At 48.2% G+C, this 122,014-nt stretch overlaps 3 protein-coding genes across 5 annotated transcripts; 1 reads left to right on the top strand and 2 right to left on the bottom strand.

Moving 5' to 3' along the window:
* Positions 1-21,486: 21,486 nt before the first annotated feature.
* Positions 21,487-40,829, bottom strand: SLX4 (SLX4 structure-specific endonuclease subunit). The gene is made up of 15 exons (XM_082858274.1): positions 40,724-40,829; positions 40,110-40,506; positions 38,233-38,454; positions 36,206-36,395; positions 34,539-34,751; positions 32,272-32,480; positions 31,842-32,164; positions 31,081-31,321; positions 30,587-30,675; positions 29,545-29,691; positions 28,686-28,855; positions 25,464-27,733; positions 23,352-23,454; positions 22,381-22,797; positions 21,487-22,092 (listed from the first exon to the last, which is right to left on the bottom strand). The coding sequence occupies exons 2-15, from the start codon at positions 40,453-40,455 to the stop codon at positions 21,696-21,698; spliced, it is 5,337 nt and encodes a 1,778-aa protein (XP_082714400.1). The 5' UTR covers positions 40,456-40,506; positions 40,724-40,829; the 3' UTR covers positions 21,487-21,695.
* Positions 40,830-42,996: 2,167 nt separating this feature from the next.
* Positions 42,997-70,709, top strand: DNASE1 (deoxyribonuclease 1). 2 transcript variants are annotated; one of them, XM_082857917.1, is made up of 12 exons: positions 42,997-43,051; positions 57,867-58,308; positions 60,520-60,672; positions 67,441-67,527; positions 67,980-68,127; positions 68,505-68,593; positions 68,766-68,849; positions 69,148-69,263; positions 69,465-69,577; positions 69,658-69,812; positions 70,253-70,349; positions 70,570-70,709. In XM_082857917.1, the coding sequence occupies exons 5-12, from the start codon at positions 67,981-67,983 to the stop codon at positions 70,621-70,623; spliced, it is 855 nt and encodes a 284-aa protein (XP_082714043.1). In that variant the 5' UTR covers positions 42,997-43,051; positions 57,867-58,308; positions 60,520-60,672; positions 67,441-67,527; position 67,980; the 3' UTR covers positions 70,624-70,709. The 2 variants fall into 2 exon arrangements, with proteins under 2 accessions (XP_082714043.1, XP_082714042.1); XM_082857916.1 differs by lacking the exons at positions 42,997-43,051; positions 57,867-58,308; positions 60,520-60,672; positions 67,441-67,527; positions 68,505-68,593 and having other exon boundaries at positions 68,067-68,127.
* A 179-nt stretch (positions 70,710-70,888) lies between these two features.
* Positions 70,889-116,198, bottom strand: TRAP1 (TNF receptor associated protein 1). Of its 2 annotated transcripts, none has more exons than XM_082857906.1 (18): positions 116,074-116,198; positions 94,350-94,514; positions 93,383-93,465; positions 92,063-92,203; positions 87,327-87,398; positions 86,923-87,083; positions 86,003-86,112; positions 85,369-85,442; positions 84,412-84,567; positions 83,138-83,258; positions 82,621-82,690; positions 79,218-79,365; positions 76,862-77,047; positions 76,259-76,397; positions 75,769-75,854; positions 74,311-74,456; positions 71,267-71,339; positions 70,889-71,108 (listed from the first exon to the last, which is right to left on the bottom strand). In XM_082857906.1, the coding sequence occupies exons 1-18, from the start codon at positions 116,147-116,149 to the stop codon at positions 71,007-71,009; spliced, it is 2,109 nt and encodes a 702-aa protein (XP_082714032.1). In that variant the 5' UTR covers positions 116,150-116,198; the 3' UTR covers positions 70,889-71,006. The 2 variants fall into 2 exon arrangements, with proteins under 2 accessions (XP_082714032.1, XP_082714031.1); XM_082857905.1 differs by having other exon boundaries at positions 76,259-76,376; positions 116,074-116,192.
* Between the last annotated feature and the right edge of the window lie 5,816 nt (positions 116,199-122,014).

Raw genomic sequence — 122,014 nt, 5'->3', positions numbered from 1 at the left:
AATGGGGATGAGATTGTGAACAGTTCCACTCATGAGAGGGGAAGGATGAAAGAGACCAATCTGGAAAAGCTGCGTGTGGTATGATTCCAATCCTATGGCCTCCTGGAAAAGGCAAAGCTATGGAGACAGTAAAAGGATCAGTGTTCGTCTGGGGTTTGGGGCGAGGAGGGAGGATGAACTGGCAGAGCACAGAGGATTTTTAGGGCACTGAAACTACTCTGTATGATACTGCAGTGGTAGATTCATGTCATTGTACATTTGTCCAAACCCATAGAATGTATGGCACCACGAGTGACACTAATGTCAGCTCTGGACTCTGGGTGATAGTGACGTGTCAGTGTAAGTCAACCGATTGTAACCAATGTGCCCCTCTGGTTGGGGAAGGGTGCGTGTAGGTGTGCTGGGGGTAGAGGGAAATCTCTATATTTCCCACTTGATTTTTCTGTGAACCTAAAACTGCTCTAAAAACTAACGTCTATTAACTTAAGAAGAAAAAAAAGAAAGAAAGGAGGAGCCAAAAGGGAAGAGAGAGCTGGTTCAGCTACTCAGCTACTTTTCTTTTGTGTTCCTGGGGCCTCTGGGAAGCGCAGAGGCTCCTGACCCTCAGGCAGCACTGTTTTCTGCTGGGAACAGTGATGCTGAGGCGCTGAGAGGCAGAGCCCCACCTGCTCACGTTCCTTTCCCTCCCTGGGGACTGGAGTGGATCCTGTTGCCAAGGCTGGCCGCCCCCATGTGTCCCTCCGTCAGCTAAGGTGGACACTTGAGGACCCTGAGCCCGCCCCCAGCCGCTCCTCACCTGCAGCAGGCAGGATGTCCAGCCCTAGGCAGCCCCTCCAGCAGGGCCCCAGGAACTCAGGGGGCGGGGGTCAGCCAATCTTTGTCCACGGGTCTAGGAGAAAACAGGACGTGGGGCTGGGCAGAGGTCATGCCTGCTGCTTCAGATGGCAGCAGCTCATTGAAACAGATCGACCCGCACCCTCCAGCCCTAAAGCTCTCTGGGTCCCAATGTGATTCATTTACGAGGGGGCCACTGAATACAGCCCCCAGGATCCAACACACTCGCTGACCTTGGATTTGAATTGGGCTTCCCAGGCATTTTAACTTGAGATGAACCTTTCTACGTGGAAAATGCTAAAAGAAGCTTGGCAACAAGTAAAATAGCATTTTCTAACCATTCAGTTCACGGTGATATTGAAGAGTTAGTGCAATGAATTTGAGGTAGGTGGTGCCCAACCGAGCTGACTAAACTATTCTGGGAACTTCAGAAATAGGCCAGGGTGAGGCCATGCTCCTTACACTTTTTCAGGACCCTTCTGGCTGTTTTATTTTATTTTTCTGAATGTCAAAACCAAGGGGGAAAAAACTGGATGGGGTGTTGGTTTAAGTCATATTAATGTGCACAGATTAATGGAGGCATTATTGAGGTTTTTCTTTAGATCCTTTGCTAAAACTATATTTTTCCTTATCTAGATCTTGCCAATTTCTTCTTTGTGTCTAAGTATTTTTAAATAGTTCTTGTTGTTATTATGAATTTTGTTGGTGTCAAAGAAGGCAATTTTTGTGTATTTTATCTTGTATCCCACCAACATGTTAAGTAGTCACAGTAGTTCTCATTTTTCAGTTAACTCTCTTCAGGCTTTTGAATTACTGCAATGCAAATAATTTCATCTCTTATTTTGAACAATTTCTCTGCATGGTCCAGCCCCACCGCTGCCCCCAGCAATGTTGAAGGACAGTGGTTGTAACAGGCATCGTTTTCTTACTCCTGACTCTCCCAGGAGTGGTTCTAGCCCAAACCATTAGACCTGATGTTTGTGACCGGTATATAATTAGTTCTCTTCTCCTCTTGGAAAAGATTCCTTCAATTCCTCCTTTCTTATTGCCATTCAAGTAACATTATATAATCCTTGTTGAAGGCTTACTGTGTTTCAGACATTCTGTTAAGCACTGTACTTACATCATTTCATTTACGCCTTGTAACAACTCTCATTACCATTCCTTCTCGCATTTTATAGATGAGGACACTGAGGCTCAGCGAGTTTAAATGACTTTCTCAAGGATACGCGAGTGGGAAGCAGTTGTGTTGGAATAGAAACCAAGGCTTCACTGACAGCAGTACTTGTGCTGTATAATCTACCTGCCTCTTAAGGTATGTTGACACATTTTATAAAAGTTTTAGGCATGTCTGTTAAATGAGCAAATAACTTTTTAGCAATATTGATATAATCGCATGATTTACTTCCAATCATTCATCCAGCTAGCAGATATTTATAGGGGGCTGCTGTGTGTTCCAGGCACTGGTGATGTAAAGGTGAACAATTAGACAAAGTCCTTACCTTGTGAGTGTGGTGGGGGTGGAGGATAATGATAGTAAAGAAGAAAACAAGTGAATAAGTAAGGCAGTTCTGATGGTGATTAGTGCCTGAATAAAATAAACCGTGTGAGTGATGGAGAGGGTCAGGGTCCGGGGGAGGGGGTCCTTTAGTCTCAGTGTCCAGGGAAGGACTCTGTGAGAAAGCTACATATGAGCAGAGATCTGAAAGGTGAGAAGGAGAGAGTCATGCAGAGAGCCAGGGGAACAGCAAGTGTAAATACCCTGCGTGTTAGAGAAGGAGGAAAAGGCCAGAGTTGCTGGAATGCAGTGAATGAGCACGTGGGCTCACAAAGGGGGTTGGGAGGCCACCTCAGAGGGGCTTGAGACCTGGTCACTCCCCTAAGGAGTTTGGATGCGTTTGAGTGTGGTGCGAAGCCACTGGAGGGAGCAACGGGACTGATGTATATCAAATCTTTATTTTATTTTATTCTGTTTTTATTAATTAATTTATTTTGGCTGCGCCGGGTCTTAGTTGCGGCATGTGGGCTTCTTAGTTGAGGCATGCATGCAGGATCTAGTTCCCTAGCCAGAGATCGAACCCAGGCCCCGTGCATTGGGAGCGTGGAGTCCTACCCACTGGACCACCAGGGCAGTCCCTCAGATCTCTCCTTTAAACTGTGAACTACACTGGCACTTCCCTGGCAGTCCAGTGGTTAAGACTCTGTGCTTCCACTGCAAGGAGCACGGGCCTAATCCCTGGTCAGGGAATTTTATGCTGTGTGGCACAGCCAAAAACAAAAAAACAAAACAAAACAAAAACTGTGAGCTATGCTAATAGATTTTCTAACATCAAACCAAACTTGCATTCTTGAATATAATCTTCCATTAGTATTAAGCTATGTATAACAGGGTGGGATAGCACAAAAATAGAAACATAAGTCAATAGAACATAATAAAGGGTCCAGGAACAAATATATATTTATATTATTTACATATGAAGGAATTTGGTAATATGACAAAAATAACATTTCAAGTCAGTGGTATTGGCCAGCCTATGAAAAAATATTTTTTTGAACTTTACTTCACATTAAGTGCAAAATTTAACTTCAGTTCGGATTAAATACAAAACCATAAAAGCACAATAAGAAAATACGAGAGAATATTTTAAAATATTCTTTCGGTAAGGGAGGCTTTTTTTTAAGCAAGACATAAAATCCAGGAGTCATAAAGGGGAAGACTAACAGATTTGCCTTAATTGAATATTTCTCAATAATAATAGGTGCCACAAATAAAATTGGAGGAAAACCTCAAGCCAAGAGTCAACATTTGCAAATATATGAAAGAGCATTAATATCTTTAATGTATAAGGAACTCTTAAAATCAATAAGAAAGAAATAGAAATGAATAGAAATAGAAATGAATAGAAATAGAATGATGGACACAGACAGGTAATTGTGGACCCAGACAGAAATAGAAAAAAGGACATAGATAATTCATAGAAGTATAAGTGACCATGATGTTGAAAAGATGCTCAATCCTACTAATGATCAAGAAAAAACAAAACAAGGAGCTATCATAATGACATAACAGGCTGCATTGGTGAGAACGTGGGATTAATAGGAGTCTTAGTGCATAGCTGGTGGGAGGGTAAATTAGTATGATTCTGGATCATAATGTATCATTATCTATTGTCATTAAATATCTTTGATCCAGAAGTTCCACTTCTGGGAATTTATGCTAAAGAAATAATTGGGTAAGTGCACAGAGATGTGACTATAAAGATGATCCTGAAACATTGTTTACAACAACAAGAAATTGAAGGGGAAAAAAACTAAATTTCTATCCAGAGAGAATTGGTAAAATTATTTTGGTGCAGTTAAACAGTGGAAACCTACGTGGCCATAAAAAATAATAAGGTCAAACTGGAAATGTCCACAGTGTATTTTTTTTGTCTCTTAATGTTATAAAGGTTTTTTTTAAAAATTCATTTATTTATTATTTATTTATTTTTGGCTGCGTTGGGTCTTTGTTGCTGCGCATGGGCTTTCTCTAGTTGTGGCGAGCAAGGGCTACTCTTCATTGCGGTGCATGGGCTTCTCTTGTTGTGGAGCACAGGCTCTAGGCGCGCGGGCTTCAGTAGTTGTGGCGCACAGGCTCAGTAGTTGTGGCGCATGGGCTTAGTTACTCCGCAGCATGTGGGATCTTCCTGGACCAGGGCTCGAACCCATGTCTCCTGCATTGGCAGACGGATTCTTAAGCACTGCGCCACCAGGGAAGCCCTGGTATAAAGGTTTTAATCACTTTTCTGAGGTATAATTTTTTTTAAAATGAGAATCCTATATATATATATATTTAAATTATTTATTTATTTTATCATTTATTTGGTTGCACCAGGTCTTAGTTGCGGCCGGCAGGTTCCTTAGTTGTGGCATGCAAACTTTTAGTTGAGGCATGCATGTGAGATCTAGTTCCCTGACCAGGGATCGAACCCGGGCTCCCTGCATTGGGAGCATGGAGTCTTAACCACTGTGCCACCGGGGAAGTCCTGAATTATAATTTATATAAAATAAAATGCACGCATTTCAAATAGAGTTATATGAGTTCTGACAAATGTATACACCTCTGTAACATCTACCACAATCAAGTCACTGAACATTTCTTTCTCCCAAAAAGTGATCCCTCATGCCCCTTTGCTGTCTACCCCAACCACACTCCTCTGGCCCTGAGCCATCCATCTGCTTTTTTCACTATAGTTTTACCTTTTCTAGAATTTCAATGTTTTTTTTTCCACTTTTTAAAAATTGTGGTAAAATTCATATAACATAATTACTATCTTAACCATTTTTAAGTGTACAGGTCAGTGGTATTAAATGTATTCACACTGTTGTGCAACCATCACCACGATCATCCCCTTAACTCTCTTTATCTTGTAAAACTGAAACTCTATACCCATTAAACAACAACTCCCTATGCTCCCCTCCTCCCTAGCCCCGGGCAACCACCCCTGTACTTTCTGTCTTTATGATTTTGATGACTCTAAGTACCTCATATAAGTAGAATCATACAATATTGGTCTTTTTGCATCTGGCCTCTTTCACTGAGCATAATGTTTTCCATGTTCATCCATATTGCAACATGTATCAGAATTTTGTTCCCTTTTATGATTGAATAATATTCCATTGTATGTAGGTACCGTATTTTTCTTATCCATTCACCTGTCAGTGAGTACTTGGGCTGCTTTTATGTTTTAACTTCGGTAAATAATGCTGCTACAAACATGGATGTACAAAGGTGAACCCTTTAGGACCGCGCTTGCAATTCTTTAGGGTTTATACCCAGAAGTGGAATTGCTGGATCATATGGTAACTCTATTTTTAATTTTTTGAGGAGCTGCCACACTGTTTTCCAAAGCAGCTTTAACATCTTACTTTCCCACCAACAGTGAGTGCACAGGGTTCCAATTTCTCCACATTCTCACCAGTACTTGTTGTTTTCTGGTTTTTTGATAGCAGCCATCCTAATGGGTGTGAGGTGGTATTTCATTGTAGTCTTGATTTGTGCTTCCCCAGTGATTAGTAATGTTGAGCATCTTTTCGTGTACTTATCGGCCATTTATATGTCTTCTTTGGAGAAATATCTATTCAAATCCTTTGCCCATTTTTTAATCAGGTTGTTTGGGTTTTTTGTTGTTGTTGAGTTTTAGGAGTTCTCTATATATTCTGGATATTAAATCCTTATCAGATACATGATTTGCAAATATTTTCTTCCATCCTGTTTTTTGTACTCTGGATAGTGTCTTTTGATGTACAAAATTGTTTAATTTTCATGAAGTCCAATTTGTCTAATTTTTCTTTTGTTACCTGTGCTTTTGGTGTCATATCCAAGAAATAATTGACAAATCCAATGTTGTGAAGCTTTGTCCTCTGTTTTCTTCTAAGAGTTTTATTGGTTTAGGTATTACATTTATCCATTGTGAGTTAATTTTTGTGTATGGTATTAGGTAAGGATCCAACTCTATTCTTTTGTATGTGGATATCCAGTTTTCGTAGCACCATTTGTTGAAAAGACTGTCCTTTTCTCATTGAATGGTCATGGCACCCTTATCAAAAATCATTTTACCACATACATGAGGGTTTATTTCTGGGCTCTCTATTCTATTCCATTGGTTTACATGTCTGTCTTTATGCTAATACCATACTCTCTTGATTACTGCCACTTTGTGGTAAATTTTGAAATTAAGAAGTGTGGGTCCTTGGGGCTTCCCTGGTGGTGCAGTGGTTGAGAATCCGCCTGCCGATGCAGGGGACACGGGTTCGTGCCCCGGTCCAGGAAGATCCCACATGCCGCGGAGCAGCTAGTCCCATGAGCCATGGCCACTGAGCCTGCGTGTCCGGAGCCTGTGCTCCACAACGGGAGAGGCCACAACAGTGAGAGGCCTGCGTACCGCAAAAAAAAAAAAAAAGGAGTGTGGGTCCTCTAGTTTTGTTCTTTTTTTTTTTTTTTTTTTAATATGGCAGGTTCTTATTTAGTTTTGTTCTTTTTCAAGATTGTTTTGGCTATTTGAGGTGCCTTGAAATTCCATGTGAATTTTAAGTTGGGTTTTTATATTTCTGCAAAAAAAAATGTTATTGAGATTTTGATAGGGATTGCACTGAGTCTGTAGCTAGCTTTCAGTAGTATTGACATTTTAACAATATTAAGTCTTCAAGTTCATGAACATGGGATGTGTTTCCATTAATTTATGTCTTCTTTAATTCAGCAGTGTTTTGTAGCTTTCATTGTACAGGTCTTTTACCTCCTTGGTTAAGTTAATTCCTAAGCATTTTATTCTTTTTGATGTTATTGTGAATGGAATCGTTTTTGTGATGTCCTTTTCAGGTTGTTCATTGTTCATGTATAGAAATGAAGGTGAATTTTGTGTGTTGACTTTGTATCCTGCTACTTTGATGAATTCACTTATTAGTTCTAACAATTGTTTTGTGGAACCTTTAGGATTTTCTGCATAAAAAATCATATCTGCAAACAGATGATTTTACTTCTTCCTTTCCAATTTGGATGACTTTTCTGTGTGGCCTTTTTTTTTTTTTTTAAATTATTTATTTATTTATGCTGTGTTGGGTCTTCTTTTATGAGTGTGGGCTTTCTCTAATTGCGGCAAGTGGGGCCACTCCTCATCGCGGTGCGCGGGCCTCTCACTATCACGGCCTCTCTTGTTGCGGAGCACAGGCTCCAGACGCGCAGGCTCAGTAATTGTGGCTCACGGGGCTAGTTGCTCCGCAGCATGTGGGATCTTCCCAGACCAGGGCTCGAACCCGTGTCCCCTGCATTGGCAGGCAGATTCTCAACCACTGCGCCACCAGGGAAGCCCTTTCTGTGTGGCCTTTTATGGCCACATAATTTTCCACTGTATAACTTGGCCATAATAATTTTACCAGTCTTCTTTGGATAGAAATTTCATTTTTTCCCCTTCAGTTTCTTTTTCTTACCTAATTGCTCTGGCTAGAACTTCCAGTACTATATTGAATAGAAGTGGTGAAAGCAGGCATCCTTACCTTGTTCCCAATGTTAGAGGAATCACTATCAGTCTTTCATCATTGAGTATGATGTTTGCTGCAGGTTTTTATTATGTGGAGATAGATTCCTTCTATTCCTAGCTTACTGTTTTTTTGTTTGTTTGTTTGTTTTGTGGTACGCGGGCCTCTCACTGTTGTGGCCCCTCCCGTTGTGGAGCACAGGCCCCGGATGCGCAGGCTCAGCAGCCATGGCTCACGGGCCCAGCCGCTCCACGGCATGTGGGATCTTCCCGGACCAGGGCATGAACCCATGTCCCCTGCATCGGCAGGCGGACTCTCAACCACTGCGCCACCAGAGAAGCCCACTGAGTGTTTTTATAATGAAGGGATGTTCAATTTTGTCAAATGCTTTTTCTGTGTCAGTTGAGATGTTCATGTGGGTTTTTTCCTTCCTTTTGTTTATGTGGCATATTACATTGGTTGATTTTCCTATGTCGAACCATCCTTGTATTCTGTGAATAAATTCCATTTGGTTTTTTTTGAAGATTTTTGCATCAGTGCTCATAAGGGATATCTATATTTTTCTTTTCTTATAGTGTCTTTGTTTGGCTCTGGTATCAGGGTAATGCTGGCCTCATAGAATGGGTTGGGAAATTTTCTCTCCTTTTCAACTTTCCAGAAAATTTTGAGAAGGATTGGTATTACTTCTTTAAATGTTTGGTAGAATTCACTAGTGAATATATATATATATATATTTTTGGCTGCACCACATGACATGTGGAATCTTAGGTCCTTGACCAGGGGTCAAACCCACGCTCCCTGCATTGGAAGCACAGAGTCTTAATCACTGGACTGCCAGAGAAGTCCCTCTTTTCTAGTTTTAGTAATTTAAGTCGTCTCTCTTTTTGCTTAGTCCATCTAGCAAAAGATTTGTCAATTTTATTAATCTTTTTGAAGAACCAGCTTTTGGTGTCATTGATTTTTCTCTATCATTTTTCTATTTTCTGTTTTATTTTTATTATTTCCTTCCTTATGCTAGTTTTGGGTTTAGTTCTTTTTTTTCTAGTTTTCTTAAGTTGTAAAGTTAGGTTGTTGATTTGAGATCTTTTCCATTTTTTAATATAAATACTTATAGCTATCAGTTTCCTCCCTTAGCACCACTTTCACTGTGTCCCATAAGTTTGGCATGTTGTGTTTTCATTTTTATTCATCTCTGAGTATTTTTAAATTTTCCTTGTGAATTCTTCCTTAATACATTAGTGATTTAAAAGTGTGTTGTTTGGGCTTCCCTGGTGGCACAGTGGTTGGGAGTCCGCCTGCCAATGCGGGGGACCTGGGTTTGGGCCCTGGTCTGGGAGGCTCCCACGTGCCACGGAGTGACTGGACCTGTGTGCCACAGCTGCTAAGCCTATGCTCTGGGGCCTGTGAACCATGGCTGCTGAGCCCACGCGCTGCAATTATTGAAGCCCGAGGGCCTGGAGCCTGTGTTCTGTGACAGGAGAGGCCACTGTGGTGAGAGGCCCGTGCACTTCAGCGAAGAGTGGCCCCTGCTTGCCGGAACTGGAGGGAGCCTGCGCTCTGCAGCAAGGACCCAACGCAGCCAAAAATAAATAAAAATAAAATAAATTTAAAAAAAATAGTGTGTTGTTTAATTTCTGCAATTTCATGCATTTTCCAGGTTTTCTTCTGTTATTTATTTCTAACTTCATCCCACTGTGGTTAGAGAAGATACTTTGTATAATATCTATATTTTAAAATCTCTAAAGACTTAACTTGTAGCCTAACATATGGTCAGCTCTGTTAAAATCCCATGTGCATTTGAAAAGAATATTCTCTTGTTGGGTAGTGTATTCTGTATGTGTCTGTTAGATCTAATTGTGTTAAGACTTCTATTTCATTATTTTTCTTCTGTCTGGTTGTTCTATGCATTATTGTGAGTGGGTTATTAAAGTATCCAACTATTATTGTGGAACTATTTCTCCCTTCAGTCCTGTCAGTTTTTGCTTCATATGTTTTAATGGTCTTTCATTAGGTATATAATGTTTATAATTGTTATATCTTCTTGCTGTTTCAAATCTTTTATTAATATAAAATGTCCTTCTTTGTCTCTTGTAACCTTTTTTGATTTAAAGCCTTTTTTGTCTGATATCAGTATAGCTTCCCCTGCTCTCTTTTGGTTACTATTGTCATGGAATGTAGTTTTTAGGTTTTTTGGGTGGGGCCATGCTGCACGGCTTGTGGGATCTCAGTTCCCTAACTAGGGATTGAACCCGAGCCACAGCAGTGAAAGCCCGGAATCCTAACCACTAGGCAACCAGGGAACTCCCCATGGAATATCTTTTTTTGTCCTTTCATTTTCAACCTATTTGTGTCTTTGGATCTAAAGTTAGTCTCTCATAGACATCCTGTAGTTGGATCACGCGGTTTTCTCCATTCTGCCAATCTCTGTCTTTTGATTAGAGAGTTTAACCCATTTACGTTTAAAGTAATTGCTGATAAGAAGGGCCTTACTTCTGTCATTGTGCTATTTGTTTTTATTCTGCCTTATTACTTTCCCCCCTCATTTCTTGCATTACCGTCTTCTTTTGTATTTAGTTGATTTTTTGTACTGAAATGTTAAAATTCCTTTTTCATTTCCTTTTGTGTATATATTTTAGTTATTTTCTTTGTGGTTACCATGGGTTACATTTAATATCCTAAAGTTATAATACTCTAATTTAAATTTATACCAGCTTAACTTCAATAACAAACAAAAACTTTGCTCCTTTACAGCTCTGTCCCCACCCCTTTTGGTTGTTGATGTCACAGTATTACACCTTTATACATTGTGTGCCCCCCAAACATAAACTAATAATTAAAAAAATTCTTTAGTCTCTTATATTATGTAGAAAACAAAATTTGAAGTTACAAACCAAAGATATAGTAATATTAGCTTGTACACTAATAATTGGTTTTTTTCTTTAAATATAATAGTATCTTAAATCATGTAGAAAACAAAAAGTGCAGTTATAAACCATTGTTACTAGCGTTTATAATTGCCCATGTGTTGACTTTTGTTGAGATCTTTATTTCTCCATATGACTTTGAGTTACTACTGTCTAGTGCTCAGGACTCCCCTGAGCATTCTTGCAGGGAAGGTCATGGTCATGAACTCCCTCAGCTTTTGTTTATCTGGGAATGTCTTAATTTCTCCCTTAATTTTTTAAAAATAAATTTATTAATTTTATTATTTTATTTTATTTATTGTTTCTGACTGCATTGGGTCTTCGTTGCTATGTGTGGGCTTTTCTCTTGTTGTGGCGAGTGGGGGCTACTCTTCTTTGCGGTTTGCAGGCTTCTCATTGTGGTGGCTTCTCTTGTTGAGGAGCATGAGCTCTAGGTGCACGGGCTTCAGTAGTTGTGGCATGTGGGCTCAGTAGTTGTGGCTTGTGGGCTCTAGAGCGCAGGCTCAGTAGTTGTGGCTCACGGGCCTAGCTGCTCCGTGGCATGTGGGATCTTCCTGGACCAGGGATCAAACCCGTGTCCCCTGCACTGGCAGGCGGATTCTCAACCACTGTGCTACCAGGGAAGCCCCTCCCTTAATTTTGAAGGGCAGTTTTGCTGGATATAAGACTCCTGGTTGATAGGTTTTTTTCTTTGAGCAATTTGAATATGTCAGCCTACTCTTTTCTGGCCTCCAAAGTTTCTGATGAGAAGTCTGTTGATAATCTTATTGAGGATCCCTTGTGTGTGATGATTTTCTTCCTCTCTTGCTGATTTCAAGATTGTTTTTTGAAGGTTTGATTATAATGTGTGTCTTAGTTGCTCTGCAGCATGTGGGATCTTCCCAGACCAGGGCTCGAACCCGTGTCCCCTGCATTGGCAGGCAGATTCTTAACCACTATGCCACCAGGGAAGCCCTACAATGTATTTTTGTGTGGGGAAAAAACTCAATGTGCAGAGGAGAATTATGATGGGATACCTTTATGTTTTAAAAAGAAAATAGGATACTGTTTTTGTCTGGCTAGAGATTAGCTGGAAATATTTGACAGTGGGATTAAGGAATTATTTCTTATTTTGTGAATTTTGATTGCTTAGATTTTGGTAACTAATGTGTATTGCTTCCCCTCATTTAAATAGATTGCTTATAGAATTATAAAAGTAAAACATTAAAATCATTTAAATAATACAAAAGTAAGTAAAGTATATACTTCATTTCCACTCCCCAGGGGTGACCTCTTCTAGTTGATGGTTTTGTTTTTTTTTTAAGTAGGTGCTAGTGCAATAGGGCAAATAAAAGAAATAAAAGACATCAAGATTGGAAAAGGAAAGAATAAAACTGTCACTATTCACAGTTGACATGACTGTATACTTTGAAAATCCAAAAGAATCTACAATAGAACTATTAGAACTAATACATGAACTTAACAAGGTTTCTGGACACAAGATCAACACACAAAAAGATCAGTTATATTTCTACGTACTAGCAACACTCAAGTCAAAAGTAAAAATTTTAAATACCATTTAAAAAATCAAATATATAAGAATAAATCTAGGGACTTCCCTGGTGGTCCAGTGGCTAAGACTCCACGCTCCCAATGCAGGGGGACTGGGTTTGATCCCTGGTCAGGGAACTAGATCCCACGTGCTGCAACTAAGAGTTCACATGCCGCAAATAAAGATCCCACGTGCTGCAACAAAGATCCTGCGTGCTGCACCTACGACCCAGCATAGCCAAATAAATAAATAAATATTAAGAAAAGAATAAATCTAGCAAAAAAATTTGCATGACCTCCACATTGAAAACTATGAAACAATACTAAGAGAAATTAAAGAAGACCTAAAGTAGGGATTTGCCATATTCGTGGATTGAAAGACTCAGTATTATTAAGATGATCTATAGATTGACATAACAATCAAAATCCCAGCAGGCTTTTTGGAGGGCAGTGGGGAGGGTGGAAATTGGTAAGCTGATTCTAAAACATAAACAAAAGACCCTGAAATAGACAAAATAATCTTGAAGAAGAAGAACAAAGCCTGAGGACTTACACTACACAATATCAAGACTTAGTATAGAGCTATAGGTATTGGTACAAGGGCAGACAAATAGACCAGTGCACTAGAATAGACGGTCCAGAAACAGACCCACACATATATGGGCACCTGATTTATAACAAGGCCTCCAATGCAATTCAGTGGGCATTAAATTGTGCTGGCTAATGGGATATTCATATGGGAAAAGTGAACCCTGACCTCCACTTCACACCGTACACAAAACATTAATTCAAGCTGGATCATAGATCTATCTAAATGTGAATGCTAACACAGTCAAGCCTTAGAAAAAATACAGGATAAAATATCTTTTTAGGGCTTCCCTGGTGGCGCAGTGATTGAGAGTCCGCCTGCTGATGCAGGGGACACGGGTTCGTGCCCCGGTCCGGGAAGATCCCACATGCCGCAGAGTGGCTGGGCCCATGAGCCATGGCCGCTGGGCCTGCACGTCCAGAGCCTGTGCTCCGCAACAGGAGAGGCCACAACAGTGAGAGGCCCACATACCGCAAAAAAATATATATATATATATCTTTTTGAACTTGGTCTACGTAAAGATTAAACAGAACACAAAAAGCACTAACCATGAAAGAAAAGAACAATATATTGAGATTCATTAAAATTAGGAATATCTGTTCATTAGAAGACAGCATTAAAAGGTGAAAAAGCAAACCATTGACTAGGAGACAACATCCCCAACACCTTAATCAATCAGTAAGAAACAGACATCTGATGATAAACTGAGCCAAAACTTGAAAGAATGTCACTGCAGAGAATATCATTAGTAATCAGAAAATGAAAATTAAGATCACTCTGGAAAAATGTTTGGTAATGATAAGACTAAATATGCATATTTCTGTGACCCAGTAATTTCCCTCCTGGGTATATACCCAACAGAAACGAGTGTTTATGTCCACCAAAACCCAGATCAGAATATTTATAGCAGCTTTATTCATAAACTCCAGAAGAGTGGAAACAACCAATGTCCATCAACAAAAGATTGAGATTTTTTTTGGAATGTTCATACAATCAAATCCTACATTATAAAGAAACAGAATAAGTTACTGATATCCTCAACACTATGGCTGAGTCTCGCAGACATTGTGAGTGAAAGAAGTCTGATGCAAAAGAGACACACTCTTGTGATTCCATTTGTAGGAAGTTTAAAGTCAGGCCAAACCAATCTGAAAAGATAGAAGTCAAAGTAGTAGTTACACTTGGAGGCGGTTCTGACTGGACGGGGCATGAGGGAGCCTTCTAGGGTGCTGTAAACTTCTATCTAATTTAATCTGGATGGTGTACACACAGGCGTACACATATATAAAAATCCATTGAGCTCACTTTACTGTCTAAGTTATACCTCAATTTAGAGAACGTTATGCTAGCAGCTATCTAAAAGTTCAAATGTATGTAAACCAAAATGAAGCACTGTTACTGCAGCCTCTTAGTGCATGAGCTGGGACACTCAGGCCTCTGTCCTGCTCTCAGGGCAATGTCGGGGTGTGGCCCAGGGCTGGACACAGCCTCCTGCATTGGATGTCCAGGTACACCCACCAAGTAACAGACTATGCTTTGGTGGGGGTGGGGTGGTGGCCAGGAGTATGCAGGACCATGTTGAAGAAGGACCAGGCTCAGTGCCTCTCAGCTCTGGCAGGACATTGTCTGGAGCACTAAATATTTTTTTAATTTAAAATTTTTATTGTGGTAAAGTATACCTAACAAAATTTACTATTTTAACTATTTTTTAAGCATTCAATTCAGTGACATTAAGTACATTTATAATGTTGTGCAACCATCACCACCATCCACCTCTAGAACTTTTTCATCCTCCCAAATGGAAACTCTGTACTCATTAAGCACTGACTCCCCAGCCCCTGGTAACCACTTTCTGTTTATATGAATCTGACAACTCTAGGTACCTCATGTAAGTGGGATCACACAGTATTTGTCCCTTTGCATCTGGCCTCTTTGAGCATAATGTTTTCCAGGCTCATCCAAGTTGTAACAGGTACTAGAATTTCATTCCTTTTTAAGGCTAAATCATATTCCAGTTTATGGATGGACCACATTTTGTTTATTCATCCATTCGTCAATAGATATTGTACTTAGGTTGTTTCCACCTTTTGGCTCTTGTGAATAATGCTGCTGTGAACGTGGGAGTACAAATAGCAGTTCAAGGTCCTGCTTTCAACTCTTTTGGGTGTATACCCAGAAGTGGAATTGCTGGATTTTATGGTCATTCTATGGAGCGCTATTTTAAAAAAGCCACTGCTTAGCCCAACTGCGCAGAGATTTCACTGGTCTGGGGTAGAGCCCCTACATGGATGCATTTTAAAGCTACCCAGGTGATTCTAATGAGCAGCCAGAGTTGAGAACCACTGGGCCAGAGAGAGGCTAGGAAAGTGACAAAGAAGCGACTGCAGAAGGCGAGAGTGAGCAGGAGGAAGAGGCCGGCCTGAGTGTGCCTGGGAAGGTGGGAGGGCGAGCTCCTTGCCTCTGGGTCCCAGCAGCCACTCAGCAGTGGGGCCAACATTCCCTCCTGATCAGACACCCATCTTTCTTGCCCCACTGACCTCGCCTAGGGTTGCCAGATTTAGCAAATTAAGATACAGGACAGCCAGTGAAATTTGAATTTCAGACAAACAACAAATAATTCTTCTAGTATATCTTATGTACTACTTGGGACATACTTATACTTAAAAAAAACAAAACTCATTCTTTATCTGAGATTAAATATTAACAGGGTGTTCTGTTATCTGGCACCCCTACTCAGGCCCCACTCAGATAAGAGCCCCCCCAGCCTGGCCTTCACCTTTGGACACCTTGTCCCAACAAGAACAGAAGAGGAGACCCCAGCAGTTGGCCCAGGAGCCACACCATTCCCATGACCTCCCAGGGCCAGCAGTGGCTGAGGGTGGCTACCTGGCCACCTGTGTGGACAGCCCTGCTTACAGCCCCAGATGCCACCCTCACAGGGTGGAACCTACCACAGACTTCTGAGCAGGATGACATCCGGTGGCCACACATGCCACCAGGGACAGCCAGGTAGACCCTGCCCAGTGTAGACAGTCTCCGGTGAGCAGCAGGAAGCCTGAGGGCCCAGCTTAAAGGGAAGAAGACTGAGGGCGGGTGGGCCTTGGATCGCCTTGGGGGCTTTTAGGGCCAGAGGGCGGTCAGTCTGCAGAGGGTCTGTGCTGTAGCGGGCAGGGCAAGGCCAGACACAGGACCGGGGTTCCACGGCCACCTCCCTGGAGTAGGGCTTCCCCGCTCCCATGCATCCTCCAGTGCTTCATCCATGGGGCAGGACACAGCTAAGGGCCTGCGTGCCCTTGTGCTGGAATCACTCAGACCCTGTCCCTCAGGCTCCACAGCTGGGCTTCTGTCTCATCCCTGAGGCCCAGGCCCCGATTTCCTCATTGTCTCTGCCAACAAGGTCCAGCTTGTCCTGTGCTATCCTTCCAGGGGCCCCAGTCCCGTCTGCCAGGCCTGTGTGAGAGCAACCGGCCTCTGCTCTGCCCACCTGCACTTGGTGACTGTGGGGCCTGCAGTGCTGCCCTCCCTCCTGGGCTGCCCGTGTCCCAGGCCACAGCTTCTCGGATGTTCCTGTCTCCTGACTCCCACCCCTGCCCCCCAGGGCCCGAGACTTCAGTTCTCAGCCCTTTTAGGTGGCCCCCCCAACCATGACCGCTGACCACCTGAGACCAAACAGCCTTTCCCAGAGGGAGGAAGCAGTGCCTTCACCGTGAGACACAGCTCTCCTAACTTCACTGCCCTGGAACCCTCTTGGGGACCGGGACAGGCTCAACCCTGGGGATCCTGGCACCCCTGGGACAGAGGAGGAGGTGCCCAGCCTGCACCCCCACCTGGGAGCCAGCTGCAGGTTTCCCTGTAATGGCCAAGGGTGAGCCCTAGGGCTCAGGGAAAGCATGTGCGTCCTTTGAGGGGACAGGGAAAAACCCTGGGACCCAGGAGCCTGGCCACAGGGGAGGGCCCTATGACCAATAGCCACCCTGAACCAGCTCTATGGTGCCTCTTCTGAGAAAGCCTCTGTGATTACCGTCCCTCTCAGAATGATGAACCTCACCTCCATCCGAGGGTGCAGCTGGGAGAGGACCCTGGGGACTGCTCACCCAACATGAGGGTGACATTTATGGAGCAGGCACTGGGTGATAGACCCAACCCCACCTGCACCACCTCCCTTGGTCCTCAGGACCCTGGGCAGGTCTGGTATTGTCCCCTCCATCTTAAGGGAGGAAAGGGGATGCTAGGATAGTGCCCAGGTCTGCTGATTCCAAGTTTAACCACTGGGCTGCACTGCTCAACCTCACCTCTGCCTGCCTGCAGCACTTTCCAGCTACTTCCTGCTCCTTCTGTCCCATCATTGGTACCTGGGGTGCTGGGCTTTGTCGCCTTGGCCCATTGTGGGCTGTCCTTAGGCACCTGTTTGCTTATTTCACACCGTTATCTAGTCCTTCCCAGCAGCTCCTGGCACCCATGGGGACACCTTCCTGGAGTTGCCCCAGCCACCACTCCACAGAGTGGCTCAGGCCTTCAGAGTCATGGTCCTTTCTGCCAGCTGTCTCCTCTTTCTCCCCCATCCTGTACTGAGACAGTCTGGACTCAACTTACCTCCCGGGCCTCATTGCTCCAGGGATGCCAATGCTGGGGGGCCGAGGGCGTCCATCCCAGCGCTCCTGGGCTCAGCCCTGCTGCAGTGGACAGAGGCAGCTGGGTGGGTGTGAGGATGTCCTGGGAATCGCTGTGGCTGGTCAGCTGGTCCCCGAGCCGTCAGGATCTGTCCAGGGCAGGAGTGAAGCCCTGTCTGGAGGGATCAGGAGGTGATTACCGTGCAGGGCAGCAGGGCCGCGGCCTGCCAGCTCCCGCACTCCCCCGAGCCCACCGGCTGTCACGGCAGCCGGGGCTCCTCACCTCTTCCTGTGCCGGGCTCCACCTCAACCCTCCTTCCTGTCTGATTTCAAAAGCCAACAGCCTTACAGACAAATCAGTGAGCTGTAGCTGCCTCGGGCCAGCTCTCTGGCTTTGTCACCACCCTGTAAGTCAGAGGCAAGGGTGATGCCAGGGTCTTGTTTCAAGGACTGAGTGCTCCTGCAGACCTGATGCTCAGGGGAAAGTGGTCCAACCGAGGCCACAAAGGAAAACAGACTCACCATCAGCAGACCTTTGCTTTTTGGGGGGTGGTAGGGAAACCAGGCAAGCGTGGGGGCATTCAGTGACTTCCTTAAGGCCACACAGCAGGCAGCTGACCTCGCTGGGGCTGGAACTGCATCCTGCCACTCTAGGCTGGCATGCTCTGATACGGTGTGTGGCCCTCCTCACCCCTTCTTCTAACCGCCCTTGCTTTCCTTCTCTCTAGCACCCAACAGGCACCTTTGCCCCAGCTGTACTCCACAGTGTCTTCCCAACTCAAGGGCCCCCAAGGCAGGTCAGCTGCACCTGAAACAGCAGAATGTGGCAGTTCACTCAGGCCCCTGGAGGTGGACCTCAGCACGTGCGCTGCATTGATGGGGAAGGACACAGCCCAGAGTGAACAACATGAGAAAAGTTACAATAGAGGAAAAATACAGGACAGACTCTGGTGACAGGGAGCAAACCACCTCATGTGAAGCCACTGAGAGAAGCAGATGACGAGGTGGGAGCAAAGTGATGGGGCCTCAGATTTTCTCAGCGAGCAGGTGGGAGCCAGCAATGGTTGTAGAGCAGGAGAGTAGTAGGTTCAAGTGCATGTAGCAGCTTGTGTGTGAGGGGAGTTGGGAGGGGGCGGGGCATGTGCTTGTATTAGCCTGTCCTCAAGAGCCGCATGGGTGATGGAGGGGAGGGTACCAAGGCGGCAGATCAGAAGTGCTTCATAGAATGCCATGCTCCCATTCCCCCCTCACTCCCTCTGTCCCTTCCATCAGTGCTCGCCAGGTGCTGGGGGGACACACAGTGGCTACCCTGGAGAAGCCTGCTGAGGCTTCAGGCAGGCAGAGTGCAGACTGGCGGCTGCAGCCCTGGCCAGAGGTGCAGCGAAGGCATTTGAGAGCAGGCCGCCCACAGGATGTTGGAAACCACAGGGGCCAGGTGGGTATCTGTCACATGACAGAGGCCAGGAGGCCCCTCTGCTCCTCCCTCCACGGCTCAGGGTCGATGGATCCTGAGCACAAAAGGAAACAGCATCCTCTGTGGGGAATCTCAGGGCACCCCTGAGTCAGCACTGCCCCCCACCTTTCCTCCCCACCTAGAAGGGATGTCCCATGGCTGGGTAGGGCTGGGCCCCAGGCTCCCTCTGCTGGCTCCTCTAAGAAGTTCGGGGCCTTCTCCTGACTCTCCCGGGGGTTTTCATACGTTTGGGGTGAGGTCTCCCATGCTCGTTCTCACTCTGGGGCTTTCTATCCACCCAGAGTTGTGGTCAGCTGGGCAGGCCCTTCCCAGCTCAGCGAAAACCTGAGGCTTCCTGCCTGCATAGGCCTCTCTGGGGTTGTGCAGACTGCAAGGCCCCCTTGCTGGGGCCCTGCTCAAGCTGGGCTGTGGCTGTCCTTTGATTGCCTTGAGTGACCATGTCCAGGCCGAGGCCAAGCCACAGGAAGCGGGACCGGCCCAGGAGGTCACATCACAGTGAAGCGTGGGTGTCTCTTCGTTTTCGCTGATGGGTGAATGTTTCGCTGCCCTGGAGCTCAGCACATGTTCTTCCTATGCTGAGTCCCTGTGGCGACTGTCAGAGCTTCTGCACAGGAACGCCTGTGCCTGCTGCCCACCACGAGGCCATGGCCGCTGGCTCCTCCAGGCTCCCTGTGGGTGCTGGGAGAGGGCAGCTCATCATCAGCTCCTTTTCAACCAGTTAGCTGGACCTAATTCTCTAGTTCCTGAGTCAGGTTTAAACCCTCTGTAAAGGTCATGCTTTCCCGGGTGCCGCCTTCTCTGGCTGTGGTGGTTTCTTTTCTTAGTGGCTGGTTTAACCCTCTTTCCTTGCTTTTGCACTGGCCGAGCCATGGCCAGGCCAACTGCTGACCCCTGCTGGCCTCCGGGGACACGCTGCACAGACCCGACGGGCCAAGGTCTTCAGTGCCCAGGCCCACCTTCCCTCCCTTTACCTGCTGGTGGCTTTTTATCAACTTTAACCCCTCCCCCAAAACCTCCTTTTCCACCTGGAGTTGGTAGCGTTCTCCGAGTCAGGACACTGTCCGAGGAGTGAAGCTCCCAGGCCTCCCCCGAGGGAGTGCACCCGAAGCTGCATGGTCTCCCCTGCGAGCCAGTGAGCAGGGTAAGGACCCTGGGTCGGCTCCCTCCTTCCTAACTCCACTTCATTTCCCTGACACAGCCCATACTCGGGAGGGGGCATCAAGCCCTTCATACAAGAAATGCATGGTAGCTTCTAGAACAGGCCAGGCTCCATCTTCAGTCTGATCAAAGTGGTGTGATCTGAGCCGAGCTTCCCTCTAGCCGTCTGCCCTTGGGCAGCAGACACGGGGAAGGCTGGGTCCCCTCCGCCTGGTCACAAATCAGGAAACACAGTATGTGTTCAAGAAGCCCCATTTCGCCTCCCTGAATGCTGCACGCCGCTGAGGCCCAGTTCACAAACCCCCTCTTCCAGGAAGCTGTCCCTTTGGGCCATCTGAGCACTGACCCTCGCAGCTGGCACAGAGGAGAGGCCAGTCTGTCTTCTCCACTAGATGACCGGAAGTGCTGGCCTGTTTCCTTTTCTTCACAGGGCCCAGCACACAGGCCAGAGCAGGCTTCATAAACTCATCCTGTTAAAATGCAGATTCTGACTCAGTGGGTATGGGCGGCCCAAGCCTGCATGTAACAAACCCCGGGCAATGCTGCTGGGCCTCGGCCTCTCCTGGATCATCGAGGGTGGGAGCTCAGCGCCTGCTGAGGGCTCTTAACTGTAGGCGTGTGGGGTTTGGGGTGGGGGCGCAAATGTGTAGATGAATGAGTACCTAAGAACCAGAGGAATGAGCAGCAGCAGGCCTGGGCTCCGCCTTGAGATGGAGAACAGGCACAGCCCTTCGGCAGACACGGGTGTGGGGGCAGCAGGGGCACTGTGGGTCCCCTCCCCACGGCCCGTTTCCCTTGTTATTTTCTAGAGTACAGTATCCAGAAGGTTTCTATAAAGGCTTTTTGTTTTTATTGCACGATATAAAACGAACTGCACTGTATTTAAAACAGACAAGACGTTCACAAGGACATAGAGACCCAAACTTTTCTTCTTTTCCAGCCCTCACCTGCACTCCACAGGCGGCTACAACACATACTGGTGGAACCAGTTAACAAAGAACATGCTTATTTGGGGGGCTTCAGAGCTGTACTGGGCCTTCTGTACTGTCCAATTCAAAGACTGCTGGTGACAATGACAGGTGTCTGGGCAGGACAGCTGGGCCAGCAGAGCACCTGGGGCCTGGCAGTTCAGGGCCTGTGGACAGCTGGTCTGCTGGTGGAGGCTGGGATTACAGCCCAAGTGCTGAGAAGGAAGACATGGGCAGGGGCAGCCTGGACCCAGACATCCACCTCAGGACGCGGACACCTGTGACTGGTGGGCAAAGAGAGTGGAAAACGCAGCTGAATCAGGCCTTGCCCTGGCCAGCTGGCAGTGGCCCACCCCCTTCTGAAACACATGGGGCCCAAGGGGGTTAAAGGGAGACAAACTGTGGGCACCAATGGAGGGAGGGGCCAGGGCCCCTAAATCCAGCAGATGACACACTCCAAAGGCCACTCTAGGATATGAGGTCAAGAGGAAGCCGATCTGGGTTGGTGCTGCCATTATTCACAGGGGAAGCGGTGTGGTCAGAAAGCTCAGAAACACTGTGGGGGCCTGGCTGGCTGACGGGGGCTGCAGACCCTCACAGGCTGCTGATGGCCTGGGGTTGGGGGCGGGGGACAGGCCCGCGGGTTCTGACCCCCGTCTTCTTGCTCATGGGCTGCCGTCTCTTCCTCACAGGCTTCGCCTTGCGGGCGGCAGCTGTGGTGAAGGTGATGCACTGGGTGTCCAGGAAGTCCAGCAGCTTCCCCGTGGCCACATGGATGCCTTGATGCTTCAGCTCGGCCTGTAGCTCTGCCAGCTCCAAGGGCTGGTACAGCAGGACCTTGCGGTAGAGGGCTGGCTTGGAGCAGATATAATGCCTCACGGCCTCCTCTGTGGCCGCTACCTGGATGGCCGCCTGTGAAGCACTGACACCCTCCTCGTCCTCCTCATCTTCTTCTGCAGACTCCAAGGCTGCTCCAAAGTCACAGGAAGAACTGAAAAGAACCAGACAATAACACCTAGCAACACCCCTTCTTTCCGGCCTCCACCCCGAGACCAGGAGCCTCTTTGAGGGAAGGAGTGTGTTTCTTTGTCCCCTGCGGAGCCCGGCACATGGACGACCCCCAGGGCAGTAGGAAGCCCCAGGCTGCTGTGTCCCTGGCACTCTAGCTGCAGGCCTGAGCGGGATCGCACCCTCAGCCAGAATCTAATGCCGAGGGCAGCTGTGCTAGGCTGGCCCTGCTTGTGAGAGAGGATGTGGCCCTGTCCTTCCATCTGGTTACCTTTGTGAGCTGCAGGAGCTGTCACTGCTGTCTACAGAGGTGGCCATGGATTCCTGAGAGGCTGGTAGCTGGGTGTCACCATCAGGGCCTGGAGGGCCCTCCTTGGCTGGTGACGTGCTCAGGGCAGGGACCCTTCCACCAGGCTGTGTCTTTTGATGTTGGGGGCCCTTGGTCTTAGCAGGTCCCTTGGACCTTTGGGGAACGGAGCCAGAAGTGGCCTCCAGCTGGGTGCGGCCAGCTGCCCTTGAAGCCTTAGAGGTCTTGGTGGTGTAAGTCTGGCTGCAAGGAGCCTCCAAGGGCACCTGTGAGGACTGGCTCTCTTCCTCAGAGTCTGACTCCAGTATCTGGTGAGTGTACTGGAATATCTCCTTCAGTTTCAGGACCATTTGGCGTTTGGGCAGAGGGCGGACCCCAAACCTGAATGGGAAAACAGATGAACGTCAGCAAAGAGCAAACAGGTATTAACTAATTAAACTAGTGGCTTTATGTAACTGAATCTTAAATGCCTGACTTAAGAGCATTCAGAGGTCGGTATCTATCCTGCATACCCACTGAGCTGACTCAGGAATATTCCAGAAAGGCCATTCCCCCTGAGTTCTGAGTGGTGGTGGTAGCAGTGACCTCCCCAGTGTCCAAGGCAAACAGCAGAATTCATTGGAATGTGAGTTTTGATGTTCTTTTAAAAAATCAGCTCTCCCTCCTCAAACTGTTAAGGTAAGGGTACCATTCCCATCCACATGGCACATGGAGACCTGCCACCTGATGGGTGACCTGGAGGAGTGTCATTTCTTGGCCCTAAGTCACCTGGGGAACAGTATGTGGAGAGCTGGGAGTCACGCACGCCCCCCCACCAGCCAGAGGCTCCTGCCACCAGAGCCCAGGGTGCCGTTCTGCTCCCCACTTCACTAAGCCTGGACATAGGTGCAGGAGGGAGGGTCTGCTCAGAGCAAGCTTTCCAGAACAACACCAACCTGTCCAGTTCTTTCTTCAGCACCGGGGTCTCCATGATGGAATACCTTGGCATTGGGGTTATGGGCACTTCGGGGGGCAAGTTCTTCTTCCGGTTAGCACCTTCTGGGTAGAACAAAAGAAACATACGTTTCAGCACGAGGGCCCTGGATTTGCCTCTTCTGACCCTGATAGTGTCACTTAGAGAAGTGCTGCCCTCGCTCCAGGACAGCAGGGATGTCCACCCTTCACTGTTTGACTCTGGAGTCACATCTTCCCATTGGAAAGCATCACACAGCACGCGGTGAGGGCCACGGGCTTATGTGGTGCTGATGCTGTGAAGAGCTCGAAAGCAGGTAGGCAGTTGCCAGGGGCTGGGGTGAAGGGGCAGTGGGGCGACTGCTAATGGGATGGGATTTATTTTGAGGTGATGAAAACATCCTGGAATTAGACAGTTGTAGAATACTGTACTAAAAAGCCATTGAATAGTACATTTGAAAGGGTGAATTTTATGATATGTGAATAACATCTCAATAATGCTGTTATTAAAAAAAATCAGTATTTTAAAGACAACTTAGGGACAACTTAAGTACACCTGGACTTTGGTTCTTATCCTGTTTATGAGCATGGAGTCCTTTGAGATGCCAATGAAAACAACAGGATCTGTCTTGTGAAAAATGCACAAGATTCTTTATATCATTTCAGAGAGTTTGTGACCCTCATGAATCTCCCCTCAGATTCTGACTAAGGTCCCCTGGTCTCAGGTCTCCTGCAGCGGTTCTCACACACCACCTCGGAACCTGTTAGAAATGCAAAATCTTGGTTACACAGCAGACCTCCTGAAGCAGCAGCTCTGGGGTAGAGACCGGCCACGTGTGTTTTAAGAAGCTCTGCAGGCAATTCTGACGCCCACTCAAGGCTGAAAGCACTGGTTAGTGATGCCCAGCTGGTCTAAGATTTTAGGGGGACATGAAATGGCAGGACACAGGCAGATGCTCTGCCCATAGGCTCTGCTTCCCTGTCACCAGTCACGGCTCAGTGTCGCCTGGTCCCTTCCCAGACTCTCCCTGGATCAGTCCAGCTGGAGGGGATAGCGGTGGGGCAGCAGCACCTCAAGGGGCCGACACCAACACCGGGGGCCTTGATTTTCCCCTGTGACTGAAATGAGCTGGGAAGTGGGGTCCCTCCACCAGTGGGGCCGATAAGGCTCACAGCAGACCTCCCACACTCACCCCATCTGGTCTTTTAATTGAGATGAAATTCACATAACAAAATTTTAAAGTGAACAGTAGCACTTAGCACGTTCAGTGTTGTGCAACCACCACATCTTTCTAGTTCTAAAATATTTCATCCCCCAAAGAAAGTTCTATGCTCGTCACTCCCTGTTCTCCTCCCCCCAAGCCCCTGGTGATCACTCATCTACTTTCTGTCTCTGTGGCTTTGTCCATCTGAATGTTTCATATAAAAGGAATCATATAATACGTGGTGGCCTTTTGTGTCTGGCTTCTTTCACTGAGCAGCATGTTTTCAAGGTTCATTCTGCTGTATCTGTGTCAGTGCTTTATTCCTTCATATGGCTGAATAATATTCCACTGTATGTATGTATGGACCACATTTCTTTATCCACTTATCAGCTGATGGACATTTGGGTTGTTTCCACCTTTTGGCTGTTGTGAATATTGCTGCTGTGAACATTTGTGTACAGGAGTCCTGACCTCAGATCCTTTGAATGTATACGTAGGAGTGGAATTGCCTGGTGGTAATGGCAATTCTGTGTTTGACTACTTGAGGAACCACACGTTTGCTCTTAAGGTGCACCTGAGGTGCCTATCACAGCCTCTCGGGAGGTGCTGGTCCACTATTCTGGAGCGGAGCCACAGACAGGGATCTTGAACAAGTACCCAGGCGAGCCACAGGATCCAGGCAGGTTTAGGAAGCCCTGACTTACTGGCTAAGGAGTATATGTTTGACAGCAGGCCGATCCTCCCCAACCGTGGAGTGGGGTCAGGCAGGCAAGGGGAGGGCTGGCCACGGGTCAGCAGGCCCTTTAGCATCACTGCCCCGCGCTGTCGTTGCGACCCTCCACGCCCTTTAGTGTAAAACAGTGTAAAAGACAACACCCTCCCATTACTCACTTGGCGTCTGTAACTCTTGCAGTTTCTGGGCTCCATCCGCGCTCGGTGTCTGGGGCAGAGGAGGAGCCTCTGGGGGCTTCTGTTCTTCTCCATCCCAATCCTCCCACAGAGCTGAGTTCAGAAAGCTCAGCCTGCTGCTCCCGGGGGAGCCGGCCCCAGGGGATTTCTCTTGAGGCTTCCTCTGGCCAGTGCAGCTTCCTCGGATGGGGGTGGTGCCCAGCAGTGCTGGGGAGTGGCAGTCACCGCTGTCCGGGGCTCCCTCCACCCTACTGCCAGGGCTACTGGTGCTCAGGGGGCCGGTCCACTCGAGGTTCAGGTGGTCGATCGGAATTGGTGAGAGGGGCTCCACGTGCCAACACCAATTGTCGGCTGGAATCGGGGGGTCACTATCCGGCAGGGGGATGTTGCTCGCCTTCCGGGAGGCCACCTCCTGCTCCTCCTCACTGTCCTCAACCTCCACCACTTCACTCACAGTGGCCTGAACCCCTGGGCTCGGCGCAGGCGGCGGGTGCCTCTGGAACTGCCCAGTGAGGTCAGCGAGGCCTCCTGAGCCGGGACGGGGAGCCAGAGGAGAAAAGTACTGGTGGCATCTGGGGTGGGGACTGGACGGGCTTCTGCAGACCTGCCTTCTGCTGTCAGGGCTTCCGGGAGCGACGGGGCCCAGGAGTGAGGATGATGTCTGAGGCACGATGACCGAAAACTTACTCATGGCTTCCGGTTCACCCCTGTTCTCTAACAGAGCCCTAGGCTTGGGCTGAGCCAGTGGGTCTGCTGAAGGCCTGGACCTGAGGCCTGTGATTTGGGTCTGCGATGAACAGTCGCGGCTTCTGCTAGCCAGTGGGGTGGCAGGCACCAGCCACGAGGTATCTGTCGTGCTGTCCTCGTCGCCACTGATCTTGGGGTCGCAGAACAGTTGGGGGGTCCCTCTGCCCCCGACAGAGCCCCGGTTCCCCAGCGGTCCCTCCACCTCCTGCTGTAGCGTGGGCTCTCTTCCTGGTGGGCTTTGGGAAGGTTCCTGCTCTGCATCGAGGTCGATGATGGAAAACAGCTCAGAGGACTTGGTGCTAACTTCAAGAACTTTCCTTTCTTCCGAGGGACCATTCAAACCTGACTTTATTTTGATTTGTTCCAGCTCCAGCTCTTCATCTGAATCCAATAAAAGGATAACCTCATCTTCTCTGTTCACGCTGGATGGAGAGTTCTGAGACCTGGCACTCAAGCAGCCAGGTTCTGACTGGGTTAGATCCATGGGTGGTGACTTTTCTGGGGAGATCAGGACCCCTTTACCTCTGTGTTCCAACACGGAACTACACTCCTTGTCTTTCTGGCCTGGATCCTTATGTGACATGGGAAGGCTTCTGGCCCTCTTTGGCTTCAGTGATGAGTTCTGGGAGGCCACCCTGGAAGCTGTGCCCTGCAACTGGGGTGTTGGCAGGGACAGGTCACTGGTGTGACGAGAACGCAGATGTGGCCCGCAGGGACTCCTGCCTTGATGGGGCTGTGATGGGAAGAAGGGTGAGTGTGAGGGAGGTGCCTGCTGGCGAGCAGGGGGATGGGAACTCTCTATCTCCCTTTCCCATACGGTGCAGTTTCCTTCCTTGCGATCTCTTGTCATCTGGGAGGGTTCAGGGTATCCGGCTTGAGGCGATGAAAAGGACTGTTCATCATCATCAACATCAACTGAGCATAAAAAGGTGCTTTCCTGCTTCTCTGCCTGACCCCGGGCAGGGCTGGAAGAGTAGGGAAGAGCCAGTGCTTCCTCTGGGGACTCTGCGTTCTCCTCCCTGTCCAAACCCCGGTCCCCGGGGGACAGGAGCGTGGACTGTCTCATGTTTTTCCATTTGTCTGGGGCCTCATCTCTTCCTTGCCCAGATGATTCCATCTGCTCTGCATTTTCTGACTGTTCTTTATTGTGAACGCTTGTGAGGATTCCCCCAGAAACTGGACCGTCCTCCCTGAGCTGGTCAGCTTCTTCCTCCATCGCTGGAGCTTTCTCCCACTGGAGCAGCTTTCGCTGAGTAGCTGCAAATTCATAAATTTCTTCCATCTCTGCCTCATTCACCTTTTCTCTGTCTTCTTCTCGGCCCTCGGATTTCAGCAGAGCCTCTGCTTCCTCCTCCTCACCCCGCCACACCGACCGCAGGAGTTCTTGGAAAGTCTCCACTCTGCTTTCACAATCCTCGTCTTCCTGCTCCTTCTGCTGTCCACCCTCTGCATCCATCAGGACGGGCACCTGTTCGCACAGGTGAACAAGCTCAGTCACGCCAAACCTGCAATGGGAAAGCCATGCGTCACCCCACCCTGCGCAGAGGCGGCAGCTGGGTGTCCAGGTGCGGGAGGCTTGGGGCAGGAGCCCTCACGGGGAGGACGGCCATGACTCACCCTGGCCTTTCCCCTGCTCCCCTACGGAGACGGTTCCCGTGCTCATGCCCAGCTATGCCCCAGGCTGCTCAGTTCTAGAAACAGAGCCTTCAAGGAGGGCCACTAACCCTGCTGTGCAGGCCCAAGTGCAGGCTGAGGGGAGATGGCAGGGATGGGTGGTGCTGTGACCGGGAGAGCACCCAAAGTGCTGTGACTGATGCAAACCGGGACACCCAAACCTGTCACGGGTCAGCCAGGCCTAGGGCCACACCAGCCTACCACCTGCTTGACGGCTCTGTGGTCTAATTGGTACCTTTGAAACTCCAGAGGCTGAGCCCATCCTTCCCAATAATGCACCTGAGAAATGAACAAGGTTTCATCCCAGAGGCCCTCGAGGCTTATCAGGAAGTAAAACACCTATTTTTGCTGAGCTACCTGCCACCTCTCCTGAGATACTGGTGTGGACAAACCAGGTAGGTGCAAATTCATGGGAGTTAGATCAAGCATCCTACTCACTTCCATTTTCTGGGACTTGGGAAAGGACAGCTGTTGTTCAGCTTTGGTGGCAGAACCACCAAGGAGTGGCAGTGTTTGGGGGCTGAGGTTGGGACCACCCTCTCATCACGCCCAGGGATCGAAAGCCACGGGGCCCTCCTCAGACGGCACTTGGCTCTCCTGCAAGTGTTCATTCTGGCCAGACTTCCAGTCAATACACCCTGTTCAAGGTCACCACCGGGTATAAACGGGGGATTAAAAGGTACAGGAAGGACTCAGCCCTGACCTTCCCACGGGCCACCAACCAGATAATCCTTGTCAGTTAATGTCAAAAGCTGTGAAGTAAATGGGAATAACAATCCGGACCTGTGGGCCAGAGAGCTCAGGTCAGGGGCCAGGTGGGGAGTAAGGGCAGTGTCCGCAGCATAGAGGTAACGCAGGAACACCCGGGCGGCCTCAGCGCTGACGTCACTCAGCAGAACACGCTGGGTCCTCATGTCACCATCTTCTATTGCAAAGAAGCCTTCACTGTTTACCTGAGGGAGAAACGCATGCAGAAGAGTTACTGATCGGACAGTCGTGACTTGGAGCGAAACAGACCTCAGGGAGGTTCTGGGAGCCTCTGAGCTTGTCCCAGGACAGGTATTAGCCAGTGTCGCTCCATTTAGTTGGCCAGGAATTCTGCAGGTTAGGCCACAAAACTTGTCTGTTTCCAAAATCAAGTCAGTGATAGATGCTCAAGAACCCAGTCAGTCCCCTCTTGACAGGCATATCCAAGGCACTAGAACTTTCTGACGAGACCGACAGCAGTTTCTGGGATTCCTGCAATGCGATGTTCAAGTCAAATGCACAATGGCACAGAAATGCCACAGTAGCTCGAGCTTAACAAGGTTGATTATAACACTTTACAATTATGCAAATAGAGGAAAAGGAAACAATTCTGGGGAGAAAAGGATTTTTATTCAACAGAACAAGAAATCTGATATTTACCAAAGCTCATCTCCTCATAGAGCTTCCTGACCTCAAACCTGTCTTCTCCATGGAAGCATAACCTTGATGGCAACAGAGGAAGAACATTCCAGGGCAGTGGGAGGAGAGCCGGGGTTGGGGGAGGAAAGGGGGCAGGAAGACAGAGGGAGAGGCAGGGCACAGAGGGAAGAAGAGGGGAGGAGGGAGAGGAGGGGGGAGGGAAGGAGGTGGGGAGGCAGCTTGACCACACACTTACGTGCTGCATGAGAAGTGGGCATCGGGCATAGAGCACAAACTTGTGGGCATAAAGCACCTCCCCACCGTCCATCTGAAACTGGACGTCGCTGAGGTGTGGGTTGTTGACCATGGCACTGAAGTCGGCCACCAGCAAACCGAGGGCGAGCTGAAATGAGAGGGGGAGAGCGGCCACTGCTGCCTGTCACCCACCTAACTGTGCAGGCCCAACTGACGGGGTGCAGGTGGCCAGTCAGGGCCTCGTGCTGCTCCCCACAAGGTCCAATGTTGGGCTCCACCTTTAAGTTACCTTTAGGCCCTCAGGGACACAGAAGAGCAAAACCCAGTCCTTTCTAAAAATCTCCATCACACCCAATTCCCTGGCCTAAATGGGAGCCCCAGCCCACGGAGATGTGTGCTTGACGGCAGCATCAGCACCTGCTGAGGGCTCCATGGGCCAGGCGGTGTGCGGCTCCACAGGAAGCTACCAGCCTAGCCTGCCGTGACAGATGGGACCTGAGCCCAAGCAGTTACGGGGCAGGCCGAGGAGCTCCGTGTCCCTCTCTGACACGTGCCACGTCTCTAGGGAGACCTTGGTGAGAAGTGCTTGGCTGATACCAATGCACTCACGGGATGACACCCACCCTAAGGAAAACCCAGCTTCTAACCCAATTCGTCACCAACACAGAACACAAACTATTAGCTGGAGGCCTCCAGGACTCACACATGAGGGCACAGCAAGTCCTGAACGAGTGAATGGAACTTTGAGAGATGGATGCACAGAGCCGTCGGCTGAAGTGAGGCACCCTCACCGAGCAGGGGTGCTCCCCAGGCCCCAGGACAGAGCAGGCTCCCAGGGCCAGGCTACTGAGGTGCCCCAGGGTTCAGCAACAAAAGGGACAACTGCCTCATGGCAAAGACCCGCTCAGTTCAAAGCCCGTCAAGGGGATCAGTGGACTCGAGCAGGGGCCTGGAGGCTGGCAGTGAGCTGGCAGCACTGAACACACAACAAGCCCTTCGGCCAAGACCATGGATGGACCCGGGACAGGGCCAGACATTCTTACCGAAGCCTGGCTGCTCCTCTCCAGGCACTTCTCCTTGTCTGGCAGGACAAACCCAGTCAGTGGAAGGCTGCTGGGCGACAAGTCCATTCCTGAGAGGAGGATTCGCAGGTTAAAAGAACAGCACCTCCTGGCAACATCAACCACCAGGGAAAGAGCATCACCTGGGCTGACCCGAGGACGTCTTCATGGAAAATGAACTGCCCACAGACCACCTGCACCACCACCCCCTCCCAACAGAGAGGGACTCGGGAGAGAAAGAGCTGAAATCAGCCCTCATGACCACTCGTTCTGGCAAAAGGCTCTGTCCTTGGTCAAAGTTGAAGGAAGACTGTGACAAACTCACCTAAATCACATTTACCTTTGAGGAAAACTGAAAGCACCTAGTGAGACTACATTCTCCCTGTCACATGGGGATAAGCCTGGCAACATCGGATCTGAGCAGCTCTCACTGCCCTGGTCCCAGGGAGAACAGGCCCCAGTGGCCAGTGTCTCACCTGTGGCCCCTCCTGAGCCGGCCGGGCCCCCACTGCAGGGCCACGGGCTGGCGCTCAGCCCCTCTCCTGCCAAGTCCAGGAGGTCCTGCAGGGCCTGATGCTCCCTCTGGCTGGCGGAGGGCGCTGGGCTCAGGGGGCTATGGCCCACAGGGCGGGTGCCATGGACGGCAAGGGGTGTTTGCACGCCAGGCTCTGGCTTCTCAGGCAGCTCCAGTGGCAGCGTGGGTTCCTGTGTGAGGCCCTGAAAGAAGTGGGAGAGCCAGAGTGAGCATGCGGCCACCACAGCAGGCTCCCCAAGGGTGTGAGCCCCAGCCCAGAGCGACCCTGGGAAGCTTGTCACCATTGCTACCTGTCAGCAGGCTCATCTGTCACGGCAGAGGCCATGCCTGTGGCCTCCACATCTGCAGAAGGGTTCCCAGGGCCCCCGCCCTCCTAGTATCGTCTGAATTGCTTCAAGCGGGTGAGTACCAATTCCAGACACCTGCATAGGCCAGTCTGGTTCCTGACCCCCATCACAAGCAGGTCATACGCGGTCCGGGAGAAGGCCCTGGGACTCTGCATTTTAAACTCTCCAGGAACATAACACACTTGGGAGCCAGTGGTCTCCCTGTTCCTACCAGGGGAACCATCTGGTTGCTGCAAGAAAACACGCTAGACCACACACGATGCTCCTTGGCTTCCCCCGCCTCCCATCTTCCTCCAACTTTCTGCCGCCACCCTCTCTCCTGAGCCCACCCGTGCCAGCTTGGAAGGGAGCACACCTCGGCGGGCCACTGGGGCACCAGGGGAGGGACCAGGCTGGCCGTGTAGAAGGATTCCAGAGCCCAGGCCCCGGTCAGGGCGCTGCCCTCCCACAGAAAGTTCTGCTTTCCTCCAGGTGGTCGAAGACCCCGCCTGCTCTTTTCCAGCTCTTCCTTAAAAATTCTGCTCGCAGGAAGCGGTGGCGTGCCAGACAGCTCCAGCTCCTCTGCCAAGAGCTGGGCCACGCGATCCTCCATCTGTCTCCCTGTGGTCTCCACGTCCTGGACTAACAACTGCGGGGGCGTAACGGGGGCTTTCTTCTTGCGACTTTTCTTCTCTAGAGCTAAACAGAAGCAACACGGAGTCATCCTCCCCCCGAGGCCTCCAGCTGCTCCTTTAGCGACTGCCGTGCGGCGAGGCTCCCCCGGCACCACCCTTGACCACACATACCTGCTCCCGGTCTCGTCCTCTCAGAAAAAGCGTTTCCCAGCCTGAGTGCCGCCGGCACAGCCTTCTGCTCCATCTCGGACCGGGACAGAGCCATGGCCACCAGCAGGTCCTCGGACGGCGCCTCGGGCTTGGCGACCTTCTGCCTCTTCTGCGGCTCCTTCTTGGCAGTGGCTCCCTTCCGCTTCAGACCTCCAGCGTGATCCCTGAGGCTTAAAAGGCAGCCACACTGAAAGGTTAGTGAGGCTAGAGATGCGAGCACTTCCTGTTCTGATGTGGTCCCCACTGGACCCGAGAAGGCTCACCCTTTCTCCTTGTTAGGGGGCGCAAGAGAAAAGGGATAAATGTGCAGACAGAAGCATCAACGGCTTCTGTACTCAGTCACTGCGCTCACTCTGTGCCTCACGTGAGCTCGCCTGATCCTGGGCCATGAGTTCAGCACAGTCCAGACACGGGAGGGTCTGGGTCCTTCCAGGTGATGCTGCCCAGCAGGGTTCTTGGCAGACACACAAAGCCGACAGCAGCACCCGCATACCCCAGCCATAGCCAAACCCTTCTGGTGGAGTCAGCTCCCCGGATTCCACCCACTTCTGCCCATCCATACCTCAGATGCCCTGAGGCGGACCCGGCCACATTGGCCGTGAAAAGATTCCTTCCCTCCTGCAGGGGCCCTAGGGTGGCACCTCTGCCCAAGGCCTGAAAGGCCTCCCAGGTTAGGCCACCAATGTGGTCAGCTGACTCAGAGGTCAACGTGCAACACGTCATTTGGGTTGGAGGATATTTATTTAAAGGACTTTCTGGCTGGAGAGAACCTACACTGCCTGGTGAATTCCAACAGTCTGGGCGAGAGGTGGGAGGTAAAGGTGAGACAGATGGAGATTGCAGACCCAGGACCACCTTCCCTGCACCTCAGGGCAGTGTGCGGGAAGCACCTCTGGTTTGGGTAAAAGCTCGTGCTCTCCACCGGGCCAGGGATGGCTCCGGAATCGCAGGTATCACCTCAGAGATCTCAGCGAGCCCTAATTCAGTTCCAAACTCCTGGGAACCCTGCACGATAACCACAGCCTCCAAGAGGGGAAGAAGCCACCCTAACCTCCAGGCCCTGCTGGCAGCTGCTGCAGACTGTACCTCGGCCCAGCGGGCAGGGCCTGGGCTGAGGTGAAAGCACGCGAGGGGTGCAGGAGCAAGTGGGGTGCTCTCACCAGCATGTGTGCCCTGACTGGGGAGCTCTGACTACCCCAGAGTCAAAACGTTCTGGGCTTGGCCGTATGGCAGGCAAGGCTCTTCGTTTGCTGTGGTTTTCTACTCTAACAACCTTCCAGAAGGACCCACACACATCTTGTCTCACTTCTTGGAGGTATTTAAAAAGCAGATATATTTTATCTGAGTAGGTAGCTTCAGTCTAGTCCTGCCAAAAGGCAAGCAATAGCTTAGATGACATCTATTCTAAGGACTTAAGGCTTCTGAATCTGTGATGCTAGTGCTGATGTGCTAAAATATGGACAGGCTTGCAGCTAAGAATCGACCACCCAGTCTCAGCACTGGCCCCTTCAGAGGCCCATCACCTGCGTGCAAGGCAATGGCTGGAACAAACAGAGCCACTGCCCTCAGCCTTCCCTTTGCCCTCAAGAGCTGCCGAGAGAAAGAAGTCCCGAACCTGTAGAAGTCCAGGGCCCATGCTACTCTGTTCCCTGTAACACTGGGACCTACCCAGGCATCCACAGCGGCAGAGGCGATGTGGAGGGAAGCAACCCTCTGCCACTTGTTTGCCTGTGGTTTGCATGCCAAGCACTTGTTTCTGGGTATCAGCAAGGCCTCCTATTCAAACACTTAAGCATTTAATTCATGCAAAAAAATAGGCCTATGGTTCTGTCTCATCAACTTGTTGAGCTATGCTGAGTAATCTTACATTAATAGTATGAAAATCGGACTACACTGAGCTGGAAGCCATGCTGTACCCCACACGAAATGGATGAGGTGAAGAGAATTATCGAATTCTTAGCTGCTCAGGATGGTGGGGATGGGAAAATCTCAGGAAGGCCCTCGTGGAAACCAGTCCAATCCAACTGGTCCATTTCAAAGCCTCCGACGATAGAGATCTGTCCCCTCCTCAGTCCCTGTGGAGACTATGCCCAATTTCCTCCCAAAATATTTAATCTCCAGAATCAGAGAGGGCTCTGTTGTCCTCCAACACTACAAAAGGCCTTTTCTCTTTTTTTTTTTAAACAAATCAGAGTACTTTGATTTTTCTTCCTTTTCATCTGACTCACCTTGATGCCAGTGTGCCAGAGGCCCCCTCGGGCTGAGCTGTCTGCAGCCGCACGGCCTGGAGCAGGAGCTGCGGGCCAACCTCCATCTTCACTGCACACTGTTTCAAGTGACTGATTCTGCTCTTTGGGGTGAGAAATGGCTTGCCGCAAATTGGGCATTCAGGGATCTGAGGCACAGAAGGTCTCAGTGCCTTTTCAGCCTCGTCCAAGCACCTGGAGGAAGACAGCAAAGGTAGAAGAACCACCCTCCCTGGTAATATGATCGTAGATAGGGATTCATGTCAGCGTGGACGTGCTGTGGGACAAAGCCTGTTCCCCCTGAGCTGATCCCTCCACACAGCCTACAGTCAGCCTCCAGACATTGAATTCAGGTTTCTGTTAGCAAAGGTGTCTGAAGAAAGCAAGGATACACTAAACATAGAGTCATGGGAGTAACCATATGGCACAGTGATTCTACTCCTAAGTATATGCCCCAAAGAGCTGAAAGCAGATACTCAAGGGACTTCCCTGGTGGTCCCAATGCAGGGGGCCTGGGTTCCATCCCTGGCTGGGGAACTAAGATCCCACATGCCGCAACTAGGCCCGCGTGCTGCAACTAGAGAAGCCCAAGTGCCACAACGAAGAGCCCACACAGCCAAAATAAATAAATACATTAAAAAAAAACAAAAAAACAACAGATACTTAAGCAAATACATGGAAAGCATGTTCACAGCAGCTCTATTCATAAAACCCAAAAGGTGAAGACAAATGTCCACCAATGGATGAATGAATAAACGAGATGTGGTCCATCCATACAGTGGAATATTATCTAACCTTAAAAAGGAGAAAAGCACTGACACAGCTACAACATGGATGACCCTTGCCAACACTCTGCTGAGTGAAGGAAGCCAGACACAAAAGGCCATATATTGTGTGAGTCCACTAATGTCCTGAACGGGCAAATCCACAGAGACATAAGGCAGATCAGTGGTTGCCAGGGGCTGAAGAAAAGAGGGAAATGGGGGTGCCTGCTTAATGGGTCTGGGGTTTCTTTTGGGGGTGACAAGATATTATAAAATTGACTGTGGGGACTTCCCTGGTGGCACAGTGGTTAAGAATCCACCTGCCAATGCAGGGGACACGGGTTCGAGCCCTGGTCTGGGAAGATCCCACATGCCGCGGAGCAACTAAGCCCGTGTGCCGCAACTACTGAGTCTGCGCTCTAGAGCCCGCGAGCCACAACTACTGAGCCCATGTGCCACAACCACTGAAGCCCGCATGTCCAGAGTTCATGCTCTGCAACAAGAGAAGCCACCGCAATGAGAAGCCCGTGCACCACAACGAAGAGTAGCCCCTGCTCACTGCAACTGGAGAAAGCCCGTGCACAGCAACAATGACCCAACGCAGCCAAAAATAAATAAATATAGAGGAAAAAAAATTGTAGTGATGGCTGCACAACTCTGTCAATATATTAAGTAAATACGATTTTATTGTTCACTTTAAATGGGTGAATTGTATGGTATACGAATTATATCTCAATAAAGCTGTTTAAAAAGAAAAGCAAGGACAGATTGACACTGATACTGAGGTACTATCTCAAGATTCCCACCATGGCCACAGGAGCCCCGGAGCTGGTCACACCCATGGGAGAGGTGACCGCAGACAGGTGACGGCGGAGCTGCTCCTACCGGTTCACGTGCTGCTCCCTCCGTGTCACAGTCATAGCCGAGAGGTTCTTTTGACAGATCTGGCAAAAGAACAACCCCTTCTCCTCCAGGCTGTCGTCGTGTGCGGATGCCCGTTCTAGCCCAAACTCATGCTGGAGGGCCAAGGCCACTGCAGCGTCGCTTTCTGTGGCAGGGAGCCTGGGCCCAGACCCTGTGGAGGCACAAGGACCCATGAGGACCAGCTTATCCTCAGATGTCGAGGAGCACGGACACTGGGCGTATCGTGAGGAATCCAGACCTGGCACCACTTGGCTCATGCATGGCCCCATCCAGGGAGACTGGACACCTAGTGGGTCCCTGAGAAGGGTACTCCTTAAACTTTAACAGGTACAGGGACCCCCAGAAAGCTGGTTAAAATGCAGGTCCGGAGGCTGGCACTCTGGGGGCCCAGGTGGAGCCTGAGATTCTGCATTTCTGACAACTCCAAGGCGAGGCTGATGCTGCTGGTCCAGGACCATTCTCTGAGCATCAAGGTACTAAAGAACTTGCCTTTCTTTTCCCATCTCTGCTAAAGTCAGCAACCCTGGGCATTCCAGGTTTATAAGGCTTCTATTCCAAAAAATCTAAGTTTTCTCTTCAAAGCTCAACCTTTCCTACTACTCTGACTTTTTCTTGCCCATCCCAGAAGAACCAGGTCAGAGTGAAATGCCATTCTCGGTTTTTGTCTGCATCAGACCAGAGGATGGACTGACTCTAATCTTGAGATGGCTCTCAAGGTGGTCATGCCCACTGCTGTGGCCCTCTGTCACATCTGACGTTGCTGGAGCAGACCCTCGGCACTCATGAGGGATATGCCCTGAGAACAAAGCCAGAAAAGCATCATACTTCATTTTGGTCCTATGTTTTTTTTAAACAAAGAAATGGTTTATCTCCCTGAGTATTCCTGGGTATGATGTGATGATTTATGGAAACAACTGAGTCGCATGTACGGCAGGTGCTGGGCTTATGCACTGGCTGAGTGACTCCTCTGCACCCCTTGGTGCCACGTGGACCAAGGACCAACGCCACAGCAGATGTCACATCGCTATGTCACCTGCATGGACCTTTGGGGTAGTCTGAGAATCCTCAGTAATCCTGAGGTGAAATCTGCAGGTACAGTACCAGGAGACTATGTATTCACTAGCTGTAAGTCTGTCAATTCAGTTTCTTTCTATTTCTTTTCCTTTTGTATATTTTCACGAGGGATGAAAATTCCTATTGTTTAGGGGATAAAATGTAGTACCACCTGACATTACAAGCCTCAAGAGGTGGTGTAACATTTAGTGCATGGCACTTCCCTGCAGGAAAAGGTTAAATGACAGCAGGAGGAAACAAGCAAATCCAGAAAGGGGGGAATTTTCAAAGACAATTGTCCTGGACTTTTCAAGAAGTTAGTATTGTGAAAAAACAAGGACAAGACAAGGGGACTGGTCTACAGTCTAGACCAGAGAGACTACTGAGCCACAGCCACATGTGTGTGACAAATCCTCATTCAGAAAGAGAAGGAGTCCAGCTACAGAAGCTATCCTTGGGACAACCAGGGAAATCTGAATGTGAACTGATACCAGGCAGTGTTATGGAATCACTTGTGTTTATGGTATTGTGATTATATAGGAGAATCTAGGAGTGAAGCGTCATGATGTCTATAACTTGCTTTCATATGGTACAGAAGAAACGTATATTTATAGAGACATAAAAAAATGTATGGCAAAATGTTGACAATTGTTAAATATAGGTTGAGGGCATAGGGACTTCATTGTAATATATTTTTCTGACTTTTATGAATGGGAAAATTTTGTAATAAAAAGTCAAAATAAAAAAAAGAGGAAGTGGTACCTTGTCAAAGAAGCTAAGTGAGAAATGACCCAAGGGACCCTCTGTTCTCTGGCGAGACAGAGTGGCAAAGGTAGAGCGCCACCCCCAGCAGAGACGCAATGAACACGGGCTCCTTCCTGACTCCCTTCCCCGAAAGTCAACACTGTTGGGAAGACAGAGGACTCCCATCATACCGTTCCCTGCCATCATCTCTTGAGGGCCCTTTGGGACGTTTTCTTCAAGTGCAGCCTCTAGGGAGCACCCTTCTGAACCATGTTTCAAACGCTCAGGGTCTGCTCTCTTGAACTGCTGCATTCGCTGTAGCACCAGCTCTGCCGCCCGGGGTTTGGAGGGACTGGGCACCATCGCAGTCAGACAGGAAGGAGGGGGCTGGGAGCGGCTGTCAGGAGCGGCCTCTGGCAAGGAGGAAAACATTCATATGCATCAGTTCTAGCCGGAGGAACCAAAGACTCTTCCAAAGTTTCAAACACCTCAAGTTTCAAAGGGGTGCTTTACTGACTAGTTTAGGTTTAAGTCTTTTTTTTTTTTCCCCCGGTATGCGGGCCTCTCACTGTTGTGGCCTCTCCCGTTGCAGAGCACAGGCTCCGGACACGCAGGCTCAGTGGCCATGGCTCACAGGCCCAGCCGCTAGACCGAGGCACGAACCCGTGTCCCCTGCATTGGCAGGCGGACTCTCAACCACTGCGCCACCAGGGAAGCCCTAGGTTTAACTCTTAAGTGTGAATAGTACTGATTGTTTTTTGGTAACCTCACTGTTTGTAGTAATATAAATACCCCTGTCATAAATATCTATGACAGGAGGGGGCATGGGGAGTGACTGCTGTTGAACATGGGGTTTATTTCTGAGGTGGTGAACATGTTCTAAAATTAAGTAGGGGGGATGGTTGCACAACTCTGTGAATATACTAAAATCACTGAGCCATACACTTTAAAAGGGTAAATTTTATAGAATGTGAATTGTATCCCTATAAAGCTGTTATTAAAGAAATATTAATGACAAACACTTATATCTTTCTAGGTCAGAAGTTTTCCTTTAACTTGGTGTCTGTAGATGACCTCCGGGGGGGATCCACGAAGCCCCTGAAGTTATATGTCAATTTTGCAGGTGTGTTCGGGGGTGCAGTGTTCTGGGGGAAAGCATAGCTTTCACTAGACTCTCAAAGGGAGCATGAAGGACCAGTAATGTTTCAGCAACATTAACGAAGCCTTACAACAGTTTCTTTACCACCACTGCACTGGGAGGTCATGCTGACCACATATTATTTAAGATCAGGAAGTGAAGGTGAGAAAAATTTAGAAACACAGCTCAGGAGCCCAAAGATCTTGTGCTGTATTATATATGCAAGGCTGGTTTTCAGTTCTGCATGAAGAATGTATGCTAAGCATATGGTTTAGTACACCAAGGGCAGCAAGATAAGACAGCTGCTTTAAACCAACAAACCAAAAAAAAAAAGAAGAAGAAAAAGCAAAGAATAAAAGGTGCTTGGAGGAGAAAGGAAGGACGAGAATATTCTCCTGGGACTCAAACCCACACGGCACCCTTGTTCTACCTTTCAGCAGCCTAACCAAACTGGCTGGCCCACTGCAACTTAACCACTTTGGAATGAACTCAAGAAAGTGAGAGAAAAAAAAAAAAAAAAGGAAGTGAGAGAAGCAGCATTATTTTCATGTTCATGTAACTCATGTCAACTGCATGATATAAACATTAATAGGAAACTGAAAGAGAAGAGGGTCCCAAATATATCATGTAGAAAATTCACACGGGTTATATTTTTTATGACTATTGTTTAAAACAGGAGTTGGCAAACTACAGTCCTCGGGCTGGCTGCCTGTTTTTGTTAAGTGAAGTTTTGCTGGAACACAGCCCATTCTATTACATACTGTCATAGGGAGTTGAGTAGTTTGCGACAGAGACTGTACAGCCTGCAAAGCCAAAAAAATTTACTAGCTGGCCCTTTTCAGAAAGTTTTCCGACCCCTGGTTTAAAATAGTACAAATCACCTCTGGTTTCCTCTCTGGAAAAGTTTTGGCAGCTGTTTCAGCTGGTTACCTGTCTGGGTGCTCCATGCACTGTCCTGGAGCACAGCAGAAGCATGCACGCCTCCCTCCCCATTTTCAGGGGGAGCCGGTTCACTCTCTGGCCACTTGGGTGCCCCTTGCTTTTGAGTCCGCAGGACCTGGCTGCCAGAGCGAGTTTTTCTCTCAGCGGGGCCTTGAAGGGTTTTGCTCTTGGAAGCAGGTGGTTTGGCCCTTTTCAGTTTGCTTCTTATCTGGATGCTGTCTGAGGCCTTTTGTGTCTTCCTTTCCCCCGACACTTCCTTGGGGCCATTCTTTTTCACCCTTTGGAAAAAGCTGGCACAGAGTTCCTTGAAGTCATCGTCTGACTCATCCATCATCTGACGGGTTTGAAGGCTTTCAGGCTGGTCTTCGGAGGAGTGAGGGTCAATCTGGGGGCATGTGGACAGATGAGAAAGTGAACCCAAGTGTGAGCCTAGCCAGGCCTCGTTCGTACTCGCAGCTTCATTATGGCTCCTCTCTACTTCTCACTGAGGTACCTGGAGAGTCTGCACAATTGAGCAGGAAGTACTGCTCCCCACTGCCATAATGATTTAAAATGTCTTTCTTCAAATTGAACCTATGTTAAACAGCACGTTTAAAGCTTACCTTTATTAAAGTTCACAGCTGAGAGCTTCTGTTGTCCAGTAGATGCCTCTGAGAGAGAGTACATGTGACCTTGGTGCTCAGGTGATTCTCCAAGATCTCCATGGTGATAAAGCACATTTGATTCATTTAATTTTTCACTCGTGGAAAACCAAAAGCATCTAAGTGTAACTAGACAGATATTGTCATTTTATGCCATTTCTTCCAGGACGGTACAAGAGCATGTGGGGTATGAGAAAAGTCTCCAGAGGAACAATACCCCTGTCAAATAATCAGCTATAGCCTGGTTAGCACAAACTAACTGTCCTACAGGCTACCACAACACAACAGGGGAGAGGGATCTAAAAACCTGTCAAAGCATGTTCTTCCACAGGCAGAAAAATGTGTGCATCTTGGAAGAGTATAGTTTTATTGAAGCCTAGGGAATAAATCCCATGAAGAGCAGTCACCACAGAAACAAGATGGCCCCGGAATCCAGAAAAACTATCTCTTAGGCCTGTGCTGGTCCAAGGCCTCCAGCTCTCAGAGGCTCTATCAGCAAGCAATGTAATGAGAGAGAAAAAGAGAGAATACGCACTTGAACGCTCACGAAGAAACAAAAGATAGGAACATAGCAGGCTCTCTTTCACTGATACAACCAATTTTTCTAAATCAGAAATAGGTCACTTTTCATCCATTCTCGCACCCCAGCAACTCTTCTAACCCAGGTGACTAGAATGCTCCTCATATGCAAAGGTTGGGCTTTATGGGCATGATTATTTATATTGGTGCAGTTTAGTGGAGTTCAGAAATCAAAACTGAATAACCCAGTGGTAGAAAGTTCATTTCAAATACCATAATGAAATCTCCACTGTCCAAGTAATCACCTAGTTTTCCAAAGCTGGGCAGACACACATACCTAAAATCTACTTTCATGGCTGGCTCATTCTCATCTTACATCTCCTTAGAGAAGCTTGCTCTCTGTCTTTATCTAAGCGAACCCTCTCCACTCCCATTATTTTCTGTCATTACACACTGTTTTCACAATGGTACTTATCACAAGTTATAGTCACATGTAATAGATTTATTGAATGCTTACTGTATGCAGGCAGTGGTCCCAAGTGCTTTACAAGTCTAACTCGTTTAATACTTACAACTTTACTGGGTACAATCTATTGATGCCCTTTCTTTACAGCAAGGAACCAGGCACAAGAATGAGGAACTGACTCAAGTTGACACAGCTTTTCAAGTGGCTGGGCTGGGATCAAATCCAGGCAGTGTGGTTCCAGGGCATCAGCTCTTATATTTTTATTCATTTACTTGTTATCTGTTCCCTACTAAGCTCAAAACTTCAGGAGGGCACACACTCATCTCTATTTTGTATTCTCTTTGGCTGACAAGGTGCATGACTTGTAATAAGTGCTCGATAGTTATCTGTTGAATTAATTAACTGCAAATAGTTTGGTACAATAGGGAGCGAAGAGGAAAGTGGTGAGAGAGAAGACTGCAGGGAGAATCCGTGTCCGAGCGCCTGGGACGTTAGGCCAAGCAAACTGTTGGATGTCGGAGCTAGAACAAACTCCACTCTCCACACTGCCCTGAGTCGCCACATCTCTGCCGATACTACTTTAAAACGGTGCATCTCCTATAGGTGCTCAATCAGTATCTGCTGAAGGAAGTAATGGATCCTACGAGACGGCAAGTTTCCAGAGGGCTGGGGACTGTGTACCTACCGCGGCCGGGCTCACCGCAGACGCTGAAAAAAAGAATGGGCAGGTGCGGGGCTGACCCCCCGCCTCGCCCAACACACGGGTTGTCACCTGGGGAAGGGCTGCCAAGGACTCTGGCAGCTATAAAGACAGACGGCGAATTCCGATCGCTAGTCAGACCCCCGGGCTATGCCCCGTAGGTATCCGGACCCCCCCAAACCCCTCTTCCGTTCAGACAGCCCTGGGCTCCTCCACCCAAGCCCGGGTCCTGCCTCTAACCGCGGCTGGCGGCGGGCGAGAAAGCCTCTTCGCCCTCAGAAGGGCGAGAAAGGCCCGAGGTGGCTGTACCGCCTCTCCCGGGTGCAGACTCCCGGCCCCAAAGCCCGGCTCCTCCTACCTCCGGCACCGCCGCAGCACCTTCTCAACGGAGACCAATGCGCCTGCGCATGCGCCGCTTGGCGCCCCGGCGGCGAATTGCGTCTGCGCAGGCGCAGAGCGATCTACAAGGCTCGTTTCCCATACTCCTCCGGGGCCGGGGCGAGCGGCAGGGCGGAACTAGGCGGAGCGCGGCGCCCGTGGGCAATGTGGCTGCGTTTCTAGGCGGCGCCCGGCAAAGTCTACTAAGTGTTGAGGAAGAGTTGGGGTGAGTTTAGGGCTCCGCCGCAGTTTTAAGTTGAAATTTGGGTGCACCACGGTTCACACAGGAAATGTATGCGGATTCATTGGCGGCCCCTCAGAGCGTACCTGTCTGAGGAGCCGACGGGTAAACGGAGGCGTCAGAGCTGGGGGCGGGGGGTGGCGGGTGAGGGAAAATCTTCCTTACCGAGACGCTTGCGAGCAGGTTGAGGCCTGGAGGGAGGGTCGCCCAATGCGGGCCGGGGCCTAGGCGATACCCACCCTCTCCAGGCTGCCAGGTGCAGGCTGTCCGGGCGTGAGGGGAACGTGAAGCCGGAGAGGTTCGCCGCGGGCTGAAGTCTGAGAGACTTTATAAATCTACTGAAGGTTCTAACTTCAACCTGGGGTCATTGGGAGCCGGTAAAGATTTTGTTTGTAAAGGAGGTTCTAGTTGCAATGTAAAAATTGATCTGGAGAGGCAAGCCCGGAGGCCGGGAGGCCCATTAGGAAGCTGCTGTAATGAAGGCGAGAAATGAGCGCGGCCTGAATTAGGAGTTGGAGTGGGGGAAGGGAGAGATATTAAGACGTTTGAATTGCCGTGACCTAATTAGTTGTTAATATTTGTAGGTTTTTGGGAAAAAAAAGTTATAGGTTTCTGGCCCGAGCATCTGAGTAGAACGTGGTCCTAGTTACTGAAATAATGAACATAGGAGAGAGAGTAGATTTGGAAGGGAGCTAATACATTTAGCTTTTTTTCCTTAAGATAAAATTTACATATTTTAAAATTCACTCTCTTAAAGTGGTGGTTATTAGTATATTCACAAGGTTTTGCAACCATCATCACAATCTAATTCCAGAACATTTTATAACCCCAAATAGAAATCTCTGTACCCCTGAGCAGTTACTCCTCATTCCCCCTTACTCCCTCTGGCAACCACCAATCTACTTTCTGTTTCTATGGATTTGCCTATTCTGTATATTTTATATAAATGGTATCGTGTAAGGTCGGATCTTAACAAACAGCACCGCGAAACAGAGGAAAGCTTCAAGGGAGCTTTATTAGGGAGCGCTCTGGGGCGAGGTTCACTGGTCCGAGAGAAAGGGGCCAGAGAAGTCGCGCCCAGTCCTGGGCGTGGGAGATTTTTATTGGGGTGTAAGGGAAGGGTGGTTTGCGGGTGGGGGGGGTTGCTATACAGGGTAATTCCTTATTTGGTGAGAATACAGCAGGGCCAGGTGTTGGTTGGTCTGTTGTGGGGCGTAAGCCCATTTTCCCTTCCCGTCAGCCCCATTGTTTTCTGGGCAGAAAGTTAGAGAGTCTCTCGTTGATTCCCAGAACAGGTGAGGTCGTTATGTCCCAATGCCTCTCCTTCCTCATACTGGTCGATGTTTTCTCTTACCCCCCGGGCCTCCTTTCACCCGGGCCAACGGACCTTACAGTATCGTACAATATATGTCGCCTTCTGTCTGGCTTTTACTTAATGTAATGTTTTTATGTAATGTAATGTTTTTAAATGTCATCCATGTAGCATGAATCAATTCTTCAGTTCTATTAATGATAGGATAATACTCCCCTTTATGGATATACAACATTTTATTTATCCATTTATCAGTTGATGGACATTTGGACTGTTTCCGCGTTTTGACTATCACAGCTAATGGTCATGTGAACATTCGTGTATGAGTGTTTGTGTTTTTGTTCTCTGGGGTATATACCTAAGACTGATTGCTGGGTCATACAGCATTTAGTTCTGAGTGTTGAGTTTCAAATGCTAATAGGACTTCGAAGAACTTTCTGTGTATGAAGGTGCTAGGAGGTGTTACTTGCTCTCTGGTTTTGGAAACCTAAGTTAGTTTGTAATATGGTTTCCAACTGGATTAGCTAAGTAGACAGCACAAGAGTGGTAGCGGTGGAGTGTCTCATCTGTACCAGTGGGATATTAATTTATAAGAAGTGACTGGGTGAGAACACGGAGAAGCCAGTGCCATTGAAAGAAAAATGTATTACATTTCCAGAGAGAAGAGGGCATGCCATGCCACACAGGGAAGGTTTTGGTCAGGAGGCAGAAGCAGGAATGAGGGGAAAGCCTAGGTTGGAGTCTTATTCACTGAAAAAGGCAAGGCAGGGCAAGGTAAACAGTTTAGGACTAGCTAGTTTGAGTAATTAGGGTGGGCTTTGGGCTACAGGGATGGTCCCTAGATGCCTGGTACCTGGCCTGGGATGATTCAGGGCAGGGGCAATATTGACTTCATCTGTGGGAGATAAAGGAATTGATGAGTGTGCATGTGAGAGGCTGCTCACAAGTAAATTGATTACTATCTTTGGGAATTAGTTAGTCCTGGGAAGGTTAGTCTCTCCCCACCAGCGAGATTTTTAAGATGTCAAAACATCATACAGTACAGTACAAAAAATTGATTAATGCATGGGGACATGGCTGGGATGATGTGAAGGACAGTTGTGAAGGTGATGCATATTTTTCTCTAATTTAGGATTTAAATCTCTTAGAAGCCTGGGGAAGAAAACTGCTCCCTTTCTCCCCTCTGTCACCTGCTCAATCTGGCCATTTTAAGCAAAATGAGTTATTGAAGTGTAGTTTAGAGAGGGGAGTGTTCCTTAAACCTTAGCTTCTCAACTGATTTACCTGTGCAATATTTTAAACTGGAATACTTGGACACCACCCTTAGACCTGCTAAATAAATCTTGGGTAGGGTTCCCAGCCTGTGTCTTTTGAAAGTTTCACAGATGATTCTGATGGTCTCTAAGTTAGAGACTGATGGTCACTACATTTAGCCAATACCTACTGAGCAAATCCTATAGGCTAAATATAAAAGAGATGCCAAAAGCTGAGTGAGGGCTGATTGGAATTTAGAGTTAGACATGATTTCTCCCTTCAAGGAACAAAGTTCTGGGGCAGCTTTCTCTTTGACCCAAGGTGAACCATGGGAGCCCCCTTGACCTGGACCCAATTGTGACTTAGCTCCAGCAGAAGCTCTGAGGTTCACACTCTTCCACTGGAATTACAGGAGTCACCGAGTGTGACTAAGCTGAGGGACAATATCCAAAAACAATGTTATCGAGTCCATGTTATTTCAGTGGGAATACTGCATGTTTGCTCCCCGCCGGCATTTGTGGCAGAACTTCCCTGCCAAAACACTAAAGCCAGGGACATGAAGGAACATTTAATATATTAAAAGGTCAGAATTGTCCTTATGTTTGATAAACTTTACATAGTTTTTCAGAAAGAGAATAGATGCAGAAGTGTGTGGAAAAATTTAGACACAATGTAAAGAGTGTTATTCCAAGTGGAGGCTCTGATTTTCAAGCCCATAGAAGCCCATAGGAGTAGATTTGGGGTCCAGGGGAAACAGGCAAAGGTTGAATATGCTATGATTATCACTTCATTACCCTCCTGGAATATTTCCTTTTTGGAAACTTCTGGCATCTTCCACAGAGTTAATGTTTTAAACAGTTCTGTGGAAGAAGTGAAAGGCCCTTTTCCCAGGTCTGTGGTTTGGTTATAAATTACAAAACCAAAACCTGCCCAGCTGCCTCTCATTTATCTTGGCAGGGGCTAGGGAGAGGGCAGATTGAACAAGGGAAGAGTTGTCTATAGTCTCAGTTCTTTGGTCGTATAAGCTTTTATTTACTGTTGTATAATCCTGTTTCCTACACTGCCAAAATTGTTGAAATCCAGAGGGGAAATGACTGTTTCACATGTCAAAGTGTACAAAAGTCATTCTAGGTTATGCTGCATTTCTGTCTACCACTGCTGCCATTGTGGGATATATACTTCTGTTTATTTTGCTAGGTGAGTTTGAGGGGAGGTTGCATGCAGACGTACTGACCTCAACTGCAGAACAGCATTCTCCTTAATAAAGTCGATAATGCCACTCATAATTTTGATGTTAAAATTAAGTCCTCTTCCACTTAATATTGTTAAGAAAGCAATACTCCCCCCAAGCAATCTACAGATCAGTGTAATACCTGCCAAAATCCCAATAGACTTTTTTGCAGAAATGGAAAAACTTGAAGTTCATATGAAATTGCAGGGGGTCCTAAATAGCCAGTCTTGAAAAAGAACAAAGTTGGAGGATGCACACTTCTGATTTCAAAACTTACTTACAGAGCTACAGTAATCTAGACTGTGCTACTGGCATAAGAATAGACATTCAAATCAGTGGAATAGAATTAAGTGCCCAGAAATAAACCCATACATTCATGGGCAATTGATTTTTCACAAGAATGCCAAGACCATTCCATGGGGAAACAGTAATTTCTTGAACGAATGATGCTGGGACAACAGAATATACACATGCAAAAGAATGAAGTTGGATTCTTACCTCATACCATACATATAGAAAAATTAACTCAAAATGGATCAAAGACCTAAATGTAAGAGTAAAACCATAAAACTCATAGAAGAAAACAGGTAAATCTTCATGACCTTGGATTTGACAATGGTTTCTAGATAGAGCACCAGAAGCACAAGCAAGCAACAAAAGAATTCAGTAGATAAACTGGACTTCATCAAAATTTAAAGCTTTGGTGCATCAAAGAGGACTATCAAGAGAGGGGAAAGAAAACCCACAGAATGGGAGGAAACATTTTAAAATCATATATCTTATAAGGGTCTGTTATCCACAGTATACAAAGAGCTCTTACCACTTAACGACAGAAAGGAAAAACCCAATTAGAAAATGGGCAAAGGGACTTCCCTGGTGGTGCAGTGGTTAAGAATCTGCCTACCGATGCAGGGGACACCGGTTCGATCCCTGGCCCAGGAAGATCCCACATGCCGTGGAGCAACTAAGCCCATGTACCACAACTACTGAGCCTGTGCTCTAGAGCCCGTGAGCCCTAGAGCCTGTGCGCCACAACTGCCGAAGCCCGCACGCCTAGAGCCTGTGCTCTGCAACAAGAGAAGCCACCTCAATGAGAAGCCCACCCACCACAACAAAGAGTAGCCCCCGCTCGCAGCAACTAGAGAAAGCCCGTGTGCAGCAGTGAAGACCCAACATAGCCAAAAAATAAAATTTTTAAAAATGATAATCTTAAAAAAGAAAATGGGCAAAGTACTTGAATAGACATTTCTCCAAAGAAGATATATAAATGGCTAACAAGCACATAAAAAGATGCTTAACATCATTAGTCATTAGAGAAATACAAATCCAAACCACCATGAGATACCATCTCTCACCCATTAGGACAGCCATTAAAAAAGAAGCCAAAACCCCCAAAACAGCAAATAAGTGTTGGTGAGGATGTGGAGAAATTGGAACCCTCATACATTCCTAGAGGTGCAAAATGGTGCAGCTGTTGTGGAAACCAGTTTGGTGGTTCCTTAACAGGATAAACATAGAATTACCATATGACCCAGTAATTCTCTTCCTAGGTATTTGCTCAGAAGAGTTGAAAAAAAGGTGTTCAGGACAGAGTGGTGACTTCCAGCCTCCTCACATGTGGAACTAGAAACCAGAAGTCCTGTTGCTGGTAGATAAGAAAGCAACTGACCCTTGTATATTAATCTTTTTTAAAATAAATTTATTTATTTATTTATTTTTGGCTGCGTTGGGTCTTCGTTGCTGCGTGCGGGCTTTCTCTAGTTGTGGCAAGTGGGAGCTACTCTGTTGCGGTGCACGGGCATCTCATTGCAGTGGCTTCTCTTGTTGCGGAGCACAGGCTCTAGGCGCGCAGGCTTCAGTAGTTGTGGCTTGTGAGCTCTAGAGTGCAGGCTCAGTAGTTGTGGCGCATGGGTTCCAGAGTGCAGGCTCAGTAGTTACTCCGCGGCATGTGGGATCTTCCCGGATCAGGGCTTGAACCTGTGTCCCCTGCATTGGCAGGTGGATTCTTAACCACTGTGCCACCAGGGAAGCCCCTTGTGTATAAATCTTGTATTGTCCAACTTTGACATAGTCATTTATTAGTCCTAGGAGGGTTTTTTTTAATTGATTTGTTGGGATTTTCTACATAGAGAATCATGTCATCTATGTACAAAGACTATTTTATTTCTTCCCTCTCAGTCTGTATAACTGTTATCTCCTTTTCTTGTCGTATTACCTAGGACTTCCAGTAATGGGAGTGATAAAAATAAGGCATTCTTAGTAAGAAAGCATTCTGATCTTAGTAAGAAAGCATCTAATTTCTCAGTGTTAAGTATGCTGTTAGCTGAATGGTGTTTCATCGTGATAAAATCAATGTAACATAAAATTTACAATTTTAACTATTTTTAAGTATACAACTCAGTAGCATTAAATGCTTTCACACTGTTGTACAACCATCACCACTATCCACACACTATCCATCTCCAGAACTTTTTCATCATTCCATTCTTTTGGATACCTAGAAGTGAAGTTGCTAGATCATGGTAATTCTATGTTTAATTTTTTGAGGAATCTCATACTGTTTTCCGCTGTGGCTGCACCATTTTGCATCCCTATCAGCAGTGCACAAGGATTCCAATTTCTCCATATACTCATAAAAACTTGTAATTTTTTTTTAATGATAGCCATTCTAATGGGTGGATAGTGATAGTTCATCACGGTTTTGATTTGCATTTCCCTGCTAATTAATGATAATGAGCATTTTTCATGTGCTTATTGGCCATTTGCATATCTTCTTTGGAGAAATGTCTATTCAAGTCCTTTATCCATTTTTTTTTCTTTGCCCATTTTTAAATTTAGTTGTTTGTTTTTTGTTGTTTAGTTGTTGGAGTTCTCTATATATTCTCAATACGAGACTGTAATAAGATAAATGATTTATAGATATTTTCTCCCACTTCATGGTTGTCTTTTCACTTTCCTGATAGTGTCCTTTGATGCACAAAAGTTTTTAATTTTAACGAAGTCCAGTTTACCTATATTTTCTTTTGTTGGTGATTTTGGTGTAATATCCCAGAAATCACTGCCAAATCCAATGTTGTGCAGTTTCTAAGAGTTTTATAGTTTTAGCTCTTACATTTAGGCCTTTGTCCATTTTGAGTTATTTTTTGTTATAAAATGAGGCACGGGGCTAAGTTCGTTCTTTTGTATGTGGACATCCAGTTTTCCCAGTACCATTTGTTGAAAAGACTGTTCTTTCCCTGTTGAATAGTCTTGGCACTGTTGTTGAAAATCACTTGACCTTATGCAAGTGTTTATTTTGGGGCTCTTTATTATATTGGTTTATATGTCATTACGCTAGTATCACACTGTTTTGATTACTGTAGCTTTGTACTAAGTTTTGAAATCAGGAAGTTAGACACACCTCCAACTTTGTCCTACTTTTTCAAGGTAGTTTTGGACATTTGGGGGTCCCTTGAGATTCCATATGAATTTTAAGACAGGTTTTTCTATTTCTGTGAAAAAAAAAAGTCATTGAGGTTTTGATAGGGATTGCTTAAATAGGTAGATAATTTCAGGTAGTACTAACATCTTACTAACAATATTAAGGACTTCCCTGGTGGTGCAGTGGTTAAGAATCTGCCTGCCAATGCAGGGGACACAGGTTCGAGCCCTGGTCCGGGAAGATCCCACATGCCACGGAGCAACTAATCCCGTGCGCCACAACTACTGAGCCTGTGCTCTAGAGCCCACAAACCACAACTACTGAGCCCATGCACCTACAGCCTGTGCTCCACAAGAGAAGCCACCACAATGAGAAGCCCGCGCACTACAACAAAGGGTAGCCCCTGCTTGCCGCAACTAGAGAAAGCCTGTGCACAGCAATGAAGACCCAATGCAGCCAAAATAAATAAATTTATTTTTTTTTAAAAATTAAGTCTTCCAATCTGTGAATATGAGATGTCTTTCCATGTATTTATATCTTTTTAAAATTCCTTTCAGCAATGATTTGTATTTTTCAGTTTATAAGTCTTTTACCTCCTTGATTAAGTTTATTCCCAAGTATTTTTTAAAATTTATTTATTTTATTTACTTGTTTTTGGCTGCGTTGGGTCTTCGTTGCTGTGTGTGGGCTTTCTCTAGTTGTGGCGAGTGGGGGCTACTCTTCGTTGTGGTGCATGGGCTTCTCATTGTGGTGGCTTCTCTTGTTGCGGAACACAGGCTCTAGGTGCGTGGGCTTCAGTAGTTGTGGCATGTGCGCTCAGTAGTTGTGGCTTGTGGGCTCTAGAGCACGGGCTCAGTAGTTGTGGCGCAGGGGCTCAGTTGCTCCGCGGCATGTGGAATCTTCCTGGACCAGGGACCGAACCCATATCTCCTGCATCAGCAGGCAGATTCTTAACCACTGTGCCATCAGGGAAGTCCCCATATTCCCAAGTATTTTAAATCTTTTTGATGCTATTGTAAATGGGATTGTTTTCTTAATTTCATTTTAGGATTGTTCATTGTTAGTGTATAGAAGTGCAACTGGTCTCTGTTGTTTTGTTTTTCTCTATTACCACTGTATTCTTTATTTCCTTCCTCCAGCTAGCTTTGGGTTTAGTTTGCTTTTCTCATTTCCTTAAGGTGTAAAGTTAGTCTATTGCTTTGATATCTTTCTTTTTTTTTTAATGAACTTATTTATTTTTGGCTGTGTTGGGTTTTCATTGCTGCGCACGGGCTTTCTCTAGTTGTGGCGAGCAAGGGACACTCTGTTGCAGTGCACGGGATTCTCATTGCAGTGGCTTCTCTTGTTGCAGAGCACGGGCTCTAGGCGCATGGGCTTCAGTAGTTGCAAGCATGGGCTCAGCAGTTGCAGTGCGCAGTCTCTAGCGTGCTCGGGCTTCAATAGTTGTGGTTCACAGGCTGTAGAGCGCAGGCTCAGTAGTTGTGGTGCACGGGCTTAGTTGCTCCGTGGCATGTGGGATCTTCCCAGACTAGGGATCGAACCCATGTCCCCTTCATTGGCAGGCGGATTCTTAACCACTGCACCACTAGGGAAGTCCATCTGTTCACTTTCCTTCATTCTTTTTTCTTTCTGATCCTCAGACTCAATAATTTCATGTGTCTTCAAGTTCTCTGATTCTTTCGTCAGCCTGCTCAAATCTGCTGTTGAACCTCTCTATGAATTTTCTCATTCATTTATTATATTTTTCAGCTCCAGAATTTTGTTTGATTCTTCCTTATAATTTCTCTCTTTGTAGATATTCTCATTTTGTTCATAATATCATTTTCCAGATTTGCTTTCCCTCTTTGTGTTTTCCTTTAGCTCTTTGAGCATATTTAAGACAGCTGTTAGAAAGTCTTTATCTGGTAAATCTGATGTTTGTGCTTCCTCAGGGATAGTTTTTGCCAGTTTATATTGTTCTTTGGATGAACCATGTTATCCTATTTCTTTGTTTGCCTTTTATTGTTTTTATTGAAAATTAGGTATTTGAAAAAAAACAACCACCTTTCCCTGTCCTTGCAGACTGGCTCTGTTGTGCCTGGGCACTCCTTCACTGATTGACTGGACTTGCTTTGAGCGTAGGGATCAGCCCAGTGAAAGCTTAAGGTCATCTCTGAGGATTTGTTTTGCCTGGGTCTGTGTGTGGCTTTTTTCATTTCCTCTTTATACACAGCTGTTTTTGAATGTCTTATCTTCCCAAGAGTCTCATCTCCAGCTTCTGTTTGTGGCCTTAGGTTATCTATTATATGTCTTCACTCATAAGCTCTTGCTCAAGGCATCTCAGAGTCTGAAATCCTTGTAGCCTTCATGATTAGTGCCTGTTGATTTTCTCTGCCTGAGATTCAAGTTAGGTGGACAGAGATCAGTCCTTCAATAGTCCCAAGACTGGTTAGATCATTGCAAATAAGGTCAGCTCTGCTCCCTCTGATTTGAGGGAGGGAACTGGGAACTGGTCTGCTGCCTCCTCTAGACCAAGACACTGCCATGCCAAGGCGGGTAGGCATTGATTGCACATTCATTTGGCTGATATAGACGTTTGACTGTTCTCCAGATCTCCTGTAAAGTTAGTTCAGCCAATTTTGGATTGTTTTTTGTTGTCTCTGTGGGAACAAGGGCTTAGAGCTTCCTAGTCCTCCATTTTGCTGATGTCACTCCTTACCTGTACGTTTTTTGTTTTTGTTTGTTTTTGCAGTGCGCAGGCCGTTCACCATTGTGGCCTCTCCCGCTGCAGAGCACAGGCTCCGGACGCGCAGGCTCAGCAGCCATGGCTCACGGGCCCAGCCGCTCTGCGGGATGTGGGATCTTCCCAGACCGGGCCACGATCCCATGTCCTCTGCATTGGCAGGCGGACTCTCATCCACTGAGCCACCAGGGAAGCCCCTGTTTTTGTTTTTTTTAATATTTATTTATTTATTTGGCTGCTCTGGGTCTTCGTTGTGGCATGCAGGATCTTTAGTTGCGGCATGCAAACTCTTAGTTGTGGCATGTGGGATCTAGTTCCCTGACCAGGGATCGAACCCGGGCCCCCTGCATTGGGAGCACGGAGTATTAGCCCCTGGACCACCAGGGAAGTCCCAACCTGTAGGTTTTTTTGTGCATAATCTTTATCATATTAAGGAAGTTCCTCTCTATACTTAGTTTGCTGAGTTTTCATGGTTTTTTAAAAAGTATAGAATTTTGTGAAATGCTTTTTTTTAATGTGTGTTGTTATGATCATGTGATTTTTCTTCTTTGGCCTGTCAGTGTGAGAATTTATCTTACTTGATTATTGAATGTTGAGCGAGCCTTTCATACCTGGAGTAAATTCCACTTGGTCATGATATGTAATTCTTTTTATACAGTGTTTGGATTTTATTTTATTTTACTTTTTAAAATTTATTTTTGGCTGCATTGGGTCTTTGTTGCTGCGCGTGGTCTTCTCTCTAGTTGTGGCGAGCGGGGGCTATTCTTCGTTGCGATGTGCAGGCTTCTCATTGAGGTGGCTTCTCTTGTTGCGGAGCACAGGCTCTAGGTGCACGGGCTTCGGTAGTTGTGGCACGCAGGCTCTAGAGCGAAAGCTCAGTAGTTGTGGTGCACGGGCTTAGTTGATCCGCGGCATGTGGGATCTTCCCTGACCAGGGATTGAACACGTGTCCCCTGCATTGGCAGGTGGATTTTTAACCACTGCGCCACCAGGAAAGTCCCTGGATTTTAATTGTTTATATTTTGTTGAACATTTTTGTATCTATGTTCATGAGAGAGATTAATTTGTACTTTCTTTTCTTGTAATGTATTTTGGTATTAGAGTGATGCTGATGTCACAGAATAAGTTAGCAAGTATTCCCTCTGCTTCTGCCTTCTGAAAGAGACGAAAATTGGTGTAATTTCTTGTTAAATATTTGGTAGAATTTACCAGTGAACGCATCTGGGACTGATGCTTTCTGTTTTGGAAGGTTATTTGTTCATTTCTTCGGTAGATCTAGGCCTACTCAGATTGTCTCTTTCTGTTTGTGTGAGTTTTGGCAGATTGTGCTTTCAAGGATTGGTTCATTTCCTGTTAAGTCAGCAGTCCCCAACCTTTTTGGCACCAGGGACCAGTTTCGTGGAAGACAGTTTTTCCACGGATGGGGTGGGGAGGGGAGGGTTGGTTCAGGTGGTAATGCAAGCGATGGGGAGCGATGCAGAGCGGCAGATGAAGCTTCGCTTGCTCGCTAGCCCACCCGCCTGCCTGCCCGCCTGCCTGCCCGCCGCTCACCTCCTACTGTGCAGCCCGGTTCCTAACAGGCTGCAGACTGGTACCGGTCCGTGGCCTGGGGGTTGGGGACCCCTGCTCTAAGTTATTACATTTGTGGGCATAGAGTTGTTCATAGTATTCCTTTATTATCTTTTTAATGCCCATGGGATCCGCAGTCATGTCCCCTTTTCATTTTGGATATTAGTAATAATGTGTCCTCTCTCTTTTTTTTCTTAGCTCAGCTAGTGGTTTACTGATGATCTTTTCAAAGAACTATCTTTTGGTTTCTTGATTTTCTCTATTTCTTGTTTTCAACTTCATTGATTTCTTCTCTAATTTTCATTATTTCTTTTCTTCTGCTTACTTTGGAACTAATATGCTCTTCTTTTTTTAGTTTCCTGAAGTGGATGCTTAGATTATTGAGTTCAGATATTTTTTCTTTTCTAATACATGCATTCAATGCCATTAATTTCCTTCTAAGCACTGTTTTCGCTGCATCTCACAAATTTTGATGTTGTATTTTCATTTTCATTTAGTTCAAAACATTTCTTAATTTCTCCTTTGATCTATGTGTTATTTGGGAATGTGTTATGTAATCTCCAGGTGTTTGGGGATTTTCCAGCTCCTTTTCTGTTACTGATTTCTTATTTAATTCTGTTGTGGACTGAGAGCATACATTGTATGATGCCTGTTCTTTTAAATATGTTAACGTATGTTTTATCGCCCAGAATGTTGTCTATCTTGGTGAATGTTCCATGTGAACTTGAGAAGAATGAATATTCTTCTGCATGAAGTAGTCTATAGATGTCTATTATATCCGGTTGATTGATGGTTTTGTTGAGTTCAGCTATGTCCTTTTCTGCCTTTTGGATGTGTCCATTTCTGTCATAGGGGTGTTGAAGTCTGCAGCTATAATAGTGGATTCATCTGTCTCTTTTTGCAGTTCTATCAGTTTTTCCTTCGTGTATTTTGAAGCTCTGTTATTAGGTACATACACATTAAGGATTATTATGTCTTCTTGAAGAGTTGGCCCATTTATTATTATGTAATGCCCCTCTTTTTTAAAAAATAAATTTATTTATTTATTTTTGGTTGTGTTAGGTCTTCTTCGTTGCTGTGTGCAGGCTTTCTCTAGTTGCGGCAAGCGGGGGCTACTCTTCGTTGCGGTGCACAGGCTTCGCACTGCAGTGGCTTCTCTTGTTGCAGAGCACGGGCTCTAGGCACGTGGGCTTCAGTAGTTGTGGCACATGGGCTTAGTTGCTCCACGGCATGTGGCATCTTCCCAGACCCGGGCTTGAACCTGTATTCCCTCCATTGGTAGGCGGATTCTTAACCACTGCACCACCATGGAAGTCCTGAGTTGTGTGATCTTTTTCAGTGTTGATCTGATGTTCATCCCATACTGTGTGTTTTTGCATTTCAGATATTTATACCATCTCTAGAAGTTCCATTTAGGTCTTTTTATAGCTTCCATTTCTCATTATGCTCATGTTTCCCTCTACTTTCCTGAATTTATGAAGCATGTTTATAATATCTGTTTTATTGTCCTTGTCCGATAATTCCTTTATATCTGTCACTTCTAGGTCAGTTGCTATTGATTGCTTTTTCTTATGGTCATAAGTCATATTTTCTTCTGTTTTCACATGCCTGGTATAGCAGTTGTCAATCCACCCTTCATCGCCGGCTTGTGATGCTGGAACATTCCTCCCTTGCCAGCTAGCCTGATACTAACCTTTGTCAGTGGAGGGCGCTGGAGGAGAAAGGGCCTGTCATTCTGGTTCTTTGTGCTTTGCTCATTCCTGTTTTGTGACATCAGCTCACCCCCGGTGAATTTCTGTGGCACCTTCTCAGGCAGCTTCCTAGCTGCAAATTCAGCAGCACTGGCCTGGGTGCTAGCGATGAGGCTCTTTATATATTTAGAAGGGGGTAGGCACTTGCATGGAACCCAGGCAAGTTCCATGGGTACTCCAGCTGGCCTCCTGGCAGCTCTCTAGTGAGTTCATCAGCACCTCCACCCTGGTGACTTCCTAGCACTCTCTGCAGACAGCTTCCCAGCTAATTCTGTTGGCACCCTCTCAGGTGGCTTTCAGTTCCCAGCCTTGGCCTGGGACAGCCCAGTAAACTTCACCATCCAGTGAGCTGTGATCTCGCAGCTCTGAGTCGTTCTCTTGTATACTTCCCTTCACCCTAGGGTATTCTGTAGGGTTCTCTTTTGGTTCCTTTTAGTTAATTCCCTATAAATAGTTAATTCTTTATAATAAACTTCCCTTGTTTAAAATACCATGTGGTATCTGTCCCCTGGCTGTACCCTGATCGATAGACCTGGCAATTTCCTTATTGGCTACTAGACATTGTAAATTTATGTTGTTGGTTGCTGGGTTTTGTTGTATTCCTTCAAATAGTATTAATCTTGGTATGGCACCCAGTTAAGTTCCTTGGCATCAGTTGATCCTTTAGAGGATTGCTCCCGAGCTGAGTTAGGGTAGTCCAGAGCTGCCTTTGGTCTACAGCTAATTTAGCCTCATTACTAGGGGTGATGCCCTTCTGAGGATTCTACCCAATACCCTGTGAATGAGGAAGTCTTTCCATGGTGGCTTGTGGGAACACAGTTTATTCCCTTCCTGTGTGAGCTCTGGGGATTGTTCTGTCTGCTCCTTTCCAGGGGTTCTTGCCCCAGCCTCCTCACATAGTTTTTCTTACACAGGTACAGACTTGTCCTTAGCTGAAGACATGAGGGAATCCTCTTTGGATCCTGGAGCTTTGCTTTCTGTACAGCTCCCTGCTCCCCAACATTTTACTGTACACATTCTAGCCACCTGGGCCTCCCTGACCTCCTCAGTGTCTCGTGCACTCAGGAGACAGCCAGGTCTGAGTTTCCCTTCCCTGCACTGTAGCCTAGAAACTGCCTCAGCTATGGCTGGTCAGTCATAGGGCCCAGAGTTCCCTGGCAGTCCAGTGGTTAGGACTTGGCGCTGTCATTGCTGTGGGCCCAGGTTCAGTCCTGGTCGGGGAACTAAGATCCCACAAGCTGCACGGTGCAACACCGCCCCCCTCCCCCCTGCCACAAACACACAAAAATCATAGGGCCTAGTGTGTTGGTGTCCCTTCTCCCTGGGATCACTGTCCTGTACTTATCCAGTGACTGAAAACCATCACATCATCTCTTGTCCAGCTTTCTTGTTGTTTAGGGCCCCTGTTACTCCATCTTGAATGAGTGAATAAACACACAAACAAATGAAACAGCCTGATGAAATTTCAGGACAAGTTGGTACCCTGTAGCTAAGTTGACTGACATTATTAACGCTCCCTTTTTTCTTCTTTTTAAACCAGTCACGTGTGAATGGGAGCAGCAAGATGGCACAGGCTGTGAGGGAGTGACATGGTGGCAGTCTGGAGTTGGCTCCCCAGCAAATTTGCATTTTACCAGCTTTCCGCACTGTGTCATTTGTGGGCTGAGGCACCTGCGAAGATCACTGCCTCCTCACAGGAGCCCAAGTGAGGAAACAGCCAATCACCAATGCATTTGTGTAGGCCTCCTCTATGGCCTGCTACAACTTCAGCAGTCTTTGGACGATGGGGAGCCAGACCGACAAGGCACCTGCCTCAGGCCACTCTGGCCTTGGCCAGAGGACCAGGTGGGAGGGCGCTGGAGTGGGCTCATTCCTGGTATCCTGAGGTCATCGCTGCTCCTGCCTGAGGCCCTGTCCCTTGACTGGTGGCTGTGCTTTTATGCAGGCCCTGGGGAAGAGAATCTGGAAAGCCAGCCTCACAGGTAAGTGGACATGTTTTCTAAGGTGGTATAGAAGTGGGGTGAGATCCAGTGCCATTCCCCAGAGCCCAACGATTCCTGAGGAGGCAGAGGTCTCTGCGGCTGCCTTTCCTGTTCTCCTGGGGGCACATTCTCTTCTAGTAGCTGGGAATCTACATGCCTCAGGCCCCCTCACTGGGGCAGTGTCTGGACCTTTGGGTAGAGAAGTGGGAGCAGGGCCCTATGTCTGCCCACATTTGGCAGGCCCTTTGGGGAGCCCTCACTCGGGGGGGGGGGGGGCCTGGGCAGGACAAGCACAGCACCCTTCCCTCACAGCAGGCCCGATGAGGTGACTGCCCTGGAGGCTGGGTAGGGGGAAGCTGAGGTGCGGGGGAAGAATGGTTCAGTGGGAGCCTTTCTCCTCACATGACTGAGCCCCCCCACAGGCTCTCACTGCACGTGTCCCCACCCCCAAGAGAAACTGAGTTATAGGAACATTACAGCTCACAGCTTCCCATGGTAGTGGGGGGCAGGGAGAAGTACCCAGGGGAGCTCAGGGACTGTGGTCTTCTCCTCACTGGTGGGGCCACATTGCTCAATGTCCTATACTCTGAGGTCCAGAGATGCTTAGATAATGGAGGGTGAGCAGAGGCTGATGACTAGTAGGCATGGTGACCAGGGGAGGTGGTGAAGACATGGTACCAGCCTTCCCTAGCTACTCATCCAGGAAGGAGTAGGCAGAGTTGGAAAGACACACTGCACTTGGGACTCAGGTCTGAGGGTCTGTGGTGAGAGCTGTGGTGGCTACTGTATCATGGGGCTGTACCATACACGGGCATCGGCCCCTGGGGCCATAAATCCTTGTGAGAGTCCTGCTGGGCTCCGGCTCAGGCATGGGCAGCCCCCTCCTCTCCATGGAGATGGGCCCGTACCACCTCCTCTCTAGAGTCAATCCTCAGCCTTTGCCTGGGACTTCCATGACAGGGCAGAGTTGTTCTGAGCTCTCTGCTATCTGGCTGCGCTTTACCTGAGTATCGTTCTGACGGCCACTTACCCCACGGGAAGCCTCCTTCCCCTCTGCTCCCCTCCTGCTAGGAGCTGTAACTTTGGTGCTCCCTTATCACTCTTGGTTACGTGTCTCCATCCCACCAGGATTTGGGATGTGGAGGCTGAGGAGCCTGGGCCAGTGGCAGAAGCCTGTTCCTTTACTTAGTCATCAGGGAGGACCAAGTTGGGCTCCTCTTGTGTGAGATGCTCACACTTAAATGGGCACAACCAGAGCAGCTGAAGAGGTTGGAGCATCTAAAGACATTGTTCTGCCAAGAAAGTCCCTGCCTGACATTCATCTTGTCATTCAGCAAGTAGTTGGTGAGCACCTGCTATGGGTCAGGCCTTGTTTAGGTGCTGCTACATAAGCCCCAGCTCTTGTGGGACTTACGTCCAGTGGGATGAGACTGACCATACATTGTATGTTAGATGTGATTGTTGGGCAAGAAAAAATAAGCAGGGTAAAGGAGATAGAACAGTGGGACAAAACCTGCTACTAAGTAGGATGCTATGGTAGGGTGACATCTGGGCAGAGGCTCAAGTCAAGGGAGGGACAAACCATGTAGCCATCTGGAGGCAGAGTGCTCAGGTAGAACAGTGCAAAGGCCCTGAGGCAGGATCCCCTTTGGGAAACATTGTTGAAACTGTCAATGTGAAATAAACTATAGTGTCTATAGATAAGCCACGCCTCGGGTCCTGGGCAGGAAGCACAGCAGGTACTTACAGTTCTCAGAAACCAGCATTGCCCATCTGGCTAAGGGTGCAGAGTCCCCAGAAAGGAAACAGGCCTGGAGCTGGCAGTCTGCAGGCCCCAAGGCTTCTTCTCTAGGATTGAGGTAGTAAACCTGAGCTGAGGACAGATGCTCCATTCTCTGAGGAGCTGTAGAACAATTTATGGAATATAGAATTGCTATGTCCTGGCACTACGCCATCTTCACTTTTAGGAGTGGGCTGATGAGAACAAATGCTGTGGGTTTCAGACAGGATATGGAGCTCTTCAGTCCCAGAGACTCTTGGTCGGGCAGGAAGGGATTGTCTGTCTCCCTTCTGGCCGCCTCTTATTGGGTGGAATACCTCTGCACAGGACATTTATAGCTCAGAGATGTCCACACGGCCTGCTAGTTGGACCAGCTTGCCTAGTTATCAGCCATATCCTCTCCAGCGCTCTGCTTCAGTGACTCATTCCAGGTAATGAAAACAGACTGCTTCTGGCAATGGAGTAGCTTACGGCAGACCAGTGCCTGATGAGGACTCAAGGAACTGACCATAATTCAGAAAGCATCTGCTTGTATGACTGGAGCACTACCCCAGCACCTGTAACTCAGAGGGGAGCTTGAAGAGGTGAGTCCTATTTCCTCCACTGGCTTCTCCCTTTGGGGCTGGGCAGGAGCAGCTGCTCAGAGGCAGAGAAGCCAGAGGAGCTCCGCGTAACCTTGCGGGACTGGGGAGACTGAGCTGGGGGTTTGGGCCTGCTGAGGCAGTGGAACCTGAGGGCCAAGATCCCTGAGAGGAAGGAGGCCAGAGAAGCAGAAAGTGGCTAAAAAAGCACAGCTGGCTTTTTGGCAGTTTCATGATGCTAGGGAAGAGTTCAGAGCCTGCCAAGGAGGAATGGCCCTAAGAAATACCAGGCTCTCAGCTTGGACCTTTGGGGACCACAGGTAGATTGGACTTTACAAGGACTGTGGAATGAGTTTAGCGTTAGCTGAGCCCTGGAGTGGCTTGAGGTGGCCTTCCCCTCTGCTGCCCACCCTGGAGGGAGACACCATCCTGATCCTCAACCATCTGTCACACACAGTGCCTGACACTCTGTCAAGTTACTAGGTATACTGAGAAACAGGATGAGGGGAGTGGGGGGGAAGAGTGACACACCCACAGGAGATAAGATATTGGAGTTAGCAGACATGGACTTTAAAATAACTGACTAACATATTGAAATAGGTGAGGTGGAGAGTTTCACAGAGAATTAGAATTCATAAAAGATTAAATGAAAATTCAAAGTGCAATAACTGAAATTTAAAATTCAGTAGGTGGATTTAAAAGTAGATGAGAGACAGCTGAAGAAAGGACTAGTGAACTGGAAGATAGATCAATAGAAAATATCTCTGCAAACCCCACCATGACCAGCTCGCACTATCCTGTGAGCTTCCTTGTCCTGGGCCCTCTGAGCCCTTCTGTAAACCCGTTGGGCAGTGGCAGGGGGGCCTGCTGAGGAGGCTCTTTGTACTTGGGAGAGACTGAGGGGGCTTGGGAATTTGGGGATCACTCTCCATTGCAGCCTTGTTGGAAACATTACCAGCACATTGGCAGTCTAGTCATTGAGCTCCATGACTCTAGTGAAATCTTCAGGGGTCTCAGGCAACAGGAACTTTGTGCTCATGGGCTCAGGCTAAAGGTATGCTAATCTCTCCAACATAAACCTTAGAAAATGCCTTTGGTGGTACGGGGAACCAAGGGAGGCTTGTCTGTGATTTGCAAGGGGCGTGCACATTGCTGCTCAGGCTCGTGGACCATGGAACCCGAGTGCTGCCTGTTCCACTGACATGATGGGCACTGGCATAACTGGGGGTGAGGGAGCAGGGTCGGGGCTGTGCTGAGCTTGACCTTGAAACTGTTGTGGATTGTAGCAGTTCACAGGCATGTTCTGAGAAATTTTCCATCCTGGGTTAATGAGTTCCTTATAATGAACAGAAATAAATTCAAGAGGGATGGTGAGCTAAGGTGGGGTCATGGGCCAAGGCCAGTGGCTGTGCTGAGAGATGACTGCTGACCTGCACAGGCTGTCTAACATGGATTAAAGCAATGTCACAGCAAAGACATTGGCCTTTTATCTCAAGTAAAAGATGGAAGCCCCTTTGTCCTCTAAAATGCTCTGTCTTGGGGCCAGCAAAAACCGCTTTTGAGGGGAGAGGAGGAATCCAGGTCAAATCTGGGTGAGGGAGGACACAACAGCCACTGGCTCCTGGGAGCTTCTGGTCAGCTCAGGCCAAGTGTCCAGAAGCAACTTGGACACCCTGCAGTGTCTCCTGTGCTTCAGGAGAGGAAACCATGCTGGGTTCTCTCTGGAGGGTCCATGAGGAAGGGACGTTCTCTCACATGGGAGGTTGCAGGACAGGAGGTGAGGAACAGGTGAGCACAGAGCCTTCTACCTTCCAGGAATTGTTTTAGGCCTGGTCAGTTTCATGGACGAGATAGACAAGGTCCCTGCTCCTGTGCAGATTGTGTTCTAGTCCAGAGGCCGCCTTCAACCGGTGTAAGCAAGTAAGAGCAAACACTAAAACAAGGAAAACAAGTGATAAAGGTCATGGAAAAGATGACATTGGGACCACGCTGGTGGGAGGGTTGGGTTGGGGAGAGGGCAGCCTCCCTGAAGAGGTGATGGTGAGCTGAACTGGAATGACAGGATGGGTAGCTCTGCGTGCAGAGCAGCGCCCTTAGCTGGCATTGCACAAGCCCTGGTAGGCCCTGGCTTTCCTCATAAGGACAATGAGAAACCGATGATAGATTTTTTAAAAAAATTATTTGTTTGTTTGGCTGCATTGGGTCTTAGCTGCGGCACACAGGAACTTAATTGCGGCATGTGGGATCTAGCTCCCTGACCAGGGATCGAACCCAGGCCCCTTGCATTGAGAGCATGGAGTCTTAGCCACTGGACCACCAGGGAAGTCCCCCGATGACAGATTTTAAGCAGGAGAAAAAGGTGATCTGATTGCACATTTACAAGATGTGCTGCATGCTGTGTGGATACTGGGATTGTGGGGAGAGTTTCTGGGAGCAGGGAGACCAATGGGCAGATTTGCTTGTGTTCAGCAAAGGACAGGTGTCGCAGCTGCAAAACCAGAGGGGACTGTAGACTCAGGATGCATTTGGGGTGGGGCTGAGAGAAAACAGGGACCCAAATGAGCCTCAGGTATCTGAGCATCTGGGTGGAGGCAGGGCCATAGTGGGAGGGGGGCATACCCACTGTGTATGTCAGATCTAGAGGTTCCCAAACTCGCAGTTCAGAGCACTTCTAGTTAAGGTTCAGTAATTATTTTAAGGGACTTATAGGCCAAAAGAAGTACCTAACAGTTCCATTTTTAAATACATAAGTCCAAACAAGTTAAGTATTGACATCCTAGCAACTTACAGTAGATATTTGGAAAATAATGTAAACTTAAATTTTTTTTCATTTCATTTTTAAGTAACTGTAATTATTTATGGGTGGAACGTGTGCCTATCGGCTCTTCTTGAATCTTGGAATCAGATTGGACACTGCCACCCTTGTTGCTTTTTTCACATTGATTCTTACACAGTAATTGCTTTTTCAATAACTGCCAGAAACCTAGCTTTGCAGACATGAAATAGTGGAAAGGAGTGTAGCAAGATATGATGTTGAAACCATGAAGTGTTCAGAGATGTTTAGTATCACCATTTTCCTCAAAAGTAAAAGGCATCCTGCTGTGCCTGCAAGTTCACTGTGGGCTGGGGGTTATTCAGTGCATTGTTTAGAAACTGCAGCTCTGTGCCCTTTTCCCTCTGGGTCTGTGGACGTCCTCTGTCCTGGGCCACATGTTGGTGTGCAAGTCCCCCCCCCCCCCCAGCAATTCTTTGGGATGGCTCACTGGGTCTTGTGGCACTCACTGTTGCCCTCACAGCCCAACAGCCTGCACATGGCAAATGTCCCTTTGAAGCTATCGTGTTCCCAGCTTCAGCGCTTAGAGGATTTTCTCTTTATCCTTTGATTTTATTTATTTTTTATAAATTTATTTATTTATTTATTTATTTATGGCTGAGTTGGGTCTTTGTTGCTGTACGCAGGCTTTCTCTAGTTGCAGCTAATGGGGGATACTCTTTGTTGTGGTGTGCGGACTTCTCATTGTGGTGGCTTCTCTTGTTGCGGAGCATGGGCTCTAGGCGTGTGAGCTTCAGTAGTTGTGGCTCGCGGGCCCTAGAGCACAGGCTCAGTAGTTGTGGCGCACGGGCTTAGGTGCTCCGTGGCATGTGGAATCTTCCTGAACCAGGGCTCAAACTCGTGTCGCCTGCATTGGCAGGCGGATTCTTAACCACTACGCCATCAGGGAAGCCCTATTCTTTGATTTAAAATGCCTCAGAACTCAAGACCTGACCCCGACTTAATTACTTCGGTGTGATGCATCATTTCCCCTTCCTGTATCTGAACAGGTTTAGTTTAACTAAAGAGTGTGGCAGACTTTCGGGGTTGATGTAAAAATAGCTCACCCTGATCAGAGAAAGCGGTCTGCCGTCTGCACCCATTTCCCTGCTAATGTGATATTGAAAAATGCCAGCAACACTGGGCTTCCTCCCTTCCCTGGCACCCATTCTGTCTCCACTGTGGAGCCTGGCGCGGGAGGAGTGTACCCCTGACTCTGCCATTGGTGTTGGGTTTGGCCCTGTCACTTGCTAAGACCAAAAGAATATGGGCAGAAGTGGCATCATGCAGATTTTGAGCCTAGGCTTCTGGAGGCATCATGTATTTCTGTTCACCTCTCTGGAAGTTTCCACCTGCCACCATGTTAGAAGAGCATATATGCTAGCTGCAGCCCCTTCAGCCCAGTGCCTGCCCCCCCACCCAGAGGGAGGCCCAGGGAGCAGAGCCCTCCCAGCTAACCTACAGACCTGTGAGCATGAGAAAAAAAATGCATACTGCCATACATATTGAATCCTGGGGGTTGCTTGTTACACAGCAACAGCTGACTGATACAAATGGAAAAGAGGTCCATGAGGGAAAGTTAAAAGGGTGATGGAAATATAACAGCTGAGAAGGTTACTAGTCTTAGGGATAAGATGAATTTTTAAGATGTGAAATGATTCTTCTGCAGAATAATGTTATGTCTGTTGATCCTTAAGACAAACCTAAGAGGAAAGCAGTGACAGTTTTATCCAGTTTTATCCCCATTTTATAGATGAAGATATTGAGGTTCAAAGTGGTTGAAGGTGCAGTGGGTGAGCCTGGTCTGGGCCCCAAATCCCTGACTCCTGGGCCAGGGTCTTCCCGGCTGTGCTGCCTGCCTCTCTTGTGGGCCCGACTTAGAGCAGCCAATATGGCAGTAGAGCTTGGCACTTTGTGCAAATGAGGCCACCGTTGGGACCTTTCTTCTGACAGGTTGGGGAGGGAGGGCACCTCCCAGAGAAGGGGCAGCATTTGGTTGGGAGGGGGACAGGGGTGCCAACAAACAGGTGCCTGTGTCCCACATGCTGAAAACTGGGGGGTCTGGGTGTATTCTGTGTGAGCCATGGCTCTGCTGCCTACTGGTTTGCTCTCATGCTCCCCTCAAAAGGTCTGGCAACTGTGTGTCCAGGAAAGATACCTATGGAAGAAAAGTGTCAAGGCACCTACACTGAATACATTGATGGTCTTGCCTGGTGGTTGGGGTCTGGATTTTGACACACTTGAAGCCTCGGGGATTTTAAACAGGAGAGTCAGCAATCAAACCTTTGCAAAAGGCTGCAGTGGGGCTTCTGGCAGCTTGAGGGCCAGGCCACATGACCCCATGTTGTAGATGCCATATCAGGGTACACACGAGCTGACTGGCATTCCTACTGACTGCTGGAGCTGTCCGTCAGCATGTTCTCATTACTTCAGGGGGTTCTGGTCTTGTTGAAGTTGGTTTACTTTCTGAGTTGTTTTTAATCCCTCTGTGTCCTCCTACTTCATGATCAGCTGACCACATCCATGGCACTTTGATTTTGACCTTGGCTCCTGCTGACTTTTCCCCTAAGGCCCCTCCTGCTCCCTGACCCCCAGGCCCCCGTAGCCCTACACTCCCCTTTATACTTCAAGACCCTTCCTTTCCAGGAAGGGACCCAGCCTTCCCAGTTGCAGGGCTGTCCTTGGAGACCACAACCTCCAACCCCGAAATGGGGCAGAGCCCCCATGGATAGGGTGATGGGCTGAATAATACCCCCCAAAATATCTCCATGTCTTAATCCCTGCAAACTATTAACTTCACACGGCAAAAAAGGATCTCAAGATGGGGAGACAGGCCTGGATTATCCGGGAGGACCCTAAACTCAATAACCTATATCTTTGAGGGGGGAGAACCGACACAGAAGAGAAGGCAATATAATGATGGAGGCAGAGACTGAAGTGATGCAGCCATAAGCGAAGGAACACCCGGAGCCTCCAGAAGCTGAAGAGGCAGGAAGGGTCTCCCCCAGCACCTCCAGAGCGTGTGCAGCCCTGCCACACCTTGTTTCAGCTCAGTGAAATGGATTTTGGACTCTGGACTCTAAGATTATTAGATAATAAATTTCTGTAGTTTCAAGCCACCAAGTTTGTGCTGACTTGTTACAGCAGCCACAGGTAATGAACACAAATGGGAAAGCCAAGGATTCCAAATGAAATGACTGGACCCATGGCCTGGCATGGACCCTCAGCTGCTGCCTGACAGTGTCCTTATGACCCAGCCACTCCTGTCACCTGTGCGTGAAATGCACAGGCTCTCCACAAGAAGGTTTCCTGCTGCCTTGCTGGCAAGTGAGGTGGACTCTGCAGCCCCTGCCCCTCCCTGGTGCCCGCAGCCCTGCAGCCCCCAATGCTGCATCTCATGTGCGCCCTGTTGAGAACCCCAACTCCTGGCCAGGGTGCTTGCAGCCGTCACAACTGAAGGATTAGGAAGCAGGGGTTGGAGTTGGTGAGAGATGGGGTCCTGGGAGAGCAGCCACCATGGGCTCCATTTGCAACATGGAATGTCTGGCTTTGGCTGCTAGCTCCAAGGTCACCTCAAGTCCTGCAGCCAGGAGTAGCCAGGACCCTGCCCTCCAGTGCATCTGCTCCCCACCCCTGGGAGAGCAACTTGTGCAAAGGACACAGAGCCTTTGGCTGTTCTTTTGTTTTTACTTTTTAAAACCAAGGGCAAACATCAGGTGCTCTTTACAGCAGGAAGGACCTGTACCTTTTGAAATAAACACATGCCAGCTACCCACCTGCTAGGAAAGCCCCACAGGCAGCACTATTGTTCTGTGTCCTCCAGGTGATGCCCTGGGAAAGGTCACAGCTGCCTAAACCTTTAAAACCCCAGGTGGGACGAACATTCCCTGTGTGAAGATTTGGAGCTGCAGCAGCTCACAGTTGTGTTTCTTAACACTCTGTGAATTTTTTTCTTAAAGCAGTGAAAGGAGAAAATTGGTACCGAAGAGTATCAATTCTTGATTCTTGGCAGAATTCCTGTTGTCTTTGTGCAAGTCAAGTTTCAGGTGAGTGTGCCTGGTGCCCCAAGGGCTGTGTGACCCGTGGCCTGTGGAAGGTGGGTACCAGGCCCATAAGCCCCGTGGAGTCCGTCTTGGTGACCGTGGCCACCCTGGGAAGAGCCCTGGCCAATCCCAGAGGGGAGGGCGGCTGGAGCGGGGAGGGCGGTGAGCTGGTGCCCCACCCACAGTGTCAGGGGCTTCCTAGGCTGGCGACCCTCACAGGGGCTCATCTGCTGGCAGGTGAGGAGTGAGAAGATCCAGCGCCTGTTACTTGGCGCTTGGTGTCTGGCTCTCTGCATGCTGGTGAGAGGGCTCAGAGGCTCACCCTGGCCTGCTCGGCATAGCCCACAAAGACAGGGTTTATTCAGCCTTGGGCTCTACCAGTTCTGCGCAGCTGGACTCAGGGAGGCCAGAGTGCTGAGTCTGCCAACCTCAGGCCCACATGTCTCCTCATCCAGAATGAGGGGTGCCAGGCTGATGGGGGTGCTGCTCACCCTGGCTGGCCTGCTGCAGCAGACCCTGTCCCTGAGAATAGCAGCCTTCAACATCCAGACTTTCGGGGAGACCAAGATGTCCAATGCTACCCTCTCCAACTACATTGTACAGGTAAATCCAGGCTGGCCTGTCCTCAGGGGACTCAGGGTGGGGGAAGCGGAGGGCCCTCTAACAGGCCCTGGGAACCCTGGGCCAGTGGTCAGTCCTGAGGGTGATCGGCAGTGGTGGTGATCGGGGGAGGGGATTGAAAGCCTCTGGTCTCAGCCCACCTGTCTGTCAAGGGGACAGGTCCTTGTCACTGCTGTGCCGTCCACCACGGCTGGAGGTGGTGGGATGTCTGGCACGTCCCAGGCAAGTCCCAGGCCAAGCTGTGACAGGAAGGTGTCTGGGAGGAGCAGGTCGGCCCTGTGATTCACAGCAGGCAGGCTCGGATGCCTCAGTCTCCACCCAGCCTGCCCCGCTTAGCAGTACTGTGGCCTTGTCCCCAGATCCTGAGTCGCTATGATATTGCCCTCGTCCAGGAGGTCAGAGACAACCACCTGACGGCCGTAGGGAGGCTGCTGGACAAACTCAACCAGTGGGTGACAGTGCGGTCCCGGGAGGCGTGGATGGGAGAGGGTATGCCACTTCAGCCAGGCCCGAGAGATAGGGATGTGGGCAGGAACCCTGCTATAGATGTATATAGGTGGCAGGAGGGTCCCCACGGACTGCCCCCCACCCTGACCGCGACATTTGTTTCCTCAATCCAGGGATGACCCAAACACCTATCACTTCGTGGTCAGTGAGCCGCTGGGACGCAACAGCTATAAGGAGCGCTACCTCTTCCTGTTCAGGTAGATTGGGTCACCTCCTCAGAGGGTGCCGACAGGAGGCTGGGGTGTGGTCTAGAGAGCCTGTGAGCCCCTCCCCTCCGGGTGTGGGGGCGAGAACTGGGGCCACAGAGCAGGGCTCTGAGCTGGCCTCACAGCCTGTGCAGAGGCAGGGGGACATGGCAGGAGCTCCAGGCCAGTGGGTCTATGCGGTGCTAAGGCCGGGCCCCCTGCCCACCTGGAGGTGGCAGAAAGTGACTTTACCAAGACAAGCTGGCACCCTGGCCCAAGGCTAACTGCCCTCTGGCCCGGCCTTCTGCAGACCCGACCAGGTTTCCGTGCTGGACAGCTACCAGTACGATGATGGCTGTGAGCCCTGTGGGAATGACAGCTTCAGCCGAGAGCCAGCTGTGGTCAAGTTCTCCTCCCCCTTCACACGTGAGTGCCCCGCCCAGCCCTTCCCAAGACACCTGGAAAGCTGTCTCGTGCTGCAGCCCACACCGTTTGTGCTTTGGTCTTACATTGGAGTTACTTAGGAAAACGTCCACCCTCGAAGACTGGCTCATGTGTCCTCCACCACAGCCCAACTCCTGGCTGAGCCCAGCCCACACCGGCTCAGTATGACTCCTGTTTCCACAGAGATCAAGGAGTTTGCCATTGTTCCCCTGCATGCGGCCCCATCGGATGCGGTGGCTGAGATCGACTCTCTCTATGATGTCTACCTGGATGTCTGGCAGAAGTGGGACTTGGAGGTGAGGCAACCCCCACCCCCAGCCTTGGGCTCTGGGGCCCCCCTTCTGCCCCAGGCCAACCAGTGTGTGTCTCCTGGTAGGACATCATGTTGATGGGTGATTTCAATGCTGGCTGCAGCTACGTGACCCCCTCGCAGTGGTCATCCATCCGCCTGCGCAGGAGCCCCCCCTTCCAGTGGCTGATTCCTGACACTGCCGACACCACCGTTAAATCCACGCACTGTGCCTACGACAGGTGAGCGGGGCCTGGGCCCACACTGAGCCCCCAGGCAGGGATGAGGGAGCCTCCATGACCAGCTTCAGAAATGGTTCCCAAGCCCTGTGACATGCACCCTCCTGAGCTTCACTCAGTCCACTTAGGAAATGGAATGAAAGGAGCAGCATTTCTTAGTTTGGGGGTGAAGCACATTTAGGGATAACACTCACTGGGGGGTATGTAGGTTGGTCAGTGGTGTGCAGTTTGGGGCCCAGGTTGCTCAGCTCAGTGTTGGGGTGACAGTGAGCCAGGACCCGACTGGCCCCATGGGAACATTTGAGAGCAGTTGGGGAACAGTGGAACTGTGTGACATTTACCATACCAAGAGGAGCTGGGGGGACATGCTGGGATCTGAGGTGTAAGTGCACAGAGCTAGACAGTGGGCTGAAGGGGACCTTCTCTTGTGTCTGATGCTGCAGGATCGTGGTTGCAGGACCTCTGCTCCAAGATGCTGTGGTTCCCAACTCAGCTGCTCCCTTTGACTTCCAAGCTGCATACGGATTGAGTGACCAGATGGTAAGTGTCCTGGTCACGTAGCTCTAATAGGGGCCTGGGACACAGGAACATAGGCCTGGACCCACTGCTTTTTTCATTGACTTGAAAGAGCCACTTGTCTGTGGCCCTGGGTGCCTCTTGGTCTCCTTTTCCCAGGCCCAAATCCCGACTGGCCTCAGGAGCATGAGTGCAGAGTACTAGATGTCTGGGTGTCCCTGTGCTCATGGCTGTCTCCCCACAGGCCCTAGCCATCAGCGACCATTACCCGGTGGAGGTGATGCTGAAGAGAGCCTGACGTGAGTGGGGCCTGGCCAGCGACCTCCGCTCTGCAGCCTGTCGCCAAGAACTGAGACGACACAGCCAAAGGCTAGGGACAGAGTTTAGGAAACCAGTGCCTGGTCCTGAGTGCTCCTGCCCCTCCCCACCACCGTGGCAGCTGGAATTAGAGGAAGGTAGGCTTTTCCTCACTGTACCCGCTTCCATTGTAAGCTTGGAGGTTGTGTCACCAGAGCACCCCAGTCTGGACAAAAACTCTAAGAATACATTTTAAGTGAATAAAGCTCAAAAGTAGGTGTTCTCATTGGCAGCATCCAGTCCTAGTCCTTTGTCATCGTCCCCATCCACCCCCCCCCACCCCACCCCACCCCTGGGCAGGAGGACCTGGGGCTTTCACAGCTGTCAGTGTCGGTCCAGGGCCTTGATGAGCAGGTGGTTCAGGCGGCTGACCATGGGTCGGGGGTCGTCGACCAGCCCCGCTGTGATCATGGCATTCTCGTAGATCTGAAAGGCAAGGCAGCACCTCGTTGTTAGCGGGAGGGTGAGCGAGGCCTGATCCCAACCCAGGGACCTCAAAGAGAGAGAAGAAAGGGAGAGAGAGCCTCCTGAAGCTGACAGCCCCATGCCTCAGTTTACTGTTCGCATTCCTCCAGCAGACTCACCTGATCCACCAGCAGCTGGGCCAGGTCAGGCTCGCTATCTCTCAGCTGACTGAGCTTCTTGATGAGTGTGTGCCTGAACACAGAAACCACCAGAAGTTATTAGCTCAGGGCTGGGGATGCACACACAGCCTCGAACTTTGTGCTCCAGTGACTTTTCTGAAATGTTGGGGTTATCAGGACATGCAAAAAAGGGTAATAGGCCCAGTATAAAAAATAAAGCCCATAATGATCAATTACAGATTATATACCCAGAAAACCCAGCAAAAATTTTGATACTAAAATTGATATAAAGGAAACACTACTAAGGTAAAGAAAGATGAGTTTAATATATGAAAAGACATATGTTATAGTTCTTGGATAAGTGGACCATAAATAGAAGTGAAACTTTCCTTATTTAGTAGGATTCCTTTAATCTAAAAAATCTAGTATGAAATTTATAAAGTAAACATGGAAGAGCAGTTAGAGGAGGAAGTCCCAGTTAAAACATAAAGCTCCAGTAATTAAACAGTTCTGGAAAATGAAAAGGTAACAGCTCAGTGCAACAAAGTGGACAATGTATAAATGGCCCAATTCATATAGGAATTTCGTTAGTACCTCATAAAGACAGGATAACTGGGCCGCACCCAGGAAACAAGTTGGATTCCGATGTGATTAATTTCCAGAGGGATCAAAGATTAAATGTAAAAGTTAAAAGCAAAGAAGTATAATACTCGAAGAAAACAGGGAAGAAGTATTTTATAATCTCGGAAGGGGAAAGCCTTTTTAAACAAAATACAAACCCAGAAGTCAGAAGAAAAGAATAACTGACTACAAAAAAACATTTTCTGCACAGGAAAAAATACAGTGGGAAACATACATCAACATTATAAGGTATAATTTTAAGAGAACGGCAAAAATTGATGTTGGATAAAACTGAAGGCACTGGGGAAAGGTTAGAGGACAGCAGGAGTGTCTTTGGTCCCTGTCTGAGACGACATGATTCCCTCCCCTCACAGGGCTGTTCAGAGTAGCAAACACTTTACAAAGCAAGGTGAGCACACTGCACAGCAAGTGTACCAGAGGAGGCCCCACACAGTGTCTCCGAAGATACGTGAGGAAACTGGGGATGGGGGTGGCGGGGAGTTCACCGTGAACTCCCTTAGTTCTTTAGAATTCTCAACCGAAAGAATATATTAACAAATTTTAAAGCAAATCTGTAAAATAAGAGTCTTTTGGCAACAGAAACGAGCACTCTGCACAGCTATCTTACAAAACTGCTTCTGTGTCAGAACTAGTTAAGGCAACGGGGTGTCCAGTCAGCATCCATCTCTATTGGGGACTCACAGCTGGGAACTGTGCACCCATTACACAGGCCTGCACCCATTATGCCAACCTGCCAACCAGGACAGCTCCTGCCAACCAGGACAGCTCCTTTGAGAGGCGTCCAACGCTCTTTGTGGCCAGCCATGAGCCAATTCAGATCTTTTCACCCAGTAATTGTGTTACTAGTAATTTGGCTCAGAAACTGGAAAAGGCACTTCCCCCTACTCCCCAGTAGTTTTAAGTAAATTAATGGTTCTAAAGCAACATGGAAAAATATTTATAGGTGATGAATAAAAAAATTAGGCATGTACTACATAAAAAAACCAAAACCCACAATAAGACGAAAGTCCAAAAGAAAATATACCAAATAGGGTACAGTGACTGTGGTGGGGGTGAGACTATGGATTTTCTAGCGTTTTTGGTAACTTGTTCATGTAACTTCATGTAAAAAACTACTGCTGTATACAGTCAATTTCCAAAAAAGAAACTGTCTCCATATACAACAGTTAGAAAATGAAATTTCAAAATATCCAATAAAGACACATCAAATAACTATAAAAAATGTACAAGAACTCTAAAGAAAACATAAGTTTCCAAGAGATACTCATCTGAGAAGGCAGCACAGTTAACGTTGTGGGCAACAGGGTGTTCACATGGAATAAGATGAAACTAGAACCCCCCTTAGCCCCCAATCCCAGACAGGCCAGTTAGAGATGGGCTCAACCAACATGAAAGGGCAGAACTATACAGCTTTTAGAAGGACATGCAGGAGAAGAAACTCATGTCTGGAATAGATGCTTTTTGGGGTCTTAAGAAATCTCTAACAAATGTATATACATTTGATTACATTAAAATTAAGAAATTCTCTTTAAAAGACAGGTGAAAAGACAGAAAAGATATTTGCAACTGTTAAAGTATATATAAAGAACTACCAATCAATTTTTTTTTTTAAAGCCCAACAGAAAAAAGAACAGTAGCCTTCTAACTTGCAGGGACCTGGGTTCCCATGCTCTGCCCTCTGGAAGCAGTGGGCCTTACTCAGCCCAGCTGAGGATAAGGTGCTTTCACGCCTGGGCACCCATCCCGGAGAAACACATGTGCAGCACCAGACGGGGGACAAGAATGTTCAGAGCAATGTGTTCCCAACAGCCTCCAAATGGAAACTACCCAAATGTCTATCAAAATAGAATAAATAATTGTGCTGAGTAGATTCAGATTCAGCTGTGAACAAGAACAAACTATAGTCACCCCCACAGATGAATACATCTGATCACACGCCAAGAGAAGAAAGGAAGGCTTCAAAGGGAACCTGTGCACAGGGGTCCATTCACGTGAAGTTCAGAAACAGGCAGAACTGAGCTTGTGTGTAATGACGCACAAGTAGCTGAAAAACCATAAAGCACAGTGAGGAAGTGACTGACACAGAAATCAGGACTGTGGTTCTCCCTGGAGAGCGGGACAGAATTCAAGTAGGAGGAAAATAGGAGTGTCTGGGTGTCGGCAAGGTTCAGTTTTTTTAAATGTCACATAGGTATAGTTTAATACAGTTCAATTACACGAGTGTTTATGTAAACATTTATCAAACTGTCCAAAAGTTTTATGCACTTTCTATGTGTTATAAATAAAAGAACACACACTCACATACAATTTTAAAAGATTACCTGGCAGGTCAGAAATGAGCATGCCCATTCCCTGGGCATCAAGGGCCCTGGGCCCAAGAGGCCTGGAGCCGGCAGCCTTACCTGGGGTTGATCTCCAGCGTGGGCTGCAACAGCTGAGCACGCTCCTCCTGGGTCTTGGCCAGCTGCTGCATGCGCAGGAAGTGCCGGGCGGCCCCCATCTCCAGCACCGTGATCATAGCAGGGTGGGTGTCCAGCCGAGGAGTCACCTGCAAGCAAGGCCGGGGGTGACATGGGCCCTGGCAGGGTCTTGACCAGGTATAAAGCTTCCCCAAATGACAAGACAGGAGAACGCAGGTCTCCAGGGACATACCCTCAACCAGCAGTGCTCCTCCCTCCCTCTCTCCCTCCCAATCACCTGCTAACGAATCGTACCCTGCTTGGGAACTCCCTCCTCTTCTACACTCCAAAGCTACCAATTTCTAACCTATCAGTTACCATCCAAGGTCCATCTTGCCTGGTGTTATCTGCACTTCTCTGCTTCACAGGGTCCACTTCCAGGTCCTACAGCAACTGTCTGAAGACCCGCCAGGACTGGCCACCCCATTTCCCCTGGCCCAGCCTCTTCCTCAATCTTGTGTCCGTCTTTACTGCAGACGGTGCTCTCACCCACCGCTCCCTGTGGCTCCCTCTGGCCTTTACTTCATCAAATACACCTTTTCTCACCGAGCCCCACAGGCTTCAGGCCTCCTGACTTACGCCAGAGACTCTCCTGGGCCTGCTGGGCCCATGGCTGCCCCCTTCCCGGCAGCACAGTAAGGATCCAGCTCCATGACTTCCTGACCTGCGGAAGCACTCTGCCTGTTTCCTTCATGGGATACGGACGAGAATTCTACCTACCTCCTAGGCCACCTTAAATGAGTCACTGCTGTAAAGCATGGACACGATATGTGTGTTACATAGAGAAACCCCAGCCACACGCCTTGCTCCCTGCCAGGAAGCCCTCGCCTCCCTCAGAGACCCACTGCTACCTCCCATGGAGCCCCCAGGTCTGCCCTCCTCTGCTCTCAGCCTTCCTTACCCTGCACACCTGCCTGTCCCTTTGGGGCCACTCCTGAACATGTCCCTCAGCCAGTGACACCTGTTCCCTGGTGACTGTCTTTTCTCTTGCAGCTCAGAGCTGGATCAGTGGGTTCCTAGCTCATTAAAGCCTACCCAGAACCCCCACTGAGAACCCAAGCTGGACCGTACGCCCTTGTGTCCTCAGCCACTGCAGCTCCTCTAGGCCTGGACGAGGATGGCCCTGGGGAGGCCAACTGGGGACACCTCCTCTCTGCTTCTGCCTGCCCACCAGGCCCTCAGCAGCTCACCTTCCACTTTCTTCATTCCAACTGCTCTACAAAGTGGAGGCGAAGCCAAGCTTGCCCGCCCGACCTCAGTAACTACCCGGGCACATGTGGCTACATGCTCACGAGCGCACACATGCAGGAGCAGCAGCAACCAGAGCCGGCAGGCTGGCCAGCTGTGCAGTCAACAAGGGCCATGGTGGTTGGGTGGTGGCCCGTCTTTGGGAGGCCTCACCTTCACGCTGGTGACACGGGACCCTAGCGCGTTTCTCATCCAGGCCATCAGGTCCTCTGTCTCCTTCTCTGACAGACGGTCGCCAGCTACAGGAGAGCAGAAGGGTGAGCTTGGAGGCCGTCTCCACAACTCCCTCCCCATAGGCTCCCATCGGCAGGCTCCCTCCACCCTGCCAGCCACTGGCACAACGACAGAAGCTACCAGAACACTGTTCATCTAAAACTAAGCAGATAAATTTGGACCCCAGAAAGGATACTTTTGATTGCCTGAGGCCCATATAATTTTGTTAGGGCTTTAAAATGTCTGATTCTCTTAAGCTTTATCAATCTTAGGAAGGCAAGCTGTGAAAAGAAAACCCCATATAGACCCACTGTTGCAGAACGAAGAGGCCGTGTAGCAAACAGTGCCAGCTCCCTGGGCCTGCCTGGCCTCACCTGCACCCCAGGCCACCATCCACACCTGTGCCCAGAGAGAAGGGAAGCAAGCCGACCTGGGGAGCCGTCCTCAAACTTCTCCTCCTTGTAGTGGTCAACAACGATGTCCGTTTCCACAGACATCAGCTTCTTCTTGTCAAACTCACGAAGGTGGAGCAAGGTCAGCTCATCAAACTGCTCGTAGCAGAAGAGAACCTGTGAGGACCCGAAATGGCTTCCATCAGGCCCGGGGAACCCTCTGCCCGTGACAGGAGAGGGACACGGAGCAGGGGCTGGGGCTGCGGGCTGGGCCCAGCATCTGAGGGCCATGCAGGGGGTGCTGGGGTTCCTGGGCCTTGTGGACGCAGTGGTTTACAGACGGCTCTCAGGGAGGCTCTGGCTCTATCTTAGAAGCAGTGATGCTATTTATAGAGAAATCCCTGTGTCACCTCCTAGAAAGACCCAAACTAGTAGGCAGGCTTCAGCCTGGCCTCTGTGACCCTGGATGCTGACTCTCACTGCTCCGCTCTCCCGAATCGTGGGCACATTCAGCCATTCCCCAGTGAGCATGGGGACCCTCCTTCAGTGGTCAGACCCCCTCGCCCTCTGACCTGGCCCCAAGGGAAGGACAAGTGCAGGGAGGCCCGGTAGGGGCCAAGCCTGCCCCTTGGCTCACCCACCTCTGTGTTTTTCCACTTCATGGCCTCATAGTAGGGCGAGTGCTCCGCCAGGTGCCGGTTGGGGGCGCACAGGTAGTAGATACTGCGGGTGCCGGCCTGCATGCGGCTGGCGTAGTCTGGGAGGCTGGTCAGCTGCCCAGCAGGCAGTGCCGACGACTCGTACCGCAGCAGCTTTGCAATATCCTCCTGTAGACAGACAGAGGCCAGGTCATTGCTCATTCCAGGTCCTGGCTCTGAAAGCCTCCCGACAGCGGGGCACAGACTTCGGGAGCCTTCAGCTAAGGGAGGAAAGGCTCTGGCTGGCCTCACACCCGCCTGGTGACCGTGTCCTGCAGCCAAGGCAGCTCCTTTGGGAGCCTGGTCCAGGGACAGCGCCCTGGGCTGGCTCGGGCCCTGGGGAGCTCTGAGGGACTCCAGTGCTGTCCATTGGGCCCCATGTCAGAAGTTCAGGGGACCTCGGAGAGCACGTTCCACCACAGGTGGCCCAGGGCCTTGCTGAGAGGGCCTTTCCAGGTGAGCTGCAAAAACGGTCCCAGGAGTGGCTAGGCCCTGTCCGTGGCAGAGCCCACTCTGGACCCAGCATCCTCCCTCTGTCTCGAGTCACAGACCCTGGCTCTCGCCAAGCAGGGGACACGGGTGTGAAGTCCACACTTCCCAGCCTTCCTCACAGCCAGGGGACGAGTCCTGGCCCAGGGGGTACAAGCCTAAGTGGGGTGTGTGACTCGGAGAACAGGCCCTGAAAGGAGGGGCTTGTCCATCTGCTCCTGTCGGCTGAGATGCTGGTGGCATCTAGACTCCATGAGGGAGTCGCCTGTAAGGACAGAAGCAGCAACAGGCTGGGGTCCAGCTCCCTGACGCACCAGCCTGGACATGACCTGACAGTAAACTGCCTCGTCTATGCCACCGACTCATCTCCAACAACCCATGGTGCCCAGAGGGGAGGTCCAGATGAGAGAGTGATGTGGTGGGGATGAAAAGGGGACGAACAGGCAAAACCAGGGATCTGGGAGCCCACCCGGCGAGCCAGGCTCTAGGTTCATAGGTTAAGCTCATGCTCTTGTGCATGTTACGGATCCTCATTAACTGAGTAAGGGGCTTCCCTGGTGATGCAGTGTTTAAGAATCCGCCTGCCAATGCAGGGGACACAAGTTCGAGCCCTGGTCCGGGAACATCCCACGTGCCGCGGAGCAACTAAGCCCGTGCACCACAACTACTGAGCCTACTTTCTACAGCCCGCGTGCCACAACTACTAAAGCCCGTGTGCCTAGAGCCTGTGACCTGCAACGAGGAGCCACCACAACGAGAAGCCGGTCCACCACAACGAAGAGTAGCTCCCGCTCACCACAACTAGAGAAAAGTCCGCGTGCAGCAACGAAGACCCAAATCAGCCAAAAAATAAATAACTTTATTTATTTATTTAAAAAAACCCTGAGTCAGTCAGTGTTTATAAAGCACTCAGAAAAGCCTCTGGCACCACCTGGGTCCCGCTACCTACAAACACAGAGAGGAATGAGTGGAGAGTCCGAGCAGGCAGCACTTGGAGCCACTGGAGTCCTTGTGCCAACAACCGGGGTTAGGAGGACCCAGGGTGATGAGGGCCTGGGGGGAGCAGGCTGGTAGCCGCAGTGCCCAGGCCCCATCCCACCCTCCCTCATGGCCTGCAGAACAAACCCTGGGACCCCAGGCGGTTGGTCACCCTCCTTCCCTGCTGCTGTTCTGGAGCAAAAGACGAAACACCGGCGCTAAGAGTGACAAAAGACATGTGTCTTTTGGGAGTGATGGAAATGTTCCAGAACCAGATGGTGGTGGACGTACAACCTGTGAAGGTACTAAATGAACTGTTCACTTTAAGAGAGTGAATTTTATTGTATGGGAACTGTATCACAACTTAAAAGTGGCCAATAAATGTTTATGGAACAATCTCATCATTTTTAAGTAATTGCGCAATTAACCCAGTGGCACAGTGTTGATGGATTTCTACCGATCACATGATGAACTGCCCTGACTACATATACCTCACCTGCCCTCCCCACCCCGTGAACCAGGCACCTCTCCTGTCCTGACTTCTGTGACCTCCCCAAGCCCCCCAGGCCCTTGGGGGAAGAGACACTAAATGCCCGCTCCCCTCAAATGAGGGCACTGGAGGAGCTGGACATGTGCAAGTGCACGCTGGGCCTGCTGGGACCACCTGCGGAGTCCAGAGGCCAAAGGCTGCACTTTCTGACCCCTGGGAGTGGTGACTGGGGTGCCTGGCTATGCCATCATCACGTCCTGGGAAGCTCAGGTTTCTGATCTCCAGCAGCTTCCTCCACAGCCCAAGGCAGCCCAGAGAAAGGCCCAGAAACCCAGACCCTACCTTGACCTCCTGCTCAGCCGTGGTCACGATGCCCTCCCTCATGAACAAGCCGTAATCTTCAAAAAACTTGGCATATTTCTCAGCATGTTTTTTACTCTGGTCAATGAAGAATTTTATTAGCCTCTGCTGTAGAACGCCCCGGAGTTTCCTATGAACAAAAAAGCATTTATCACGAAAGAGCAACTTTCACGAAATACAAACAGCCAGAAGGATATGAAAAAACGTTCAATCCCACTAATAATCAGAGAAGTGAAGACAACATACCAAAAAGTTACCCTTGGCCAACACCAGTTAAGGAGACATGCGCCCCCCAGAGTCAGGGATGCTAGCTGACACCCCCCCCCCCCCCCCGCAACCTTGTGGAGAGTGACAAAACTATGGTTCTGAGATTACACCTTCATGAGTCACCAAGATTTATGGACCAGGAATTTCACTGTAGCACATAAAACAGAAAACAATTATGGGACTTTGCTGGTGGTGCAGTGGTTAAGAATCCGCCTGCCAATGCAGAGGACACGGGTCCGAGCCCTGGTCCGGGAAGATCCCACGTGCCCTGGAGCAACTAAGCCTGTGTGCCACAATTACCGAGCCTGTGCTCTAGAGCCCGCAAGGCACAACTACTGAGCCCACATGCCACAACTACTGAAGCCCACGTGCCCAGAGCCTGGGCTCTGCAACGAGAGAAGCCACTGCAATAAGAAGCCCGCACACCGCAACTAAGAGCAGCCCCCACTCACCACAACTAGAGAAAGCCCGCGCACAGCCAAAAATAAATAAATAAGCTCTGAAGCAAGTTTAATTACAGAAAAGAAAAAAAGAAAACAATTATGAACAAGCTCAGTGTTCAACTGCAGAGAACAGGTTGAAATGAATGATGGAAAGCTACACGGCCATTAAAGATCAACATCCTCTAATGATATGATCCTTAAAAACATGAGAAAGTGCCTGGGTTGAAAGAAAAACTAGAAAAATCCCAATATGGATAAATTACAGGGTACATATAGTATATAAGTATGCAAAGACTATACATACTACTTGCTGTGCATTATATTTTTCATAATTAGGATCAATGCTGTATAAACTTGGGTTTATACTGGATATACTATATGTGCTCTACAGTTTTACAAAATTGGGATCTTGTGTATTAGGGTGTTTACCAGAGCACTACATAAAATCGTGAGCAACACTATTAGTGGTATTAGGGAGTATTTTTTTAAATTTCCTTAATATTCTGCCTTTCCTAAAGGTGAAATTACCATTTGTTTCCTTAATAATCCAGGGTAGGGGAACAATAATGTTTAACGTTCATTTAAGCTTATCCTCTTCCACTCCCATCCTGAATAACTCAGTCCTTCAGCCAAGGGGCAGCACCCGCATCTGTGGTGGGGCAGCCACAGCAGCCAGGATGAAACGAAGAGGGTGTCCATGCAGGGTGAGGGTTGGAGGAGCCTGGTGTGGAGTGTCAGAGCCCAAGGACCCCAGAAGAGGACATCCAGACTGGGACAGCGAGCAGCTGGCAGAATGGCTGACAGACACCCCCTTAGCCCACCGTGTGGCATCAGAGCCCAAGCAGGTGAAGGAGCAGGGAGCTGGTGGGGCAGGGGGGCAGCAGCGATGGCAGACTGGTAACATGAAGGGGACTGGTCAGAGGTAAACACATTAGGGATAATCAGAGGCAAATTCCTCACTGTCAAGGGAAGCAAAGACCAAGACCATGGCAGTGCTGGTTGGTATTGAGTGAACTCAATACAGAAGTGCACAATGGGAATAGGTCAAAGGGCAAAGAGTCAGCCTGAGTAGGTTCCTGCTAAATCAGGGACAGTTTGGGCATCAAACAATGACAGTAACAGATTATAGCCCTTGAATAAAACAGGAAATCAAGTCATGCAAATCAGTTATACAGATATTAAGAAAAGCACATGCATATTGTAAGAAATGAACACACAGCTGCCAAATACCACCCCATTACATAACATCATTACTAATTACAGAGGAAAAAAGAGTAACCACGTGAGCAGGCTGGCAGACACCCCCTTAATCAAGTGTCAACATGAACATCACCAGTAAGGGGACAACTCAAAGTCGTGCACCACCTGACAGGATGCATCACTTTGTGCTACTCCTGCACGTAAGCATGAGGGAGCATCACAATCCGTGCAGAGGGCCATTCTATATAATCACTGGCCTGAAATCTTCAGAAGCATCCAGGTCTTGAAAGTCGGGGAGACTGTGGAATTCGGCCAACCTCCAGGAGACTGGAGAAACATGACAACTAAAGGCTTGTGTGACTCTGGACTGGACCCTCCTGCTCTAGAGGATGTGACGGGCACAAGTGTGCAACGTGGATTGGTCTGAGGATGAGACGTGGCAGCTGCACCACGTCAACTCCAACTGACGGCTGTGCTGGCTAGGAGGAGACTGTCCTTGTTCTCTGGAAACACACCCTGAGATAACTGGGGACGATGGGCATAGAGTGGACAACTTACTCTCTCAGGATTCAGGGGAAAAATGTACTTTGCATCAAGTTTCTACTTTTTCTTTCAGTTTCTTTAAAAAATTTCATTTAAGTCTGACTCTGCTGGTCAAGATGAGTGCTCAGACTGACAACCTAGCCCTGGAAAACCACCAGCAGTGACCAAGTGGCCGGACACACCCCCGCCTGCAGCCTTGCATCCTGCCAGCGTCTGGGTCAGCCCAGTCCCAGCTGCTGGGGGCAGAGCACATGCCTGAGATCAGAAAACGTGGGTTCAAATACAGGTTCACTCACTGTCGGGTGAGACCTCCCTGTAACTCAGTTTCCACAACTATGATGTGGAGACCTAGTGGCTCCCACCTGCAAGGATGACAGAGGCTGCACAGGAAGGGCTTGGTACAGTCTGGGTGAGAATAAATGCTCAGTAAATAGCAGCTACTGCTATGATCAGGATGGGGGAGGAGAAATTCGGCCACCCCAGCTCACGAGGATTCCAAGAGCGATGTCTCCAAAAGAAAGTTCAGTGCCCAGCCCTTGTCTCCTTCACACCATTAGTGACCTTCCTGGACCGAGGTCAGACGTTCTCCTGGCTCTGGGGCCGTCCTTTGCCTCGTCCACCCAGAAACAGCCCTGCATGGAACTTCCCCTGCCACGGCTGCCCCAGGATTGAGTGACAGGGATTGGCCAAGGGAGGGAACATCTCCTGGAACTGGCAGCAATTCTCCTCAATGTCAGTCTCCAAACCCCTTACAAAAGCGTGAAGTAAAAGATGGGGCAAAGCACACGTGACCTGTTCATATTCTCCAGGCCCATAGCTCCCTTGGGCACCTTCAGCTCCACCCTCTGCTCTCAGCAGCTTCAAGCCCGCCTGGGCCTTCCGTGGCAAAGGCGAACCCGGTGAGGTGCCCACTGCGTCCTGCGGCTGCTCACCTGATCAGCGCGCTCTCCTGGAGGAGCTCCCGGCTGAGGTTCAGGGGGATGTCCTCGCTGTCCACCACACCTGTGAGACACAGGCCGAGTGTGGGTAAGAAGGGAGGACACTCGGGGGCTTCTCCTCCCAAGTCCCTTGTCTTCCTAGAATTCAGGCAGAGCCCAGGTCACAACCATGGGGTCGGAAGGAAAGCAAGCAAGGCCGGTGAGCCTTTGCCGGGACAGTTTCTACGATTTCAGCATCAGTTGGACCCTCTTTCAAAACTACCACCTGGGTTTTCTGTTCAAAATCATAACATATCATGGATAAATCAACCAAGACTAGTGTTTGAAGACAGGAAGCTCCCTGGGAGGCGCCACGCTGTGAGGACTCGGCTCACCAGCCAGCAGCTGTGGTGACTCGCCCTGACCCCGCACTCATCAAAGATGAGCCCTTTCTGATGGTGTTGGCATCTGGAGCAGGCAGCTGCTCCTGGGCCTCAGCCCACACGGCTGGGCACAGACACTGGCACCGAACCTCGAATGAAGCGCAGCCACGTGGGCAGGATGTTGGTGGCCTTGGTCTGGATGAGGACCTTGCGGCTGTACAGCGAGACACTGGAGCCCAGCTCCCGGCTCATGTCAAACATGGTTGGTTTCTGGAGGCAAGGAAAGGGCAGTGTCAGGTGGCAAAAGCAGAAATCCGTGGCAGCCCTGCCAGGAGGCAGAGCCTGCATGGTCACGGGGAACCCCTTCCTAAGGCTACCTGGGCTGGGAGATTTGAGGCAGATGTGCGGTGTCCTGCCTGTGTCTGTCTGTTCAAAAGCCCAGAGGGGCCCGGGGAGGCCCCTCCCACCATGGCTCCAGGTGGGGTGGGAGGGTCCTCTCTGGGCAGCCGCCCTCCCCATAAAAACAATGACTTACATGTCCCTGCAAACAGAGCCAAGCCTGCTAGGGATCAGGGGTCAGCAAACTAGAGTGCACAGGCCAAATCACCTGTTTGTATAGCTTAGAATGGCTTTTCCATTTTTAAATGGTTGAGGAAAAAGGCAAAAAAGGACATTTCATGATATGTGAAAAATACATGAAATCCGAATTCCCGTGTCTACAGTTTTTGGAACCCAGCCACACACGCCCATCTCAGCGTGGCCCGTGAGCCTCCGCCACAGGGGCAGAGTCCTTGGTGGTACGAGGCTGCAAAGCCCAAAGTGGCCGCTGTCTGCCAACCCTGCTCTAAACCAGCGCCTCCCACGCTGCCGTTTGCACACACATCATGTTGGGATCTTGTTAAGGTGGGAACTGACTTGGGGGGTCCTGGGCCCAAGGCTCTGCACTCCCAATGGGCCCAGGGGAGGCTGGGGCTGCTGCTCTGCAGAGCACACTCAGCGGAAGGGTAGAAGAGCTCTTTCCAAGATGGGTAACAGGCGCGGGGCTCTAGTCAGTTAAAGCCAGGAAAGCTGGGTTCAACCCAAGCAGGTTTCCCGGCTGCAGGATTTGGTGGGGCCTTCACGGTGCTGCCCGAAGCCATGCGGAAGTAGGGAGAGCGCACTGCATGGAGACAGGACGCCCGCACCCATCCACAAAGCCCAGGCCTGCCAGGCCAAACATCTCTCTGCTTAGCACCCCTCACTTCAACTTCTGTTCACCCGTCCAGACGTATAGGATTTTCTTTCATCCTGATGCTGCTAAGGCAATTTTTGTGATGTCTGTGCTGAGCTGTCACCGTTCAGGGGAAGTGCTGCTGGTGTGTAAACCCAGGGAGCAGTGGACAAACCCCTGGCAGCTCGCATGGCAGGCCTGTGCCCGGCTCACCGTTTCTGGCACGTAGAAGAGGCTGCGGATGTTGAGAGGTGCGTCCGTCTTGTAGTGCAGGGTGTAGCGGGGCTTGTCATGGGCCTGAGCGATGTAGCGGTAGAATTCCTCATGCTGACCCTCGCCCACATCCTTGGGGTCCATCATCCAGATGGCCTGGAAATGGAATGAATAGGGACGTTATGTTTCAGACGCAACCTCCCAACAACGTGCGGACCTGACCTGGTGGAGCTCGCGGGGCCCGGGTGCTGGCAAAGGAGTCCTCAGCTCCTGAGGGTCGGCCTCCCGGGCCCTCTGTCTCCAGCCCCACCCTCTCCAGTGCTGGACAGAGAGACACACAAAAGGCTCTGGGAACAAGTGCCCTGTCCCCAGCACAGTGTCAGGAAGAGCAAAGCAGGAGGCAAGGTCTGGACGAGCCTGCACGACGTCACGACACTAGCCACCAACAGGTGAGCAGCTCGAGTAACACGGTTGAGCCACGCGCTGGACAGTTACTGAGCCGTGAAAAGCAACAGAGCACTGATACACCCTACAACCAGCACAAGCCCTGAAAACACAGTAAGAAGCTGGACACAAAAGGCCACACAGTAGTCGACTCCATTTTTATGAAACGCCCAGAATAAGCCAATCCAGAAAGTGGACTGGATGCCAGGGGCCAGGGGCGGGGAGTGAGAGTGACTGTTGATGGACGTGGGGTCTCTTTCTGGGGGTGAAATGTTCTGGAACCGACCATGGTGACGGCAGCATGACTGAATACACTCAGGAGCATGAAGTGTGTGCTGTGAAGGGTGACCCCCTGGTGCACATGGACCTGCCTGCACCCACAGATCTCGCCTCCCCCAGAACACCCAGTCCTGGGGCTCTGACGCAACGCCCAGTCCCACCTCTGACCCGCCAGCCTGACGTGGAGTGGCTTATCTCCACAGCCACCTGAGCCTGCAGGTAGCCAGGCCTCACCTGCAGGGTATTAAGGCGCCTTCCATTCATGTACAAGGGGAAGCTGACAAATTTGCTGTACTTTGTCACCACATCTGGAAGAGACAGAAAAAAGCAATGAACATGGGAAGCTTCTGTAGATGAAAGCTCTGGAAGGTGCTGCAGGGGTCACACAGCACTGGGAGGCCTCGTCCCTGCCCTCCCCGCACACAGGGAGCAGAACTCACTCCCAAACCGGATCTCGAGGCCCAGGCCACCATGATACATGATGCCTTCTTGGCGGCATAAGCAGGGTTTCACGGGCTAACGTGACCCCTTGAAGAGCACTGGGCACCTTCAGTAGCATCCAGTGAGACCTGGACAGAGAGGAGCGCCTCGCAGCTGCACCCGCTCTGGTTGTCTGGGAGCCTGGACTCAGGCTGGGTGGGCAGGCTGGTGACATCTTACAGCACAGGCAGAACGAGCACAGGACCCTGCGCTACCAGCAAGCACACAGACAGTGCTGCTCGAAAGGAGGAAGCCAAACCTGACCCTGCCCCAACCCACGGCCAGCCCTGCGCCTGCGACCCCCGCCCCAAAATGTCCTAAAACGCAGTGGCAGGAGGTACTGCACTGACCCGCATGCACGTCCCCAGAGGCCCAGGCTCCTGCTCACCTCGAACCCGAGCCTCGCTGGTGAACTCTCTGCTGTCTGCCCTGAGGTGGATGACGATTTTGGTCCCGGTTCTAACTCCTGAGGCTTCGGCGATTTCAAACACCCCAGAGCTAAGACACGCGGGAGAAGGAAGGCGAGTTCTGCCTGTCAGTGCTGAGAAGTCCCACGTGGCAGGCAGGACTTGCATAGAAAGGAAGCTGGAGTGTGCCCCAGGCCATCACACCTCCGCCAGGGACAGTGGCCGCTGGGGCGCAGGGCTCCCCGCTCCTGAACACAACCTCTCAGTCTCACATTCCCCTGAAGTGGCCAGGTGAGCACCAGACTCCGGGAAGAGACCCCCGTCCTGTGCTAACTCCAAGCGCTCCGGACCCCTGGCCAGGTGCCTCCTCCCAAGAGCAGAAGTACACGAGGGGCACCTTGTCGATCCCTCGGCCCTGGTGACTGTGGGCCCCACTTTCACTTTTCCTGCGGGAAAGCAGGATTCAGAAATGAAGTTTGGGGGCTTGTGAGATAAACACTTAACCTTGGCTATGGTGGGTGCCATCCTCCACGAACAGCTGAGATGTTCCTGGACTTCGCAGGCCCAGCACACGGTGGAGACGGCGGGAGGTGGGGCAGCCAGGGAGCCAAACCCTGACCCCCATGAGGAGTCAGGGACGCGCCCTCAGAACAAAGGCACCAGCCCCGGAGCACAGAGCGGGGACCCACCCAGCAAAAAAGAGTAACGGCTCCCTGAGTGTGGGGCTCAGGCCTCCCATGAAAAGCCCAGGATGGCGCACTGGCGCTTTCCAAGGAGCCTGGCTTCCCAGACCAGGCTGCGAGCTCCAGCTGAGTCCCACTCTGCGTGGCAGGCGACACTTGCCTCGATGGCCCCAGGGCCTGGGGACACTCCGTGCGTGACGTGGGACCTGCTCACTTACCCGTCTGAAAGCCACTGGTACCCAGGGCTGCCTGCGTCCACCGAACGAGAATAGACCTCGACTCTGTCAGCCACCATGAAGGCCGAGTAGAAACCCACTCCAAACTGGCCGATGATCTTGCTGCTGGCCTCCGCCTGGCTCTGGAGCGCATCCAGAAAGGCCTGTGGGGTGAGACTGGTCAGAGGGAGGCGGCCCTGCCCCGGAGACCTGCCGACACAGTGAAATCCTGTGATAAAGGGTCCCCAATGCCAACAAGCTCGTGCCTGAGGACATTCCTCTGAAGCTGGTGTCCAGAGCGTCTGGGACCTACCCTCTCTGGTCAGAACTGCCCTTTGAGGGGAGACCCTCAAACCTGAGAGGGGGAACAGCTGCAGCACCTGATGAAAGGGCAGCGGGGGGCTTACCTTCGACCCCGACCTGGCAATGGTTCCCAGGTTGGACACCAGCTCCTCCTGTGTCATCCCGATGCCAGTGTCCTGAGGAGAGAGACAAGCTAAGCACCCAAGCGAATGCACCAGGGAGCCAGGATGGACGTGTGGGGACACCCAGCAGGAGCACATCAGTTACACTTGCCAGGCAGGCCCAGCAAAGTAAGAACACTGTCACCAGAAAAGGCGAATTCCAGCCACGTCAGCCAGGCCTCACTGGAGAAAACCTCACTAGAGGATAGACACATAGATTAAAGGGACAAAACAGAGTCCAGGAAGAGCTGCACAGACAGTGTCACGTTATTTTTGACAAAGGTTCCAAGACAAATCACTGGGGAAAGGAAAAACAAATGGTGCAGAAACAATGGGACAGCCACAGGCGAAAAACAACTCTTAGCCTTCCCTTACATAAAAACAAAATGATCACAGATCTAAGTGTAAGAGCCAAGGCTGTAAAACTAGTAGAAGAAAAGATAGGAGAAAATCTTTATCACTTTGGAATAGGCAGACTTTTTCGATAGGTCACTAAAAGCATAAAGCATAAAAGGAAAAAGTGATAAACTGGATTTCATTAAAAACTTCTGCTTTTCAAAAGCCACTACTAAGAAAATAAAAAGGCAAGCCACAGACTAGGGGAAAATATTTGCAAAAGTATATCTGATACAGGACTCGTATCTACAATATACAAAGAACTCTTACAACGCAATAAAAAGACAAACAACCTGATTAAAAATGAGCAAAAATCTGAAAGACATTTCACAAGGAAGATATACGAATGGCAAACACATGAAAAGACACTCAACACCACTAATCATTAGGGAAATGAAAATTAAAACCACAATGAAATACACTGCTCACTCACCAGAATGGCTAAAATTAAAAAGACTGACAGTGACAAGTGCTGACAAGGATGTGCAGCCACTGGCATCCCAAATGCTGCCAGGAGTTACGTAGAATGGGACACCTGCTGTGGGAACATTTGGCAGTTTCTCATAAAGTTAAACACTTTGCTTACAACCCAGCAATCCTATTCCTAGGTATTTACCCAAGAGAAATGAAAATATATGCCCACTCGAAGACTTAAATGTTCACAGTGGCTTTATTCCTAACATCCCCAAGTGCTCACCAACTTGTGAATGGATACATAAAACTGTGATGCCTCCACACAGCAGAGCACTTCTCAGTGACAGAAAGGAACAAACTACTGATACATGCAACAGCGTAGAAAAATCTCAAAAGCACTGTGACAAGTGAAAGTCGTCAGACTCAAAAGACTACCTTCTGTGTAATTCTGTTTATATGAAATTTCAGAAAACAGAAAACCATAGTGCCAGAAAGCAGATCAGTGCCTGACAAGGGCTGGGAAAGGCAGGGAATACTGGGGTGATGACATCAGTGGTGTGGGTGGTCCCATGACTGTGTATGTTGGTCCAAACACACTGTACACTTGAACTTGGGGAACTTGATTATATGTAAAAATCATATCTCAATAAAGCTTCTCAAAACAACAGCAGCAGCAAGCAAGGCACACACATGCACAGAGCAGAGCAAAGGAGTGAACAAGAGAGCACCAGACACCAGCAGCAATTCTGAGAAGCAAAACCAGGCCTGCTGGGAAGAGGCAGAGTCCATGGAGGCAGGCCCTCCACTCCGTAGGATATGCGCCCCACAACCACCACCCCCCCGCCGCCCCATAATCCCAGCCAGCAGGTCCTAGAGCAGCTGTCTCAGGAACGTGGTGGCCCTCAGGCCCACTGCCTGATGAACCCCACTTCTGCCTTTCTAACTCTGACTTTAAACTGCTCAAAGGTTACAACAGCCGCCAAAACTATTGCTGCGTCTAAAGTAAGACTGTTAATCCAAATACCGGGCTGTGATTAAAATATAGTACCACAGAATATTCAATAACATGGGGAAATATGCATCACAAGAGTATAAGTATGGTTAAAAGTGTGGGGCTGGGCTTCCCTGGTGGCGCAGTGGTTGAGAGTCCGCCTGCCGATGCAGGGGACATGGGTTCGTGCCCCGGTCCGGGAAGATCCCACGTGCCGCGGAGCGGCTGGGTCCGTGAGCCATGGCCGCTGAGCCTGTGTGTCCGGAGCCTGTGCTCCGCAACGGGAGAGGCCACAACAGTGAGAGGCCCACGTACCGCAAAAAAAAAAAAAAAAAAAAAAAAAAATAGAAAAGTGTGGGGCTAAAAAAAAAAACAACAAAACAAAACAAAAAAAAAAGTGTGGGGCTTCCCTGGTGGCGCAGTGGTTGAGAATCCACCTACTAATGCAGGGGACACGGGTTCAAGCCCTGGTCTGGGAAGATCCCACATGCCGCAGAGCAACTAAGCCCATGTGCCACAGCTACTGAGCCTGCGCTCTAGAGCCCACAAGGCACAACTACTGAGCCCACATGCCACAACTACTGAGCCTGCGCGCTGCAACTACTGAAGCCTGTGTGCCTAGAGCCCGTGCTCCGCAATGAGAGAAGCCACCACAATGAGAAGCCCGCGCATCACATCGAAGAGTAGCCCCTACTCGCCTCAACTAGAGAAAGCCTGTGTGCAGTGACGAAGATCCAACACAGCCAAAAATAAATAAATTTAAAAAAAAATATGAAGAGTTACAGCTGACTCTTGAATAACACGGATCGGAACTATGCGGGTCCACCTATTCACAGATTTTTTTCCAATAGCAAGTACTACCTACAGTACCACACAACCCGCAGTTGGTTGAATCCGTGGATGTGGAACAGTGGGTACAGAGGAACTGCGTAGGGAGACCTGCAAATGTGGAGGAACTGGGTATACAGAGGACAGACTAGAAGTTATATGTGGATTTCTGACTGTGGGGAGGGTCTGTCCCCGCCTCCCCAGTGTTATTCAGGGTCACCTGTATATTAAAATATATCATTTAAAAATCTGTTTAGGGAATTCCCTGGCAGTCCAGTGGTTAGGACTCCGTGCTCTCACTGCCAAGGGCGTGGATTCAATCCCTGGTCAGGGAACTAAGATCCCACAAGCCTCGTGGCGTGGCCAAAAAAATTTTTAAAAATCTGTTTAGGGCTTCCCTGGTGGCACAGTGGTTGAGAGTCCGCCTGCTGATGCAAGGGATATGGGTTCATGCCCCGGTCCGGGAAGATCCCACATGCCGCGGAGCGGCTAGGCCCGTGAGCCGTGGCCGCTGAGCCTGCGCGTCTGGAGCCTGTGCTCCGCAACAGGAGAGGCCACAACAGGGAGAGGCTGCGTACCATAAAAAAAAAAAAGAAAAAAAAAAACCTGTTTAGATATGTAGACAAATGCATAGATCAAAACCCTAAATAGACACATACTAAAATGTCAACAGTATTTATCTTTGAATGATGGGGTGATTTTAAGTTTTCTCCTCTTCGAAAAGGGAACCCCTCTTACACTGTTGGTGGGAATGTAAACTGGTGCAGCCACAGTATGGAGGTCCCTCAGAAAACTATAGAGTTGCCATGCGATCCATCAAACCCACTCCTGGGCACATACCCAGACAAAACTATAATTCGAAAAGATACATGTGCCCCTATATTCACAGCAGCACTATTTACAATAGCCAAGACATGGAGACAACCTAAATGTCCATTGACAGATGAATGGATAAAGATGTGGTGTGTGTGTGTGTGTGTATATATATATATATATATATATATATATATATATATATATATGAAAAATACATATATTATGTGTATATATATATTATATATATTATATATATTATATATATTATATATATAACTATGTAATAATTATATATATTATATTACGAGTAATATAATATATAGTAATATATTATATTACGCGGCCATAAAAAAATAATGAAATAAAGAAATCGGTAGCAACATGGATGGACCTAGAGATTATCATACTAAGTGAAGTTAAATCAGAAAGAGAAAGACAAATACTATATGATATCACTTACTTGTGGAATGTAAAATACAACACAAATGAACCTATCTACAAAACAGAATCACGGACACAGGGAACAGACCTGTGGTTGCGGGGCAGATTGTGGGGAGGAATGGATAGGAGTTTGGGATTAGCAGATGAAAACTATTATACATAGGATGGATAAACAACAAGGTCCTGCTGTAGAGCACAGGAACGACATTTAATATCCTGTGATAAACCAGAATGGAAAAAAATATGGAAAAGAATATATATGTGTAACAGTCACTTCATTGCACAGCAGAAATTAACACAACATTGTAAATCAACTATACTTCAATAAAATTTAACAATAAATAAATAAAACGTCTCCTCTTCTGCTTATCTGTATTTTCTAAATTTTCTATGTTGAATGAGTGGGGTTTTTGGGGTTTTTTTTTGCAGTATGCGGGCCTCTCACTGCCGTGGCCTCTCCCGTTGCGGAGCACAGGTTCCGGACGCGCAGGCTCAGTGGCCATGGCTCACGGGCCTAGCTGCTCCGCGGCATATGGGATCTTCCCAGACTGGGGCACAAACCCGTGTCCCCTGCATCGGCAGGTGGACTCTCAACCACTGCGCCACCAGGGAAGCCCTGAATGAGTGTTTTTATAGTAAATTAACAGTAACGGTGGTCAGCAGGTTACTAGGAGCCTACAGCCATGACGAAAAGGCAGCCTGTCCCCCATCCCAGCGGGTGGAGAGGCACTGGCGGTCACCAGCATGGGAGGCAAGGTGGCGTGCCCCGCGTCGAGACACTTGGATGAAGTACCTGGATCGTGATGGTGCCTTTCTCGGCATCAGTCTGCAAGTGAATCTCCATTTCCGGCAGCGTCTGGCCTTCAGACAACAGCTTATGACGCAGCTTTTCCAAGGCGTCGCTAGCATTGGAGATCAGCTCCCGTATGAACACCTACGGAAATGGAAAGAAGATGCCAACGCTGCAGGACCTATTTGGTTAGCAGCATCTGCAGCAACTGGTACAGGCTGGGGGAGAAATGCCACAGAACTGTTTAACCAGAAAGACGTCCTGCTTTCCTCAAAGGCAGTTTCTCCAGGGCAGCTCACAGAATGATTGAAGTTAGATCACATTGCCGTGACCCAACTTTACATCGACTCTGACTCTACTGCTCCTTCCTCAACATCAAACCTGGAGTTAGGTGTCAATCTGTTAAGTTAATTCCAAACAGGACCCTGTGAGACAACTTCTTTCTCAACTCTTGCCCAGGGATGTCAAAATATCCTCAAAACATATTTTTTCTACTCCACAGAGGACTCATTGACTTCATTTAATCTAATCACAAACCAGACCTACCATGTTCAGGAGAAAAAAGGGCCACAGACCCAACTACCAACCCGTGTTTGTAAAGCCCTTTACCAGCGACAGACCTTCCACTTACAGTCATGGGGAGAGGGAAGGTGGTGTGACCTGACCCCAAGAGAACAGAAGCTGGATGTCACGGGGACACTTGAATATAGAATTTAACAGGACAAGACCTGGAAATATTCCCTGGAAAGTCCTTTCATTTTGGAAAGTTGTGCTTTACCCTTCTCAAATTCTTTGCATTTTAGCAAAAATGAGCATGGAAACGATGGTTCACCATGGCCTGTCACCCTTGAGCTTCATCATTTTGAGCTTCATCTCCTCAAAAAGGTCCTTGGCAGCTCCTCCCTGCTCTACTCCACCCTGGGCCGGGGTCTTCCTCCTTCAGCCCCAACACCCCCACAGACCACAGGTGGCGATGCCAGGTGATGAGGGGCGTGAACCCAGGGCCTCAGCACACATCAACAACACCACAGAGATGGACCTCAGCAGGACGCCATGGCAACACCTGAGGGACTTCTAAATTATCAGCAAAATTCATTAATTCCCAGGTTCAATCTGGCTCAAAGAATCACCTGCATATAGTTATCCATGAAACCCAACAGATTTTGGTAAAAATACTCTCACTGGTAGCCAAGATCAGGACCTGTCCAAATTTAATGCATTTTCACAGCTAATGTACTAGCTGGCACCTCCCCAGAATAGCATAGAAACAGTCTCGCCAAAAGAAACCTTGCGAGTGCCGGGAGTGATTAGCGGGTACTGCACCTCTTTTTCTGAGTACAAGGAACGGGCAACGATGTCCAGAAGCTTCTTTGTCTCAGCCTGGAACTCATGTTTGGAAACAGAACCTAGTAATGAATTGCAGACACAACCAATAAAGTTTAATGTCTTTTTTCGTGGAAGAAAATGCTATGTAAAACATTCAAAAAAATCTTTAAGGTAAGGAGTTTTAAACATGTTTCAAAACAGCGAACGAAAAAGAAAGAAAGAAACCAAGTGTCTGGGCCTCAGGCAGGAGGTCTTGGGAGTGGAACAAACCAGTGGTTCCCTCTCCCCGTAGAAAGGGGCGTAGGGGCACAAGCCCTCACCTGCCTCCCTCCCCGCAGCCCGCAGGCCTCAGGTCGGGCTGTCGAGGGGCTGTCGAGGCTGGCACTTTACCCAGTCCTGAGGCGAGCTGGCTCTAACAACCAGACCCTGGATTCTATTCTGAATACAGTTGTTTCCGAATTGATCATTTAGAGAGCAAAGTAACAAGAAAACCTCACTTCTCCTCTTAACCCAAACATCAAATATTCTGTTGTTGTCTCATTTGAAAGCCAGAAATGGACCCACTGCAGGACTGGCTCTGGAGATTGCCTTCCACACTTGCCAGGAATGAAGGACAAGCCGGACTGCAGTCCTTCACCGGCGGGGCCAACACTGAGTTTGCATCCTGCTTCCATGATTATTAGCAGATGTGCCGTGAATCACCACTTTAAGGGGGCCCCGTGCGAACTCACGGGTGACCACCAGAGGGGGCAAGATACGCCAGGATGGAAGTCAGAAGTTCCTGAGAAGCCGGAAACGCAGGAGGCATTGTTTTGGGGAACCCTCCCTCCAACCAAGACCTTCCTTCGTCTGAAGCGAGTGGGTGGCTCTATCAATCATTGCTTCTGCCTCAAAATCTTCCCCTCATGAGCCAGCAACGAGCCAACAAAGACTTCCTGGACCCAAACGCAGCTACATACAGTACCCTGCACGGTCTCCGAGCTGCTGATGATGGAGTGCAGGGGCTCCTCCTTCCGGTCCTCAGCAGCCTGGGAGCTGAACAGCCGTCCAACGTGGGAGCTTGAAGCCAGGTTTTGCCTGGGACTCCAGGACTGGGCTGGGGGCCTCCAAGGACACAGAACTGGTTTTCCTGAAAAGACAAATGTGAGAAAGAATGAGAGTTAATAAGACTTCAGAAACAGAAAATCCTAATTTGTTCACGTCTGGCAGATGCTAACGTGGAATTCTTTAAGGCAGGCTTTTGCTCGAAAGACCCAGTGTCACCCAGGAGAAATCAGAAGTGACAAATGCTGTGCAGCTAGCTGGTATTTTGGCAGGTAGTTCTGGTAACATATCCTCACACGTGGCAAATACCAAGAACACATGAGAACTTGGGGCAGAACCGCAGGAACGGGCAGGGGCCTTTTGACACCACTTCCCACTTACGTCCCCCAGTGAGATCGTGCACAAACCCACCAAACCCACACACGCCTCAGTGCTCACAGCCCCTCCAGGAGCCGGAAATAATGACAGGCTGGCCAGTCTTCTTACGGTGTAACTAACATGGAAAAAGGGAGAAAAAATACCCCTAAGAGGGAGCCAAATTTTAAAATGTTGATGTTCTCAAACAGTCTCATCATCTTCTAAAGAATCTTTGCTGATTCTTTTCCTTTCCCTTTTTGTCCAAAACTGTCAAAGAGTTTTTAAAATTAGTGTATTTAAAAACTGCAAACCAGGGGATGATCTCCTCCTCTACTTCGCAATCAGGAAGGGGATTCACAATGTCTCTTGAGTTGCTTTTCTGTAACTTCCTGCTCAGCACAGCGGACCAAGAAACCACTGCAAGGGAAGAAGGAAAACCCTTCCATTTGACACTGCTGTCCCCAGCCTGGTATGGTTGACAGATGCTACGGAAATACATGCAAAGGGTTGTCCCTGGTGGCGCAGTGGTTAAGACTCGGCGCTCCCAATGCAGGGGGCCCAGGGTTTGATCCCTGCTCAGGGAACTAGATCCCACATGCATGCTGCAACTAAGAGTTCACATGCTACAACTAAGAGTTGACATGCTACAACTAAGGAGGCCACCTGCCACAACTAAAACCCGGCACAACCAAATAAATTTAAATAAATATTAAAAAAAAAAGAAACACGTGCAGATACCTCCACTCTAACCGGCAGGATGGAGCCAGTCCTCACCAGCAGCCCCTGAAGACACTCGCTGGGGACTGGCATTGTTCAGTAGGCACTTAAGGCCCGACCTTTTCAAGGATACAGGTCAGACATACAAGACACTCCATGTGAAAGTCTAGGCCATAACAAACTGCAGCTGCCTGTTATGTAACTACATACATGTGACAGTCAGAAAGGAATGATTTAGAATGTCCAGAAATAACTTGTAGGTTTAAAAATCAACATATTGACTTCCACATTCCTACAAGGCATAAAAATCTGCATTTTCTTTAAGCTTACTCTTGGATTTATAAATAACACGATGTTAGCCTTTACCTCTACGCAGAATACCTTTAAAACTACCCCATTTCAGAAAATATTCAATTTCCAATCTAAATATTGATATTTAATTCTCTGGCCTAACTGTATTGTTCACCTTATCCATACAGCTTAAAAAAAAACCAAAAACAAAAAACCCACAACTGGAGTATTTCTTCTGGAATTAAATGGTATTTGGTTAGAGGGTTTAACAAACAGTCTGCACCAGGCCAGGTGGGGGTGCTGGGGTCCCTGTGATCCCAGCTGGTGCCCTGATGCAGGGCGAATGATGCCAGTGGACTATGGGCAACCACACGCTGCCTCCCCTCCCAGGGACAGCGCTCCTGGCCACATTTGGAGACATAAACAGGTTCCCCACAAAAGCTGGGAACCCTCTGCTTTAAAGTACAGTAGAACTTCAGGATGAAATCAGTGAGACTACGATAAAGGAGAGATGTTTGAGGGATGCAAGACCCGGGTTGGGCCTCAGGATGGATTCTGGATTCTAGTTCTCCATTGAGCACTACTCTGGACGTGGAAATGTTTGGGCCACCAGAAGTCGGAGTGATGGGGGAGGTCCCCCAGAAGAAGAGGGGCAGAAAGCTCGGTAAGCACAGATTGGTGGTGTTCCTGACCATGCCTCCACATAAGCCCAAAGATGCTGAAAGCATTTTAGAAATTCTTACATCTAATACTCCTCTTACCACATTTCGTCGGCAACCACTCCCTATCATGTGGCCTCAGGAAAGGACACAGTGGGGAGGAGAGGATCATACTGAGTCTTCTTCCAACAGTGATATGCACGAAGCACTTATCCTTGTCCCCCCAGACCTCCCCCAGCTCTCCCGGTCCAAGGCCTTTGAGCAGGTTTTCCTGCCTACAGCACTGTTCCCTGCAACCCATCCCTTAAATTTCAACATGTTATTCTTCTGACACCAATTCCATCTTGTTATTTCTGATTTCTGAGGACTTATTCCTGAACGCAACCTCATCAATTCCAAATGCTTCAGGCTGGTCTTCCAGGCCCTCCACTAAGCAACACCCCAAACCTCCGGAACTCACCTCCTTCCTCCCCAGTCCAGCAGGCCTGCTGACACCCCATGCCCTGGAAGAAGGACTCCTGACCCACTCCACTTGCATACATTTGTTGAACTGACCCCTATCCCCACTTCCTGTCCTGCCCTTCTGCTCATGGTCCTTTCCTCGCCATCTGCCTTTCAGTCCCATCAGGAAAGAACAGGTTGCATTTCCTCATGGTTAGCTGTAAACCATCCCTACCCCAAAGGAAACCAGAAATCACACAAAATAGAACAATTCAGAGGCTAAGGGCTCCTCTCATTTTCAGACTCCTTGAACTAACTGTTCTAAACCTGCTCTCATATGAGGGGAAGGGGCTACTGGATTATGGCTGGCACACTTTTATTTCCAGTCTTCTGTGTATAAATATTTTAATCAACAACACATCTTAGGGACTTCGCTGGCAGTCCAGCAGTTAAGACTCCGCACTCCCAGGGGCTTCTCTGGTGGCGCAGTGGTTGAGAGTCTGCCTGCCGATGCAGGGGACGCGGGTTCGTGCCCAGGTCCACATGCCGCGGAGCAGCTGGGCCCATGAGCCATGGTCGCTGAGCCTGTGCTCCGCAACAGGAGAGGCCGCAATAGGAGAGGCCACAACAGTGAGAGGCCCGCGTACCGCAAAAAAAAAAAAAAAAAAAAAAAAAAAGACTCCGCACTCCCAATGCAGGGGGCCTGGGTTCGATCCCTGGTCAGGGCACTATATCCGTCATACTGCAACTAAAAAAGAACCTGCATGCCACAACTAAGATCCAGCACGGCCAAATAAATAAATAAATAATTTTTTTTTTTTTAAAAGAAACACATCTTAGAGATCACTCTGTTTTAGTACATATAAAGCTGCTTATTCTTCTTAGTGAGCAAATAATATTCCACTTTAATGGATAAGTATTTAACTAGCGCTCAACTGATGGATGTTTAAACTGTTTCCAGTCTTGTGCTGTTAAAAATAATGCTCCAAAGTGATAAAGAGTTATCTACTGATTGCATGCTTACCCTTCATGGAAGAAAGGAGATACAGGAAAATATCCATGTTTCCACTCTTTTGTGCAAAAGAAACAGGAAGGATAAATGAGAAACTAATGAGATTGTGTATTCGTTTGCTAAGGCTGCCGTAACAAAGTACCACAGACAAGGTGGTTTACAACACAGAAACTTAATCTCTCACGGTTCTGGAGGCCAGAAGTGGAAAACCGAGGTGTTGGCAGGGCTGATTCCTTCTGAAGGCTCTGAGGGACAGTCTGTCCACGCCTCTCTCCTGGCTTTTGGTATTGCCAGCAGCCCTGGGCTTGGGGCTGCCTCACTCCACTCTCTGCCTCTGTCATCACATGGTCCTCTCTTCCCCATGTGTGTCTCCTCTGTGTCCAAATTTCGCTCTTCTTAAGGTCAGTTATACCGGATTTGGGGCTCACTCTAATCAAATATGACCTCATCTTATTACACCTGCAAAGACCCTACTTCCAAATAAGGTCACATTCACAGGTAAGGGCTTGAACGTATCTTTTGGGGGCACACAATTTAAGCCATAAGAAACTGGTTACAAGGGCTGTTAATTTCCTGGGACTGCTGTGGCAAAGCACCACAGGCTGGGCAGCTTAAACAACAGAAACTTATCATCTCACAGTTGTGAAGGCTAGAAGTATAAAATCAAAGTGTTGGCAGGGCTGGTTCCTTCTGAGGCTGTGAAGGAGAATCTGTTCTATTACTCTCTCCCAGCTTTGGGAGCCCCAGGCATTCTTTGGCTTAGAGATGACCACCTTCTCCCTGTGTCTTCACATCGTCTCCCCTCTGCTCGTGTCTGCCTCTGCATCCAGATTTCCCCTTTTTATAAGGACACAGTCATATCGGATTAGGGCCCACCCTAACGACCTCATCTTAACCTGATCTTCTGCAAAGACCCTATTTCCAAATAAGATCGCATTCACAGGTCCTGAGGGTTAGAATTTCAGCATCTTTTGGGGGACACACGATTCGACCCATAACAGATGTGTGGGAACAGAATGGAGAAAGAAGGTTGGGAATGGCGTAGCAGAGCTGAGGGGAACGTGCATTTCTGAGTATCCCTTTTCCCTCTGACTCTTAGAACCATGGTAATGTTTCACATACCCAAAAAGTAAATAGTTAAGAGCAACCAGGGTGTGTGGAGAACAAAAAACTAAATACAAACAGTAACAAATGTGCACAACTATACTATGAATAACATAACTGCCCTGAAAGAACCTAAGTGACTTTAGAAAACAGCATTTGGGGAAAAAGAAAAAAACCAGTACTTTGCACAGGTGACCCTTGAACAACGGGGGTGTTGGGGCACAGAACCCTCCACCCCACCCCCCGTGAAGTTGAAAATCCAAGTATAACTCTGTAGTTGGCCCTCCAACACAAGCATATCCACATCCGTGGATTCCAACCAACTGCAAATTGTGTAGTACTGCAGTACCTACTTAGTGAAAAAAATCCGCAAATAAGCGGACCCTCACAGTTCAGAGGTCAACTGTTCAAGGGTCAACTGTATATTGTAAAGCTGGGCTCAAAAAGGACAGCATACTATTACTGTAGCAGAAGCGGTAGCAATTCTCAAACTGCTCTGTGTATATACTAAGCTCAAGCAAGTGAGTACATTGTGACTCAAGTCAGGAGAAAGGAGTCAGGAAAGGGCAGGGGAAGGCTAGGGTGAACCCTGCTGTGCTGCAAATGGAGGCATCAGTGTCAGTGTAGAAATAAACACCAAGTTGCATACATGTGGGTGACAGTGCACACACACGCATACTTCCTGGCTGTGTCTGGGGACACCCAAGCAGCAGTGAGCACACCTGGCACCAGGGAGAGCACCCGTCTCGGACCTGCCACCCCAAAGTCCCACATCCCAGGAAATGCCTTCATCCTGGGCAAATTGGGGTGTGCGGTCACCCTCCCTGGCACCCAGATCTTTGGTTTGTAAATACCACTCTCCAATAAAAGGAATCGAGACCACTGGAGAACACACCAGATGAGCCCAGAATACCTGTGGTGCTAGAAAGTGAAGGACTCACAGATGACGGGACGTGCTGAGAGGGCACAGGCTCTGAGCGGAAGGCGCTCCCGGTGGCAAAATCTAGGACAACCTGAGCAACAACATAATGACAGTGGGGGACTGTCAGCTGGTGAACAAAATAAATATAAGTCCACACCTACATAAATAATAAATAAATGGAGGAGAAAGGACCTCTTCCTTATAGTAGAATTACAATTAGTAAATGTATAAGGAATGATGGAAATAGACAATCACCATCAGACAAGCACAGTAACAGCTGTGACAGGTACAGATTGTTGATTTGATGTTCACCAGAAACAGAACATCTTCAGAATCTCAAAGAATCCCCCCTCTTGGTTTCAAAGAGAGAAACAGTACTTTACGGTGAAATAAGTGGCAGATAACCTTTAACTAAGTGACTGCAGTCACCATCATCAGGAATGAGATGTGTCCACATCCTGCAACTCCTGGTGGGGTGAGAGGGCACAGCCTGTTTTCTGTTGTGTTCTCACCAAAACCACATCTCGATCTAATCATAAGAAAACACCAGACGAACCCAAATATATATACACAAAAGTGTCAAGGTGCTGAAAGACGAACACAAACTGAAGAGACACAAGTACAGGATGGAGGATCCTGGTCCAGCAAAGGACATGGATGGGAAACCCAGCTAAAGTCAGGTAAGACCGGCATATTACTGAGTAGTACTGTGTCACTGTTATTTCAGTTTTCAATAATTATACCATGGCCACGAAAGATGGTAATATTAGGGGAAATTAAGGAAAGGGGAAGGGAAGACTGAGTACTATTTTTATAACATCTCTGTAAAGTAAAAAATATTTCAAAATAAAAAACAGGACTCTAAGGAATATTCCTATACATGTGTCATTTCATTTATGCACAAGTATACATTTGAGTACACATCGAGAAGTGGAATCATCAGGTCCAAGGTTATGTCCAATTTAAACTGTGGTCAATGCTGCCAACTCACCCTCCAGAAACTTATCAGTTTACATTCCCACCAGCAATATTATGAGAGTGTGTATCACCCCACCCTCTTGCTAAGATGGTAATGTTATAAAACTTTTGGATCTTAGCTTATCAGTTAGGTAAAAATTTTACTGTAGTTTTCATTTATATTTCTCTTATTATAAGCAAGATGGAGCATCTATCCACATTTTAAAATATTTTCTATTTCCTTTTATGTTAATGGACTGTTGATATCCTCTGATCATTTTCTACAGAATTTTTTCTTATTGATTTGTAAGAACTCTTTATATATTAAGGAAATTAGTCTTCTGTTTGTAAAGGACTTCCTTGCTCCAAGATTAAACACAATTTTCCCATGTCTTATTTTTCCTATTCCTTTTGCTTTTTTCGCCACTTAATACTCACAATACTTTTGAAAGGATTTAATATGTTGTTTATGATGGGAATAATATAAGTCCTCAGAGTTAGGAAAAGGGAAAAAAATAAGCAATCCATATTTTCAACCACAATTTTAAGACTTTCCATTATATTCCAAGATTATATTAATCAACAGCTATCAAGAACAGATTTGATTTCAGGTTAACTGAACTTTCTACAGTGATTTTAAGAATAAACCAGGGCTTCCCTGGTGGCACAGTGGTTGAGAGTCTGCCTGCCGATGCAGGGGACACGGGTTCGTGCCCCGGTCCAGGAAGATCCCACATGCCGCGGAGTGGCTGGGCCCGTGAGCCATGGCCGCTGAGCCTGCGCGTCCGGAGCCTGTGCTCCACAATGGGAGAGGCCACAACAGTGAGAGGCCCGTGTACCGAAAAAAAAAAGAAAAAAAAAAGAATAAGCCAATAGTGCAGTAAGTCTGCCTGAACCAGATACAAACACACTATCTGCACAGTATCGGTCCTCATGTTCCCCCTACACCCTAAAGGAAAAACCACAAACCTCAGTGTCAAGCTACAATGTCTTAGTATTAATCTGTTTGGTGGTTTGGGGTCACAAAATGGGAAGCACCGATAGTTTGAATCTGACAACACACACACCTGCCAGTGCTCATGCTGCTTCCTCTACCTCCAACTTCTTTCCATTTGAACTGCTTCAGGATCCAGCATAAGGCCCGCTCTCCCACCAGGCCTTCCCACCCCCCACCACAGTACACAATAATCTCTCCCTACTATGAATTCAGAGCACTTGTTTTCCATGCTACTAAATTAAAACTGCTATTACAAGCCAGCTTGTGGCATTTCTTCTACTATTAACTTTTTCTTAATATATAACATCTCACCAAAGTAGGGCAGGAACAAGCTTATATTTCTTAGCATCAAATTCTCTGAAAGCAAGAACAAACATATTTCTCTGTATGCCAAAGCATCTGATGCAGAAGCAGCCTTTTTTTTTTTTTACAATCATGAAACTTTTTATCAGCATAAACATCACTATACTCAATCAGAACCCCATTCAATCAGCCAACAGATGGCAGTAGTGATCCACAAGGCCATTTTAACTAGTAAGCATAAATTAAAAATGCAACTGCCAACAGGGGCCTGCTAAGGCAGGCACATGAGTCAAAACACAATGGGTATGTTCTTTCTTTTTTTTTTTTTTTGCGGTATGCGGGCCTCTCACTGTTTGTGGCCTCTCCCGTTGCGGAGCACAGGCTCCGGACGCGCAGGCTCAGTGGCCATGGCTCACGGGCCCAGCCGCTCCGCGGCATGTGGGATCCTCCCGGACCTGGGTACGAACCCGCGTCCCCTGCATCGGCAGGCAGACTCTCAACCACTGCGCCACCAGGGAAGCCCGGTATGTTCTTTTGCTTTGTTTTCTTAAGGGAAAAAAAAAATCTTTCTTATATATCAGCCATAGTTCTTACTATGGTTTTGCTTCATAATGGCATCCTAAGTTATGTACCTTAAATACAGACACATTATTTTAAGCTATGAGAAATATGCTGATTGTTTCTCTGGAATTACATATTCCAAATGGACAATCTCCCATTTTCTCAAGTGTGATATGGATAACAGCAATTTCACTTTTCGTCTTTATTACACAAAGTGCCACTTCCTGTATGGCTGAGGTGTATCCTACCAACCAAACCTGACAACAACCATGAACACAGGAACAACAACAAAAAGACTACCTGAAGGCTCTGGAGAACCAACAAAAGCAGGCAGATTCTGGAGAGAAGATATTTGGAAGAAGGGAACAGCACAGAATGAGGGTGGGTTCAATGAGGGGTGGCTAAAACTCTAAGAGAAAACACACACAATGTGTACTTTTCTGGCCTGAAGAACCAGAGGAGAGATTTGGAAAACCACAGAATATGAAAAGTGAAGGGAGGAAATCCCAGAAAGGCGAGTCAGAGATAGGGAGCCCCCAATTTGGGGAATAAATTCTTCTAAGTCTCTGGCTGACCTCCTGAACCATGCATATGTGGGGCAAACTGCAAGCAGCCCAGTTAAGGAAAAAAGTCAAGCTGCTGCCTAAGAGAAAGTGTTTGCAGCGACGGGCCAACCAGGTCAATACCCACCTTTAAAACAACAACTACTCGTCAGAGGAATATAACAAGAGTCCAGAGATTCCACAAGGCAACATCCACAATGTCCAGGATGCAATAAAATGTTACTCAATATACAGAGAATTGGGAAAATGCAACCCCTGCTAAAGAGAAGTGTCAGTCAATGGAGACTGGTGCCAAGAAGATCCAGATGTTGGTATCAGAAGACAAGGGCTTTAAAACAGCCATTAAAACAATACTATATGACATAAAGTAAAATATGCTCAAAATAAAAGATGAGAAATCTCAGAGACAAACTATAATAGAAGAACCAAGTGGAAATCCTACATACAGAAAATACCATGTCTGTACTGGGCATATACCCTCAGAAAACCATAATTCAAAAAGAGTCATGTACCACAATGTTCATTGCAGCTCTATTTACAATAGCCAGGACATGGAAGCAACCTAAGTGTCCACTGACAGATGAATGGATAAAGAAGATGTGGCACATATATACAATGGAATATTACTCAGCCATAAAAAGAAACGAAACTGAGTTATTTGTAGTGAGGTGGATGGACCTAGAGACTGTCATACAGAGTGAAGTAAGTCAGAAAGAGAAAAACAAATATTGTATGCTAACTCATATATATGGAATCTTAAAAAAAAACAGAAAAAATAATGGTTCCAAAGAACCTATGGGCAGGACAGGAATAAAGACACAGACTTAGAGAATGGACTTGAGGAAACAGGGAGGGGGAAGGGTAAGCTGGGACGAGTGAGAAAGTGGCATGGACATTATACACTACCAGATATAAAATACGTAGCTAGCAGGAAGCAGCCGCATAGCACAGGGAGAACAGCTAGGTGCTTTGTGTCCACCTAGAGGGGTGGGATAGGGAGAGTAGGAGGAAGATGCAAGAGGGAGGAGATATTGGGGTATATGTACACATATAGCTGATTCACTTTGTTATACAGCAGAAACTAACACACCACTGTAAAGCAATTATACTCCAATAAAGAAGTTAAAAAAAAAAAAACCATGTCTGAAACTTACAAATTAACTAGAAGGCTTAAAAACCAAATGGAGACAACAGAGGAGTCTATGGACTTCAAAATAAATTGGCAGAAATTATTCAATGTGAAACAGATTAAAAACAAATGAACAGGGCTTCCCTGGTGGCAAAGGCAGTGGTTAAGAGTCTAACTGCCGATGCAGGGGACTCGGGTTCGTGCCCCAGTCTGGGAGGATCCCACATGCCGCGGAGCAGCTGGGCCTGTGAGCCATGGCCGCTGAGCCTGTGCGTCCGGAGCCTGTGCTCCACAATGGGAGAGGCCACAACAGTGAGAGGCCTGCGTACCGCAAAAAAAAAAAAAAAAAAAAAAAAAGAACAGGGTCTCAGATATATGTGGGACAACAGAAATAAGTTTAACATACATGTAATTGGAGTCCCAGAAGGAGCGGAGAAAGAGAATAGGGCAGAAAAAACATTTGAAGAAATAATAACTGGAAAATTCCCCCAAAGCTGGTCAAAGACATATATTTACAGATTCAAAAGTTCGATGAACCACTAGCAAGATAATATCAAAGAAAAACACCTAGGCACATCATAATCAAACTGCTGAAAACCAAATAAAAAGAGAAAATCTTGGAAGCAACCAGAGAAAAACAACACATTACATGAGGGAACAATAAGTTGAATGACAGCTAACTTTTCATCAGAAATATGGAGGCTGAAAGACAATGGTACGTAATGCTGTTTAAGTATTAAACAGCAGACCTGCACTAAAAGAAATGCTACAGTTCTTCAGGCTGAAAGTAAATGACATGAAATGGAAACTTGGATCTTCAAAAAGGAATGCAGAGCATCAGAAATGATAACCTATGTAAACACAAAAGAATTTTTCTCTAATTTCCTTAAAATATATACAGCAATTTAAACCAAAAATTAAAACATTATCTTGTGGGGTTTACAGCGTATGTACAGGCAATACATAAGACAAATGTAACATAAAGGATGGGGTGGAGGGAGTAAATGCACCTATATAGTTGCAAGGCTTTTACAGTTTATATGGTATATTACAATACTAATTCTAAACAGACTATGAAAAGTTAAGGATGAACATTACACTCTCCAGAGTAACCAATAAAAAATGATGCAAAGAGGTATAGCTAAAAAAGCATTAGTAAACTAAAATGGAATTCTAAAAAATATTTACTTGATCCAAAAGAATACAAGAAAGCTAGAAGACAGGAAAAAATGAGAGGGGACAAATAACATAATGGTAGAGATAAATCTGACTATATCAATAATTACAGGGCTTCCCTGGTGGCGCAGTGGTTGAGAGTCCGCCTGCCGATGCAGGGGACGCGGGTTCGTGCCCTGGTCCGGGAAGATCCCACATGCCGCGGAGCGGCTGGGCCCATGAGCCATGGCCGCTGAGCCTGCGCGTCTGGAGCCTGTGCTCCACAACGGGAGAGGCCACAACGGTGAGAGGCCCGCGTACCGCAAAAAAAAAAAAAAAAAAAAAAAAAATTACATTTTAGGTCAATGGACTAAACACTTTGATTATAAAGGCAAAGACTGTCAGAATTGATAAAGCAAGACCTAATTATATGCTGTCTACAAAACAATCACTTTAAATATAAAAGCACAGATACACTGAAAGTAAATGAATGGAAAAAGATATGCCACGTAAAAAGTAAGCATAAAAAGGCTGGTAGGACCAGATTAGATCAGACAAAGTACACTGCAAAATAAAAAGTATTACCAGAGAGGACTTCCCTGGTGGCACAGTGGTTAAGAATCCGCCTGCTAATGCAGGGGACACGGGTTCCATCCCTGGCCCGCGAAGATCCCACATGCTGCAGAGCAACTAAGCCCATGTGCCACAACTATTGAGCCTGCACTCTAGAGCCCGCAAGCCACAACTACTGAGCCCATGAGCCACAACTACTGAAGCCCGCGTGTCTACAGCCCGTGCTCTGAAACAAGAGGCCACTACACTGAGAAGCCCATGCACTGCAATGAAGAGTGGCCTCCGCTCACCGCAACTAGAGAAAGGCTGTGCGCCACAACAAAGAGCAAACGCAGCCAAAAATAAATAAATAATAGGGAAACATTATGAACAAATTTATGCCAAGAAATTTGACAACTTATATGAAATAGACAAATTCCTTGAAAAAATTATCCGAAGTGACAAATGAAACAGAAATTTTGAATGGCTTTATATGTAATAAAGAAATTGAATTTATTTGCAAAAGTATTTCTGTAAATAAAATTCCAGGCCCAGAATTTCTACTGAATTCTATCAATCACATGAGGAAGAAGTAACATCAATCTTACAGTTTCAGAAAATAGCAAAAGAAGGAATTATTTCATTCAAGTTTTATGATGACAGCACAACCCTAACATCAAAAGCTGACAAAGACATCATGCACACACAATAAAAATACTACACCAATATCAATCATGGACACAGACATGGAGGTCCTTAATAAAATATTAGCAAGTAAAATCCATTAATATATAAAAATGATACTACATCACAACCAAGCAGGTTTATCTGAAGGATGTAAGGCTAGTTTAGCACTAGGCAGACCTTGGAGATATTGCAGGTTCAGTTCCAGACCACTACAATAAAGCGAGTACCACAATAATAAAGTCACACAAATTTTTTGGTTTCCCAGTGCATATAAAAGTTATATAATTAATCTAGATATTGCAGAACACTAAAAGTGACCCAGAAGCCCTTCAGAAGAGGAGTAGCTGAGTCCTTTGCCATTGTAAATCTGGGGAGGGAGAGTGATGGGTATTTAAGATGGAAGATAAGTTTGAGAATCGTTAAATAAAAAGTCAGGATGGAGAACAGAAATGATAATTAGATCCTTTTTAGAGGTAAAAAGATATATACTGGGCTTCCCTGGTGGCGCAGTGGTTGAGAGTCCGCCTGCCGATGCAGGGGACACGGGTTCGTGCCCCGGTCCGGGAAGATCCCACATGCCGTGGAGCAGCTGGGCCCGTGAGCCATGGCCGCTGAGCCTGCGTGTCCAGAGCCTGTGCTTCGCAACAGGAGAGGCCACTACAGTGAGAGGCCCACGCACCGGAAAAAAAAAAAAAAAAAGTACTAAAAGAAATTATAAGAGATATTTTAAAAACAGCTTTGAGATATAATTCACCCAGTTAAAATGTACCATTCAATGGCTTTTAGTATATTTACAAAACCAACCTCATTATCTAATTGAGAATATTTTTAACACTCCAGAAAGAAACTCCATACCCATCAGTAGTCACTCCCCATTCCTCCTGCCCCCAGCTCCTGGTAACCACTTTCTGTCTCTACAGATTTGCCTATTCTGGACATTTGCCTATTCTGGACATACTACACATGGTCTCTTGTCTATGGCTTCTTTCACTTAACGTAATGTTTTCAAGGTTCATCCACATTGTAGCACATAACATACCTCATTCCTTGTTATGGCTGAATAACATCAATTATATGGATAGGCCACATGATGTTTATCCACTTATCAGTTGATGGACAATTGGGTTGTTTCTGCTTTTTGGCTAATATTATGAATAATGCTGCTATAAACATTGTTGTACAAGTTTCTGTGTTTTAAATTCTCTTGGGCATAAACCTAGGAGTGGAATTGCTGGGTCAAATGGTAAGTCTATGCCATTTGTCTATATCAAAGTCTGTACCATTTGAGGAACTGCCAGACTGTTTTCCAAAGTGCTGCACCATTTTATATTCCTGCCAGCAGTGGGTGAAGGTTTCTCCACATCGTCACAGATGTTTGTTATTGCCTGTGTTTTTTTTTATTATAGCCACCCTGGTGGGTGTGAAGTGCTATCTCATCATGGTTTTGATGTGCATTTCCCTACCTAACGTCTAATAACATTGATCACTTGAGATCTTTTTCCTTAATGACTTAAAAGGGAACTCTGCCCAAACAAGACACCATAGCCCAAGAACCATAAATTTATGGACCACATAAAAATTAAAGTCAATAAAGTAGACCCTTAAACAAAAAAAAAACTGTAACTATGTGATGTGATGTGATGGATGTTAACTAAACTTATTGTGGTGATCATTTTGCAATATATACAAATATTGAATCATTATGTTGCCCAGCTAAAACTATTATAATGTTATATGCCAATTATATCTCAATAAAAAATTAAAATTAAAAAAATTTAATGAATAAATAAAGACAATGAGGGATTTCCCTGGTGGTCCAGTGGTTAAGACTCCATGTTTCCACTGCAGGGGGCACAGGTTTGATCCCTGGTCGGGGAACTAAGATCCCGCATGTCACAGGGCACAGCCAAAAAAAACAAAACAAAAAGAACCCACATGTCACAGGGCACAGCCAAACAAAACAAAACAAAACAAAACAAAGAGGTAAAAAAAATAAAAATAAAAACAAGAGGACCTCCCTGGTGGCGCAGTGGTTAAGAATCCGCCTGCCAATGCAGGGAACATGGGTTCGATCCCTGGTCCGGGAAGATCCCACATGCCACGGAGCAACTAAGCCTGTGCGCCACTATTGAGCCTGCGCTCTAGAGCCCGCGAGTCACAGCTACTGAAGCCTGCACGCCTAGAGCCCGTGCTCCGCAACAAGAGAAGCCACCACAATGAGAAGCCTACACACCGCAACGAAGAGTAGCCCTCACTTACTGCAACTAGAGGAAGCGCACATGCAGCAACGAAGACCCAATGCAGCCAAAAATAAAATAAATTTATTTTTTAAAAAATAAAACAATGAGCAATAACCACACTTAAAAAAATGAAAGTCAATGGGCAAACACACTAGAGTTAAAAAAAGTCTGAAACATGTGGCAGAAGGCTAGTTTCCTTAATACAGCAAGATCACTCACAGATCTACAAGAAAAAGACCAACAGTGCAAGAGGAAAATGGCACTTCACAAAAAAGAGAAACATCAATGGCTTTGAATCATAGAAAAAGATGCATTACCACATTCATAGCTAAAGAATTGCATTTTAAAACAAGATAGCATTTTCACTGTCAGACTGACAAACATTTATAAAATAGTTATGCTAGCACTGGTGAAGGTGTAAAAAACTGTTGGTGGCACTGCCTGTGATTTTAAAAAGAACGAAGACTGCAAACAACCTAAAGGTCCCTCAGGAGAAGGTTAAGTGAAGGAAGGGGCACCACACTGTGGCTCCAGGGCTCTGGGTGTCTAGATACAGCATGTGCAAAGTGTGAGGGGCAGACTGCGCACAGCCCATGACCGGGGTAGCCCTTCTTCATTCCCAAGGGAAGGACGGTGTGGACACCCGTCGCTGCAGAGGCTTTTTCTGGAGCCACTGGGCAGTGAGCTGAGACAGGGTAGAAGTTTTTTTCACTGTACCAGTCTGTTCGGGAAAACACCACTACCTTCTCACTAATAAAAATGTAGAAATAATTTTTCTCAGGAAACTCCTATGAAGTTAGCTTTAACTCTAACTCCCCATCTTATCACCAGCTGCCCATATCTCCCCATGAAGTCACACGTAGAGGAAAGCAGCGCGACTCTAACCCGACTCCACTCAAGAGCGTCCCCAGCGCGGCCCCCACCTCCTTACTGTCCCTCCAATATGCCAGCCCATTCCTGCCTCAGGACCCTGGCACCTACCACTCCCTCTGCTTGAAACGTCCTGCCTCGGACACCTTCACCTCCTTCCAGGCTTTGCTTAAACGCCACCCTGCACGTGAGGCCTCCCCTGACCGCCCCACTTCTACTGCGATCCTCTTCCTGCTTTGGTTTCTTCACATGACATCCATACAGCACGTACTTGTCTGAACAGACTCCACTCCACATCAGAGCCACAGAGGGCCAGGACTCCTGTCCGTCTCATCCCACAGCAGGCACTGCAGATGTTCGTTTAAGGAACTGCTGCTGCCACACTATGGAGCTCCAGTGGCCTTGACCGTCTCATGTCTTTATTTTTCCCACGATCACCCTAGAGTTGGAGCAGGCCCTTGATAAACACATGGTCATTTTCTCAGAAGGTACAGCCACAGGACACAGTGTTTCTCAGAATGCAGGTCAAGATTGTTGATTATGAAAGCGATTCAGTGAACTAAGCAATTCAGTGAGCTAAGTCAGAATTTTTTTTTTTTTAATGAAACGGAAAGTAAAAGAATGCATAGCATGGGACTTCCCTGGTGGCACAGTGGTTAAGACTCCGTGCTCCCAATGCAGAAGGCCAGGGTTCAATCCCTGGTCAGGGAACTAAATCCCACATGCATACTGCAACTAAGAGTTCACATGTCAAAACTAAGGAGCCCACCTGCCGCAACTAAGACCTGGTGCAACCAAATAAATAAATATTTAAAAAAACAACCAACACATAGCATAATACATGTAAGTATTTACAAAACTCTTTCAGCTAAGTATGTACACATATTTGTACAGTATATGCATACTTGTATAGCAGGTCACAATGTGAATGCATTTCTTACCAGAGTACATGACAAAAAATGCTTGAAATTCACTCATCTAATATCAACCTAAACATTTCTAAGTTAAAGCTTCAGGTTCTATAAAAAGTAAAAAAATTTTTTTTTTTTAAAAAGTAAAATTTTTAATAAGTTTACTTATAAAGTTTAAAATTCTGTAAAGGTACTTTCAGATCAATGAAAAGGAGAATTAAGCCTCTCCCCAAAAGGGAAAATACAATACTGGAAAAACCGTCATCCTTTGGAATGTAGCCTCTAGCTTTCTTTCCAGAACACCTCCAACTATGTTACCATAGTTTTATGCTTGTAAGCATGAAATTCTCTGCTTTTCAGTATAAGTCAACTCGGATGGTTTCATTATCTCTCAAATTTCACCAGATACCACAGGTTAGCTATTCGCATCTGAAATTTCTCCAAACATTTTGTTTCTTAAGTTCTGTAATCATTTGAGGTAAGATTTAAGTATATCAATATTCTAGACAGAAAGTTCTTCACTTTCTATTTATATATCAAATAAAGATTTGGGGACTTCCCTGGTGGTCCAGTGGCTAAGACTCTGCACTCCCAATGCAGGGGGCCTGGGTTTGATCCCTGGTCAGGGAACTAGATCCCACATGCCACAACTAAGAGTTCGCATGCCACAACTAAAGATCCCACATGCCGCAAAGAAGACCAGGCTCAGCCAAATAAATAAATATTAAAAAAAAAAAAAAAAAAGATCTGTATTCCCTCAAAATTTTCTACGTGCGTTCCTCTGGAATTCCTGAACATTTTCACTATTTCTTAAACCTTACTGTGTTTCACAGCCTGTTTGGGGTTTTTTTTAAAATTTATTTACTTTTGACTGTTTGGTCTTTGTTGCTGCACAAGGGCTTTCTCTAGTTGTGGCGAGCGGGGGCTACTCTTCATTGTGGTGCGTGGGCTTCTCATTGCAGTGGCTTCTCTTGTTGCAGAGCAAGGGCTCTAGGCACGTGGGTTTCAGTAGTTGTGGCTCGCGGGCTCAGTAGTTGTGGCTCACAGGCTCTAGAGCACAGGCTCAGCAGTTGTGGTACATGGGCTTAGTTGCTCCACAGCATGTGGGATCTTCCCAGACCAGGGCTCGAACCTGTGTGCCCTGCATTGGTAGGTGGATTCTTAATCAGTGTGCCACCTGGGAAGTGCCTTCACAGTCTATTTTAATCGATCTCTACTAAGCAATACTGACACTCTATCAAGAAACATCAACTCCCTGAATACAGAGAAACACAGCAAAACCAAAAGGGAGGGGCATCTCTGAAGAGTCAAAATACAGGACACAAAATCCACATGCAGAGCTTCAGTTAAACAAGAATATTCTGTCCCCATCCAGAATTCTCCTCTCCTTTAAAAAAAGTTGCTAACAAGTTTTATGATCCAGTTTCCCAACCCTCAACTGAAAACAGAGAGGAGGAGGGAACCTGGCGTCAGAGGCCTGGTAAGTTAAAATGAGAGTAATAGAGGCTAAAAACACAGAAATACTCAGGATGCAGTTTCAGTTTGGGACATTTTATAGACAAAGGAGCCGTCACATCCTAGTGGTCCTGCAGAGGCCTGTGTATTACAACAGAAGACCATAAATTAACATTCATAATGACCCTGAAAAAAATCAAAGAAAGGTTCTGTCATGTTTCATCTGATGATTAAGTTTTTTAGAAAGACTTCTAATCATAACGGTTGAAATGAAATGTTTTACTACTTTGCAAGTAAGTTTCATGGAAATTCCTTCCAGGCACTCCATTTCCTAAAAATGCTGGAATATCGGTATGTGTGAACTTCAGTGCTTTGCTCACTCCTCCTTCACAGCACACATCGGTTCCCTCACTGTCCCGGTCCTTTAGGAAGACTTGTACCCTTCTATTTTGTTCTTAACGGTATTGCTATATAGATTTTTCTTTTAAAATATGGCATTCATTTTGCCTATCTCAAAATTAATTTCTAATATTCTAATCACATTTCTTGATTATATAGCTGCTAAATAACAGCCATTCTTTCAAAATTAGTTACATCCATGACTCAGCTACACCTGTATTCAATTTACCTATACTTTGGGCATCAAAAAGCAGATGGAAATAATGCCCCCAAGTAGACATTGGTTCTCCAAGCTACAACTTTCATCATTTGTAATTCCTAGTGGCTTTAGCAGAAATAACCAGCCATTCCAGAAATATCCTGGAATCTACCTTTACTAAAAGCTACGGAACTATAGGTAAGTCTCCGTGTGGACGAAGCAAACAGCAGTTTCCTAGTAAAAAAAGGCTAGTGTTCTGTATCAAGGCTGAGCAGAATGGTATTTAAGAAAAATTCTAGCTGCTGCAATGAAGGCACCAAGAACCCAAACCAAGAAAATCCTCTGGCAACTTAAAGTATCTCACTTGAGAGTGAAGTGGATACGTTTTCATTGATCCTGAGTCAGTACTTTGGTTTGAGACAGACAAGCAAACACCACCACTGGCCTCTTTTAATAGTCTCCTTTGTCCTGTTACAACCTGGTATTTGACATCTGGGAGTGAGAACTGTCATTTTCCTTCAGTGTTTACTCATCAGCCCTTTTCCCTCCCTCCCTTGAAGCTGCATGCCAGAGGGGAGCAAAACACCTGGGGATCTTTCTTTTGTCTTAGTTCTGATCAATTACTCAGCCAGTAACTAATAAGGTCTTTACTAACCTATTACATTTGGGTTGATCTTTTGCAGACAGCACAGATAACTCAGGCCCCTCATCCTAACCAAGTGTCCCATTGCCTCCTGGACAGCTGGCCACACATCCCTCCTCTGTCCACATGCTTCTCTGGCGCTAGCCCTAAGCTCCAGGACCATGGTTTACATAGATGGCACTGCCATTCAGGGTCTAAGCAGTTAACCATTGAAACCTTTGTCCTCATGTTAAATTAGCAACACCCACAGCTGCTTTACTGAGAGAGTGAAATCTGACCAGCAAGTGCTACTCCTTGCATCCCCCAAAACAGCCCCAGAACACCAGAAATTTGCCTGAATTCTTGTGAAGGTTGCAGCACAAGAGGTGGAAGGGCAGAAATTAAATAGTATGGGCCCCACAGTGAGAGCAGAGGGAGGAAGCAAAATAAATCAACAAAATAATAAGTACTCAATGGGTGTTTGCAGTTGACAGGGTTCAGGTGGGGCTCGTTTTGGAGGATGACACAAACCTGCAATGATTTAGCCCTACAACAGAGAAAGCTCACTCTTGTGAACTTTCTTTGGAGCAGACTACCCACCCCTTACAACTCCCCAAGGCAGAAAATTCCAGCAAAGGCTCCAGCTTATAGAGAACAGAAAAGTCATAAGATGTTAACTTAAGCACCAAACAGTCCTACTGTGGCTGCCTCATGCTCTCGTTCTTGCAATGCCAACCGTGAAAATAAGAATGGTACAAAGAATGAATTACAAACACACATGGTCAGAACATCTCAGAACATGGGAAAAGAATCTTAACCTGCAGAGAGCAGGGAAAAAAACAAGTTGGCTACAAAAAAACACAAGAATCAAACTGATATGACTGCTCACCTTTAACGAAGTTGCTGGAAGACAATATCAATCTTTGAAGGAAAATTATTTTGACCTGGAATGCAACACCCAGCCAAACTACTTTACAAGTATGAGGTCAAAATAAAAATCTTTTTAAACACGGTGGGGCTTAGAAAATTTACAACCCATTGACTTTTTCTGCAAAACAAACATAAGGGTATATATATACTCTGCTAAAACAGGAAATAAATCCCAAAAGGAAGGAAGATGTTGAATACAAGAAACGGTAATAAAACCTACAGTTGTCTTATCTGCTAATGCATGATATTTTTAAAAATCATTGTTTAAAAAGAGACTACACCAAAATTTAAAACTCAGTTAACAGAAAAAGCCGTAAAAGACATGAAGAGGAAATTCACAGAAGATATACAAATGGCCATTAAACAAATGAAAACATTCTCACTGGTAATGAGAATTCCCTGTGAGAATTCCCATTCCCTGCTAATGAGAATATAAGTTGATAAAGCCTTTTTGTACAGCAATTTGGCAATATCAGCTAACATTTCAAATACGCACAGGCTCTGAACCATCAATTCTAAAACTCTAATTCTGTAATTCTAAAGAAATGCCACACATGGACACAAGGATTAAATACTCGCCCATTCTATACAGCACTGTAATGACCCCTCCCCCCCAAAAATCTGGAAATAACCTTTATTATGTCCACTAATAGGGCAATGTTAAGTAAATGATGATACGTCCTAACACAGAATACTACTATGCGTCCATTGTAAAGCCGTAAACCCGTGCATACTGACAGGAAAACATATGTAAGCCATTCTGGAGCTTAAAAAAAAAAATCTGTAGCACAATGTATATACGGTTTAGGCCTTTTTACGTAAAAACAGACGTGTGTATTTATATGTGTGTAACTAAGTGTACAGAGCCTGGAAGCAACGCCAAGACGTTCACCCGTGGTTACTGCGGAGTGGGGAGTGAGAGCAGAGACTGCGGTCATTCTTTTTTTTTCAACACTGATTTGAGCACCTACCTACCAATTCCAGGCCCTAGGGATACGGCGGGCAACAACCCAGGGTCCACGGGCTGCACGAGAGCCCAGCGTGCCGGTTCTCTGGTTTGCTGCCGCGCGCCGGGCCGAGTGGGCACTCAGGTGTGTGTCGAATGAACGAGTGACCAAGTGGCTTATGCGTTATTCGTGTATAAATCAACTTGGGGGGGGGGGGAGAATAAAAACACAACTAAGGGACTTAAGTAATCACCCTGGTGAAGACCCTTCCCAGCGCACACGCGCCCTTCGATTTCAACTGCCCGAAAGTGCCTTCGGCTCCAGGAACGAGGAGCCCGCGACCCCTCCGCCTCAACCCGGCCCGAGGAGCTCGTTGGAGAGAAGCCTCTGCTGCAGTCACGCAGGCCCGGGCTCAACCCCGTCACCTCCGGGGAAACCCGGCAGCCTGGCGCGGGGCCGAGCCAGGTGACACCAGAACGTACCGAGGGCTCGGCGTTCGCCGCTCGCAGCGCGTTGGACGCGTAAACCTCACAAAAATCTCCCAAGCCGAGCACGGAAGAGCCGTCACCGCGCCTCCCACGTAGAAAAGGGGCTCGGGACCCCGAAAGCTCCGCGCGTGCCCGTCCCCACTCGCTTTCCACCCGTCTTGCCCGGCCGCCCTCACCTCCCCGGGCGACCGCCAGCGCCGGGGCCCGCAGGCGGCAGCCCCACAGCAGCAGCGTCCGCAGCTCGCGAGCCATGTGTGTCCTCCGGGGCGCCCACAGAAGCCAAGCGTGCCGGGGGCGAGGCCGGGGCGGGGCCTTATTCGGGCGCGGCGTGGTGACGTCACAGCGCGCGCCCGACTGCCCGGCCCGCTGCCTGCGCCGGCGGGTGGGCGGGGCCCTCTGTGGCTCGGGCTCGGGCGCGGTCCGGGCGCGGTCTGGCCGCGCGGGGGCAGCCGGACCTGGGGGCGGGACCTCCGTGACCTTGTGCCGCGTTGTCAAGGGCGACGGCCGTGTGCGCCGAGCCGCCGGGGCACTTGTCCGCCGCCAGCTGGTCCTCGGTTTGTTCATCCCAGAAATGGGGCAGATGTTAACATCCGCCTAGCAGCGTGTGAAAAGGCGACGCCGGGGCAGAAGCAGTTAACATCTCCAGGGTCTTTATATAAGTCTCGGGCCAACGGTCCAGACCAATGGAAGTCAGTCTCTCCAAACCAAGACAAGCCAAATAGCTAAAAAGAGTAAAAGGGAGGATTTCAGGCTTGACTTGTCTACACCAAAACTTGGGAGCCAACTCCCACCAGCAAGACTGGGCTTATTCATCATTTCCAATTCTCTCGCCTTCCTGGAGGTAAGAGTCTGGTTGGAGATTCGGACTATCAACTTCCTTTCTCACAGAGTTCCAAACCACGTAAAATGCAGATTCTCCGGCACCGCCTGAAGTGAGGCTCAGGCAGCCCCCTAGATGATTATGAGGCACACTAAAGACTTGCTGCCACGATCAAATAATTGCACACAAATGGGTTACTCGAGATTGTGACAGGATCTGCTAAGAACAGGAGCCAGGAGAGTGTCCCCCAGTGGGACCTGGACATAGCTGGGGCCACGGGAGGGGGTGTGACAGGGAACACTTGCAGGTCGAAAGTGGTATGGATGATCCCCAAGTTCCAGGCTTAAGTAATGTAAAAGAGGTGGGCAGATTTGGATGGAAGAGCAGGAGTTCTCTCACCTGGAAGACTCCATCAGCCTCCTAACTGGCTCCCCATTCTCTGCACAGCAGCTGATCATACACACTCCTCAGTCAGGGTCCTCCAGTGGTTTCCCTGCACATAATCAATTCCAAACCCCTTCTGCCTCGGCCTCCAAACCCTGCATAACCTTACCCCCACATCACTCCCTCCTTCACGATACTCCAGACACATGAGCTAGTCCCAGGTATAGTGTTCCCAGGATACCGCTGAATTGAGGGGTCTCAGCCTCACATTTCATGTGGTGTTCACTCCACTCAGGAAATCATCTCTTTTGTAAGAGCTGACACATTGGTCTATGGGGCAATAGATCTAGCTTGGGGAGCCCTCTTATTACAGGAAGAGGAAATAGTATTTGGCAAAGGGAGGAGGGAAACCTAGGCTTCAGTGAAGGATGGCGGTGGGTGGGGGCTACTAGAACCCTTCTGTCCTCTCTCAGTCTGTGGCCTTCAGAGACATAACCTCAGCCACAGATCTTTGTGATATTGGGTCCCCTGGTAGCCCAAGGAACTGTGGCTTTTTAAAGTGCCCAGGTATCCAAGCGAATCTTGAGGGGGTCATGAGAAGATTTCAGGCCCTATGCAGACAAGGAAAATGGAAGAAGGGAAAGAATGAATAGAGTACTTGAGTTGAATTAATCGAGACTGGCAGGGAGTTGCTTGGGGAGAGCAGAGAGAGAAACAGAGGAGGGGAAGGGAGGGGGAGACCCCCTGGATCTCCCAGCCACCACTGTGGCCACTATGAAGCTGCCCATTCCTTTTGCAGAAGTCACTGCCTTCCCCTGGGGGTAAGCTGACAGCCATGAAAAATGCCTGCTGCATTATTCACAATAGCCAGAAGGTAGAAGCAACCCAAGTGTCCATTGATGGATGAATGGATAAACAAAACATGGTATATACATGCAATGGAATATTATTCAGACTCAGAAAGGAAGGAAATTCTGACACATGCTACAATGTGGATGAACCTTGAGGACATCGTGCTAAGTAAAATAAGCCAGTCACAAAAAGACAGATAGTGTATGATTCCACTGACATCAGGTAGCCAGAGTAGTCAAATTCATAGAGACAGAAAGTAGCATGGTAGGTGCCAGGGGCTGAGGGAGGGGACTGAGAAGTTAGTATTTAATGGGGACAGAGTTTCAGTTTTGCAAAATGAATAGAGTTCTGGAGAGGATGATGGTGATGGCTGCACAACAGTATGAATGTATTTGATACCCTTAAAAATGATTGAGGAACTTCCCTGGTGGCACAGTGGTAAAGAATCCACCTGCCAATGCAGGGGACACGGGTTAGATCCCTGGCCCGGGAAGATCCCACATGCCGCGGAGCAACTAAGCCTGTGCGCCACAACTACTGAGCCTGCGCTCTAGAGCCTGAGAGCCACAACTACTGAGCCTGCGCGCCTAGAGCCTGTGCTCCACAACAAGAGAAGCCACCACAATGAGAAGCCCGCGCACCGCAGTGAAGTACAGCCGCCGCTCGCCGCAACTAGAGAAAGCCAGAAAGCCCATGTACAGCAGTGAAGACCTAACGCAGCCCCCCAAAAAAGGAAAGATTGAAATTTTGTGTATATTTTACCACAATTTTAAAAAAATCCCTACTGCAAAGAAAAATCTAATTTGACTGCCTCCCTTTTTCTTCATTTCTTTGTTCAAAGCACCAACTTCTAGGCAAGCTTCTCCCTTCATCAGGCAACATCCTGGGAGTTCCCAGAGGAGGAAAGGCTCATGGCTGTCGGTTACTTCTTGGCCCGGAAGGGTCCCAGTGATGATGAAATTTTTTTCTCAATTTCATGGATCCTTTTATAAGGCAGATTCCTCTTTGAAGCTAGAATATGGGAGTGGGAGGTGAGGAGAGGAACTCCCAGACAGTCCTGCAGACCCCGGGTGTAGTCTGAAAGCTATTCTATAATTGTCTTAGTGTTCGGGCCTTAGGGGCAAGGATTTCCTCCAGCAGGCACAGACCTGTACAGCCCCGTCTGGGACAAGGGCAGCTGCAGCTTGGAGGCCTCTGACCGAAGCCTCAGAAACAGTACCTCTCCCTGGGTTTCTGAGGCATCAAAACGTTCAAATTCAGAGAAGCACTAATGGCCCGGTGGTACCTGCACAGGGATTTGTGCATTCCTTAGAGTCCTTTTCATCATTTGCAGTACTTTCATGCCAACTCAGCATGGATTGGAACTCAGAAACCTAGTATTTTGCTGATTTGCTTGACAGCTATCTCAGAATGTTTGACAAAGGTCAATCCTCCCAACTTGAGAGACCTGCCCAAGGCAGCACGGCTCCATTTGACCCCCACTGGCACACATGCTGATGGTGGGATTCTGCCAGAAGCAAGACCTGTGGTCCTTCATGGAGGCAGGTGCAGCCACTTAGCAGGACCTGGCCTGGAACTCACTAGGACATTTCTAATTTCACTAAATGACTGAGGCTTTTTCTCCAAAGGGCTCATTCTACTTTGCCAGTGGCCACTTTTAATTTTACCATCAAGGACACTGGGAATGTCACAGGCTGATTCCACAAACCCCCACAACTTTGAGGGGTGAATGGACCCGAGGTCTCCTTTTTCTTCCCCTACAGCATCAGTAGTCAGTCCAGCCCCCTCTATGGGGCTCCGTGGCCACCCACTAAGTGGGTGGCCCTTGGCAATCCCCTGTCCTATGGGGCCCTTCCACCGTGAACACTGCCTGTGCCCCTGCAGGAGGGGCCATCCTGGTGGGCTCCCAGTCTCCCTGTCCAGCGTGATGAACCTAAGACAGTTGAATCTGGACAACCACGAAGTATCTCTGGTGGGGCCTCCTCTGAGTGACTGGCTCTGGGGAAGGCAGCAACCTCCACTCTTGCATTTCTTCCTGGACACTTCCGCTGGGAGATACCACTGGGCAAACTAGCCCTGAGGGCATGTGTTCAAAGGTGCATTCTGTCCTGGCAAAGAGCTGAGATCACAATTTTTTCCCAGCTTGTGGATGACATCATTTTAGGAATAAAAAATGTCCACCAAACCTCAAGTCTACCGCGTCTATTGCTTACGAGAAAGACAAGTGAGAATGAGTTTGCCCGAGAGACTCCACAGGGTGAAAGGCAGCTCTGTTCTATGCGTGCTGGCATGCACGTGCACACGTGTGCCTGAGCCAAGCTGATGGCCCTGTACTTCCTAGAGCTGCCATTCTCATGCGACGCTTGGAGGAAACGGAGTGGCTGTGTGGGAGGCTTTGCCTGCTGGGAGGCCTCTTTCCCTGCTTGGCATGGCTTCCTGGTGGCTGCAGGGTCCCCTCCTTCAATGCCTGCTCTGTGTTGACAAGGCCCTGCCTCCCTGAAGGACTGGCCCTTTGCCTTGGCACCCTGGGCCTCTACTCCAGACAGAGCCCTGCCCAGATGGTGTCCTGAGCAACACCTGGTATCAGGCCCCACCCTTTAGGTGAGCAGCTTTTCCAAAATTCTCCTCGCAGAGACTGCATCTCCTCAGGTGTGAAGAGGGTTCCCTCAGTCAGGATTCTCTGGTCCAACGGGGGATCAGAGGACAGGTGGAGATGCAGACCATTGGCCATTCTCCCTGACTCCTAGGGCAGCCTCTCTTGGCGCAGGCACAGGGCGGAGGAGATTGTTGTCCATCAGCATCACTGGGGCTCGTCTGAGTGGCGAGTGCTGTGCCTGCAGTTCAGGAAACAGGAGGGACAGACTGACCCTGGCACTCACTCCCCAGGAGCCAAAGAACAGGCCGCAGTGTGATCACGTGGCCTGGAAACTGGCTGGGGGGCAAGGCGCCCCTCCTGCTTCTTTGTTTGCTTCACAATCCGCATTTTTTTACAAATGCACTTCACAGCCAGGATGCCTCCCTGCATCAAACAAAACGGTGGGGATGCCCTTTCCACGTAACTCAGGGCTTTCAGCCCACTGCGGCTGCCCACAGCCTCGGTTCTGCCTGGACTCCTGTCCTGTCTAGGGGACCCCAGGCGAGAACCACTCGCCCAAACCCCCTCTCCCCACACCCATGTTTTATCATGAACATTAAGACTGAGGCAGTTTTCCGGTCAAGATGGTCTGCTCTTGGTCCCATGCAGCCTGGCTACTCAAAGCAGATGAGGGCCGGCAGCAGCAGCCTCGCCTGGGAGCTTGTTAGAAACACGGAATCTCGGCACATCACCCCTGCCCTCACCCCCACTGGCCTCAGTTCTACAGAATCAGGATGTTGGCAAGATCCCAGCTAATCAATCCGCATGCACGTTAAGCTTGAGAAGGAAGCACAGTCCTGAGGACACATGGCGGTGGAGGATCGTGTGCTTCCTGAACCGTGGAGCAGCCTGCGATCCTCGATCCTCGGCCTGACGAAGAGATGCTTCGTTTCCTGCACCAACAGGGCACAGTGCCCCGGCTTTGAGCCCCAGCACCTTCCTCCAGGACGTGCCTCTGTTGATTGAGTTCTCCCAGGGCTGCATGTCACCGCCCAGGAGCTGATCGATAAACACTTGCTGAGGGGACAGGCTCCGTGCTTCTCTGAACATCAGCTGGAAGCAGCAGGTGTGCATCAGGAGACCTGAAGCTGCTCGTTCCAGACGGAAAGGGGCCTCAGCTTGGTGCCACTCACGTCTTTCCTGCCACTTCTGACATTCAATGCCCTCTTCCCACACGAGGACCCCTGCTCCTCACCCAGGAAACCACAGCTCAGAACTTAAGTGTCCGGAGGGTGGGGAACCCGAGGGTCCCCTGTGCTCTTGCCTGCGGAGGCCTCGCTCTCACTGGTGACCCCAATTCTGGCTGTTAGCTCTGAGTGCCTCCTGCATGGCCCCTGGGACCCCTTGCTTCCCTGGCCCTCTCTACATCTGACTTTGGGAGCACAGCTGCGATGCCAGCATTTGGTCCCCAAGGCTCTCCCTCTGT

This window comes from Leucopleurus acutus (genome assembly GCF_964270905.1).
Source record: "Leucopleurus acutus genome assembly, chromosome: 16".
NCBI classification, from domain to species: domain Eukaryota; kingdom Metazoa; phylum Chordata; class Mammalia; order Artiodactyla; family Delphinidae; genus Leucopleurus; species Leucopleurus acutus.
Note: the sequence above shows the minus strand (reverse complement) of the source record. Positions and strands in the feature narration are given on the sequence as shown.

Bases quoted from the DNA above. Each gene is read 5' to 3' on its own strand.
- SLX4 (XM_082858274.1), bottom strand. From the start codon at position 40,455: ATGATGGATGAGTCAGACGATGACTTCAAGGAACTCTGTGCCAGCTTT. The intron at 38,455-40,109 runs GTAACCAGCTGA...CCTCCTTGCCAG, and splicing joins TGCATGGAGCACCCAGACAG to AGGCCGCTCCTGACAGCCGC. The intron at 32,165-32,271 runs GTATGTGTGGTC...GCTTCTGTTTAG, and splicing joins GAGGACGAGACCGGGAGCAG to CTCTAGAGAAGAAAAGTCGC.
- DNASE1 (XM_082857917.1), top strand. From the start codon at position 67,981: ATGAGGGGTGCCAGGCTGATGGGGGTGCTGCTCACCCTGGCTGGCCTG. The intron at 68,850-69,147 runs GTAGATTGGGTC...GGCCTTCTGCAG, and splicing joins CGCTACCTCTTCCTGTTCAG to ACCCGACCAGGTTTCCGTGC. The intron at 69,578-69,657 runs GTGAGGCAACCC...GTCTCCTGGTAG, and splicing joins GGCAGAAGTGGGACTTGGAG to GACATCATGTTGATGGGTGA.
- TRAP1 (XM_082857906.1), bottom strand. From the start codon at position 116,149: ATGGCTCGCGAGCTGCGGACGCTGCTGCTGTGGGGCTGCCGCCTGCGG. The intron at 93,466-94,349 runs GTACTGTATGTA...ATTCATTACTAG, and splicing joins CAGCTCGGAGACCGTGCAGG to GTTCTGTTTCCAAACATGAG. The intron at 71,340-74,310 runs GTAAGGCTGCCG...TTCTGTGTTCAG, and splicing joins ACGCTGGAGATCAACCCCAG to GCACACACTCATCAAGAAGC.